The sequence below is a fragment of the Bos mutus genome, chromosome 4, assembly GCF_027580195.1.
Source record: "Bos mutus isolate GX-2022 chromosome 4, NWIPB_WYAK_1.1, whole genome shotgun sequence".
Taxonomy (NCBI): domain Eukaryota; kingdom Metazoa; phylum Chordata; class Mammalia; order Artiodactyla; family Bovidae; genus Bos; species Bos mutus.
The window spans coordinates 104,400,941-104,545,119 of NC_091620.1; the positions used below are offsets into that span (position 1 = coordinate 104,400,941).

The 144,179-nt window shown below is 38.3% G+C and overlaps 1 long non-coding RNA gene and 1 other non-coding gene across 3 annotated transcripts; one reads left to right on the forward strand and one right to left on the reverse strand.

Moving 5' to 3' along the window:
- Positions 1-11,378: 11,378 nt before the first annotated feature.
- Positions 11,379-80,254, reverse strand: LOC138987646 (uncharacterized). Its single transcript, XR_011464040.1, has 4 exons — positions 79,365-80,254; positions 78,702-78,778; positions 12,029-12,079; positions 11,379-11,445 (listed from the first exon to the last, which is right to left on the reverse strand). It is a non-coding gene; the product is annotated as an uncharacterized lncRNA (long non-coding RNA).
- A 3,194-nt stretch (positions 80,255-83,448) lies between these two features.
- LOC102272412 (SEM1 26S proteasome subunit) lies at positions 83,449-111,554 on the forward strand. 2 transcript variants are annotated; one of them, XR_011464038.1, is made up of 4 exons: positions 83,449-83,463; positions 86,497-86,740; positions 106,844-106,937; positions 111,357-111,554. It is a non-coding gene; the product is annotated as an SEM1 26S proteasome subunit (transcript). The 2 variants fall into 2 exon arrangements; XR_011464039.1 differs by lacking the exon at positions 83,449-83,463 and adding an exon at positions 109,908-110,006 and having other exon boundaries at positions 86,544-86,740.
- The last annotated feature ends 32,625 nt before the right edge of the window (positions 111,555-144,179 follow it).

The window sequence follows — 144,179 nt, forward strand, 5'->3', positions numbered from 1 at the left end:
TTTCAGATAGTAAGGTGCAATAGTTTCCTATAGCTGCTGTAACAGAGTACCACAAATTGGGTGGCTTATAGCATGAGAAATTTATTTCCTCACAGTTATGAAATAACAGTTTATAGAAGCTCAAAATCAAGGTGTTGAAAGTATCATGCTTCCTCTGAAGGTTCTAAGGAAGAATCTTTCCCTTTTCTGGGGGTGGATGACATTCCTTGGCTTGTAACTACATAATTTCAATCTCTGCCTCCATCTTCACGTAGCCTTCTCCCCTGTATGGAACTCAGTGTCTAAGGGGGAACCCTTTTTACAAAGACAACAGTCATTGAAATAAAGACCACTATAATCCATTATGACCTCATCTTAATTAGTCTATATCTGCAAAGATGATCACATTTACAGGTACTGGGGGTTAGGACTTAGACATGTCATTTTAGAGGGGCATGATTCACCCTACAATACAAGGATTGGTCATGTAATCTACTTCCTAGGAGAAATCCCTCCTTGGTGCTTTTAACTAACCTCTTTTAAGCAGGTTTTTGACTTCTGCTTACTGGCTATATATACTTGCCTTATCTGCTATCCCTCAACCCTAACTCACACCTCCATATCTCAGAGCAATAGCTTTTTTAAACAGGACAAATTTTATGGAGGATGTTCTCTGTATATATGCCTTAATAATACATACATTTTACCAATGAGGACACAGTAGCCCAGAGGAGAACAGGATCTACTCTTCCGTCTATCTACTCCAGAAGTGAGTCTCTAATTTTATTCTCACTTTAACCTCTGATATACCACAGATATCTGTTTCAAAATCTGCCCCATTTGGCCACCTCTTCTTTTTTTACTTTCCTGTCTTCCCACACCTCCCTTGTATGCCAATTACCAAGTTTGACACTTGTGCTTCTTCTCTTTTTGCTAATCCACCAACCTTATTTCTGAGTACTTATTGGCAAAATTCATTAATCCCTAAGTCTTAACCCACCTTAGAATCTGGCTTAAACCCTGCTTTTTTTTTTTTTTTTCTTTCAATCGAAGAATATCCCAAAGATAAAAATTAAACCAGATTCCCATCCTCTATGGTGAACCTTTACACTATGAGTTTATTTTTTAGCACAGTCATAAAAAAGGACCCCAAAGACATGGATCCATTCCATGATCTGTGTAGTGCATATTCCCTTGAACCCCTCTGAGCCAAACCTACTTCCTCATTGACCCAAGGTCTTTATTCTGGTTGCTGCTTAGAATATGATTGGAGAACTTGGAACTTAATACATGAAAGGCAATTTTCTATCTTTATGTTTGTTCTTCTGCATTAGAAATCCTAAGGGATGGCCTGTTCACGCCTCACTGGGCCCTTAACTGAAATACCACCGGGAGCTTTTCCCCTATTTACTGACAGATTAACTGCTGTCTATTTCTGACTCAAATGACTTTTCCTTTTTGTGAACTTGAACAAATAACTGTTAGAATTATTTCCCGTTCCTTATAAAATGATATGTTTGTTGCTTGCTAATGTTGTTAGGCTTAACAAGGTTGTTACCAAGTGATTAAATATCAGTCTAAATTATAAAACATTTTATGCTTATTTGGGGCTTCCCAGATGGCTCAGTGGTAAAAAGAATCCATCTGCCAATGCAGGAGACACTGGTTGGATCCCCCGGTTGGGAAGATCCCCTGGAGGAGGAAATGGCCACCCACTCCAGTATCCTTGCCTGGAAAATCCCACGGACAGAGGAGCCTGGAGGGGCACAGTCCATGGGGTCGCAAAGAGTCAGACATGACTGAGCGACTGAGCATGCACCCATGCATGCTTATTTTATGGGTTATACTACAGTACCATCAATGCAGGAGGCATTTGTATATTTATTGGGCACTTCCTATGTACCAGCATTGTAGTACATGCTGTGAGGCAAACAGTAAATGCCCAGTATAGGCCCTATTAATTTAAGTATAATATATGATCCCCACTTTCAAGGAATCTAGAGCTTCTGTAGCTAGTAGTACTTTGCTTATTTTGAATCAAAAGCAATATACTTAAACTAAATGTTCTCATGCAAATCTAGGCATTAATTAGCCAGAGTAAGAGCAAAGAAAAAGACAAGAAACTAATGCTTACTAAGCACTTAATATACACTAAATACCAACATCATGCTTTAAATTCTAAAGATTTTATTTGGTAAGAAAATTTAACATGAGATCTAGCCTTTCAAATCTTTAAGCAATTTTTAAGTCAGCCATACTATTGACTATAATTACAATGGTACACAGCAGCTCTTTAGAAGATATTGTTTTGCTTAACTGAAAGCCTGTTGATCAGTAACATATTTTTCCCAACCCCAGTCCCTGGCAACTACCATTCTACTCTTTTCATTCTATGAATCTGGCTATTTCAGATACCTCACGTAAGTAGTCATATACTTTCAAAGACATATTCTTTCTGTGAGGGCTGGTTTCACTTAGCATAATGTCCTCAAGGTTTACCCATGTTCTGGCATATGGTATATACACCTTCCCTTTATAAGACTGAATAGTATTCCATTGTACATGTATACACCATATTTTCTTTATCCATTCAACTTTCAATGGATATTTAAACGGTTTTCGTACCTTGGCTATTGTAAATAGTACTGAAATAACATGTGAGCGCTAATATCTCTTCAACATCCTGATTTCAGTTCTTTCAGATAAATATTCACAACTCAGGCTCTCACCGTCTGTCACTTGGACACTTACAAGAGCTTCTTTATGGGTCTGTCTGGTTCAGATCTCTCCCTATTCCATCTACCACTGCCCATCCCCACCCTCCCACACATGCTCTTGCCCTGACTTGGGTCATAGAGCCAGACCTGAGCCAGTCCTGGTCAGCTTTCGTAGCCTCACCACTCCACCTCTACCCTGACAGTTCTAGGCTCCAGTGAGGCCAAATTTTCTTACTATTCTTTGAAGGCACCAAACTTTCTGCACCTTGACCTTTGTACAAACTATCTTCTCAGCCTTGCATAAATATCTTTTTATATTCTCCCAAATAAACATCTATATACCATCAGATAATAAACTCAAATTCAATCACCTAGTGAGATATTCCTTGACTCCTTGAGACAGCGGCATTTATACCCTCTTCTGTGTTCCTCTTTCTACCTCATATATGCCCTTAATACTATTTTTAATGCACTATGAAAAGCTTTTGTTTGTACTTATGATGCCCCTTTAATCTGAGAGCTTAACAGAAGGGCCACTTCTGAGCAACTGTTTTATTATGAAATATTTTAAGTATTAGCAAAAAGTATGATTAATAATATAATGAACACTATGAACTCAACTTCTGGCTTTGTCATATTTGTTTCAGATCTTTTTTTAATAAGAATGTTACATGCAGATTGAAGACTTCTGTGTACCTTCTTCCATCTCATTCCCTCTCTTACCAGAATTACCCACCACCCTGAATGTGCTTTCTCATGCCCACACATATTTTTGCATTGACTACATGTGTATGCATGTATTATCCATAAATAATAACTTTGTGAGTTTTAAAAAATGATTTATCATCCTATGTATATCTGTCCACAATTGCATTTTCTTCTGCTGTTATGTTTTGGTGGTTTAGCCATGTACATATAGTCTACATGTGTATGCATGTATTATCCATAAATAATAACTTTGTGAGTTTTAAAAAATGATTTATCATCCTATGTATATCTGTCCACAATTGCATTTTCTTCTGCTGTTATGTTTTGGTGGTTTAGCCATGTACATATAGTATTGTTCTATAAATACTGTCTGATTTATCTGTCTTTCAATTATTTTTAGGCCTTTTATGAAAAGTCCATGTGTCCTTGGACATAAGGGATTTTCTCTAGAATGTAGAAGCATTGGGTTGTAGGTTACAAACATTTCTAATCTCAAGACATATGGCCACATTATCTGTCACAGTGGTTACACATATTTATGCTCCTTCCAGCAATGTAGAGAATTCTTCTAACTCCCTTTTATCCCTGTTGTGTAGCAAGAGTCTGGCACACAGGAGATGAACTACATCTGTCATCAGTGACTGAAAGAATAAATGAATAATGCTTGGATTTTTAAATGTGAGCTAGGGGAAACAGAAATACAATTACTGTAAGTGAAATCACCAACAGAAGGCCTTGCTTGCTTGCTAAGTCGCTTCAGTCATGTCTGAGTCTGCAGCCCTATGGTCTGTAGCCTGCCAGGCTCTTCTGTCCTTGGGATTCTCCAGGAAGCATACAGGAGTGGCTTGCCATTTCCTTCTCCAGAAACAGAAGGCCTAGACCTGTGCTATTTAAATGTAAATTAATTAAAAACAAATTAAATAAAAGATTTTTTCCTCAGGCACTAACCAACCATATTTTGAGGGCTCAAATGTGGCCAAGGGTTACTAAGTACTGCAAGAGATCACACAGGTAGCTTTCTTCACCATGACAGAAAGTTCTGTTAGACAGTACTGGTCTAGAAAACAGGTCTTTCTTTTTTCCTCTCTTTCCCCCTCTTCTACTTCTTGGGCTGGAATTAGTAATTCATGACCTCTCATTTGATTTTCTTTCAAGTTGTGTTAAAGTGCACATAACATAAAAGCCACCATTTTAATTATTTCCACGTGTACACCTTAGTAGCATTAAGAACATTTACACTGTTATGCAACCATTAACACCATTCATCTCCAAAACTTTTTCATCTTCCAAACTGAAACTCTGTGATCATTAAACAAAAACTGCCCATTCTGCCCTTCCCCTAGCCTCTGGCAACAACCATTCTGCCTTCTGTCTGTATGAATTTGACTACTCCAGGTATCTCATATGTGTAGAATAATACAATAATGTCCTTTTGTATTTGGTTAATTCCACTTAATTGCAGAATGTCTTCAAGGTTCATCCACATTGTATTATGTATCGAATTTCATTCCTTTCAAAAGCTGAATAATATTCTATGGTATGTAAATATCACTCTTTATTGATTTTACCTTTATCTCTGTCCCTTAGGTACCAGCTGGGTGACCACCTAACCAAACAAATGCAAACCACAGCATTAACAACTGGTACAGGCTTAGTATAGTGGTCTCCAGATGCAACACTGGAAAGAATCATGCTCCGGTAATGAGGAGGACTGGGTTTTGGAACCCAGTTGCTGCATGATGGCTGGGTGGCCTTGGAAAGTTACCTTAACTCTCCAACCATCGTTTTTCTCATCTAATCTAAAATAGTAAAACTTTTCTGTCATTCTAAAATCCTGTGGGTTTAAGAATATTCTTCCGTGCATTGACTCAAAGTCAACAAGGAAAGTGGATTTGAAGGCATTGCAGTAAGGTGACTAAGGAATATATTTGGGGGGAAAATGGCTTCTAAAACTTTCCAACCACCACCCCCCCCCCCCCCTGCCACACACACACAAAAGAGAGAGAGTCGGGGAGGGAGGCAGCTTACACTACGAGCAAGGCCATAACGCATTGGATACATCTGTGTGTAATGTCTTCCATCTAGACTTGAGCAGGAGTCTTGGAGACTTTTTACTTATTTCACTTAATTTTCAACTAGGTCTCTGACACCTTCCATAATAATAATATAGAAGAAAACCAGTAATATACAAAAATATTGAATGTTAACTCCTCTTTTGAAATATTATATGTTGAGTTAGTCCCATATAATATTTCAAAAGGAGATAAAATTCAATATTTTTGTATATTACTGATTTTATTCCATATTGTTATTATTCTCTCTAGTTTATTTCCTTTGACTTTTTCCATTTATAAATGATTATGATTCTCTACCTTTTGGAGATTCGTTTGTTCCTAAGTGCAATTAAGAACTGCCTCGGAAAGTGAACAGTAGCAATGTGGCCAAAGACAAGAGCAGGGACTGATTACATTCCTCTTACTGTACTCTGGCTGGGAAATGATGGGAAAGGACGGACAGAACTCTGAAGGTCTCATCTTCCCACACTTCCTAAATTTCGTAAGTACTTACTTATGTTATCACTGTTGTTGTCTCTGAATATACTTCCATGGACTCTAGGCAAATAAACCAACATGTATTTTTGTGCCCATTTTCCTTATGTATGTGTTTTGAGGATATGGGCTTTCCTGATAGCTCAGTTGGTAAAGAATCTGCCTGCAATGCAGGTGACCCCAGTTCGATTCCTGGGTCAGGAAGATCCCCTGTATTAGGGATAGGCTACCCACTCCAGTATTCTTGGGCTTCCCTGGTGGCTCAGCTGGTAGAGAATCCGCCTGCAATGCAGGAGAGCTGGGTTCGATCCCTGGGTTGGGAAGACCTCCTGGAGAAAGGAAAGGCTACCCACTCCAGTATTCTGGCCTGGAGAATTCCATGGACTATATAGCCCATGGAGTCGCAGAGAAGTTGGACATGACTGAGAGACTTTCACACTTTGAGGATATAGTCATGTGGACACCTCTGCCACTAATTCATTAATTTTAACTGCTGCACAGTATTATGTTTTATAAGTATTAGCACAATTTACTTATCTGCTCTTCCATCGATGCTTAGGCTGTTTTCAATTTCTCATTGTACAGTTCTGCATGAATACATGTGAGGTTGCTTTTAAAGCCCTGATACTTGAGCCAAGTTTAAGAAATTTGCTTTCCTTGTTTTCTAGTATAAAATTTCTATGAACCCCAAAGAGTTAATTCATTCAAACTGAGTTCCTCCTGAGTGTAGAGACACCAGGTAAAGCAGAGACAAAGTCCATGTTCTTGAGTAGGGACCACTGAAATGGGATAACTGGAATGGGATAACTATCAAGTAATAGAGCAAATAAATGTAACGTTACAAGTGTAATAAATAACTTGAAGGAAAAGTCTGTCACCCTATAAGAATACAACAGGAAGAATGTGTTCTTGGTTCAGGGTGTCGGTGTTGGTGTTCCTGAAACAGTGATGCTTGATCTGAAAGGGGAAAAAGAAATGAGAGAGAACTAGCCTGGTAAGGGATATGCAGTTGGGCCATGCTGGGGTGAGTGGAATCACAAGCAGAGGGAACAGCAGATGTATAGGTCCTGAGCTCGAAGAGAAGGACTGTGACTGGCAGAGTGAAGGGAAAGAAGGTGTGAGAAAAACTCAAGAACTACTTGGGCCAGAGCACACAAAACCTTTTGGCTTTTAGCCTATGATAAAGGAACACCATAGACTGGTCTTAAGCTGGCAAGTGATACTACTGGATTTGGATTTTGAAACAACAAATTCACTGGTTCCAGGATGGTGAAGCCTTTGTTTGGACTCCTGCTGCAGTTTCTGCTGGATCCATGTCACTGAAGCTAAACATCTTATATCACTGACAGGACTCAATCCTTCTCTTCAAGAGAGACTGAAATGAGGAAATGCTCGTAAAGAGCAGGATCTGTTCTCAGGACAGGATGCACAGCAGAGAGAGGAAAAAGGTAATTTTTCATGAAGTGGTGAGAATCTTTAGAGAATCAGGAAATGTAAAAGTCAAATGTAAAAAAAAAAAGGAAATGTAAGTCAAAGTAGGGGAGAATCTGTATAAAGAAGAGAAGAGGCAGGGGAGAAGAAAGAGAGGCTGAGAGCCTGGCTTCATGAGAAACCTCTTGGTCAAGCCAATGGGTACAGAGATGGGAATGAACCAGGAAAAACCCAGGGGCAAGGCAGTAGCAGAGACTTCAGTTGAAATGCTCTCTAGGCAGTCCAAAGTGGACCAAATAGCTCATAAATTGCACAACATAGCAACTAAAATCCTCTAGCCTTTGGGAGGCCTGAGTGCGCCCAGACTTAGCCCATGATTAATCTCTTCTCCTTCCTGGAAAATCAAAGTCATGATCTGAGACTTGTGGTACCAACATTGTAACAGCTCCTACTAGGTAACTTGCATGGGCCACCCCAGGCTTCCTGGGCTCTGGCCTTGGTCTCAGCTCAGAAAACATACTTGACAACACTATCATGACTCAACCAACTTTCACTTCACCTATTATTTAACAGTATGTTTTTCCTTCTCATGCTTTGAACAGATATTTAGTTTCCAAGACAAGGGGGAAAAAAAGAATTCCGAGATTCAGTTTGCAGTTAGGAAAATGCTTTACTTTGGGGAAAGAACTTTTCTAGAAAACAATGATTGTATTTGGCTTTTTCAAAAAGTATGTATTACCATAAGAATGACTCAGCCACTAACAAAAACACAGTTGCAGAGAAGAAACTGATTGAAGCATAATTGATTATGTTGGACAATTACAAATGCCCTTATTAAATAATTGCATTTAAACCACATGATAGTTTTACAACTGATTTATAAAAACAAAATTGTGAAAGTTTAAGTGACATAATTGTTCTCAGTATCACTACAATTTTCAAATGAAGCAATTTAGCCTGAGAAGCAATTTCACTTCTCATTGTGATGTTATTTTGGTGTCAAGCTGCAAGCTTTTGTTCCACTCCAGAGTTTAGGAATGATGATTAACCCTTCCCTCTCTTTGGCTAAGGCAATGATGAATTTTTCTAACATACGAGTCCTTTACATTTTGCTGCAGATCCAGCAGGTAATAAAAAGAAAGATTTGCAGGCCTCCAACTATCTATATAGTTTCCATTTAATGAGACTATAGCAGCTTCTGTATAGATGTGGGAAATGTAAATCTTTCTTCGATTGGGGCATTGGTGAACTCAGAATAAAAATGGCAAAAACAAAGTATCTTGTGTTTGAAAGTATCAATCAATAATGTTAAGACTTTGCATAGTTTTCTCTCAAAATTATATCCCTACCGGAAGCAATATGGGAAATGGCCCAGTATCTCTGGCACATCTCCTGGAATGTTAATCAGAGGTCTGTATTTTCAGGTGCATGAATAAAAGACCTTGGAACATGCAACAGATAAAAGCCAATACCATTAACATTCCTTTATTTAGTTTCTGTGAATTAAATGGTTTTATACAACTACTGTCTCGGTATCACACACACAATTCCCAAGGCATGCTCTACACTGGTAATAAGAGCTAAACCTGCTGTATTTCATTTCAGTCTTGCTGATAGCATTTATCAGCAAAATCTGGCTAAAACGGAATATGCAATTTAAGCCTGATCATAACTGGCCTGCAGAGGAGGAAAGTGGGGGATTATCTGGAGACTGAGAGCCCAGGTATAAGACTGTATTGTCATTGTGTGCTATAGGCCTTTTGGCAAACTGTAGTGTAAGCCCCAGCTGACAGGCCTTTTCACAACTGACAGAGGAAAATATGAAACTTAAATTCTTCATGACAGATAAATCTGCCGAATGAAAGGAAGACCAATAGGATAATGGTGGGACAAAAAACACGCTGCTTTTGGGTAACTCCCTTAAATCTACCTCTTTTGTAAATATACAAAATAGGCATTCAATGAATATCTTCTAAACTCCTACCTATCAGCTTTGCTAAGCAAGCTGTTAAGTTGGAATGATAAAATAAGCATCTTTTCTTCAACAGATGAACACAAAGTCTTATAAATCAGGGGTGGCAGATTAAATTTAATATGTGGGCATGAAAGATGTTTCCTGGATGACTATCAACTGGAGTAGATTTCTTGAACCAAAGTTGACATATTACTATTGTAGAAGGCTTATTAATTGAGATATTAAATATACCTAATCCACCATGATTGGGATTTTTGTCAAAGTTTTTAAAAAATATGACTATAAGTAATTGCTCTTTTCTGTCAGTGGGTCCCAAACCATGAAATGTAACCAGAGACTATGTCTTAGGATTAATATCTTTGGCCTTTCCAGTGGTGATATCTATTTTTTTACCCTTGTCAAGGGCCCTGGGGTTCTTTGCCTTTCCCATACTAGCTTATTATTGGCGTTTCTCCCTAGGAAAATTCACCCTGGTTGGCTATCCAAGTTCTGTCTAATTCCAGTGATGGCCAAAAACAAACTACCTCAAACCGTGAAAGGGCCAAATAAACTGAAAAGCAGTGTCCTGTATAGTCTTTTTAAAAATCTGTGCAGGTATTTAGCACACTATGTAACCTCATGGCTCCTGGAGGAAGCTTACTGAGCGGCACTACTTCTGGGGGAGAGGAGGAATTAGCTCAGGCTCTTTAATCCAGCCTGCCTCTTCTATTAATGAACGGCTGAAGTGCCTTGGCAAAGCCCAGGTTGAGTTGATAGCCAGGTCTTGTTAAGAAATCCTAAAGCAAGTTGTAGGACCCAAGAGCAAATAATTCACGGCTAATCCTTAGCATGAAAATCAAGGTGAGAGCGAAAGCAAGCAAAAGAGGGAGAAAGAGAGAGAACATCAGGGGAATGAATGCGCGAAAGAAAAGATGACACGGGCAAGAATGCGGAGGGTCATTTTTCTGACCAGTATAGGTTCTTCCATTAGCCAGACAGTCCTGGAACGTCTGTCTGGCAGCGGGACTACAGTACAGTCTCAGGTCATGGGGATCTTCCACCAGATCACAGGAAGGACGAAGGAAAACAGTGAGAGTTAGACTATGAGGAGGAGGAGGAGGTGGCAGAGGAGAAGGAGGGGAGCCAACCTGGAGTCTGAGAGAAGAATCCCGGCGCCACGGTGTAACAGCTGCCTCAGGTATGCTAGCCAGTCTCAGCTCGTTCCCAGCTCTTTCTGGCAAGCCCTAGGCTCAAGCGTGCACACAACGCATTCATGAGTACACACACACGCATACACACACACACACACGCAGAGCTGTGTCTGTTGTAAAGAAGATTCTGGTCTGTCCACAATAGTGTCTTTCAGATACTTACAAGAGAGAACTGGGCTTGTTAGGCACTTTTTTTCATAACTGTGGTAAAATTGTCTAAGACCTTGGTAAATAACAAAATCTACTCATACACAAAGGGATTTAACTTACTCTAAAGATTATTATGTTTTGTCTGCTGGATTAAAATTGCTTCCAAAGTTATTAGAGAAACTCAGCATTAGCACTTACTCTTCTATAAAGAAACAAACCACACACACACAAAGGTGCAGCATTATACAGTAATTATCCAAAATGTTACCGCTTGGAATAATAAGGATGCCGTGTGTTTACACAGCATCTGTTTTCCAAAGAATTCAAATAGCTACACCACTTGTATCCCATTATTCCTATCAACAGTCTTCTGTGAGCTTTGCGGGTGGCAAGGATAATTATCTACATTAGACAGGGGGAATAACTGAGGCTCAGAGAAGCATTCAGGATCACACAGGAAATAGTAATTGTGGATTTACTATTAAAACATTAAGTGTCAAGAGTTTTGCTGTTCAAGTAAAATAATGTTTCTCTTTTCCATCTTGATTCTCCATGACAATTTGCAGCATCTTTCTATTTTGGGGACTCATCTTCAACTCCTTTGTATGCGAGCTCTACCTTAGCACTTATCAGAGTTGTAATACTTCATTTATTTGCCTACCTCTTTGCTGATATATATCTGAGGGCCAGCATTTGTTCATCTCTGTTCTCCAATGCTTGAAAAATAGCTGGTGCTTCTTAAATGTCTGTTGGTTGAATGAATGAAAGAAAGAAGAATGAATGAATTAAAGAACAATTATCTAAAGAATTTCTGACAAGGTAACAATAAGTGGGTATTTGGACTTAAACTATATGTCTCATCTGATTTTATTTTTGCTGTGACAAGTATGTCCACCTCACAAGTCTCTTAAAAAAAATCCAGTGAATACATTTAGAGCTAATTCCTTCCCTGCCTGGGCTGTTGAATTTACTGTTTGGAACAATAAACTGAGACTTGCAAAGGCTCCAGATGGTCTATTGTAATTATTTTCTCCATGGCCTCCTTTTTTGATATCTAAGAAAAAGCATTTAGGTGTGGGGATTTGGGGGAGTGTTAATATATAGTTCTTATGCTGTCCCCAAACCCCTGTCATCTGTGAATTGAATATTAAGGCCAGACTGATACTTGGGGGAGGGGATATAAAGCCCCAAATAACAGTAGGAACAATGATTGCTTTTCAAGGAGATTACAAATTTAACTCTCTTTTATACATTTTTTGGTGATCAATACAAAAAAGGCAAGGTAATATATGTTAATCTTTACCAGATGTACTTTATGTATCCCCTTACCTTGGAAGCCTAGCAGGAGTAGAATGTCACAACAGACATTTACTGAAATACCTGGGGAAATGTAACAAAAAGTGTTAGAGGAAAATGGTCTTTCAGCTAAATTACCTAATATATTTGCTAATGGTATCTGATTTAAAAGCCATAAAAATACCAAGTTAAAAGCACATTAGAAGATGTGTTATATTTATAAGTGTTTGTCACCTTGGCAACAAAAGCTATATTCCAAATCTAACACTAGCTATGATGGGCCAAGACCTTTTAAAATTGGTAAATACTTCTTTATAGCAATGATCTGCTTTCAGCTACTGAATGTTAGAACTAGAAAGGCAAGTTTTTCATTGAACAGCAAGTTGTTTTTTTTTTTTTACTAGCTTTCTACTATGGGTAAGATTTTTCTTTCTATTAGTAACTATGGTTTATCATTAACAAGAAAAACAATGCATTTTCAAATACAGCTTCAGTCTTAATTTTTCCCTCTTGTACTCAGAAATGTAGATATAATAACTTGAATATTCCTAAAGATAGAGCTTATTTATCAACTTTACTCTTCAGTTTATCAACCATAGCACTGACTTTGGTCCCTGGATGAAATACCACAGGTGTATACTATAAAATCAACCTTATTCGACAGGAATTTATCCTCCTGAACAGCTGGGTGAAATATATGTGTAAGTTTTCATACACCTTCACCTTCAAACTGAGCTGCATGGGGCCTGAAACATTATCTTTCACTTTGTGTCACTAAAATTCTGCTTCCTACTTACAACTCTTAAAAATGGATGATTCGGTAATGGAAATCCATGCTTTAAAAGGTGAATTTCAGATGGACCTGAAGGAGGTTTAGATAAGGACTCTTTCTATTCTTTGCTTATTTCCTAAGCTCCAATCTGATTTCCAAATCCTATTTTAAAATGTTTGGGCTACATGCCAGTCAAAGATTATAATTCCAAGAGTCTAACTAGATTCCCATGTGGTTGAACCAATTTTCAGAGTAAACCATGGAAAAGGTCTGGGTAAGCACACATTCTCTGTGGGCTGTGGCTATTCACTGAGAGCCTAGACAAGTTGTCTCTGCAGCCAGCTTGGGAAAATTCAAGCCCAACTCGTGATTTGTAATCATGCTCAGCAGGTTCTCAAATAGGCAGGCAACTCAAAGGGCTGAAGACCACCCCTCCCAAGTAACCTCTCTAACACAAGGAGAGCATGACCCTTGTCTGCCCGGAAAAATCAGTAAAAATGCCCTACCATAAAGTCCGTGCTAAACAACACCCCCAGGAAAATGTCACTGCTTTCTTTTTATTTTCTGAAGAACAAAGTCTTCTCAGTGAAGAGAGAAAATAAGGTTTAGTTTATGAGACAGAGACATTAACAGTGTAGAAAGAGAATGTTCTACAAGAGGACAGGACAAACCTCCAGCCTGGCAATAATAAATTAAGGTAGCAGCTTTGAGTTCAAATATAAGCCTATAAACCATGTGAACAAAGATGACAAAATATACTCAAATATAGTTAACCAGACTTACCATACATTGATTGAAGGTGAGGAATCACACGGACTGACATGTATTCTAGTGGTTAAACACATTTTTCATTTGATACATGTAACTAACTTCTGGAGAGTGTGTTCTGGTTATATGACCTTATCACCAAGCCCTCTGTTTAACTCCTAACAAATCATTTACCAAGCTATAATCTGTTGGCAAAAGAATTTGTCCATTTTTGCCTCTATATAATTTTTAAATAGCCTTGATGGAAAATCACAGTGCCTTGTTTAAAATCAGCATATATTGTATTATTTAAAGTATTGATTACATAATCTCATTTTAATGTCCAGAAAATACAAAGAAAAGACTACTGATGGGCTGAACTTTACCAAATGTAAAGACACAAGATACTTCATCATAACTGCCTTCGTTGAGAGAAAAATACATGAGAAAAACAAAGCATCACTCACCTTTCTTCCTGAGGGGACAATGAGCCCACGAATGAAGAGGCTGATTTTTTTGCTCAAATTTATACCCTTTACATAGTAGGGAAGCAATAAATATTTGTAGAATTGAAACTGAATGTTATATATACTAACTTCAGTAAGTCTATTTTATGCATTCCACGAGCTATCTACAAGTTAAGGAATGATTGTCTATGGGATTCTCCAGGCAAGAATACTGGAGTGGGTTGCCATGCCCTCCTCCAGGGGATCATCCTGACCCAGGGATTGAAAATCTGGGTCTCCTGCATTGCAGGCAGATTCTTTACTGTCTGAGCCACCAGGGAAGCCCTGGTTTAGTAGCTTTAAGGAAGTAAAAAAAATGTAGTTAAGTAAGTAGGGTGGAAATGGCAACCCACTCCAGTATTTTTGCCTAGCGGATCCCATGGACAGAGGAGCCTGGCAGGCTACAGTCCATGGGGTCGCTAAGAGTCCGACATGACTGAGCAACTTCCCTTTCACTTTTCGCTTTCATGCATTGGAGAAGGAAATGGCAACCCACTCCAGTGTTCTTGCCTGGAGAATCCCAGGGACGGGGCATGGGGATAGACCTACCTACCCCTGGTAGGTCTATGGGGTCGCAGAGAGTCGGACACGACTGAAGCGACTTAGCAGCAGCAGCAGCATACTAAGTAGGATGGGGCCAGCTGTAGACCAAAAGAGGAAACTATATGTGAAAAGTCAGACCTTGCATGGATTTCCTGGATGGTTCAGCAGGTAAAGAATCCACCTGCAATGCAGGAGATGCAAGAGACTTGCGTTCGATTCCTAGGTCAGGAAGATCGCCTGGAGGAGTGCATGGCTACCCACTCCAGTATACTTGCCTGGAGAATCTCATGTTCTGGGGGGTTACAGTCCATAGGGTCACAAAGAATCGGACACGACTGAAGTAACTGAGCAGCAGCAGACCTTGCAGTTTCCCTCACATTATTCCTCATGACACAACTTTGCAATGGGTATGATTTTCCTTACTTACAGACTGAAGAGAGTCTCAGAAAGATTAAAAGCCCAACCCCGTGGCTCTCTGCAAGTAAAGATGAGATGAACCCAACCTTCTTTCCACTACACTATATTGTATTGAAAACCTGGCAGAGAGGTTTTCGATACAATATAGAACTCGCATAGAAAGCAACAGCATATAAACTAAGTCCAGAAAAATCAAATCTAAATAAACAATTAAAAAACACAAATGGCTCAATAGGACCCCTAATTGCCCTGGGATTTTTTTCCATGTATGAAGTGAGCAACATTAGCACATAATCATGTTCTTCTTATCCTCAACAGGGTGACCTGATTAATTTTCAGTTACAAATTTCAAAGTAGTGCGGATGAAGACTTTGTTGCTTAGAGTATTAGTGTTCATCATTCCAGAAAACCCCAGGTCTGATTTGGAAAGCATAAAATATCCTAAAGGCAGATCTGGTTATGGGAATTTAGACATTGTCTTTTACTGGCAACCTGACAAGTCTGCCGCCTACTCCCCTCCCTTTGTGGTTTACATGCTGCTTCCATATACGACACTGGCATCACTTTCGGAAGTTGTTTGTTGTGCTTTGGTTTATGTCTCATACAACAACCGCCCTGAGCCACTTCTAAGAGAGGATAATAATGACAAATTTGAAATTTTCTCCCCAGGAAGGGAGGCTGTGGTGAAAACGCGAGACGACATTTAAGCAACAAGCACTAAAGGCATTTTAACTTTCTGTTGACAAACACGACTTTCCAAATGATTTACAGTGAAGTTTCTGGGCTGACAGCCATACAGCTTGTTGAGGACTTGTTTTCTGGTTTTACAGAAGTGCTAATGAAATCTCTTATTCTTCTGTTGGTTACTTTCAGTGGGGAACCCAATGTCTTGAAGATCACAGTGCTACTTGGGTTCCCAGTTCCACAGCTTCTGTTCTCACCTTCCTGGTGTTCCTTGCTCCCATCCCCTTAGACCAGGCTCTTCTAATCCCAAACACGAATGTCAGACCTGAGGAAGGAGGACTTCAAGGTGCACTGGCCCCAGTTTCAGCAGCGTGCACATCCTTCAGCAAAAGTAGCCCATTTCTTAGACCCCGGTTCTCTAACTTGGGGTTTTACCTTTTTTCCAGGTTAGTGTCCACCTCAGTCTCCACTACTTTAACGTTTTCCCATGTTGAATGTCATCTGTCTTTTTAGCTCGATAGATAGCCCGGCTCTTTTAAAGAGTAAAGTTCTGTTACGCTCATTGTCTTTTCCACTCTGACTTCCTGTTATACTCAGAGTCTGCAGCTTCCCTGGTGCTTCATACCTGCCCTTCTGCTTGTCTAGATTTTTAGTTTTGTTTTCAACATTATTTTATACAATATCCTCATTTTACAGACAAGAAAATCGAAACATAAGAAAGTTGGAAGGTTTGCCTAAGGTTCTCAGTACTAATCATTGGAACTTGGGTCTATGAATTTTGAGATATATATGCTTTTATATTGTTGGGTTAAGACTCTTAGATGCTTCCGTTTAAGACTTTACTCCTTTTTATTTGCACTGTATTTAATAAGTCAAGAAATCTTTGGAAAAGAAAGTTGTCCCCCAACTTAAAAAATGTTAAAAATGAAAAGAGAAATGACTACTCTAGTTAAAGGATATAGAGTCCATAGGAGGTTTGGTTTATAAGTTTTAAGAATCACATTTAAAAAAACATGAGCTTGTTTTATCAGTCATCCTATTTCCGAATTGTTATGATAGACCTCCATTTTATTAAAATGTTCTCTTTTCCTTTAGAGGAATTTTTGCTATAATATAAAAAAGTGAGGAATTGCTTTCCATTCCAAAATAGTTGATTTTCACTATTCTGGTCTGTGAATTCTGGCTGAAAGCATGCGCATTTTTATTTCTTCGCATATACATCTTGCCATATTATTTCCCTCTTCACCACACCTAGAATAGTACTATCATTCCAAAAGAAAGATTTTTTTCCCACCAGTTTCTTCTCTAGGCCATTAAGATATCAGTAGACTTCTGCTAAGTCTTTTACAGTTTAAAACACTTTATATTAAAATACATTTAGATATCCAGTTATTTTAAAAATCAATACCTATGTTTATGTTTTAAATGCTTCACATTTAGAGGAACTAGAGATGCCATATGTTCTTCAAGGGTTTTCATTGAAAAGAATTTATAACAAAAAAAGCCATAAAGCCTTATTACTTTGGGTCATTTAATAGGGAATGAAAATAACAAGATGTTACAATGAGGCCTGATATGATGAGAATCTGCTGAATTTTATCCCTCCCACATGTCCTGCCTTTTCTGGAATAGTAGCAGGTGGCACACACGTGGGTGCTCATATTTACAAACGGGGTCCACATGACACTTTTTTAGTCTTTAACCCTCTGTCCCTGTTATGTCCCGGTCATCTGGGTGTGACCTGCTGCCACTTGTATGCTAGGTCACCTCAGTCACGTCCGACTCTTTGCAACCCTGTGGACAGTAGCCCACCAGGCTCCTCTCTCCAATAGAATTCTCCAAGCAAGAATACTGCAGCGGGTTGCCACGCCTCCTCAGGGGATCTTCCCAACCCAGGGATCAAACCCACGTCTCTTATGTCTCCTGCATCGGCAGGCAGGTTCTTTACCACTAGTGCCGCCTGGGAAGCCCACGTATAATGGAGAACCAGTTTCTGAGACATCTGACTAGATGTCTATATTTTCCAGGGAATAAGTGAAGTTAAAGACAAGGCCAATATTTTTTAAATGTTTTTTTAAATTTTTGCATCTTGTTTAAGAATGTAGTCCCTACTCAACCCTGCTCAGAAATCTTATAGCTATTCTACTATATTTTCTTCTCAAAGCTTTAAAATTTTGCAATTCATGGATAAATCACCAAACTATTTTGAAGTGTGTGTGTGTGTGTGTGAACAGAGTGAAGTGTATGTCTGTGTGTGTGTGTGTGTGTGTGTACAGAGTGAAGTAGGGCTTTTAAAAAATTCCTGTATCTAGTTTTCTCACCATATTAGAGTGACTAGTTCATGATTTCCCAAATGAACCTCACTCCCTCCCCTATCATATATGAAGCTTCCATACTGTGAGTCTCTTCCTAGACATTCAATTCTGTTCTGTCAGTTTCTCCCAAGTAATAATATCCCTTTATCTTATTTTTCATTGCTGTAGAATAAATTTATATCTGGTAAGGCAAGTCCCCTTACTTTGTTCTACTACTTCTTCAGGAGTATCTTGGTTATTCTTAGTTATTCCAAATGAATTTTAGAATTCTTAATTTTCAATTAAAAGACTATCTTCTATAACTATATTAATATCATAAAAATATTATCATGAGGAAATTTCCTTAATTACTATGTATTTGAATTCTTATAATGCAGCAAAAAAGATGATGCTGTTAAAGTATTGCACTCTATATGCCAGCAAATTTGGAAAACTCAGCAGTGGCCACAGAACTGAAAGAGGTCAGTTTTCATTCCAATCCCAAAGAAAGGCAATGCTAACGAATGTCCAAATTACCATACAACTGCACTCATTTCACATGCTAGCAACACTATGTTCAAAATCCTTAAAGCTAGGCTTCAGCAGTATGTGAATGAGACCTTCCAGATGTACAAGCTGGATTTTAAAAAGGCAAAGGAACCAGAGATCAAATTGCCAACATCCATAGGATAATAGAAAAAGGACGGGAATTAGAAAAAAAAATCTGCTTCCCTGACTATGCTAAAGCCTTTGACTGCGTGGATCACAACTAACTGTGGAATATTCTTGAAGAGATGAGAATACCAGACGACCTTACCTGCCTCCTAAGAAACCTGTATACAGGACAAGAAGCAACAGTTAGAACTAGATATGGAACAATGGACTGGTTCAAAATTGGGAAAGGAATAGTCAAGGATGTATATTGTCACCCTGCTTATTTAACTTCTATGCAGAGTATAGGAAATGCTGGGCTGGATGACTCACAAGCTGGAATCAGATTGCCGGGAGAAATATCAAAAACCTCAGATATGCAGATGATACCACTCTAATGGCAGACAGCAAAGAGGAACTAAAGAGCCTCTTGATGAAAGTGAAAGAGGAGAGTGAAAAAGTTTGCTTAAAACTCAATATTCAGAAAACTAAGATCATGGCATCTGGTCCCATTACTTCATGGCAAGTAGATAAGGAAACAATGGAAACAGTGACAGACTTTATTTTCTTGGGCTCCAAAATCACTGTGGACAGTGACTGCAGTCATGAACTCAAAAGACACTTGCTCCTTGGAAGAAAAGCTAAGACAAACCTAAACAGCATGTTAAAAAAGCAGAGACGTTACTTTGTCAACAAAGGTCCGTCTAGTCAAAGCTATGGTTTTTCCAGTGGTCATGTATGGTGTGAGAGTTGGACTATAAAGAAAGCTGAGCGCCAAAGGTTGACACTTTTGAACTGTGGTGTTGAAGAAGACTCTTAAGAGTCCCTTGGACTGCAAGGAGATCCAACCAGTCAATCCTGAAGGAAATCAATCCTGAATGTTCATTGGAAGGACTGATTGTGAAACTGAAGTGCTAATACTTTGGTCACCTGATGCAAAGAAACAACTCATTGGAAGAGACCCTGATGCTGTTAAAGATTAAGGGCAAGAGGAGAAAGGGGTGACAGAGGATGAGATGGTTGGATGGTATCACTGACACAATGGACATGAGTTTGAGCAAACTCAGGGAGATAGTAAAGGATGGAGAAGCCTGGCATGCTGCAATTCATTGGGTCACAAAGAGTTGGAGATGACTTAATGACTCAATGACAAAAACAATGCAACATTTATCTACATCTTAAAATTTTTATAGCCTTTTTCTTGATGGTATAGGTACATATCTGTTGATGAGTATATAGAGGAAATACAAGTACAAAATTAGTTTGATCATTTATTTGCCTGTTCCTACCAGATTGGCCCATATGATCCTTTTCTTGATTATTTTATATTTGTGTAAGTTAGGTTTCCATGTTAGTCAAGGTTCAGTTCAGGAAAGAGATGTCACTTCAAGTATCTATAAACAGGAAGATTTATACAGAAAATGAGTTCTTATGAAATTATAAGATGTGTGGAATGATCAGGCTCTGGGTCTTTAGAAGAGATTGCAGTATAATAGAAAACTGATTCGTTCACCAGCTACTACTACCAGTGAGACACTGCTGGAGCCTGAGTCAAGAACCTGCTCCCACTCTGTTGCCACTGTTGCCTTGGCTTCTGGGTACCCATGAAGCTACAACGCAGGGACTGGGAGAGGAGAGCGATCCGTCAGTGCTGCTGTGGCTGCCATCACCACCACTTCTCACCAAGGAAGCCGCAGAGTGAACAGTGGACACTGTTGCAGAGAAATATGATTTTCACAACCATGTTTATCAGCAGAGATGGTCTAAAAGGGACAGAAAAATGGCCTCTTCCTCACTTTAGTCTAAATCTTATACAGACGCATCAGAAGTTTTGTAGAACCCTGTAAGAAGAACACACATTTGTCAGAATTACAGATTTTAATATCTTAGTATATAGATCTTTCAGTTATATAGTTAAGTTTTGCTCTTTGTTTTAAATATCTCATTTTATAGGTATAGAAAATAAAGTACTTCAAGGAATAAAAAGGGTTTCCTTTCCTTTGCATAATGTCACAAAATGTATATAGAATCAGTTATGGAAGTCAGTCTTTTGTCAATATTCCTATATGTGCCTGAATAATTAAAGAGCTCTTTGTCTTAACTGGCTTTCTTATATAGGAAGTATATTTTGGATCTCATCCATATATAGCACTTATCCTCAGTACAATTCGGAGCTAGCAACCTAACTTACACCTACCTGCATTATCTGATGTTTGCATCTGTAGGCCCCTGAGCTGTCATGATGACAGCATGATTCAAAATTAATGACAAATTGAAATCCACAGGCCCCCAGAAAAGAAAGTTTCTCCCACACTGCTCAGAAAAAACTTCATGCCAGTATATCGGAGAGAAAGTTGCTGCCAAAATGAGACTATGACCCACAACAGAATGTGTTCCCCAAAGTCACCACCATGTTATTAGCAAGAATTCTTCAGAATAAATTATGATGACTCTCCCAAAACCTTCAACAGTTGAACATTACCAATATGAGTTCCTCATTGGCTTGGCTATGGGTCAGGGAAGATCTAAAGGAAAGAATTTGTTTCCTTGTCTCTCTTACTCTCACTCCCCTTTCCATTTCACCTTCTGTGATGATGGAGCCACTGTTACAATTCTTTCTCTGTCTCCAGGGTCTACTATTTCCCCATTCTACTAATGCCCAGATATGCGACTTCCTTCATAAGGTTTACAGATGTCATGGGCACTTAAAGTGGAAGCTGTTGTGTGATGGAGCTTGCTCTCTCTTGGGCCTCTGCCTTTGCCATGAGACAAACATTCCTCAGCTAGCCAGTTATTCACAGAGAGATGGGAGACAGAGTCTTGGCTGACCTATAGACCTGCGTTTTGAACCCAAGAAGCCCAGTAGATCCCAGACAGCCTAGGGCAACTGATCACCCCCTGATTTGCATTTGCATGAGCAAGCCTAGTAGAGATCAGCAGAGTTGACCTACAGATGTGTGTTAAATACATAATTATTGTTGTATGTCATTGAGATTTTGTGATTGTTATTTTGTGTTCTTGCAAAATACACCATGGCTAATGGGTTCATTCCCTCTCCTCTGTTTCTCTCTCTCTCTCCCTTTCTTTCCTTGTCTTTCATCATCTTCGCTGTTGAGAAGTGTCCCGCCTCAACTGATGCTGGTCCCTTAGTTATATCAACTATCTGCTAGATAATAACATAAATCCCAGGTAATCTACTTTTAAAGTTTATTACAGCAAAGGAAGGAAATCCATATAAAAGGATTTGAGCAGGCAATTCTCATTAGCCATGCCTATTTTTTAACAGGCATTTGGAAATGTTTTTGTTGTTGTTCACATGTACCTATCACTATCATGGTGATTAATTTTCACTATAACACTATGTAGGATAAAGTGAGGTATATAATAAAAGTGATATTGGGTAACTCTGATGTGTAAGTCATTCATTATCCCATATTATGGCATTTTATAGGATATCATTCATTGTGAGAGGAATCTCAAAACATCCAAGCCTGTATGTACAATATGTAACATCTTTTCTTCCCCTGATCTCTTGTTTGTTCTTTTTTTTTTTTTTTTTTTTTTTTGTCTATTATGGAGAAGTTTGCCAGGCACAGAGTTACCATTCCCTTTTCTCCTTTACCATGTAAATGTCAGTTGAAAACGTGCCAAGTTCCAGATACAATAGAATCATAATACTACCACTGTGCTTCTGGATTAATTAATCATAATGAATGAAATTTTTCTTGATTTTGTATGCCAAGCCTGGAAGCATAATTCAATTACATCTTTGACTTCTGTAGCCTGAAGCAACCACTTAAACTCAGCTGTCATAAAGCTTTTGGAGTGAGATCAAAAAACACTAAGTAATAATAATTTAAAAAAGATTTTAAAAAGGAATAAGAGGAAGTAAAAAATATTCTTTAAATATATCAAAGGAAGGGTATATATGTATGTATCAAAGAAGGGCACGATAAAATATTGTTTCCAAATATGAGAATCGAATGTGATGACACTGCCTTAAAAAATCTTTGTTTTCTCCTCCCAAACCATCTGGAAATAGTATTAAGCATAAACAAAACCCACGCTGGAACACTGAAAGGGAGCACTGAAAACCTCAGTGAAGACTAAACTAATCTGAAATCTGTCAGAACTTATTTTCACTTTCAGAACTAGGAGATCATTATGAAACCTCTAAGTTACTCCTGTAATATAGACTTTTTGTTCTGTTTTGTTCTGTTTGCTTGTTTCTAATGTAAGTGCCATCCCCTTGAGGGCTGTCTGTATATGAAGCCAAATTGTCTGTGGTTTAATTTATAACAGCCACTGTTTTCCTTTATTGCAAAAATTAAAATGACCATAAAGAAAAATTTAAGAATCCTCTGTAATCCCAGCACTTATAGATATCCCCAGCTAATATTTGGGTGTAAATAATCTCATTCTTTGTTACCCAAGTTTTGTGTGTGTATAAAAAAAATCAGATAATGTAATACACATTGTGTTTACTTTTAATGAGGTAGCAGGAACATCTTTCCTTATTATAATACTCTATGTCCTCCTTTTAATGACTAACTCTCAAGGATGTTTCATTGAATCCCAAATTGCTCAGAAATAAATAACATTGATGAACATCTAGCAAGAGAGGATAGTTTGTGCTTGCAAAGACTTTGACTGAGAAGACATCTTGGATCTCCAGTATTATTGAATGACAACCACAGAATTTTAAACTTCAAGCTCATTCCCCATGATTACAAGCCCCTGAAAACTAGAAATTAATAAGCCCGGTATTTCTGAGAGAATAGTTCCACTTTGAGGATGCTTTTTCTGTATGCTCTGAAAATGATATCACCGCATTCTTTGCTGCCTTACTGCTGACACCAGTGAGAAATAGCTTTCAGTATGACTCTAAGCATCCACTCAATCCCAGGTATCCATCCCACTGTGATGTGACAGAAGCCTACTGACTTAAATGAGTATCTCCATGCTTCTCAGCCGCAAAAAGCTGGAGCAGCTGACAATATACAGAAAACATATCGAATAGTCAACACCTTCCATTCACCTGTGGAATGATTAGTAGGAAGGATTAATCTGGGAAGGATTAGTAGGAAGGGGACAAGAAGGAGTGTATGTAAGTTTAAATCTGCAACAATGAGATGATGCAAAGAAGCATGAGGAAGATGGGATAGGAATAATTATCTGATCAGAATGATGAAAATACAACACAAAAGCCACAGGAATCTATTAGGGTTGAAGGGAAAAAGTGTAAAAGAACCAAATCAGTTTCATTATAGGAATAGGCCTCAGTCCAGAGATTAGAGGTGCTTTGATGGTGACTGGAGAGTCTCAGCAAAGCAAATCCATTTAATCTTTGATTACCACCTTTAGCCACAGTGGAATAACTGTAGATTTAATTTTAGATTGAATCTACGACTTTAGGAAAAGTATTTGTTTGAATTTTTATCCCATTTAAACTTTTAATAATCATTTTATAAAATGGTGTCAACCCTGCCCAAAACCATTCTCCACGGATGTTAGCACACAAAGCACTGTATATAGTAGACATTTATTCATACTTTTTTTAAAATGGAAAACTAAACATCAGACTAGTTATAGTTACATATGTGTTCAATTTTCCAAGAAAAATATTCTACTGGTTTGCAATTTGGGAAATAACCATTGTGATGACATTTCCTACCCATCTACCCTAAAGTAGCTATGAACCAATTCATTGTTCATTTGATGTAGCAATTTTCACAATATAGAATCGAGTGGAAAATCTGGAATTGTTTCCCATCATACTCACTTTACGACTCTAAGAGACTTAAGTCCCAAAGGGAATGGCAACCCACTCCAGTGTTCTTACCTAGGAAATCCCACACATAGAGGAGCCTGGTCGGCTACAGTCTACAGGGTCACAAGAGTCAGATATGACTTAGTGACTAGATCAAACCAAAGAACACTGTTAAGGATTAGAAAAGTCTTCCTCTGCCCCAGGAGGAGATTATTTACTTATACTGAGGCTTCAGTCTGTTTCCAACAGAAAATAGCAGCCCGTAGTCCTATTGACTGACTAGCTAATTATCCTTATGCAAGGTCTTTGTACTATAGCACTTGTGTAGGCATTTTTGAGAGATGACACCCATAATCAAATAGAAAACCCATGAGCATACTTTTTCCCATGGCAAAAGCTTGGTAGCAACTCTGGCTCAGTAAATTCATAGGATGGGGAGACAAAGTTCACCAAGAGAAATCTACTTGGGTCTCATGCATGGTTTCACGGGCCATTTCTCCTTCATCATTAATCAACCTACAGAGACCCCTCTTTTTCTGAGTTTCCAGAGAATTAGGCTTTTTATTCTGTTTCACTTGAAATGAATTTCACCTAAGTTCTTCAAGGACAGGTGTCATAGTATAGGTTTTCCAGCCACAATTGGTGGGCGTATACTGACTTCTTACAATGTACTCATTGTGATTACTCAGTGATGCTAAGACTTACATGTGATGGCTCCCTTCAGCATCCTTTTCTCTGCCCATCCTGGGAAAAGCAATGCTTATTAGATGTTAGATAAGTCACTCTTTACTGTTTCTGTCAGATATCATTCACTGAGGGACAGTAATGTGCCTTATGGAACTACAGTGAATTGCCTGTTTCATGGCACTAGTCTGAAAGCATCCTTGAATTCAATTCAACAGCCTGACTGCCAGGTGGCTCCTGAAACCATGTAAGATAAAAAGAAAAAAAAAAAAGAAAATGGGATTCTTATCTGGGAAGTGCCATACTATAAATGACAAGCATGATATGCTGACTGACTGACTGGTAGGTGGATTATGTTAACACCTGAAAAGCAGAGATTTGCTGGGAGGAAAAAGAAAATAATTTCACTTATAAAATTTGCCTAATTGTAAGCTTCCTAGATTTTTTTTAAATTTTATTTTATTTTTAAACTTTACATAATTGTATTAGTTTTGCCAAATATCAAAATGAATCCACCACAGGTATACATGTGTTCCCCATCCTGAACCCTCCTCCCTCCTCCCTCCCCATACCATCCCTCTGGGTCGTCCCAGTGCACCAGCCCCAAGCATCCAGTATCGTGCATCGAACCTGGACTGGCATCTCGTTTCATACATGATATTTTACATGTTTCAATGCTATTCTCCCAAATCTTCCCACCCTCTCCCTCTCCCTCAGATTCCATAAGACTGTTCTATACATCACTGTCTCTTTTGCTGTCTCATACACAGGGTTATTGTTACCATCTTTCTAAATTCCATATATATGCGTTAGTATACTGTATTGGTGTTTTTCCTTCTGGCTTACTTCACTCTGTATAATAGGCTTCAGTTTCATCCACCTCATTAGAACTGATTCAAATGTATTCTTTTTAATGGCTGAGTAATACTCCATTGTGTATATGTACCACAGCTTTCTTATCCATTCATCTGCTGATGGACATCTAGGTTGCTTCCATGTCCTGGCTATTATAAACAGTGCTGCGATAAACATTGGGGTACATGTGTCTCTTTCCCTTCTGGTTTCCTCAGTGTGTATGCCCAGCAGTGGGATTGCTGGATCATAAGGCAGTTCTATTTCCAGTTTTTTAAGGAATCTCCACACTGTTCTCCATAGTGGCTGTACTAGTTTGCATTCCCACCAACAGTGTAAGAAGGTTCCCTTTTCTCCACACCCTCTCCAGCATCCTAGATTTTTAAAATAGACTTTTTTCCATTTTCTTTAAAAGATTAATGGTCTTAATCCAAACAAAACTGTAAATTAGTTGAATTTAATTCTGTCCCTCATCCCCTTTCTACCCACTCTCCCACTCAGAGAAGCCACTTGTCCGCATCATCTGTGGTTCTCCCACCTTATCTATGCCCCTCCCCATTAAATACCATTTGAGGGAAGAATTTGATACTATCATTCACATGGGCTTGAAAAAAAATTCCTCTAGAATATGAGCTTCACAAGTGCAGATCGGGTTTTTGTTTTTGTCTATTTTGCTCATTGGTACATTCCAAGCACCTAGATAGGAACTGGAACACAATACTCAGTAAATACTTGCTGTTGAATGATAAGTCTCAGTGCTTTTCCTGACCCCGGGGTAATTGCAATTTTCATTTTATATTCTCATATATGTGTGTAAGAAAGAGGGAAAGGCCAACTCCTGGGCTACCAGGAGCTGGAGGCTTGAGATATCTTGAATCTCATACTTTTACAAATAAACATAATGTGTACAAGACAAAACTGTGAGAATTATCTCCTCTATAGCCTGTTCTCCTGCCCTTCTTGAGAGGGAGGAGAGGGCTGCCTCAAAGGAACCCCAGGGAGGAAGTGAGGCCACATTGTGAGAAGCCACACGGCAATCATGCTGTGGGCCTGTTCACAACCAAGAAAGAAGATGGTGTCTGAAGTTGTAGCAAAGGCTGAACTCCACCCTTAGGAAGTATACTGTGACCCAAAAGAGCCGGAAGCCCAATGCAAATCCCCTAGAGGATATAATGACGTTTCCTGGAAAAATTCTCTAGCACCACCTAAAACCTTGTGACATTGCCCAACCCTTCTTGGTTTCTGACTCAGTTTCACTGTGAAGTCTGAATTCTGGAACATCAGACAAAGCTCCCAGTATATGTACTGTGACTCCCTTTTCCTCTCCCATGACTCTGCTTCCCAGATTATAAATATAACCTGACTCTGGTCATGCAGGTGTGATGCTGTGCAACATATTCCAAGGCCTTGGCTCTGCTCTACCTCAGTGCAAGGGGCAGCAGGTAGGTTTACAAATGTGGGCCTTTTATCTCTAATATCCTAAGGAAAGAATACTCAAAATATTTAAAATTTTTATTTTCTTATAATTATTTCTAAAGGTTAACAATGATTTCAAATGTAAAAAGAAAAGACATAAATGAAAACTACTATAATAAAAGTTAATGCAACAGAAAACTTCAGGAAATACTTATAGAAATAATTTATACTATACCATCTCTTATAAAATCTTCCCCAACCCGCCAAGTGGAGTGTGGATTTGCTCTGCCCACCATTACTTCTCTTGGTCACAGAACAATCCTTGCCTTCTGGGGAGCTTCCCCTCCCCTACAAATATTCACAAATAATGCACATAGGTCTGGTCACTCTAGCAGACCCTAGCAGACCTCCACACAGCACTTCTCAGGGGGATTCTGTTGTCTCCCTCCACACAGCTTCTCTACATGCTGGGAATTTGTTTTATCTTTGTTTCCCTAGTACTTAGTACAGTGCTTGTTATTGGGTTGGCCATAAAGTTTCCGTATGGAAAAACCCGAAGACCACGTGCTACGAAGCAACTGAGCCTCTACTCCACAACTGTGAAGCCTGTGCTCTGCAGCAAGAGAAGCCGCTGCAATGAGAAGCCTGTATGTCACAACTAGAGAATGGCCACCACTGGCTGCAACCAGAGAAAAGCCTGTGCAGCGATGAAGACCCAGCACAGCCAAAAATAAATCAATAAAATCATTTTTTTAAAGAGCTCTACAGATGATTCTGCTAGTGCTGAAGTGCTAGTCCAGAGAGGTTGTAGTAAGATAAAAGAACATAGCATCTGTCCATTTTTATGTCTGTACCTAGATACTCTATGCTCCCAGGATACTGAAAGAGTTAGCAAGTGTGATCTCCAAGTCAACATTAATTCTTTAGGGGACGCCACAGAAAATAAGTGAGGGCTCTAAAGGGTCTTGATTTTAAAAAGAAGGGTGAAGATTATCATTTTTAAAAATTACTTACAATGTGAAGTTGATTGCTTACAAAAATTTGAACTGCTTGCTAAACAAACAATGTGTGAACATTTGGGAAATGACACGGGAGTCTAGAATTCAATCTGGATTAACTAAGAAAATTGATGCCTCGGTCTTTATTTATGTTTTTTGGGGGGATAGTGTTAAATACATTGTTAGTCTATAAACTCATTTATTTTAGAAGTAAACATGCCAAAACTCTGAAGACTGTTGTTTTTCTGATCATACTTTATTTTAATCATTTTTGTACATCTCTCTTCTGTATTAGATTATGGCTTCTTTGTAGCTCCAATGCTAGCACAATTTCTGGCACATAATTTCACATTCCAAATGTTTATGTAAATTGAATCAAAATTTATCCTTGTGTAGAAGATAAAAATACAGGCTAGGTAATAATAAATGTAACTAAAAGTGTAGCCAGGAGTATAAATAAATGTAATCTTATGTTTGGTACCTACTAAGTGTTTGATAAACAATTGTTGAGTGAAATTATATGAAATGAAAGCTAGTTGAGTATCACAACAATTTTTGGTCTGTTGTTTACTCAATGTTTATACAGTAAACTTGATATGAGGTATCAATTTCTTCCACAGCTTAATGTGACTTATTTGAAAGATGACAGAATAAATACTCAAATTTATTTCAACATTTTAGAATGCTAGTAAAAGACCAAATAGGTGAAATTTAATTAGAGGTATATGAAAATAGGATTTGGAAAAAATTTGGCTCAGTAACAAATGAAAAATACCAGGTGGCAGATAAGACATTTGCTATTCTGTCTTCTATTAATGATTCTCTGGGAATTATCCCTTTCCACTCTTATTCCATGATTCAGGTGGCACTGAATCCATCCCTCAATATTGGAAAATGACCATGACTCAGGCCTGGCCCATTAGAACATTCCAACCCTTCAACCAGCATGTTTGGTTCAAGAACAGACATAGTGATAACTGAACTGGGATTTTTGATGGAACTGTAAATATACTGACCGTCATGGTATCATGAGTTTGAAAACAAATATTCCAGGCCAAAAGTTCAATTTTCCATAATGTTTACTATGCTCTGCCATGAGCTGTATATTCTTTTATTTGACGAGGATATGCAGAGGGCTGCTCACCTAACAAAGTGAAGAGTTCTTTAAGCCCATTTCTTAATAAAACCACTCCTTAGCCCTTTCAGATAGATGTACATTACTCTAAGGATAAAGGAAGAAAAGTGTTAGGCGATATAGTACGTGTGTGTGTGTGTGCGCGCGCAGGCACATGACAGAGAAAGAGAGAGAGAGAACTGGAACCAGACTGTCTGAAATCTCTCCCTTGTCATTTCATTTATATACCAAGCCATCATACAACTGCACAGCCTACACAATCATATGTGATAATCCTATTTATATAAAGCCAATAAACTCTCTTTTTTTCTTTGACAATATGTAAAGTTCTATGTGTTTAAGAAATGAGGCCCATTACAATGTTCTGCTAAGCAGCGTCTACCTAAGAGTCATCTTACTCTAGGTATGCAATGAGGTCCATAAAGACGTGGCAAGAATCCATGAAATTAGAGTTTTGTCTTTACAATGAGTTAGGTCAAATTTTGGAGCAAAGCTTCTCTTCTCGCCTTCCCCTAACTCTCACTCCTTGCCACCTATGCAAGAGGAGGAGGGCAGCAAAATAAATAATTCTTTGTCTAGAGAAAATTTCTAGAGAGTGAGGCAAAGAGCAAAGTGCTATCATAGTTACTTCGGGAAGATTCATAGGTTGGATAGTATTCATATTTATAGATCTGAAAAAGAAGCTACTGAGAACCAGAGTGAAGGGAGATTAGGCACCTATTTATCTGACATTTTAGCAACTACAAGTTTAGAGAGGATATCTGAAGATTTAAAATAAGTAGCTATTAAGCTTTAGTACATCACAGCTTACAGGCCATTGTGATTTGATCAGTCATCTGAGTGACTTGTTTGCCCCAGGAGGACACAAAGGTGAGAAAAAGAGCAAAAGCAGTCCCATCTGCCTGATAATCTCTATCTCCTCTCATTCTTAATCTAACTCCCTGAGAATATTATCTGCCTTTCTTAAAACTCCAAAATCCAAATGTCAGTCCTCCTTCCATCAAAATACTACCACATTGGAATTTTCAGGTCTCTCCCTATTTTAATAAAGGAAGAAAGGAAATGTCTGAGGTTACTCTTCTTAATTTTGGGTTAAGGAACCCCAAAGATGTTCATCTTAGCGGCTTTCCCATCACTGTGGATGTGTCATATCTGTAATAAAGATTCAATAAATGTGTGACAGATGAAGGAAAACACTTTTCATTTGGTGACACAATCTCTTGCACCACCAATGAGTTCTTGAAACGTTTTAACAATCATCACCATTTTCCTTATTTTTACAGCCTTAATACATTTACTTCATCAAAAAGCTAGCTAACTTTGGGGAGTCTAGGCCCCAATACGTTAGAGAACAGGAATGATCATCTCTGCCAGATATAGAAGGGACTCAGAAACAGGGGTTTGCAGTTACAAATGAATACAAGCCTCTTGGTGTTGAAATGCATTTACAGTTGGCGAATCATTGCTTCTTCTTTTTGGAATAAAATTTTCTTTAAAAGACTCAAAAAGTTTCTTGACATCAACTAGCTTGTAAAAAACACTATTTTGATTATTTAAATTTAAACGAATCAAAAACACATGGGTTAAATTTCCCTTAAAATATATACGGTTTATAAAATGAGAGGAAAAGTTGCTTGGCAAAAAGCAGCTTGGCTTTTACTGAACCCAAAACTTTTCAAAAATAGTTTAAGCTGCTTGATGAGCCCAAACCATGCTTATTTAAAATATGGTTTAAAAAAAACGAAAGCCAAAAAGATATTTAATAAAAATACTCAAATTATAACTTTTTATAAAATATTTTTAATGAACAGTTTGAGAGGGTTCAAATAATTCACTTAATGGATTCCACAGACCTATAAGATTCTTTGAAATTGACTCAAGAAAATTACATTTGGCTTAATACCTTCAGACCTTTTCTTTTTGTGAGCCATAGATTATCTTTAGCCTCTTTAAAAAGTGGCAACATGCATTAATATTGGAAACATTCCCAGACAAACTTGACACTTTGTGAAAAATTTGTAAGGCGCCCTTATGGTTTGCTGTCACTTTTCCAAAGCTGTTTGTTTTTCAAAGAAGACATTTAATTAATCCAAATTGCTTGGCTGATACCATTCAGTTCTCCTTTTCCTTTCCCACTGCTCCCTTTCTTATCCTATTCTTACCCCGAACCAGAGAGTCTTTAAGAATATTTTTCTAGAAATATGCATGGTATTAATTCCCCAAATTCATTATAACTCTGGGTGAAAAAAAAAATGCCTGTTTTCTACAGTCAGTATCATTATCAGTCATTCATTCATCTAAGCATAATTAATTAAATAGATATTATTTTCAGCAACCCACTCCAGTATTCTTGCCTAGAGAATTCCATGGACAGAGGAAGCTGGTGGGCTACAGTCCACGGGGTCGCAAAGCGTCAGCCATGACTGAGCACATCAGCAGCATTTTCAGTGTTTGGCTATGGCACATATCATTTTCACCCATGCTTAACTGCCCAAAGTAAGTCACCTAATCAGGTTTGACATCAACTTCCATAGGAAAGCTAAGCTAAGCTAAGTCGCTTCAGTCGTGTCCGACTCTGTGTGACCCCATAGACGGCAGCCCACCAGGCTCCCCCGTCCCTGGGATTCTCCAGGCAAGAACACTGGAGTGGGTTGCCATTTCCTTCTCCAATGCAGGAAAGTGAAAAAGTGAAAGTGAAGTCGCTCAGTCGTGTCCGACTCTTCGCGACCCTATGGACTGCAGCCTACCAGGCTCCTCCATCCATGGGAGTTTCCAGGAAAGAGTACTGGAGTGGGGTGCCATTAAGGGATATTTTGAAGGATAATGTACCTACCATACCACATGGATACCCAATTGTGGTGTCAGAGTTAGAATCTGGTCAAATGCAATCTTAGGTCTAGTCTCCAAAGGGCTTGCTAATTTATATTTTAAAACTACATCAAAACCTCCTTTCAGAGTTAAGCGAATGAAGTGCTATTGAGCTGGTTACTGGACACTCTTGTACAGGGAAAGATTTCTTCTTGAACAGCTGTTTTCCCCCTAGTATCTTAATTTCTCCCTAGCACAATGTTGTTGAATGAGATTTTCTACTTGCCATGTACAGTATCCTATTAATTTTTTCCTTAAGAAGCTTAAATTTAATTAGAGTCAGCAATACCATAGCCTAAAAAATCTATTTTTCCAATGTTGCTAATTTAAATTTTCTCTTTGAGAATCATTATTATGCTAAGACTGAATTTATGTTTACATTAATTTTTAGATATTTCTGTGAGGTTCTTTTTCTAAAGCAATGTGAAGTATTCATTTTTTCCCTTTTCCCATAACTCAACACGTCCTAACTGATTTTATTCATTTGCCTTGGAAAAAATTCATCTTTTGGATTAAACCAAGCATGGAAAACCATAGCCTCAAATGAATATTTTGGAAGATGGTTGTATAAACAAAAGAAAAAAAGAGCTTGGGGTTAGAAAGACAACATTTAACAACAATGTCAGCTAATTCAGGGCCACAGAAGAAATAAAGAGAACATTAGTTTGTTCTTAGTGATGATAATAAAAACAGCTAACAATATGTGCAACAGTAATAATAGGAAGAAAATAGCTAACTTTTATTGTACACTTATTATGTGTCAACACTGGGTATATTATCTCAACTAATTCTCACATCAATAATATAACATAGGTACTACTATTATCTGTATTTTGCAAAAAAGAAAACCAAAGTTTTAAGAAGTCAAGAAATGCAACCAAGATCTCCAAGGTAATACTCTATGTCTGAGTAGATCTAAATAACTCTAGAATTTAAAAGTAATCATTGGGATAGCCCAGTGGTTCTCAAGAGTGGCTCCCAGAACGGCAGCAACTGACCTAGCAACCAGGAATCCCAGGGGTTGGTCCAGCAATGTGTCTTTTAACAATACAAGCCTAAGTTTGATACACACTGCATTATCCTATGCATCCTCCAACGATTTTCTTTTTAACCAAAAACTCTTTCTTCTTTTTGCTTTTTAATTGAGATGAGGCATACATAGAGTAAAGAGTATGAAGTACACTATTTCCTGATTTTGGAATGTCTATGAATTTTTGCTTGTTTGCTTGTTATTACAGGTGTTATGTTTAGTGTTGGATTTTGCCTTTCTTTAAAGAGTGTTGGATTATTTTTGATAGACTGTTGTTACTTGCATTTTATTTTGATCCCCATGAGACTTGTTTGTATGAATTTTTGGAGTGGGTCTAGAGCAACTGTTACTATAGGGATAGTTTAGCCCCACTATCAAAAATGTGACCCTTTGGGGATCTCTATTGAATGCTCCAGTTAACCAGTGAGGAATCTCTAGTTTGGCTTACGGGAACAATTTCAATCCTTGTGTCAATTTTGAATTCAGCTTATGGCTCTCTTGCTCTTTTCCTGACCTCAGAGAGTTTTACCTTATGTGTTCAGGTCTTAGTGTTCAGCAAAATCCCAAGGGAAATTTTGTGGAGATTTCTGAAACTCTTTTCTGCTTGGCTGCCTTCCCTTCACAACTCTTCTCTGCTGCTTCTAGCCACCTCAGAATCCCTGAACTCTGCTGTGTTCTCTTTGACACCCTCTTCCTGTTCTACAATTCAGAATGTGCCTCCAAGTATTGGTAAGCTGAGGTGATCATATGAGTTAGTTTACTGGTTTCCCTTTTCTTGGGGTCCAGTGTCCTATACTTTCTGTTGTCCAACGTCTAAAAAGAATGTCTATCTATTTCATAGATTATTCTGTGCGCTTTACATGAAAAAGTAAATCTAGTACCTGTTGCTCCATCATGGCCTCTAAGTGGGATTTTACTACGTATTTTTAGAAAGGAATTGCCAAGTTGATTCCAATCTTAGCTAATACAATTTTGAGAAAGAACAAAGTTTGACTTATACTACCTAATTTCAATATGACCTATTAAAGCTATAATGTGGTATTAGAATAGACTATGTATGCCCAATGGAAGTGATATCACCCTAAGAGGGTGAAAGTTGATTCCTGCAGGAAAATACTCATATTCTTTTCATGCAAAAAGCACATATATACATTTATAGTACATTAAAAAGTATATGCATAAATATATTTCAGGTAGTAAAAGTCCATGAGGGAGAGGGGCAATAAGAAATTAAACAATCTAGAAAGACTCTGTTGGAGGGTAATAATAAAAAGAGGTTGAGAAATACTGAAACAGACATTTATATCAGTGGAACAGAAGAGAAAGTCCAGAATAGAATCACACATAGTGGTCAAATGAGTTTTAGTCAAGCCACCAGTTAAGAAAGTCTTACTAAAAAATAATGATGTAACAACTAGATATTCAAAAGTGTGGAAGAAAATGAACCTCAACCTCTATCTTTATCCACTCACAAAAATTTCTCACAATGACTCATAGTTCAAAATGTAAAACCTAAAAACCAAAGCTTCTCTAAGGATATACTAAGAAATATCTCCGCAAACTTGGGAAAATATAATAAAAACAAAGATTTTTTAAGGACATAAAAGTACTAGCTATAAAAGAAAATATTGATAAATTAAACACTTCATATCTTCAAAGACACACTATTAATAAAGCAGATAAACAAAACACAGACTGGGAAGAATGTCTGCAACGTACATCTCTTATACAGCAGTCATATGCAGAATACACAAAGAAGACTTACAAAAATAACAATTAAAATAATGATTTTAAATGAGCAAAAGACTTTAATAACCACTTAATAAAAAGGTGTATATATATTAATAAAACCAGGAAAAGATGGAAATCGAACAAAACATTCTTTTACTCTCACTAGAATTGTTAAAATGAAAATTATTGATATCTAGTTATTTTATCAAATGTAGGCAAATGTCCGGAGCAACTAGGACTCCTCTACACTGGTGGTGGAAGTGTGAAGCGGAATGACCTCTTTGGAACACTGTTTTTCATTTCCTTATAAAGTTAAACATACATTCATAAGAGGATCCAGCAATTCCACTTAGATATCTCCCCAAGAACAATGAACACAAATGTTCATAGCAGAGGTTCTCAACTGAGGATAAATCTCCCCACTGGCCTCCTCACCACCCCAAATCAAGAAACATTTGGAAATGTCTGGAGACATTTTTGATTGCTACAGCTGGGGACTGCTACTAGAGACTAGTAAGTAGAAGCCAGGAATGCTGCTTATAAACTTGCAGTATACAAGTCGACTGCCGCAACAATGATTCTCCACCCCAAAAGTCAGTAATGCTGAGGCTAAGAAATCATGGTTGACACAAAAACTTGCAAATGAATGTTCAAAGTAGCCTCGTTAATACTAGCCCTAACTGTCAAATCCCAAATATCTATCAACAGGTGACTGTATAGACAAATGGTGGTGTATTCATACAATGGAATAGTAACTGGCAATATGATGAAGCAAGCTACTGAAAAAGATGCAACAATATGGAAGCATTTCAAAAACATTTTGTGGTGGAAAAAGCAAGACACAGAAGAGTATGACTATTTGATTCTATGTAAACAAATGTCTAAGAAAGACAAGACAGAGAGCAGATCAGCGGTTTCTGGGAATTAGACGTAGCAAGTAGCAACTGATTATGAAGAGGCCTGAGGGAGCTTTTTGGAATGATGGAAATATTCTATATCTTGATTGTACTGGTGAATACATTGGAATATACTTTTTTCAGAATTGTTGAAATCTATGCTTAAAATGAAGGCCTCATATTGCGTATTTATTTTCCCTCAATAAAGTTAGCTTAAAATAAAGTCTGTAGGAATAGTATAGTATCTGTAGAATAATTTGGAATAAATGGGTATCTGAAAAATATTGAGTCTTCTAATCTATCTCTCCATTTACTTGGTTCTTCTTTAATTTGTCTCAGCAATTTTTTGAGTAGAAGTTTTACACATCTTCATTAGATTTATTATTAGATATTTGATATCTTATGATGCTATCATAAATGGTATTTTAAATTTTTTATTTTCCAATTGTTCGTTGCTATGTCTGGTTGTTTTTAACTTACAAAGCCCCGTAGAACTACTGATATGAGGTGGGGGGGAAGCTTTAAACAGGGACAGTGGCACCACTCCTAAAACATGAATGAAGAGACCTGATTTTATTCATAGAAACTGGTTCTAGCAAATATAATGCATTGCATTTTCTATACTGCCTGCTAGGTGTCCAGCACACAAACTACCAGAGTGGATCAGGCTAAAATGTATCACTTATATAGTGAGGTCCCCTCACTTAGATCACAACATTTTGTGTGGCAGCCATGAGTTCTCTGCTCATATCTGCCTTCAAGAAACAGATTCCTGTTCATTTGCCAGGAATGCAGTTAGCAGACAGAGGCTTTGGCATCCTCATTATTTTTTGAGCAGAGGTAGTAGTCTTTCTGAGAAGTCCTCAGCCAGTGACTGGGCATGGCAAGGTTCTTGTGCTTGGCCATTCTGCCTAGTGGCGCCTCCTCGAACCAGGTATCTGTGCTCTGGAGCTCCCTACTAGAGTGGCCAAAACTCTGTTGGATTTCTCTCATGATCAGAGCCTCTTGTTGCTGAATTTGGCTTCCCTGGGCTCTTTTTCTTGCACAGGTATCAGAATGGTATTTCAGTCTGAAGGCTTTCCCTGCCCATCAGATTCTTTGCTCCTTTAAATTGCATACATTTCCTCATCTACTTCCTTGGCCCCATAAGCCTCTTGAACTACACTCCATTCCAGCATCTACTTCTGAGAGGATGTAACTGAACCGCAATCTCATAATACCTTTGAAGAAACTGAAATCTTTGCTTCAGTTACCCTTGCTATCAGGCCCATCAAAATTTACATTCCTCTCACACTCAAGTAGGAAATGGCAACTCACTCCAGTATTCTTGCCTGGAAATCTCATTGGAAAAGGAACTTCGTGGGCCACAGTCCAAGGGGTCACAAAGAGCTGGACACAGCTAAGCAACTGAACACCCATGCACGTGCACTATCCCTCGCAAGATGTGGCCTTTCTCTCCCTTCAAAGTTAAGAACTTCTCTTTATCTTAAGAATTCATATCCAACTTTGGCACATCCTACTTCACTGCTGGAGGTTGGTTCCTTTGTGAGTTTCTGCCTCTTTTTCTAGAAGAGTCTGAAGTGTCCTTATGCATGGATTATAAATCTCATCCAACAGATTTGTCTTACATATGGATCTAAAGAGCCTCTCGATGAAGGTGAAAGAGGAGAGTGAAAAAGATGGCTTAAAACTCAGCATTTAAAAAAACTAAGATCATGGCATCTGGTCCTACCACTTTATGGCAAGTAGATGGGAAAGCAATGGAAACAGTGACAGACTTTATTTTCTTGGGCTCCAAAATCAATGCAGATGGTGACTGCAGCCATGAAATTAAAAGACGCTTGCTCCTTGGAAGAAAAGCTATGACCAATGTAGACAGCATATTATAAAGAAGCGACATTACTTTGCCAACAAAGGTCTGTATAGTCAAAGCTATGGTTTTTCCAGTAGCCGTGTATGGATGTGAGAGTTGGATCATTAGGAAGGCTGAGTGCTGAAGAATTGATGCTTTTGAACTCTGGTGTCACAGAGGACTCTTGAGAGTCCCTTGGACTACAAGGAGATCAAACCAGTCAATCCTAAAGGAAATCAATCCTAAATATCCATTGGAAGGACTGATGCTGAAGCTGAAGTTCCAATACTTTGGCCACCTGACAAGAAGAGCCACTCATTAGAAAAGACCCTGATGCTGGAAAGATTGAAGGCAGGAGAAGAAGGGGATGACAGAGGACGAGATGGTTGGATGGCATCACTGACTCAATGGACATGAGTTTGAGCAAGCTCTGGGAGATGGTGAAGGACAGGGAAGCCTGGTGTGCTGCAGTCCATGGAGTTGTAAAGAGTCGAACACCACTGAGCAACTGAACAAAAACATATCCTTAGCTCTCTTCCCAAAGACTACATTTTTTTTTTACCCATGAGTCCATTTACAGCTGCATAGGCCCCAAATTAGGCTTTCCTGGTGGCTGAGCTGGTAAAAAAAATCTTCCTGCAATTTAGGAGACATGGGTTCAATCCCTGGGTTGGGAAAATCCCCTGGGGAAGGAAATGGCAATCCACTCCAGTATCCTTGCCTGGAGAATCCCCAAGGACAGAGGAGCCTGGCGGGCTACAGTCCTTGGGGTCACAAAAGAGTAGGACACAGCTGAATGACTAATATTTTCTTTTTTTCTTTCAGGCCACAAATTAACATCCCTGCCCATCATGTTGCAAAACTACACTCTCATTGTTTTGAAACACTGTTACGTTTTTGAACTCTCATTGTGAGTCTTCTTTATTAAAAAAAAAAAAAAAACTGCCAATTCTTTATTCTTGGTTTCAGTTGTAAGATTAAGAAAGGAAGAAAAAAAAACAGTATTTTTCTTTTCAAAAGTTCTTAAATGGAATATGTTGTTTGAAGGCTTTTGTCCAGGTCTCTGGGGTCTCTAGAGGTAAGGATTTCTGGATATCTCATCTCTCATTGGTTTTCTGAATATGCCCACGACATAGAGTGGTTCTTATTTAGACTCTAACAACATTGCCATGCTCTCCTTCCATTCCTGTGTGGTCTTTTCAGGAAAGAGTAATTACCTTGTGGCTTCTCCATTACCATTCATTCATTCAACAAATATTTACTCAGTACCTACCATGTGCCAGGCATTTTAATGCATATTTCATTTTATTACACAAAATAAAACTAAAGAGAAAAAATTAAAGCAAAGCACAATCATCATGTGAATTTTAAAACCCGGAATAAAAGAGGCTTTTTGTTTTGTTTTATAGCAACAGGTCAAGGGAAGGTTGTATAAAATGGGTGGTTCAGTTCAGTTCAGTCCCTCAGTCATGTCCAACTCTGCTACCCCATGAACTGCAGCGTGTCAGGCCTCCCTGTCCATCACCAACTCCCAGAGTTTACCCAAACTTATGTCCATTGAGCCGGTGATGCCATCCAACCATCTCATCCTATATCACCCCCTTCTCCTCCTGCCCTCGATCTTTCCCAGCATCAGGGTCTTTTCAAATGAGTCAGCTCTTCGCATAAGGTGGCCAAAGTATTGGAGTTTCAGCTTTAGCATCATTCCTTCCAAAGAAATCCCAGGGCTGATCTCCTTCAGAATGGACTGGTTGGATCTCCTTGCAGTCCAAGGGACTCTCAAGAGTCTTCTCCAACACCACAGTTCAAAAGCATCAATTCTTCGGTGCTCAGCTTTCTTTATAGCCCAACTCTCACATCCATACATGACTACTGGAAAAACCATAGCCTTGACTAGACGGACTTTTGTTGGCAAAGTAATGTCTCTGCTTTTTAGCATGCTGTCTAGATTGGTCATAACTTTCCTTCCAAGGAGTAAGTGTCTTTTAATTTCATGGCTGCAGTCACCATCTGCAGTAATTTTGGAGCCCAGAAAAATAAAGTCTGACACTGTTTCCACTGTTTCCCCGTCTATTTGCCATGAAGTGATGGGACCAGATGCCATGATCTTCATTTTCTGAATGTTGAGTTTTAAGCAACTTTTTCACTCTCCTCTTTCACTTTCATCAAGAGGCTCTTTAGTTCTTCTTCACTTTCTGCCATAAGGGTAGTGTCATCTGCATATCTGAGGTTATTGATATTTCTCCTGGCAATCTTGATTCCAGCTTGTGCTTCCTCCAGCCCAGCATTTCTCATGATGTACTCTGTGTATAAGTTAAATAGGCAGGGTGACAATATACAGCCTTGAGGTACTCCTTTTCCTATTTGGAACCAGTCTGTTGTTCCATGTCCAGTTCTAACTGTTGCTTCCTGACCTGCATACAGGCTTCTCAAGAGGCAGATTAGGTGGTCTGGAATTCCCATCTCCTGAAGAATTTTCCACAGTTTATTGTGATCCACACAGTCAAAGGCTTTGGCATAGTCAATAAAGCAGAAATAGATGTTTTTCTGGAACTCTCTTGCTTTTTCCATGATCCAGCGGATGTTGGCAATTTAGTCTCTGGTTCCTCTGCCTTTTCTAAAACCAGCTTGAATATCTGGAAGTTCACGGTTCACATATTGCTGAAGCCTGGCTTGGAGAATTTTGAGCATTACTTTACTAGCGTGTGAGATGAGTGCAATTGTGCAGTAGTTTGAGCATTCTTTGGCATTGCCTTTCTTTGGGATTGGAATGAAAACTGACTTTTTCCAGTCCTGTGGCCACTGCTGAGTTTTCCAAATTTGCTGGCATATTGAGTGCAGCACTTTCACAGCATCATCTTTCAGGATTTGTAGGGAAAGACAGTAGAGTTAGATAATCTCTTGTTCACTTAATGCTTCGCAGTAGAAGCATCTATGCCAAGCTGCATCTCAAACTTTACCTATCCAAAATAGTTCTCCCCATATGCACACCCTAAACTTCTGTCTCTTAAAAAATACCCCATTTTATAAAAGACAAATCTATCCTTTCAGTTGCTCAGGTAAAAATCCTTAGTCATTCTCCTCTCTTCTCTTTTATACTTCATATCTAGTCCATCAGGAAAGCCTATGGACTAGACTCTACCTTCAAAAAATACCCAGACTCTAACCACTTACCATATTTCCCACAATACTCTAGTCCAAGCCACAATCATTCCTCCCCATGGTTACTGATACATCCTTCTAACTGACATTCTTGTTTCTGTTTCTGGCAATTAAAGTTTACTCTCAAGAGTACCCGAAGAGCTCCAGGGCTACTCCTCCACTGAAAATTCATTGCCTCTCCACCTCAGAGTAAAACCTGGGACCAAAGTCCATCCAGTGACTTTCACAGCACTACATAATCTGCTCTCATTTTCTCTCTGACCTCTCTTATTCTCTTTTCTGCCCCCTCTTCACTCTCTTCTACCCAGATGATCTCCTTAGTCACTGAGCATATACCTGCCTCAGGGCCTTTGCCCTAACTAATCCCTCTGCCTGGACTGCTCTGCCTCCAAAGATCCACCTGGTTTTCTCCTTAAATTTCAGATTTTACTCAAATTTTGCCTTTCCAATGAGGCCTTCTCTAGCCATTCTATCTAAATTTCCACATATCCTCAACTGCTTTCCCACAAAAGATATATCCAATCCCCATTTCTCTTTCAGTTTTTTCCTTAGCTCTGATATATATCTAAATCCTATATATTTTACTAATTTATCTCATTTACTTATGACTAAGATTGCAAGCTCCACATAGCATGAATTTTTATGTTTCTTCAGTCTTATATCCCTAGCAGCTAGAACAGTTTTTAATACATAGTTGGCACTCAAAAAAATTAGTCGTGTGAATGAATCTTTAGATAATATAAGCAAAATTCCAGAACAGAATGTATTTTGTTGTTTCTATACTGAAAGTTCAAAGTCATCTCTTTTTTTAAACAAAATCAATGCTTGTAAAGCTTATACGCCTAGCATCTTTATTTACATATGTATTTTTAAAGGGATCACTTAAACCATATTTATACAAACTATATTTATACTAAACATAGTGTACTATATGTAGAAGTTCTACTTCTAAAGGTCTCTATAGAAGGAGATTCCACAACTCTCTCAGTAACTCTACTATATAATTCTCATTATCATAATCTTTTTATTCCAGCCCATCTGCTACAGTCTGAATATTTGTGTCCCAAGTTGACATTCACATGTTGAAATCCTCATGCCCAATGTGATGGAATTAGGAGGTGGAACCTTTGAAGATACTTAGATCATGAGAGGGGAGCCCTCATGAATGGGATTAGTGTTCTAATTAAAAAAAAAAGAAAGATCCCACGGAATGCCCTTGCCTCTTTGTGTCATGTGAGGAAGCAGGAAGAAACCTATAACCTGGAAGACGGTCCTCACTCCCCTGTGCTGGCACCTTGATCTCAGACTTTCAGCCTCCAGAACCGTGAAAAATAATTTTTGTTTTGGAGTTCCCTAGTGGTCCAGTGGCTAAGAATTATCTGCCAATTCAGGGGACACAGGTTCAGTCCCTGGTTGGGGAAGATCCCACAAGTGGAGGCACAACTGAGCCTGCACACAGCTGCTGAGACAGGCTCCTCTGGAGCCCACAGGCTGCAGCGACTGAGCCGGCGTGTGCTAGAGCCCACGCTCTGCGAGCAGAGAAGCCGCTGCAGTGTGGAGCCTGTGCGCCGCAGCGCAGAGTGGCTCCTGCTCGCTGCAGCTAGAGAAAGCCACGCGGCAATGAAGACCCAGGGCAGCACTGCCCGGACACACACTCAAAATACATACATATATAGAAATCTAAAAAAATAAATTTATGTTTTTATAAGCTACCCAGCCTGTGGCATTTTATTATAGCGAGTGGAATGGACTAAGACACTATTCTAAGACTTTTAGGCCAGTGTTTTGGCCTATTTCTTTGTGTCTGCTTTCAGTGAAAATGGGTAGAACTGGCACCTTTTGTAAATTAATCTCTTCTCCAAATTGAATCATTCTAGCTATCCTAACTCTTCCTCCAAGTTTGGATTCACCAGCTCCCTAGCCAACAATTCTGAGGCTCTTCTGTCAATTGTGCTCAAGACTGGCATCCTTTTAGTGAGAATTTCTCTCCTGGGCACAAGTTTTGATACCTGTAAGGCCACTTCATTGAGACAAATGGAGAAACACACACACATCCATTCTTATCTGCCACCACAAACTGGTCTCATAATTAACACAATGCACAGAGTCTGCTTTATATCAGTTTAGGATAATATCACAAAACAGCTCCGTCGACAATTCAGGACCCCCAGCTTCACCTGATCTGACTTCTGCAGTAGCTACAAGTAGTTTCCTTGTCTCATCACAAACCCTTCAAGTTCTTTTCCACACTGACCACCATTACCTCAGGAAAAAATCTGGATTCTCAGGATGACACAGAAGGCCTTTCTTAATCTGGTCTCTATCTCCTTGTCCAGCTTGACTCCTCACCTTATCCTCTCAGGCCTTGTACTTTAGATTCTGCTTACTGAACTAACTACAGCTTCATGAGTATACCACATCCTTACAATTGCTTATTTCTGTTTATGATGCTTTTGCCTAACCATCTTCTCCCGACCTATCTGCTTGCCTACAGATCTTGGTGGGGGGTGGGGGAGGGTCTTGGAAGGGACTTAATATAGAATATCTTTCTTCCCTATTTCAGTTCTGAATAAATTGAAAAATAAAGCAAAAGATGAAGGGGTTGGGAGATCAAAATATCATATTGATTACTCTTTGGAGCTCAGACTAGAGGTCACGGCTTCTAGGTCTATGAACTCAGTGAGGATGCTCATAAAGAATGCCAGAGCTGGACAGCTCACTAGCCCACTGCAGCAGCACTGGGGGGAACTTAGCCCTGCCTGGTGGTCAGGGGAGAGCCTTCTCCAGTGACTGAGGGGGACCTGGAGAACTACAGTAACCTGTGTGCCCTGCAGGCAGTGGATCTCAGCAGGAAGAAGAGTGAAACTGGCCCTGGTAAACCCAGTGATGTTTTGTAAACTTTCCATCTAGATCGGTCATTTCCCTCTCACGAGGACAGAGTAAGTGAAGAGGCAGAGAGAGGCCAGGAATGTGCTTTAAAACATCCTTTCACATGGACACCAGGAGTGGGAGAAAGGCAGTTCTGTATAACAGATTTCAGGCCTCACTTCAGTTCTTGCTCTTATGTGCATCCTCCTCTAGCTTTTAGTGAGAGATTTAGAGGCTCCTTTCCCTTGTCAGTGGTTCACAAACAAGGGTAATTTTTTTACCCCAGAGGAATTTTGACAATGTTTAGAGACATTTTTGAATGTCTTAATTGGGAGTAGGTATGCTACTGGCATAGTGGTAGTCAGTAGTGGGCTGCTGCTAAACATTCTACAATGCACAGAATAGTTCCCCAATAAATAATTATCTGACTCAAACACTCAGTAGTGCCAAGGCAGAGAAACCTTGCCGAGGCATACATTGCCCCTCGTTTGTGCTCGCCCACCTTACCTCTGTAGAGTCTCCCAAAGCAGGCATTTATGTGTTTTAATTTTGGATTTCCAGTACTTAAAGGTGAAAAATAAACTTTTGTTGAAAGACTTAATGAATAAATGAGTCAGGCCATTAAAAATTAAAACTACAAGGAAATAGTCAACCAAATCTCTAAATGATATAGAGACTGGTTATATCCTACGGCTGTGAATCTGAAGGTGGGATGTGTGGTGTCTGTGATTTTCTAAAATTCCATGTAAAGTATGTTCATATTGGCATTTTTCTGAGTAGAGAACCTAGATTTTATCAGATTCCCAAAAGAAGGCTACTGCTCCAATAATGTTAGCAATCACATTTAACACACTAGTTAAAAATTATACCTTGATAATTAGTGTGTCAGCCCTCTTTCCAGGAAACATCTGGCTGTACCTGTCTGCCATGAAAGGATTACCTTGTGGTTCTGACTCATTATCCCCAAACTTAAGAGCCACAAGTGCTTGTTTTCACACCCAGAGGCTCCCGCCTTTGACTTTTTCATTGTTCTGCTATTGTTTGTGACCCTTGGGTCACACTTACTGAATTGACACATATAAGTGAAAGTTAAGGTCGCTCATGCCCGACTCTTGTGACCCCGTGGACTGTACCATCCGTGGAATTCTCCAGGCCAGAATACTGGAGTGGGTAGCCTTTCTGACACATAGGTAGCCCTCAAATATTGTATTCTGAGTGTTTCCTTAATCTCATTCCAGTTTGATTGTATTTCTAATTATGCATTGAATTTACCAAGACTACATTAAAATTTAATAGATTACAAATTATCTATTCAATGCATTATTTTACAGATGACAAGAAGAAGGCCCAAAAGAAATAGGTCGGTTGTTCCATACCAGAGAAAACTGCAAGGATCAAAAAGAGATCTCCTGTTTCCTGGTTTAATCTGCTTTTTTAGCAAATATACTGAGGTTTTAACTATCATGACATTCTACTCACTAGTGAGCCTGTCTTGCTTCTTAAGCAGCTTTAGCTCCTGTATGTTATAGAAACTGCCTGCCATTTCCTGAGACCTGATCACAGCAAAGGAGAAAGAAAAAATAAATGAAAGAAGATTGACAGACAAGACAATGACTGAGTAATAATTACGGACCTTGGAAGAGGTTCCTTGTACATTATGCCTTAACACAGAGCTCTTAGAAAATAAGGGCTTCTGAGGATGTTCTTTTTTCCTTAGGTGAAAAAAGAACTAGCCCCAGACCACTGCAGGTCCCCAGGGCTGCTTATGTATGCACTGGGTCTCACTCGGACAGGTCTAACGAGCTGGGGTCTTATATCATGAATTCCAGAGGACAGGAAAGTTGTGCATTTTCATTTAAGGCCAAAATGATCACCAGGTAAGCAAATTGCCATCAGGGGAGCAGAATCTCATCTCCCAGGAAAGGGGGTGTGTCCACACATCACCTGCTTTTAACCTGTTACTAACCCTGCAATTCAGAAACTGCTGCTCTGCCCTATTACAGACATGAGGAGATGGCTCTTAAAAACTGGCTGCTTTTTATCATTTTGGCCACCTAGGAGCCATGTTATCTTCACCTAAATGCTTTCCATTTCTAAGCCTTGTTTCCCTCTTTTGTAAAAAAGATAATAACAGCAACTACCTTATAAGTCACTTAACTATTGCAGAGAACCCAGTAAGCTTATACTAAATGTTAACTATTTACATTTGAATATTTTTAATGGTATTGTTTTGGAGGGTAGCCATACTCTAGTTAACCATTATCTTTTTTCAGTTTCTTAAGAAGTTAATAAACTCTGTTTGGAAACTCAGCTTTCTCTTTCAACAACTTTGGTAAAAAACCTTCCTGACATTTCTGATGAGAACTTTGCTACTAAGCAAGACAAGTACCATGTTTAATTTCATGCTGGCAATTTACTAGTCAAAATTGCTGTCTAATTACCCGATTTTCCAATTAACCTGTACAAAGATTCAATACCTGGAGGAGATACACTTGACTAAATTAATTTTAATTTATGTTTAGTTTTACAAGTTACTTTCAGCATTTAATTTTATTGATTCACCCAAGTTGTGCAGAGTAACTGATGTGGGGTTGTGGTGCTGACTGTGCAGAGAAATCTGCCTAAGGAGAAGAAAATAAAAGTACAAATGCGCATAAATGTTTTAATTGATTTGACTGGTTGTTAGAAGCAAAAATAAACCTTTCCAGTTAAGGCTTTAAAAATAATTGGTTCTGGCTTGGTTCTTACAGGGTGTGTGTATATGTGTTTACATCCTATATTTTGAATTATGGGAGAGTTTGTATGAAAAATTAGAGAATAAGGCACTGGATTTTTTTTTCTTTCAGACTCTGGAAACATGGTTATGTTTAATATATTCTTGGGTTCCTGGCTTTATGCAGATGTTTTTTCATGTTTTATTTCTTATTTTTCTCCTTTCAACTTCAGTACCCACTCCATTCACCAATAGACATTCTAATCTGCTTAATATAGTGTTTGATATGCACATATCTTTGAAAACCGCATTAATATGTGCGTCACTTTTGTCACTAACAGTGTGTTTATGACACCTATCCATGTTGCTGTACGTATGTCTAGGGTATGATTCTAACTGCTATAAGATATTCCAAATATTCATTGGTTACATTTTATTTATGTATTCCCCAAGTGGTTGCAGCAGGGTTGTCCCCACTCTTTTTATATACTACCCAGTAGGTAACTATTTATGGGTCTGTGAGAATATTTTGTGGGGTATAAATGAACAGGAGTTATAGGAAACTGAATAGATAGAGCTATATCTATCTGTATACTTTTTATTTATTTCTTTTTATCTGTATACTTTTTAAACATAAGTAGTGACAGACTGCTCTCCAGAATGGCTCTTCTTGTTTCCAAGCCTACTTCCAGTTTTCCCTTTTCCTGTTTCCACCTAGATTTTACTTGATATTGTCTTTCTTCTAACTTTGGCCTCTCAAATCAGTAAAATATAATATTAAACAGTTATTTAAAATTTCTACTTTTTCCTGCTTACTAGTGAGGTTGAGCATCTTTTCATACACCTATTAGCTCTTTGGATTTTTCATTTTGTGAATCATTTCTATAGCCATGGTTCTTTTTACCCCCCTGCATTTTTTGGTTTGTAGTTACTAGAGATGTTCCTTGTTTATTCTAGTTTTAGAGCTAGCACATATTTTCTTCCAGTGACCTGTTAGCTTTGTCTGTAGTACCCTTCACTAAACAGAAATTCTTAAATTTTATATAGTCATAGCCTTCAGTTTTGGGCAGCATCATTTGTACTTCATCCAAGAAGCCATTCCTTAGGATGGAGTTAGAAAATATTCCTTTACATTCTAAATATTAGCTTTAGAGTTTAACCTTGCACTTTTTGGTTTTTCATTTATTTGGAGTTATCTTTGTGTATACTTTGTGTGGAGTTACTTTGTGTAAAGTAAAAACCTACTTTATTCTTCTTCACATGGTAAACCAGCACAGCCAGAATAATATGTTAAAAATTTATTTTTCTCTACTGCTTTATAATGCTTCCTCAGTCATAAACTAGGTTTATATACCTATCAGTCTGTTTATAAGCTCTCTGTTCAATCACATTGGTCTCTTTGTCTATTCTTATATCAATACGACATTGCTTTTGTTGCTAAGGTTGGAAGTGTATCGTAAAGTCTAAGCTGTCATCCAGCTTTGCTATTCTATTTAAAAATTTACCTAGTAATTTGGAGACTTTTATTCTTCCATTTAAATCTTAAAATCTGAAAACGTTCTGCTGGAATCTCAGTAACATTTTTAGGTCAATATTAAGAGAAAAATGTTTTGTTGTTATTTTATCTGTTTACTCAGATTCTCTTCTTACATTCTTACTGAGCTTTAAAATTTTCCATGAGTTCTTGTGTATTATATAGTTAAGTTTGTGTCTAGAAACCACAGTTTTTATTGTTACCATAAATGGTATCTCCTTTCTATTGATATTTTTAGCTAATTATTCCTGGTTGAAGTTTTTAAGTTGATTTTGTTTGGCAAATTTGCTGAACTCTCACAACACTTTAAATATTTCAATATTTTGTCTGCTGACTCATTTGAAATTTTTTAATATAGACCTGAAAAATGGCAGTTATTTGTTCCTTTCTAATCCTATATCTGTTATTTTTAAGTACTACTGTATGGCCAGAACTCCTGTTATCATATCACATTATGATTGTAGCCAAGCTTCATAGTTTCTCTATAAAGTATGATGTTGGTTATAAAGGTTAGTAGATATAAAGTGGATATAAAGTAGCTAGTAGATATAAAACCTATATTTATATCTAGGGAAAATATACTTCTAAAAAAGGTTTTTAAAAATAGTCCTTACCAAATTATTTTTCCAGCAATTTTAACAACAAAATTTTTTTCTAGCCCCTTAATATGTAGATTTTATGTTAAACCACCTTTGTATTCTCAAAACAAAAACTTCTTGATCATATTTCTGGTTTTAAAAATACGCTGGTTCTATTAGCAAATAACTGTGCTTAGAATTTTCTCATCTATGTTTATAAGTAATATTGCTTCTTACACTATTCTCATCTGGGTTTGAAATCAAGATCTTACTAGCATGGTAAGTTTACTTAGGCTGCTTTCCCTCTTTTTCTATTTTTCTGGAATAACTTATATAAAGCTGAACAGTTCTTTAATAATTCAATAAAACTCTACTATAAAATTGCACAAATGCTTTGATTACCATAAAAGTTTAATTGTATTAGTCTATTAAACTTTTTTATTTCTTCTTGGGCCAATTATACATTTTATGCTTTTCTCAAAATTTATATAATAAAAATATCAAATCAATATGTGTATATCTGAAACATAATATTTTAAGTCAACTATACTCAACAAAATAATAATAAATAGAATTAAAAGAATATGCATTTTTGTGTGTGATAGGCATAAATTTCTGTACATATCTATTAGTTCAAATATATTAGCTGTTTAAATATTGTAAGTTGTTTTATTTTTGACTCTTGAAGGCTCAGTTACTGAGTTATGTCTTAAAAACTCTTCACATGTAGTACTACTTTCAATGGTTTGAAATTTGCCTGATAGGTATTATTCTAATCTTTCATTTTCAACATTTTTGGATTTTTTCATTTTAAATTTCTTTCTTCTTAAGAACATGCTGCTCAGTTTTGTTCTCTTTTTGAATCTGAACATTTACTGGTGAGTTTACTCATATTGATCTTAATTATATCACACAGTCATGTTCAACTCTTTGTGACCTCATGGATTATAGCCTGCCAGGCTCCTCTGTCCATGGAATTCTTCAGGCAGGAATACTGGAGTGGGTTGCCATTGCCTTCTCCAGGGCATCTTCCGGACCCAGGGATCAAATTCGAGTCTCCTACACTGCAGGCAGATTCTTTACCATCTGAGCCACCAGGGAAGCCTCATTATTATTTACTAGGACTGAAATGGCAAACCACTCCAGTATTCTCCTGGAAAATGCCAGGGCAGAAGAGTCTAGTGGGCTATAGTCCATGGGAACACAAGAGTTGGACATGACTTAGGAACTAAATCATCACCATTTCTAAAATACAATTTTGTGTTTTCTTTATCATTGTTTTTGTGTTTTATTTGGTATTTATTTTGTGTCTTATTTGTTTTATCTTTATTTCCTATGGTATCAGGTAGCTCTTGTGCCTTGTTTTACATATTCTCACCCTACAATTTACTCCAGTCTTTCTTGAAGTGATCACCTTTACAGGGGTGTGTCCTAACAGTGCCCTGACTCAGCTGCATCTTCTAACTCTTGCTTCTTGCTTTCTGCCCCAAGGCTTATCTGATACAGCAGCATGAGCACTACATCTCTTCTGTCAGTCCTTGGGGAGGCAGACAATTGCTAGGAACATTTTCCACAGCTTCTTAAAATGTCCCATGAGAACCACTCTTTCTCTGTCCACAGCTCCATAATGCATTTTGGCTTTTCCTCCCTTCTTTCTATTTTGCTCCTCCAGTCCCCCACTCCTACTCACTGCAATCCCTTTCTCAAATAAACTATCTGCATTAAGCCCTTGTGCCAGATTCTGCTTTCTCAGGGATACCTAGCCTAAGACTCCTAACTTGCTTAGAAATATGGAATTTTCTTCAGCCAGTTTGAAAGTTACATACTATAGCATTTTATTTTTCATTGATACTTAATTTATTAAAATGAATGTTTTCCTCATTAATTTCATGAGCTAATAATATCTATAACTGCCACTCTCTCATTTACAAAAAACAGATTTAGTTCAGCATATGTTCACTTTTCTCTGGTTGCTCTGCTTCTGGTGATTTTGGTATTACATAGGATTTGTCTGGAATTATTATAGACGCATCTTGTTTCTCTTCCTGATTCTTGCATTTTCTCTTTTCTTTTTTTGGGCCACATTGTGCAGCATGTGGGACCAGGGATCGAACCAGAATCTTAACCACTGGACCACCAGGAAGTCCCCTGATTCTTTCTTTTTAATATGAAGTCAAACGTTACTCCCTGTAAAGCTATAGAATCCTGCAAGATCTATTTCTCTTCCTCTGTAAATATTTGTCCAAGAGTGTATTTAATGAGAATCTTCTGTTATATATTTTCTCAGTCTTACATCACTGAGAATATAAAACCTGAAGTTCAGAGATCTTTTTAACACTGTGTTAACCAGTAACACAAATATTACCCTATTATCTTATCCATCTAAGGTTGTTGCTGAGAAGTTATATAATAACAATAGCTACTACTTATAGAATGCTTATTATGTGCAAGGGAATGTTTTAAGCAATTTGCATATATTAACTCCTTTAATGTCAATGATAGCAATCTCATTCTTGTTCCATTATAGATACAATTTCCTGTCCCCATTCCTTATTCCCATTTTGAAAGTCTGTAGAATTTTTTGTTTTTGGTTGATGGTCTTAAAGTGTGAGTATATTGCTCCCAGGTTTGATTTTTTATTTCTGTTTTCATCTATTCAATTTACCAATCCATAGTTTTTTTAAATCTAAGGTATTATATACTTCCTTAGTTCTGAAAAATTCTAGTTTATCATTTCTTCAAATATTTTCTTTCCTCCATTTATTTGGTTTTGACTTTTGGTTTTTCTCCAGTATTAGTAATATATAATTGACTTATAACATTGTGTAAGCTTAAGGTGTACAATGTGATGATTTGATACACTCATATATTGTGAAATGACTTACCACAGTAAATTAGTTAATATATCCATCACCTCACATGATTACCATTTTTTTTTCCTTTTTTTGTGGTGAGAACATTTAAGATCTACTCTCTTAACAGCTTTCAAGTATATAATATAGTATTACAAACTATAGTTACCAGGCTGTACATTAGATAATTAGAACTTATTCATAACTGGATGTTTGTACCCTTTGGCCACCATCTCCCTCTTTCCCTCATTATTCTAGCATGTAGTCCCCACTCTACTGTTTGTTGGTATGAATACAACTTTTTTAGATTTCATGTATATAATTGAAGTCATACATAATTTGTCTTTCTCCCTCTGACTTATTTTACTTGGCATCCATGTTGTCAAGTAGCAAAATTTTCTTCCTCCCTTTATTTGTTCCCTTTTCCCAAGACTCCTGTTATATAGATCTCAACTTTTGAAACAAATTTCTATCTTCTGTATCTTATGCCTTTGCTTTATACTTTCCTGGCTGTGCTTCCTGGGAGAGTTCTCTATCTGATCTTCCAGTTCACTAATTCATCTTCAAGTGTATTGAGCTCTTTAACTCTTACGTTCTGATGTCCAAGTTTCTTCCACTGATTCGTTCTTATAAAGATCTGTGTGTTTTGTGTTCCTAATAATCTCCCTTAATTTCTTCAATGATTTTCATTTGGCTTCATTTTTTTCTTCTCTCTAGTGTATTAGTTGTACTTCATCTAGTGCCAGTTATTCAGTTTTTCTTCTTTTCAAAGGCTTACACCTCAAAAACTTACTACTTTTGCTGGTAACATTTCCAAACTGAAGGAGCAAAAGCCTAGACCCTACCCAGAACCTCACAGAGTGTATTTGGCACCAGGAAGGAGATATTCCTCAAGGAAGGTCTATGGTGTTATGTCACCCTCCTATCACTCACTCTGCTTGCTCTCCTGACCATCAAATAGGCAGACTGCTTTGAAACCTTCCTGTGCCTTGGCTTATGGAACTATTGTTTCCAAGAGCTGCCTCTCTGAATTGCAACCACCTATTCTATGGGAAATAGGAAGTGGAGAGGGAGGAAAGAATATCAGCGTCCACCCAAGATAAAAAGCTTCCCCTCAGCTGACTCTGATTCAGAGGACAGAATGGTCTTCTGCTCTAGGCTACCATGCTCCTCTCACCTAGGCCTAACCTACCTCTGTCCTCCCAGGAGTTTCTCACAGTTTGAATGTCGGGTTCTAGGATTCCTCAATCTTTTCTTCCCCCTTGGCATCCTCAGGAGTGGGTCAGGGAACTTAGAGCTAGATCAATTTCTTGACCAGTACCAGCCAAGTACTTTCTGGGAACTCCCAACTGTATCCTCATTTATAAAATGTATCTAAGAAAACATTTCTCCCAGAAATATGTTCAGGCTATCTTTCACCCAAGAAGTTTTACAGAGGTGACAGTTTTATGCCAAGGTGTTGAAGTTTCAGAAAGAATAGAGCCAGGACAAGATGGTAGGCCCTGACAAGTACATACACCTCAACCATATGAATTGGCTTCCAGTACCTCTGCAGAGACTTTTCATTCATTTCCCCCTTTCTTTCCTTCTTTTTTTCTTCTTCTCTCCCTGACCCCCACATCTCTCTCCTTTCCAGCCACCCCCCATCCCCTGAATGTAAAATAATCAGAAGCTGTTTGGTGGCAACATGAATCCACACAGGAGGACTCAGGTAAAAGCAGATCTGCAGCAGGAAGTTTGGTGAAAGGGCAAAGAGAAACATTTTGGTCAGATGAGGGTGACTGATTTGACTCCAGAATTAAAGTGTTACAATATAAGTTCCCCAACAATAGGTGATTCTTATAAGGAGAGCATTATATGGTTCTTCTTTGCTCTTCTAATTATAATGTCCCCTCTGATTTCTACCCATTAATGTGTTTCTTGCCAGAAGCAAGCCAGATGATTGAGTAACAACAGTTGGATTAGTCACTCCAAATTACTTAATAGTTTATAAAAGAAAAATACCTGAAATCTATAGTCAATTTTTATTTTCTCCCCAAGTGCGAAGTTGCATGGGGCTATCCAGAAAATGTTATTTTGTTTGCATTCTACATTTATGTAAATTCACAAGAATAAATGTTTCTAATGATATTATCTTCCCTCCTTTGTAAGTAGATAATTGACTGTTATACTTTCCAAAGAAGGATTTCACCAAATAAGGGCCTTTGCAAATGCAAATAGCACACACTTGGTGAATAAAAAATAAATCTACCCCCAAAGAGAAAGTAACTGCTTCTCAGTAATGATAATGTTATTCATTTACCTCAGATTTTTTTCTTCAGATATTCTCAATTCATTCAATATAGAAAAAGGCTTTTAGAGTCAGGGTTTTGTTTTTTGTTTTTTTGTGGTTTTTTTTGCAGTTTTTGACATCTAAATTTATTTCATTATGGCCAGAACCTATTCCCCCTATTAATCTGGCCTTCTAAGTATGTCTTAATCATTCCCTGACTACTTTCTGTACCACTGTCACATCCTTTGAGCTTTCCTGGTGGTGCAGTGTTAAAGAATCCACCTTCCAATGCAGGAGACGCAGAGATTCGGGCTTGATCTCTGGGTGGGGAAGAAATAACACAGGGAAAAAGACCCTGTCCCTGTCCAACATAACAATTTCTTGGGGAATGTTAGAGTGTGACAGAGCTGTAGAGAGATGAACATAGTGGGTGCAGGAGTACCCAGGACAGGCATTTAATCCTGTCTTGGGGGACTATGGAAAATACTTGAAGAACAAATTGTCTATTGTTAAATCAGTATGATTATAGAGAGTTATTCAGGTGAAAAAGGATTGGTAGACAGCATTAAGGGTAGAAGGAACGAAGATGAGCAAGAATGAGTCAGAATATTTGGAGAGTTGCCCTCAATTCAGCGTGGCTGAGGCACTGAATGTGAGACAGAAAGAGGAGGGAGATAAGGCTGGAGAGGAAAGCTGTATATAATATGAGCTGAAACTCATCTTGAAGGCAGCAGGGAAGTAAGCAGTATCTTTAAGCAAGGGCATGACAAATCAGATTATTGCCAGAGGCTTTGTTTTGTTTTTTAAATTAAGATAGAATTGAAATATAAATGATATTAGTTTCAGGTATACAACACCGTGATTCAGTATTTATATATATATTGTGGAATAATCACTGCAAGTCTACTTAATATCATCACCACATGTAGTTACAGTTTCCTTTTAGAATGAGAACTTTTAAAATCTACTCTCTTAGTAACTTTCAAATATATAACATGGTATTATTAACTATTGGCACCACGCTGAATATTACACCCCCAGAAATTGTTTAGCTCATAACTAGAAGTTTGTACTTTTTGACTACCTTCACACATTTTGTAGCCCCTCTGGCAACCACCAATCTATTCTCTATGAGTTTCGCTTTTTAAAAAAATTCAGATTCTACACATAAGAAAGGTTTGGTAGAAACCAACACAATAGTGAAAACAATTATCCTTCAATTAAAAATAAATAAATTTCCAAAAAAAAGGTCAGATGAAATTTGTCTTTGTCTTATTTCACTTAGCATGATGCCCTCAGGGTTCACTCAAGGTTTGTAAATGGTAGAATTTCCATTTTTATGGCTGAATAATATTACATTGTGTGTATATGATGTTATATAATTATATACTATACAATAATATAGTATATATATTTTTCCTTATTGATTTATCCATCAGTGGACACTTAAGTTGTTTCTATGTCTTGTCTATTATAAATAACGCTACAGTGAACATGGAGGAGCAGATATCTTTTTGAGTTAGCGTTTTCATTTTTTTCAGATAAGTTCCCAGAAGCAGAATGCTGAATCATATGGTAGTTCTATTTTTGATTTTTTGAGGAAATTCCACACTGTTTTCCATAGTGGCTGTACCAGTTTATACTCCCACTGTTAGAGGAAGTACACTGATTGAAACCTCCCACCCTGGCCGGGCATCATAGTAACCACTTGCATGAGTTGTTTTATGACAGGAGATCCTGATAAGGAATATGGAACTAATAAGCCACCACCAACTGGAAGAGTTGGGAAAGGTCGAAAGGAGACACCGTGTGTCCGTCCACTTCCCAGAATACCTCTCTCTAGCATCCATCTTGGCTGAGTGATGCGTGTGCCACCAGGAAAGACTATGAGTTAGAATGATTGGCCAAAGGCCACCCGGAAACTAATCACATCACCATAAAACCCGAGGCCCTTTCCCAATAAAATCTCTTGCTTTGCCAGCACATGTGTCTCCTCGGACAATCATTTCTGAGTGTTAGACAAGAGCCCAGTTTTGGGCCCTGGAAGGGGTCCGCCTTCCTGCAACACCACCAGTAGAGCACAAGTGTTCCCTTTTCTCCATAGTCTCTCCTGTTTTAAATCTCTTAAAACGGATTAATTTTTTAAAAGATCACCTTGTCTACTCTGTGGACCATAGATTAAAGGGAGACACAAAGAGATACAAGGAGACCAGTTCAGGAGGCTATTGTAATAATCCAAGAGAGAGATGAAAGTGGATCAGACTAGGGTAGTGGAGAAAAGTAGATGATTTTCAGAGATATTTGGAAGTGAATTTAACAGGATTTGGTTAGTAAGTGAAATAAGGGTACAAAGCAAATATTGGTGTCACTAGTTTGGGGAACCTGGGAGGAAAAAGAGGAGAGATGGAGAAGAGAAGAGTAGGATAGGAGCTGGATGAAGAGGTGCATGATGAACGGTGGTCGGGAAAGGATGCCACACCTTGATGCTAATTAAACAAAAATGCTTGTACATATCACCAACCAGGCATGTAAGGAGGACCTTCCCAGGACCCTGAAACCACTCTACCATGGTGGCCATCTAGCCTGTTCATGTGATGTGATGGGTGTGGGGGCCAAATTCAAGCTGGTATGGGCCTAGGAGGAGTGCTATGGCTCAGTGATGCTTGAGACACAGATCAACCCAGCTGTGGTTACTACAGGCGGGACACAAAGCTGCTAAAGATAAGACTATGGGTCTCTGTGCATTCTCTCCTAATTGGGCTTAGTATAGTTATAGTTGTTAACAACTCCTTCTTCCTTAAATACACACCCACTGGTGAGGTTCCTGAGAGATGCAGCTCATCCCTACTTATTTGATGTTGCCAAACTTCCAATACTTCATTAAAAAATGAAAGAATTAAGTCTGAGAAAGTTAAAGTCAGTTTAGCATTAAAAAATTATCTTCCTGAACACAGAGTGATGATAAAGGATGCAGAGACAGCAGTGATGCAGCTACAAGCCAAGGAACACAAGCATTTCTGGCTACTACAAGAAGCTAGAGAGAAGCATGAAGCAGATTCTCCCTCAGAAACCCCCAAAGAAAATCAACCTTGCCAACACCTGGATTTTAGACTTCCAGACCCCCAAACCAAGAATATAAACTTCTGTTGTTTTAAACACCCTCTAAAAAATGATCTTCCTTTTGAGGAAACTGAAATTGATATTTAATCTGTATGTCTTGAGAAATAAAATTTCCTTTGCTGGAAGAACAATGAAAATATGTTCTTCATATTTTTTCTTCATAACAACTAAAAACAAAGACAGACTTACAGAATTTTTATGTTAATATCAGCAATACTGGAAGGTTGCCCCGAAAGAAAATAGTGCCCACGGGAATGACAATTGCATAGCTCAAGAAAAGCAACTGTGTACTTAATGGTTTGCAGTGTGTTCAGTTCCTGGGTAGATCGGCAACTCAAAGTCCTTAGCAGTGCAAAGGGGTATTAGATCACCCACCACCTCCCAACTCCCCCGACCAGGGCAGGATTCTTTTCTCTGGTATGTTCATAAGGACTCTGTTCAGTCTCGTTTTAAAGGTCTTAAGCTTAGAGGTTTTAATCATCTCTTTTAAAAGACTCTTCCCTCCTATCATAGGAAGTATGTCCTTAAGGGAAATTCACTGATACTTAACCCATATTTTACTTGTTATAATTTCCTATTACCCTAATTAATACCTTTCTGTGAGCCTTTCCTTGTGACTCATTCAGCAGGTATCATCTCTTCCTCTGCAGAGTTTTTACCATTCAGATCCCTTGCATGTGGACAGTTATCCCAAGTCTGTAGTCAGCTTTAATAGTTAGGAAATGTTTAAGCCTGTAGTACTAATAAATCAGCTCAAGGTATAATTAGAGGCTTAACTCTGTGAAGAGAAGATGTAACCCATTTGTTAATAACATCACTTAGGTCTTTTGAAAACATTCTTGCCTAAAATAACTGAGTCAAATTGAGAATGAGCCTTTAACAAAATGTCAAAGTGATGGCCTTCTAGGAGAGTATGAGCCCAGTTCCTTCACTGAAAGTACAGCTAAGAATGCTCTGTAGCTTTCTGCTAGAGAGGCAAGTTGACTCAGCTTCTCCAAAGCTGATTAAAATTCATATATAATTAATATTCATTGATGTGCTAGATGCTTTTGTTTAATCCCCACATTACACTCATTTTATAGACTACAAGGCAAAGAGATGTTAAGAAATGTGCCCAATGCCACACAGTTGGAAGTGACAGATTCGAGGTATAGACTCAGGTCTTTCGACTCTAAATCCTGAGCTCCTAAAGTGTCATTCACCTAACTGCGGGATGATAAGATGATTACTTAGTGGGCTTGAGTCTTTCCACCACACACAAGGCCTCAGCAAAATATCTGCTTTGTATTTTCTGTTGTGCCATAAAGTATATGGACATTAAGAACAAACATTTTTATGGATGTATAAGAGCCATGTAATTCATAGTTTCCACCTTGTAGTAACCCATGTCTCCTTGCTCAACCTACTTCGCATTGCTCATTTTGTATTCTTGTATGTATAGTCACTGACCCCTTTTATAGCCCAGGTGCTCCAAAAAGTTTTCCCAAAGATTACAGAGTAGAAAGTGGCTAAGTTCAAAATCAAACACAAGTCTCTCTGACTCCAGAGCTCTTCCTTTATTTATTTGTTGGAAGTGAATGAAGGAAGCCCTATTTTGCTTTCTTATTAGCAGTGTTGTGGGGAAAAAAAAAAAAAAAAGAATGATTGCAACTTGTTTTACAAAGTAAAATAGATCAGTAAAGAACCAAGAGTATCGACCTATTCCTAGGAATAGTGCACATGATGAACTTTAAGATTCACTAAACCAGTTTTTCTGTTGTGTAAATCCTCCTCCTGTCACTGTCTTAAATATGCAATGTCATCTCTTACGTATTGTAATCTGTACAGCTAGTTCTAATTCTATTGCTACTCAGATAAATTATGTTTAAAATTGAAGCCAATAATTTTTAATGAAGAGATCACTCTGTATAATCAAATAATATTTCAAAAGAGCATGTAACCTGACAAACACTACCTCAGCCAGGGCGATCAAGGTCAACGTTAATGGTGATAAGTTATGTTGATAGCACGTTTGATGTCATGGGATGAAAATGACACCTTATCGCTGTGGTTTTGCTCTCAAAGATGCTAATCCTAGCCTAATTATGAGAAAAACATTAAAAAAAAACTCAAAAGAGGGACATTCTTAAAATATTAACGTAAATATAGATATAGCCAAAACCAAAAAAATTAGCACTCCTCAAAATTAGCAAGGTCATCAAAAACTTAGAAAGTCTAAATAATTGTCCCTGCCAAAGAGGACTCTAAGGAGATGTGATGACTAAATACAACGTCATATCCTGGATGGGATCCTGGAACAGAAGGATAGTAGGTAAGAACTAAGGAAATCTCAATGAAGTATGGACTTCAATTAGCAATAAATGTATTACAATATCAATAATGTATTGATAATGGTTCATTAATTATGACAACTATACCATACTAAGGTAAGATGTTAATGACAGGGGAATCTAGGTATGGGGTATATGAGACTCTCCATAGTATCCTCATAATTTTTCTATAAATTTAAAATTGTTCTAAAAAATGTTTACTTAAAACTAAAACAAAAGAGCATGTATGTAGGTTCTTGCTTTGAACAAATTCCTTAAAATGTATATTCTCCTTCTCTTGTTCTCATGTTTTTTTAAAAATTCTAAGAACACAGGAAGAATAGCATCTTTTTTAATTCATAGGAAATAAGTTTATCATGGAAGTGTAATAAATTAGACTATTCCCATCCTTCTATCATGAACAGACATTAAGAAATTCAGGGCTATTTTTCTTTAACTTTACTGTTAATTAATTATGATTCTAAAAAAAATCATTTTTCCATTTGTAAAACAGATAAAGTTCTGCCATGTGGGAGGCTTATAAAATTTAATGAGATGAAATAAACGGATAGTGCATGAAAAGAATTACTTTAAGCACTGAAATATACACATTACCATATGTAAAATAAATAGCTAATGGGAAGTTGCCGCATGATGCAGGGATCTCAACACAGTGCTCTGCGACATGGGATGGGTGAGAGGTGGGAGGGAGGCTCAAGAAGGAGGGGACACGCGTATGCTTATGGCTGATTCACATAGTTGTACGGCAGAAACCAACACAACACTGTAAAGCAATTATCCTCCAATTAAAAAAAAATAATTACTTTAGCGCATTCTAATATCAGAGCCTTTAAATATAATCAGTTTTCATCCATTTCTACAGCTGACCAGAAGATTTTACTTTGCTGTCAGCAAAGAAGCCTATAATGATTTTATTCCTTTGTTGGATTTTCTTCACACAAATGAGCATGCACTTACACTGCTTAAATACCAGGACATGCTGACACAAGAATTGCATAGACAATCCACACCCTGGCTCCTGCTCAGTTTTTAAAATCCAGGACACAGTGTAACCCAGCAAGGCACTGTTTCATGAATCAGCCCCTTGATGCGAGGAAAAAGTCCTTGGCAACCTGGCTGTGCTGTTCTAAGGTACGAGAAGTGATTGCCTAGGAGAAGATATCAAGGCCACCCCATGTACAGGCTTACTCTGCCCAGGAAATGGGGAATTTTGCTTTGCTTAGAATCAGCCCTAGAATTCAGAATTAAGCTAACTACAACTTACTTTTCTAATATCCTAAAAATGCATGCTTTTCATAAGACCCTAGGCACTAGCTTTCATATTTGTGCTTGCTTTGCCTTTGCTCACCAGCCCTGTGCCCTTGAAGTTAATACACCTTTGCTTGATTTCATCAGGTAATATGAGGTACAGTGAGGCAATCAGCTGTTCAATTCAGTCACAGGTATGAGTGTGGAAACAACCCCATGTGTAATCAGAAGTCACAAGATGGTAAGGGCAACTGCAGGTTCTGAAAGGAGACCTGATTGGGTCTATGCCAGAAACTAGGCAGCCTAGCTTCTGGGGTAGGGTATGGTCATCAATTCTATGCTGTCTGTTGTTCTTAGGGTTTCTGCTATCACTGCCTGATTCAAGAGAATATCACCTGGTGGGACCAACCAACAAATTACCTCCAGTCTCTGGCCCAAGGTAATTTGCAAGTGCACCTTTTTGTCCCTCGTGTAGGCCTGTGGAACTCATGCTGATAGACTCATGGTAGCTACTGACAAGAATTTTATGGAAAATAAATTCACCCAGTTTTGTGGCTTGAGTTTTAGTATTACATGACTTGAAAGTTATAATACTGAATGCTATAGCCTGCGCTTCTTTTCTCTTTAATACTGTTCTTACCCATCTTTCCCTAGAGACTCCTCTCTCTTCTCATCTCCAGGACTCCGAGTCTGTGAGTGAATCATGTACTCTTCTGTAATTTTTTGTGAACTGTATAAGCAATGGACACCATTTCTGCTTTAAAAGTTTAGACTAAGTACTACAGGAATGATGACACCAGAAAAGAATGTAATAAGCATGGAGAAAGTTGTAAAAGCTAATAAATTATATCAAATTCTTCCAGTCAAAGTCCCTTTGGCTATGATGACACTATTTGGCTTTCAGTTCTTATTTATAAGAATCAAGTTCAGAAGAAATAAGGAAAAGTGTTGACTGAGTTCCTATTTATGGGTAATAGTTATTTTTCAGGCAATCTCATATGTATGTTACCAAACTCAGTGGGCATTTTCACAACACAGGAATCAACTCCTATGAACATACTGGGATACTCACATCCCTTCCCAGAATTTTCTGAATGCTAAGGAGTTATTCAATCAATATACAGAACAAAGAAGAATTTGACTTCAAATTTTATTTTTATCATTTGACTCATAAGAGCAATTAACCAGAATTTTATTAAATATAAATGTGATTCTGAAACAAATGCACAAGACTGCATGGCTTGGTTTCCAATTTCATTACCATATCTCTGCTCAGCAATGTTATGTGGACTCAAAGTTGGTCTAGGATTTTCTTCTTCACTTAGTCCTTAGATTCAGAACATCATTTAACAGAGGCTTATGTTCCATTAAAGCCACCAGATAATGCAAAAATATTTACACTAAGAAAGTTTATTTTTTTCCTCTAGATATGGAACTCATGGACTAAGGACAACCTTGGGTTTAATACTTATGGAATCAGGGAACAAAGCAAAGAGAATGTTTTGAAGCTGAGACAGCTAGCTGAAACTTCCTCTTACAATTGCGACATGACAGAGTTACATCTGCCCAGGAGCCTAAACAATACTATCAGTGGTCTAGGAGTTCTTGGTTTAAGGATATACCAAAAAATTCTTACTTTACAGTTTTCATTTTTCCAGATGCCTTATGAACCCACATCTTTTGAATTCTACATTTTCAATCCCACTGCAACACTCTTTATAACATTTGGATAATGTGTTTTACATTCCATTTACCTGACTTCCTATGGGAAGAGAAGGGAGTATCTATGTATATTCATTTCTGTTAGTCCACAATAGGACTCACCTTTTTTTTCCAATTACCTTCTAGCTTATTTTGGTCTGTTTTGTAGATCCAGTTATTTTAGTACAATATAAGAGTAACTCACCACATTTCAAATTTGTATTTATATCTTCAGTTGAATGGGTGTCAGAAGCACAAATGAGGAAAATGGTGTTATAAAATTATAAAGAACTAGCATCTAGGATAAACATTGCTTTGGTCTTCATTCTATATGTGTGAATAGGAAAATAAATACAGGATAATTATATTATCCTTAGTACTTTAATATACAACAATAAGTGAGGGTGTATAGTTGAACAAACCTATCATGTGGTCAGTCATTATTGACTTGAGGTTTTAATTCAGAAGACATTTGTTTTGTTCTAAATACAGTATTTACAAAGCTTTGATACATTGGCAGGAAAGCACCCAGAGAGGAAAAATTGTATTATAATATTAATAAATATGTTGGAATAAACATAGCCTCTGGAGTATTTTTACCTAAATTTTAAAGTGCTCCTAGAATCAATAAATGGTGCTGGGATAACTGCATATGCATGTTTTTAAAAGAGAATGAAGTTAGACCCTTATTTTATACCAGATACAAAAATTAACTCAAAATGGATCATAGACCTAAATTTTCATGACCTTGGATTAAACAATGGGTTCTAGATGGGACTCAAAAGCTCTAGAGATAAAAGGAAAGAAAAAGATAAATTGGGTTTCATTAAGATTAAAAACTTTTTAATGATAACTATATGAGATGATATGCTAATAAACTTAACTTTGGTAATAATATCACAATGTGTATATATATATATATATATATATATAAAATCATCACTTTGTGCACCTTAAACATATACAGCTTTTATATTAAAATTTACAAATAAGGAAGATTTAAAACTTTTTGGCTTTAGTGGAATCATCAAGAAAATGAAAAGACAATCCACAGAATGGGAGAAATTGCAGATCATATATCTGATAAGTGACTTTTCTCAGAATATAGAAAGAACTCATAATAATAAAAAAAAAACAACTTGAAAAAGCTTTTGGCAAAGTTCAACACCCATTTATGATAAAAAAAAATCTCCAGAAAGTGGGCATAGAGGAAGTATACCTCAATATAATAAAGGCTATATATGACAAATCTACAGCTAACATTATACTCAGGATATTGGAGAAACATTTCCTCCAAGATCCACTCTTGCCATTTTTATTCAACATAGTTTTGAAAGTTCTAGCCATGGCAATCAGAGAAGAAAAAGAAATAAATGGAGTCCAAATTGGAAAAGAAGTAAAACTGTCAATGTTTGCAGAAGACACAATATTATAGACAATCCTAATGAGGCTAAAAGGAAACTACTAGAGCTCATCCATGCATTTGGTTAGGTTGCAGGATACAAAATTAATACACAGAAATCTGTTGCACTACTATACATTAACAACAAAAAATCAGAAAAATAAATTAAATAAACAATCTCATTTACCATCACATCAAAAAGAATAAATTATCTAGGAATAAACCTACCTAAGGAGACAAAAGACCTGAAAACTATAAGATGCTGCTGAAAGAAATCAAAGATGACACAAAGAGATGGAAAGATATACCATGTTCTTAGACTGGAAGAATGAATATTGTCAAAATGACTATACAGCCCAAGGCAATCTATAGGTTCAATGCAATTCCTATCAAATTACCAATTGACATTTTTGATAGAACTAGAAGAAAAAAAATCTTAAAATTTGTATGGAGACACAAAAGACCCCAAATAGTCAAAGCAATCTTGAGAAAGAAAAACAAAGTTGGAGGAATCAGATTCCCTGACTTCAGACTATACTACAAAGCTATAGTCATCAAAACTGTATGATGCCATCATAAAAAGAGAAATATAGATCAATGGAACAGAATAGAAAGCCCAGAGATAAAACCACCCATCTATGGTCATCTAATCTATGACAAAGGAGGCAAGTATGTACAATGGAGAGAAGAGAGTCTCTTCAATAAGTGGTCCTGGGCAGGGAACTCTACTCAATATTATGTGGCAGCCTGGATGGAAGGAGAATTTTAGGGGAGAATAGATACATGTATACATATGGCTGAGTCCTTTTGCCATGTACCTGAAATTGTCACAGCATTGTTAATTGGCTATACTTTAATATGAAATAAAATGTTAAAAAAAAAAAAAAAAGTGGTGCTGGGGATTTCCTTGGAAGTCCAGTGGTTACGACTCTCTTTTTCCAATGCAGGGGGTATGGGTTTAATCTCTGGTCAGGGAACTTAGATCCCACATACTGCAGTGCAGCCGGAAAAAAAAAAAAAAAAAAGTGGTGCTGGGAAAATGAGATAACTACATGTAAAAGGATGAAATTACAACACTCTCTAATACCGAGCACAAAAATAAACTCAAAATGGATTAAAGACTTATGTAAGGCTGGACACTGTTTGACATAAATCACACCAAGACCTTTTTCAAGCAGTCTCCTAGAATAAGGGAAATAAAAACAAAAATAAACAAATGGGACCTAACTAAACTCAAAAGCTCTTGAACAGCCAAGGAAACCATCAGATCAGATCAGTCACTCAGTCATGTCCGACTCTTTGCGACTCCATGAATCGCGGCACGCCAGGCCTCCCTGTCCATCACCAACTCCCGGAGTTCACTCAGACTCACGTCCATCAAGTCAGTGATGCCATCCAGCCATCTCATCCTCTGTCATCCCCTTCTCCTCCTGCCCCCAATCCCTCCCAGCATCAGAATCTTTTCCAATGAGTCAACTCTTCGCATGAGGTGGCCAAAGTACTGGAGTTTCAGCTTCAGCATCATTCCTTCCAAAGAAATCCCAGGGCTGATCTCCTTCAGAATGGACTGGTTGGATCTCCTTGCAGTCCAAGGGACTCTCAAGAGTCTTCTCCAACACCACAGTTCAAAAGCATCAATTCTTCGGCACTCTTCACAGTCCAACTCTCACATCCATACATGACCACAAGAAAAACCATAGCCTTGACTAGACAAACCTTTGTTGGCAAAGTAATGTCTCTGCTTTTGAATATGCTATCTAGGTTGGTCATAACTTTCCTTCCAAGGAGTAAGCGTCTTTTAATTTCATGGCTGCAAGGAAACCATAGACAAAACAAAAAGACAACCCACAGAATAGGAGAAATATTTGCAAATGATGCAACCAATAAGGGATTAGTCTCCAAAATTTACAAACAGTTCATGAGGCTCAATACAAAAATCAAACAACCCAATCAAAAAATGGGCAGAAGACCTAAATAGACATTTATCCAAAAAAGATATACAGATAGCCAAGAGAACACATGAAAAGATGCTTAACATTGCTAATTATTAGAGAAATGTAAATCAAAACTACAATGAGATATTACGTCATACCAGTCAGAATGACCATCATCAAAAAATCTGCAAACAAAATGCTGGAGAGAGTGTGGAGAAAAGAGAACCCTCCTACACTGTTGGTGAGAAGATAAATTGGTACAACCATTATGGAGAATAGTATGGAGATTCCTTAAAAAACTAAAAATAGACCTACCATATGATCCACTAATTCTACTCCTGGGCATATATCCAGAGAAAAATGAGGTTTGAAAGAATACATGCACCTCAATGTTCATTGTAGTGCTGTTTACAAAAACCAAGACATGAAAGCAACCTGAATGTCCATCAACAGATGAATGGATAAAGAAGATGTGGTACATATATACAATGGAATATTACTCAGCCATTAAAAAGCATGAAACAATGCCATTTGCAGCAACATGGATGAACCTGGAGATTATCATAAGTGAAGTAAGTCAGAAAGAAAAAACAAATATCATATGATAATGCTTATATGAAGAATCTTAAAAAATGATACAAATGAACTTATTTACAAAACAGAAACAGACTCACAAATTTAGAGAATAATCTTATGGTTACCAGTATAGAAGAATGGTGGGGGACAGATTGGGAGTTCGGGATTGACATGTACACACTACTATATTTAAGATAGATAGCCAACAAGAACTGACTCTATAGCACAGGAAAATCTGCTCAATATTCTATAAAAACCTAAATGGGAAAAGCATTTGAAAAAGAATAGATAGGTATAACTGAATCACTCTGCTGTATACCTGAAACTAACATAATATTTTTTATTATTTTTTTGAAGGATAATTGTGTTACAGAATTTTGTTGTTTTCTGTCAAACCTCAAAATGAATCAGCCATAGGTATACATATATCCCCTCCCTTTTGAACCTCCCTCCCATCTCCCTCCCCATCCCACCCCTCTAGGTTGATACAGAGCCCCTGTTTGAGTTTCCTGAGCCATACAGCAAATTCCCATTGGCTATCTATTTTACATATGGTAATGTAATTCAAACTAACATAATATTCTTAATCAACTATGCTCCAATATAAAATTAAAAAAGAATCTTACTGACCAATAAATGTCTAATCTGAAAAGCTAAAAATAAAGATAACTCAATTTTAAAATGGAGAAAGGATTTGAACAGATATTTCTCCAAAGAAGATATCCAAATGTCCAATAAGCATTTGAACAAGTGAACATTATTAATCATTAGGGAAATGCAAATCAAAACCATAATGAGATACTACATCAAAACCATGAGAAAGAGTATAATCAAAATGACAATGACGAGTGCTGCTAAGATTGTGAATAAACTGGAACCCTCAAACATTGCTGATGGGAATGTAAAATGGTACTACACTTTAGAAACAGTTTGATAGTTCCTCAAAAAGTTAAATAAAGAGTTACTACTTGAGTCAACAAATCCACCCCTACAGAATCCACTCCTAGTTATATCCCAAAAGAAATGGAGACATAAATCCACATAAATGTATAACACCCAAAAAGTGAAAAACAACCCAAATGAGCATCAACTGATGAATGGATAAACACAATGTGTTGTGCTCAAGCAATGTTATATTTCTGACCATAAAATGGTAGAAAGTATTGATACATGTTATAACATGGATGAACCTTGAAAAGGCTATGCCAAGGGAAAGAAGTCAGACCAAAAACCATACGCTGTATGACTCCATTTGTATGAAAAGTCTAAAATAGGTAAATCTTAGAGAGAGTACTTGGAGAAAGTAGATTAGTGGTTCCCAGGGCCTGGTGGAAGGGGAAATGGGAGTGACTGCTAATGGGTATTGGGTTTCTTTTTGGAGTGATGCAAATATTCTGAAATTAGTGTGATAGTTGCAAAACTGTGACTATACTAAAAACTTGTGAACTGTACACTTTAAAACAGTAACCTTTATGGTATGAGATAGGTATATGAAGTCCCCACACTTTAAGGTAAAGAAATTATGGTTTAAAAAGGTTGAGAACTTTAAGACTGATTAAACCCATAGGTCTCAAAATGTAGTCTGCAAGTCACCAGCGTCAACATCACCTGGCAACTTGTTAGCGAGGCACGTTCTTAGGTTACATGCAGGTCAAATGAGTCAGAACCCCCGGAGGCTGGGTTCAGGACTCTGTTTTAACAAGCCCTGCAGGTGATTCTGATGAATACTCAGGTTTGAAAGCCACTGGGTTAGTTACAATTTTAAGGCCTCATTGCTCTTCCTCCACTCACCAGATTCGTAAACTTTGGCAAGTTTCTTGACCTTCCTGTGCCTCAAATTATTCATCTGGAGAAATGGTTCCTAACAAAGTTATTATGAGGATAAAATATTTAAATACAAGTAATGTGCTTGGAAGACAGCTTGCCACTTAATGAGTTGAATACTCAGTAAGAATCAGCTATTATTCTATCAATCAAATGCAGATCCCCTAATTTGGGGGAATTGAGCCACATATATGTTTTAATTTTCTAGCAGCCACATAAAAAGGTAAAAACAAAATAATAATTTATTTCACCCAACGTATTAAAAATATTAGCATTTCAACAAGCAATCAATGTAAAAAATGTTTAAGATAGTTTACATTCTCTTTTTAGAGTCAACGAAATCCAGTGTATTTTATACTTAGAGAACTTTTCCATACAGACTAGCCACATTTCAATTGCTCAGTAGTCACTTGTGGCTGGCGACTATCATACTGGAAAATACCACTCTGACACAAATGCTGAGCTGTTTACCCTCTCTAAAGTTCCTGTGCCTTCAGCACATAGTCTCTGCCCAAGGATTTTCGAGGAATGGATGGCCAGATGGGCACAGGTCAAGACATGGTGTTCCTAACCATGTCTCATCTTAACAGGTGATGCTGGTTGCAGACAAGCCTTCAACACATGCTTTTTGCCCAATGTGGGCACAATAAAGGACAGAAATGGTAGAGACCTTGTAAATGTAGAAGAGATCAAGAAGAGATGGGAAGAATACACAGAAGAACTGTTCAAAAAAGATCTTAATGAACTGGATAACTATGATGGTGTGGTCAGTCACCCAGAGCCAGACATTCTGGAGTATGAAGTCAAGTGGGCCTTAAAAAGCACTGCTGTCAACAAAGCTAGTGGATGTGTTGGAATTCCAGGAGAGCTATTCAAAACCCTAGAAAATGGTGTTATCACAGTGTTGCACTCAATATGTCAGCAAATCTGGAAGACCCAGCAGCGGGTCTTTTACACTTGACTGGAAAAGGTAAATCCTCATCCTAATTCCCAAGAAGAGTAATACTAAAGAATGTTCAATACATCAGACAGTTGTACTCATCTCCCATGCTAGTAAGATCATGCTTAAAAGATTCCAGACTAGGCGTCAGCATTATGTGAACCAAGAACTTCCAGATGTCCAAGCTGGATTTAGAAAAGGCAGAGGAACCAGAGATCAAATTGCCAACATTTGTTGAATCACGGGCTTCCCTGGTGGCTCAAAGGTTAAAGCATCTGCCTGCAATGTGGGAGACCTAGGATTGATCCCTGGGTCGGGAAGACTCCTGGAGAAGGAAATGGCAACCCACTCCAGTATTCTTGCCTGGAGAATCCCATGAACAGAGGAGCCTGGTGGGCTACAGTCCACGGGGTCGCAAAGAGTCAGACATGACTGAGCGAGCGACTTGACTTGACTTAACTTAGAGAAAGCAAGAGAATTCCAGAAAAAAATCTTCCTCTGTTTCATAGACCATGCTAAAGCCTTTGACTATGTGGATCATAACAAACTGTGGAAAGCTCTTAAAGACATGGAATACCAGACCATCTTACCTATCTCCTGAGAAACCTGTATGTGAGTCAAGAAGCAACAGTTAGAACCCTGTATGGAACAATTGATTGGCTCAGGATTGAAAAGGATCATGACAGGGTTGTCTGTTGTCACCCTGTTTATTTAACCTATAGCACATCCTGAGAAATGCTGGGCTGGATGAATTACAAGCTGGAATCTAGATAGGTGGGAGAAATCAACAATCTCAGATATGTGGAAGATACCACTCTAATGGCCGAAAGCAAAGAGGAACTAAAGAACCTCCTGATGAGGGTGAAAGAGGAGAGTGAAAAAGTGGGCTTAAAACCAAATATTAAAAAAACTAAGATCATGGCATCCAGCCCTGTTACTTCATGGCAAATAGAAGGGGAACAAGTGGAAATAGTGACAGCTTTCCTCTTCTTGAACTCTAAAATCACTGTGGATGGAGACTGCAGCCATAAAATCAGAAGACGATTCCTTCTTGACAAGCTATGACAAACCTAGACAGTGTGTTGAAAAGCACAGACATTACTCTGCCTACAAAGGTCTGTAGAGTCAAGACCATGGTCTTCCCAGTGGTCATGTACAGTTGTGAGAACTGGACCATAAAGACAGAAAGCCAAAGAACTGATGCTTTCAAACTGTGGTGCTGGAGAAGACTCCTAAGAGTCCCTTGGACAGCAAGGAGATCAAACCAGTCAATCTTAAAGGAAATCAACCCTGAATACTCATTGGAAGGACTGATGTGAAGTTGAAGCTCCAGGATTTTGGTCACCTGATGCAAACAGCTGACTCATTGGAAAAGTCCCTGAAGCTGGGAAAGATTGAGGGCAGAAGGAGAAGAGGGTGTCAGAGGATGAGATGGCTGGATGGCATCACCGATGCAATGGATTTGAACTTGGGAAAACTTCAGGAGATGGTGAGGGACAGGGAGGCCTGCCATGCTGCAGTCCATGGGGTCCCAAAGAGTTGGACACAACTGGGTGACTCAATAACAATGACAACAAGTTCTCAACTACATATTATTATACAAGAATGATCATGTAAACTGCCAGAGGAGAATCTTAATACAGTGGCAGATTACAGCTTTTTGCATGTTATTTGCTGTGGTATTCACAGGGTCTAGAAAACTTGCCGGGCACAGAGCAGACACTCAACAGATTTTTTTTTTTTTTTAAATAAGTGAACAATGCTTTTCTAACTTAACCTCTTAATTTTATTACCATTTTTTCAAATATCTGAAAACATCTAATAATTCCTTTAATATTGCCCTTACTTCTCACAAAGCAGATCCATTTTTGTCTTCTAAATTGATTTTTAAGCTCTTATTTTAAAATATTTATCAAGCCCCTAGTAAAGATCAGGTTTCTTAGAGTATGAGCCCATAACAGAATTGCTGATATTAGGAGTTTATTTTCCATGACAGAATACATATTTCATATATGTACAGACATCATACAAAAATTACAAACAAAATTTTGTTTGGATTTTTCTATTGCTGGCCTAAGAATAAATGGAAGCAAGGAAGCAAATGTCTTAGAGTTTCAATATTGATGAGCGTTCCTTATTCTTAGTATAATCTAGGACATATTTATTGGAGAAGGAAATGGCAACCCACTCCAGTGTTCTTGCCTGGAGAATCCCAGGGACGCGGGAGCCTGGTGGGCTGCCGTCTATGGGGTCGCACAGAGTCGGACACAACTGAAGCGACTAAGCGAGCGAGTGAGCAAGGACACATTTACACATTAAGGGCCCACACCACTGGATAATGCTGACGTTATTAAAACATATAGACTGAAGGAGCATGAAGAAACACTGTTGATGTTGGGGTGGAGTGGTTTCCCAGAGAGACCGGTATCTGCTTTGAATTAGTTTCTTCTCTGAGTTCCTAGGAGTCCTGAAGCAAGATGGTATGTGAAGTTTACTCAGAGTAAAAGATGAGGTCCTAAAAACAACCTATAAGGCCTCCCAGACCTCTCTGTAGTAATATTCCTTAAGCTCACTCCCCTCCAGCCACACTGGCTTCCTTCCTGCTACTCAGACACACCAGGTTTGCTTCAACCTTCCTCCTGTGCTTTAGGTTCCCTTGGACTGTATTGCTCTTCCCCCAGTACACATTGGGCTACCTCCTTTTCTTCCTTCAAGTCTTGTTCCCATGTATTTCCTTTACAAGTTTTACCCGAATGTACACATTGAATACAGTAAGCACCTGGATTCCACCTCTGCCACTCATTTTCCTTACATTTCATCCCCCTTAGATTCCTTACATTTCATCCTCCTTACATTTCACCAACCTACCAACCTTAAACTGATTATCAGTATGTTGTTCATTGTTCCACACACTACTATGTTTAATAAAAGCCACAGGAGCAGAGATCTCGGTTTTTTTGTTGTTGTTCACTGATGTACTCTATCCTAGAGCAGTGGCTAGCCTATATAGTAGGGGCTCATATCCTTGTAGAATGAGTAAATGAATTAGTTCACTCATAGACCAGGCTCTCTAATAGATTTCCTTTTCAATTTTTGAGATTTCTCTAGCATTAAGATCAGCTGGGAGGTTTTGTGAGCCTGTCTGAAAAGTTGAACTCTCCCAATCTGTTGGCTGGGCTTGCTCACTGAAGGGTCCTGTCTCTGGAATTTTTTCTGTTGGGCAAATTGCCAGAGCCTGAATTTGTCCACCTTGGGATATGATGCAAGATTTAGGTTCTTTTTTTTTCTTTTTCTTTTTGGATGGGCCTGTTTCAATTTTGACTAACTTTACTGTTTTGTCTGGGGCTTTATTCTTTTATTGAGTTTTATTTTTCTGTGTTGATAAGCAGTTTAGCAACTATTCTTCTCAGAGCTATGGAATAGTAGAAATTAGAGATGGAAAAGAACTCACAGTTGATCCAGTCTATCCCCCTTGCCATTGAAGTCTTGTTTACCACAATACAATGTCCACGGCTTTGTTGAATGAGGTTTTAAATGTCCTCAGAGATTCCTTTGGGCGCCCACTCAACCAACCTAATACTCCTAACAATTAACAAATATTCTCAATGTTTGTCTAAACTTTCCCTTTCATATTTTCATTTTATTTTTCCTATTGGTAGTCCAAGGTAGCAAGCCCTTTCTTTTTGGGGATTTTATACCTTTCAGAGAAGTATAGACTTACATTTCTGCTCTGTTCCTTAGCCAGTTGAATACATGTGTCCCTCTGTTAATCTTTTTATATTCTCTTGAATTGTATTTTTGCTTATTGAATTCCTTCAACTCTTCATCTTAATTATTAGTATGTGTACTTTCACTAGTCATCCATTGAACTACTGTAACATAATGCTTCTCCTTCTGAAACCTGAAGACAAAGCACTGCCATCTACCATGTGAAATTGTAATCAACTAGGGTGTATTTATTCACTAGAATATTAAATAATTTCTGTGCGATGCTATTCACTTGACTTTAAAATTTTGATTGTAATTGTGTAATATCAGATATCTCATTGAAGCCCTTTGAACTTTCGTTTTTATGTCTGCAAAAGGAGAGAACATCTGCTTTAGCCTCCTTTGTTATAATCTTATAATAGTAAATATATAACTATAGGACTAGAAAGAGATCTTTCAGAGATAAAAAAGATTTCCCAGCTTTCAGACATAATCACACAGGTTAAATTATTTTCAATACTATGAAGTTCAAATGGCACTTTTTTTTTTCATTTGTTTACAGTAATTTATGCTAGATCAATGTATCTGTAACTAATTATACTAAAGTGAAAATTTTTTAAATTGCAAATGCCATGGACTGAGTTTTGTAAAATACAAAATCACAGGTTGGGTAGTGTAGTAATGTCAACTGCTCTAAAATTTTCAAATTTACACTTTCTGTTTTTATCTTGTCTCAGATGGGCACTGGTCCCTGGACCTCATTTTGAGTAGCCTTGATGAAGAATCAAGGCTAAACTCCTTACATTTAGATTCTGATACTTTTCAACATAAATATGTCTCTTCTGATGGTTAACATAATACTTGCTTTTACTATTCAGCTTGTCTGTTGCTTCCCTTCAAAGTCAACTTTTAAAAAATAGAAAAGTCAATTAATTATTTCCCCCAAACATCCAGTTATGTGTTTTCCATTTATTTGTGTTCACTTTTTCAACATGTAGTAATCCTGAATTTATTTCATAAAATCAAATATGAGTGAAAAATACTTTTAAGAAAGAAAAAAGCAATTTCTTGGCATTTATACCAGGTCATTGAGTTATAGGATGGTCTCCTGGTCACAAATGCAAGTAGCTTCATTTTCTGGAACTCTCACTAGTCTCTAGCAGTCCTGACCAAGGCCACACTGATAGTGGGCAGAAATCCATCAATCCAGGAAAGATTAAAAAACACTCTCACTTATTTCACCCTGTCTGGCACTCTGCCATCAATCTGTACCTTTTGGATTTAAGACACAGATTATATGTCAGCAATAACCAGAGTGGCTATTACATAAGCTGGTTATGGGATGCCATGTGCTTTCAACTGGCATCTTTTACAGTTTGGGTATAACAAAAATTTTGTTTTAGCACTCTTTTCTGAAATAAACTTCTCTTACTTTTAGTGGGTTTTAATTACTTTTAGAGGGAATTAAATAAAAATATACTAAACTATCATTTCTCCAGGGAACTAAAAAAATAAAATTTATGAGAAAACATGAAATGTGGGGAAATATTAAATACAGTAAACTGCACAAATGTAATGCATAAGTTAGACACTGAGCTTTTTAGGATCTAAAAATCTATTCCAAGAAAAAGAAAACTGAAATTTGAAGACTTATGAGCTTGTTTGAAAAACAGTAAAAAATAAGTTCCAGCTGGTCTGAGAACATAGGAAAGGTACAATACAGCACCAGGGTAAATAATAGCAGAGGATGAGTGAGGCATTGGCAGTGGAAAACTTTAAATACAGGACATCTTACACTTCTTTTTAAAGGGGTTTTTACAAAGGTAAGGAAAAAGTACACACACACACACATAATATGTATCAATATCAGAAAAGTATATTAAAACAATGTATCAGATGAAGTTTTCTTTACACAGTTTTCCAAGAGCAAGCATATGGCTAATGTGGATTAATTACTAATGAATTTAATAAAGTGAACAGATTATTAGCTCTTAAAGCTAGTTATTTTGTTTTCAAATGTTCCAATGTGCCAGATGTTTCATAAAAATAGTTTTCATTATTTAAAATGATTTATGAAGCTAGATGCCCAACTTTTATTTCTGTGTTAAAATTTAAGAGTTAAAAACCATTTAACAGACAAACAGAATTTGCAGTTCAGTTAACAGTCACTGAATGTGAAAAGAGTTCTTAAAATGCTCCTCTTCACAGCCATTCTTGTTCCCATAGAAACCAATGTGAGATCCAGGAAAACAAGGTAAGTTCTAAAATAATCACCATTATAAATACCCATTATATAAATGTAAATACAGGCAATTGAAATGATTTAGATGATTTTGAAATTGCATATCATTTCCCAAACCATAATGATTCCTTCAGAGTGGTTCTTGTCTGTCATATAAATACAGCATTTACAAAATTTTAAAAATTCTTATGATTTACTTGTGAGACCATAATTGCCTTTTCAAACAAGTCTTGGGCATGCAAATATCAATTTTTTAACATGTATTTTGGTGCAGAATGGATCTTTTATTGGCTAGGCCTTTTTCTTTCTGGCAGATTAAGTACTTATCATTACCAGCATTTGAATTTTACGTAACCATTTCTCTATTCATTATTAATTGCTCGACAATGAGATCTAGAGATTTTAGAGAGTTATTTTACAACTACGGTTTTTCACGTTTTTATTTGTCCAAGAATTTTGTCATGATAAAAGATCCAAGAAATCTTTTATTGGGATTGTAATTCTTCTCCAAGTCCAGAACCAATCCGTGAGTATAGACTACTCATAATATTAATGAAGATGCGAATGTGAGCTGTTCACAGAGATATACATCCCTCTAAGAAGAGCTAAGCCTCCTAGTGTTTAAGGAGCAAGAAAATTTCAGAGGAAAAGTCCTAAAAATGAGAAGCAAACACTTGAATTTAGTGTGGCTGTTGAAGGAGTTCTGGACATAACACCCTAAAATATACTGCTTTGGTATATTGATTTTAAGCTTGAAGGCACATGAAAAATGACAAGACAATGGAGAAGCTTTCTTTGAACTTTACCTGCCTAAAGACAAATCCTCCAGAAGGAACTCAACTGTCATAAATCTTCTCCCTAGGATTGACTCTCATCACCTGAGAAGAGACTAGATGTCCAATTCAAATCCAGACAAACTGTCACAAACTCTATCTCCCTTCTATTCTTCAAGAGCCCATTTATCATTCTTAAAAACCATTTACTCTCTCCTTGGTTGCCCATGTCCCCCACTTTCCCCTATTATAATAAGACAGTATATAAGCTCTCAAATCTCAGTGCTTTTCGATGTGTTCCTTTTTTTTTCCTGTGATGCCCTGTTGCCTGTTATAATAAAAAATAATAAATTTGTTTATCTTTAATGCTATTAAGCTGCCTGTCATCAATTTATTTTATAGACTCAGCTATTGACCCTAGGAGAGTAGAGGGACCTTTTTTTTTTTTCTCTCCTACAAAGTTAAAGACACCACAACAAGTTATGGACAAGTCACACAGTATCGATAGCTGGATCAATTTGCAGAAACTCAGATATTTTACCTTACATTTCATTGAAACCCTTGATTCTTAAAAAGTGGTCCCCAAACCAGTAACACTGACATTGCCTGTGAGATTGTTAAAAATGTAGAATCTCAGGCCCTAGGCAGACAAGGTTAATATAGGTCTGAACACACATTAGAGTTTAGAAACACAGCCAGTCCCAAGTATTTGCTCCAGAAGAATTTAGTTTTATTCTAGTGGACTGATGGAAGCTACTGTCCAGGATGTAAATCTAAAAGGAGAAAGACCATGTCTGCAAGTGGCGTCTGCACAGCATGTAGCTCAGAGCAGAATCCATAAACAAAATTAAATAAGTCTGAGAAAAGAGAATGGAAATTATCTCTTTAGTTTTGAAACTGGCGAAACTCCTTAATTTTGAAAATTTCAAAAAATTTTTCAAGTTTTGTTTTTAAAAGAAAACATTTTCTTATTTTCACCCACTCCCCATAAGCCAAGCCATTAAAATATATTATGCATACAAATCAATTCAAAATGGATTAAAGATTTAAATGTAAGACCTGAAGCTATACAAAACTCCTAGAAGAAAACATAGGGAAGAGCATCATGACATTGGTCTAGACAGTTTCTTGGATATCACGTCAAAAAACACAGCCAACAAAAGCAAAAATAGACAAGTGGTGCTACATTGAACTAAAAAATTCTGTACAGCAATATAAACAGTAGAGTGAAATGGCAACCTACAGAATGGGAGGAAACACGTGCAAACTATATATAACTAACAAGGGTTGAGTCTCCAAAGCATACAAGGAACTCCTATAACTCAACAGCAAAAAAAACCCCAAAAACCCAAATAACCCAATTTAAAAATGGGCAAATGACTTGAGAAGACATTTCTCCAAAGAAGACATACAAAAGAGTGACAGGTGTGTGAAAAGGTTATCAACATAATAAATTATCAAGGAAATTAACATCAAAACCACAACAAAATATTCTCTGATATCTGTCAAGATGGCTCTTATTTAAAAACCCTCAAAAAGTAACTTGCATTGACAAAGGTGTGAAGAAATTGTAACCTTTATATAATACTGGTGGGAATGTAAAAGTTGCAGCCACTCTGAAAATGTCTATTGACGAATGCAAGAATAAAGAAAGTGTAGCATATATGCACAATGGAATATTATTCAGCCTTAAAAAAGAAGTTCTGCCATATTTGACAACATGGATGAATCAAGAAGATATTCATGCTAAGTGAAATAAAGTAGTCTTAGAAGGACAGACACTGAATGATTCCACTTATATGAGGTACCTAAAATAGTCACACTCATGAAAACAGAGAATAGAAGGTGGTTGCCAGGAGCTGGGAGGAGAGGGAAATGAGGAATTGCTTTTCAATCACAAAATTTCAGTTATACAAAATAAGTAAGTTCTAGAGGTCTGCTGAATAACACTGTGGCAATAGTTAACAATACTATATTGTGCATTTAAAATTGTGTTAAGTGTTCCTACCACAGCAAATTAAACAAAAACACCCAACAAAGATCACAGCAGGGTTCAGAGCTGGCTGCAAGTGTCCAGTGTTGTAACCCAGAGATATCCTCATCTTCATTTTCTAATATCTCATCCTTTCTACACTTCCCCTGCTTTATTTCCACGGCTGCAAGTGGTTTGGTTTGACCCACCTCCTTTCATATTTTTGTTTTCTCATAGAGTTACATTTGCGTTTATTACCAATGTACGTAAAATTTTGTATATTATGAATTTGGTGGGGAGAGGAGGGTCCTAAAGGTGTGCTTCATGGAGTTATCTCATCTAGAACCCGCCTTCTGAAGACAGGGAGAAGCTGCAACAAACGGTTGTGTTCTGGTGGTTGGAAAAGGCAGGTAAAAAGATAGCTACAACAAGGCAAAAAGTTCATTACTGAACTTTGATGTCAAACATGGATGCTGTTGGAAATAAACTTTTCTTCTAACCTTGAGGAGTTTTATGCATTGATATAAGGTGGGAATCAGCATTATTCTCCTTTCTACTTCAAACTATTACTATTTATTGCCTATTTACCATATGCCAGGCACTTTTCTCAGAGAAGGCGATGGCACCCCACTCCAGTACTCTTGCCTGGAAAATCCCACGGACGGAGGAGCCTGGTAGGCTGCAGTCCATGGGGTAGCGAAGAGTTGGACACAACTGAGTGACTTCACTTTCACTTTTCACTTTCATGCACTGGAGAAGGAAATGGCAACCCACTCCAGTGTTCTTGCCTGGAGAATACCAGGGATGGGGGAGCCTGGCGGGCTGCCGTCTATGGGGTCGCACAGAGTCAGACACGACTGAAGCGATTTAGCAGCAGCAGCAGGCACTCTTCTGAGTATTCTATATGAAACAGATCATTTAATCCTTACAACAACCTTATGGGGAAGGTAATATATTACTCCCACTTCCAAGATGGGTAAACTGAGACTCAAGAAGGAAAATAATTTTCTAGGACCTCTCAACTGATAAGTAGCAGAATTTGAGTTTGGGTGACCTAACTTAGTAGCAGAACTAAGGTAGGGTGACCCTGGAGCCAAAGCTTTTTGCATACTTTGAACGGACATCATAGACTTGAGGTGTATGTCAGCCTCTTCAGTTCTTCATGGCTGGTCAATTAGCTGTTATTTCCTAAAATCAAAAAGAAAGTGCCTTTGAAATTGGTCCTTCCTTTAGTTATCAGCCATCTGATGATCCCTCACCCGGAAAGAAATACAGAAAGGACAATCTTGATGATCCATTCTGTCTCATTACTGGTCAACTCCACAGCTTAAGCATTCATGTATTTGTGATTTAACTTTTATGTGCATCCCATTCGCTTCTCCAGTGGACCACATTTTGTCAGAACTCTCCACCATGACCTGTCCATCTTGGGTGAGACAGATTGAAAACCACAATCACAGAAAACTAACCAATCAGATCACATGGACCACAGCCTTGTCTAACTCAATGAAACCATGAGTCTCATCTCATTCTCCCCAAATTTCCTAAATTGTTGGTCATGTGCTGAATATGTTAGCTTCTTCTGCTATTAGTCAATTTCTGGTTCCAAGTGATTTAATCACCATCTAAGGATCAGTTTGGTGTTCCAGTCATATAATGTCACGGTGGAAAGACACTATCACTTAAGCCAACTCACACTTATTATGAAATTCCTAAAGATGACATATCCAAGAAGATGAAAGATATTATTTTGTACTCATTTCTCAGCACTCACTTCTTCTGAAAGATTTCCTTGGCCTTGTTGAGGTCCCCAGAACAAGCCACCAAGCTGTGTTGCCCTGTCTTCCCAACTCGGCCCCATCTCATCCAAACACTGAAGTTTCTCTAGGCATCATCTTCTTAACAGCTGAAACAGATTAATACTTGCTGTAGAACTGGAGATAGGTCCGATTTAGCATGACATCATAGACACCATTTCCTTCACAGTATACATGGGCCTTTCCCACGCTAGCTGTGCACTCTGGGTCCACCAGAGCTTTGCCCTTTAACAGCAAGCTCTTCACAGACTCTTGCCTGTCTTAAGTCCTGTCATTACCTGCCTTTCCTTCAGCCACAGGCTCCTTTTTCACTCTGTGACATTTTCGACTTTTCTTTGCAGGAGGAGGGTCTTCTGTAATTGTTTTGCCATTATTAACTCTTTCAGCTTGTGATCTGCCAACCAGCAGTCCTCCTCAGCTGAGCTGCCGTGGATCATACAGTGGAAGTAAGAAATAGATTCAAGGGATTTGATCTGATACACACAGAGTGCCTGAAGAATTATGGACAGAGGTTCGTGACATTGTACAGAAGAAAGGGATCAAGATCATCCCCAAGAAAAAGAAATGCAAAAAAGCAAAATGGCTGTCTAAGGAGGCCTTAAAAATAGCTGTGTAAAGAAGAGAAGCGAAAAGCAGAGGAAAAGGAAAGATATACCTATTTGAATGCAGAGTTCCAAAGAATAGCAAGGAGACATAAGAAAGCCTTCCTCAGTGATCAATGCAAAAAAATAGAGGAAAACAATAGAATGTGAAAGACTAGAGATCTCTTCAAGAAAATTAGAGCTACCAAGGGAACATTCCATGCAAAGATGGGCTCAATAAAGGACAGAAATGGTATGGACCTAACAGAAACAGAAGATATTAAGAAGAGGTGGCAAGAATACATAGAAGAACTATACAAAAAAGATCTTCATGATCCAGATAATCACGATGGTGTAATCACTCACCTAGAGCCAGACATCTTGGAGTGCAAAGTCAAGTGGGCCTTAGGAAGCATCACTAAGAACAAAGCTAGTGGAGGTGATGGAATTCCGGTTGAGCTACTTCAAATCCTAAAAGATGATGCTGTGAAAGTGCTGCACTCAATATGCTAGCAAATTTGGAAAACTCAGCAGTGGCCACAGGACTGGAAAAGGTCACTTTTCACTCCAATCCCAAATAAAGGCCATGTCAAAGAATGCTCAAACTACCACACAACTGCACTCATGTCACACATTAGTAATGCTCAAAATTCTCCAAGCCAGGCTTCAACAGTACATGAACCGTGAAATTCCAGATGTTCAAGCTGGTTTTAGAAAAGGCAGAAAAACCAAAGATCAAATTGCCAACATCCTTTGGATTATTGAAAAAGCAAGAGAGTTCCAGAAAAACATCTATTTCTGCTTTTTTGACTATGCCAAAGCATAGTGTGTGATCCACTGTGTGGAAACTGTGAAAAATTCTGAAAGAGATGGGAATACCAGATTACCTGACCTGCCTCTTGAGAAATCTGTATGCAGGTCAGGAAGCAACAGTTGGAACTGGACATGGAACAACAGACTGGTTCCAAATAGGGAAAGAAGTACGTCAAGGCTGTATATTGTCACCCTGCTTATTTAACTTATATGCAGAGCACATCATGAGAAAGGCTGGGCTGGATGAAGCACAAGCTAGAATCAAGATTGCCAGGAGAAATATCAACAACCTCAGATACGCAGATGACACCAACCTATGGCAGAAAGCGAAGAACTAAAGAGCCTCTTGATGAAAGTGAAAGAGGAGAGTGAAAAAGTTGGCTTAAAGCTCAACATTCAGAAAACTAAGATCATGGCATCTGGTTCTGTCACTTCATGGCAAATACATGGGGAAACAGTGGAAACAGTAACAGACTTTGTTTTTTGGGGCTCCAAAGTCACTGCAGATGGTGACTGCAGCCATGAAATTACAAGATGCTTACTCCTTGGAAGAAAAGTTATGACCAGCCTAGATGGCATATTAAAAGGCAGAGACATTACTTTGCCAACAAAAGTCCATCTAGTCAACGCTGTGATCTTTTTTGGTAGTCATGTATGGATGTGAGAGTTGGACTATAAGGTAAGCTGAGTGCTGAAGAACTGATGCTTTTGAACTGTGGTGTTGGAGAAGACTCTTGAGAGTCCCTTGGACTGCAAGGAGATCCAATCAGTCCATCCCAAAGGAAATCAGTCCTGAATATTCATTGGAAGGACTGATGTTGAAGCTGAAACTCCAATACTTTGGCCACCAGATGCGAAGAATGGACTCACTGGAAAAGACCTTGATGCCTGGGAAAGATTGAAGGCGGGAGGAGAAGGGGACGACAGAGGATGAGATGGTTGGACAGCATCACCGATGCGATGGACATGAGTTTGAGTAGGGCTCTGGGAGTTGGTGATGGACAGGAAGGCCTGGCATGCTGCAGTCCATGGGATCGCAAAGAGTGAGACATGACTGAGCAACTGAACTGAACTAACTGAACTGAATGGGCAGGAACTTTAGGTTTCATTTGCTTGAGATAAAGGGAATCATCTACTGTAAAACCTGCTTCTGACTTGACTTTCTGTGAAGTTAAATGTAATCAACTAATTACAGATATTGTTGCTGCTGCTGCTAAGTTGCTTCAGTCGTGTCCGACTCTGTGCGACCCCATAGACAGCAGCCCACTAGGCTCCTCTGTCCCTGAGATTCTCCAGGCAAGAACACTGGAGTGGGTTGCCATTTCCTTCTCCAATGCATGAGAGTGAAAAGTGAAAATGAAGTCGCTCAGTGGTGTCTGACTCTTAGCAACCCCATGGACTGTAGCCCACCAGGCTCCTCAATCCATGGGATTTTCCAGGCAAGAGTACTGGAGTGGGTTGTCATTGCCTTCTCCACAGATATTGTTACCAAAACACAAGTCCATGTGCTTGACACACAGTGAGGCCAAACAATACCTTTAATAATATTAATGGTCTTGCAGTAACATTTGCCTGGAAAAGCATAGGTAATAACAGCCCACAGTAGTGCCCACCTGGAACAGAGAAAGGTATACTGAGGGCCCTGGAAGTAGATGGGTGGCCCATGCCTTAAAAACCCCAAACTTAGGAAAGGTTGGGGAGGGTGTGATGAGTTGCTGCAAACTTCCTGGTGTCAGAACCTGGGTACTTGAGGTCAGGTAATGGTCAGGTATTTTGCATGTTTGCTCAGCTGCTCAGTCATGTCTGAGTCTTTGTGACCCTGTGAACTGTAACCCACCAGGCTCCTCTGTCCATGGGATTTCCCAGGCAAGAATACTGGACTGGGTTCCAATTCCTTCTTTAGCAGATGTTCCCAACCCAAGGATTGAACCAGCATCTGGTCAGGTAACATGTTCCTGCCAATCTCCACCAAACAAATGTTATTTTCTGTTCTGACAACAAGGGCCAGGTCCCCAGACACAACGTTCACCCTCCAAAGTCCACGCCTGGCTGAGAGGAGGCAGATCTCAGTTGGCAGCTCCCTCAGGGCCAAGTCCTCAGGACCCACCCAGCCATCATTGCTGAGGGAGCCAGGTACCCAGGACCCAACTGGTCCTTGGCCTCCTCAGGCTGCCCAGAGGGCAGGGGCTGGGCCCACACACCAGATCCCAGGCAGACAGCTCCCGCCATTTGGTTACAGAGGCAGGAACAGGGAAGAGGTTCACCACTGCCTCAAGGCCTGGGCCTGGCCAGTGGGTGGCCTCGGTGAGGGCTCTGGAGACCTGCAAGACACAGCTTCAGTCTGTTCCCTGGGCCCCCCAGGTCAGCTGCCAGCCATAAGCCATGTGAGCTGGAGAGTCCCTGGGAGACGGCCAGAAGCCACCTCTTACCTCACACTTCCAATCCACCACTCCACCAGCCAAGTGGAACGGCCTCAGTAACAGTCGCTCAGTGACAGTTGCTCGTTTCGGGGAGGCGCCCACTGTGGTGCCTGACCAATGGCTGAGCGACTGCTAACAGTCGTGTGGGTAACTGTTGCCAGGTAACTGCGGCAGACACAGCAACAGCCTGCGCTGGTGGCGGTACCTGGCCCTCCTCTATGATAACATCATCTGATGTGTAGGTAAAGGCATAGTTTTAATTGTTAATACGATGCTTCTCATTAGAATTGTGAAGGGTTTCCCCTCCAGAGAGCTGAGTCAATGCTAAGGGTTGTTTTCTTCTTCATTCTACTGCTTGCCCTCTGCAAGCCTACCTGCATTTTATGTTTCTGCCATTTTCCTACATGTGTGTATGCTTAGTAGTGGTAGAAAGAAATGATTCCAGGGGTTCTTGTGTCAACGGTCGACCTCTTCACACATTGAGATAGTTTGTTTCCTATCCTATGAAAACCCTTTAGCACTTCACCACTTCTTAGCAGTGTGAGTTTGGCCACATCACAACCTCTCTGTGCCTCAATTCCTATAAGCATAAAAGGGATTTTTTTCTACTCACTTCATAGGGCAGTTGTGAGGACAATTCAGTGAGTAAATACACAGATAAGACTTTGCACAGTACTTGATATTTGTTGAAATCTGAAAATGTCAGTTGCTCAGTCTCGTGTAACTCTTTGCAACCCTGTGGACTATAGGCCACCAAGCCCCTCTGTCCACGGCATTTCTCAGGCAAGAATACTGGAGTGGGTTGCCATTTCTTTCACCAGGGGATCTTCCTGACCCAGGAATTGAACCCAGGTCTCCTGTATTGCAGGCAGATTCTTTACCATCTGAGCCACCAGGGAATACTTGTTAGCTATTATTATTTTATTATTATTAATATAATTGACTTGTGGAGGACCTGACTTACTAGCAAAATATCACCAAGATATCATCTAAGAAACAAAACCCACAGTCTGAGACTTTTAGGGTTGGTATGGAGAATCTGAGGTATTTAAAATGTACTTCAAAGAAACCAAGTGATTTGCCTAAACTCCTGTTTAGTAGGAATTGGTCCATCAAACACATATTCTCATGTGCTCAATTTAACTAAGTAATAATGCTGCTTATACCTTATTAATAGCTACCATTTCCCAAAGTTTTTCCATATGCCATGACCATTAAAATAAGAAGTTGTTCATTATGCCACATGCCATGATGACTAAAATGAAAAGTTATTTCAGTGGTTCCAGCATTCTGGATTTAATGAATCAGTACATTTTTTTAAATTGGAGATTTAATGTAGGGTTGTTTTTTAAAAATTAATTCCTTTAAATTGAATATATTCTATTTCAGGAGAGAATCATCCTATGTCACTCATTAGTTTTTCTCTGGTTAAAAACTGATATAAATGTCATGATATATTAGATTAAATAATAGGTCCAGCAACTAGAAACTCTTGACTTCTTGGTCAAAAAATTTATAGCACTTCAAAAATGTAGATAGATATACATCCTATAACACAAAGTTCACCATTTTGAAGTGTACACTTCAGTGGATTTCAGTACATTCACTATCCTGCAACCATCATTACTATCCAGTGTGGACTTTTATCACTCCACAAAGAAACCTTCCTCCTATCAGCAGTTAGTCCCAAATCTCCCTTATCTATCTCTTAGTAGTCATTAATGTTTCTATCTCTTCAGATATGTCCTTTGGAATATCTTTTATCTATGCACAAAATGGCTGTCTCAGATATATGATCTGGTTTTCATTCTTTGCTGCTTAAATGAAACTGCCTGCCCAAAACTTCGCCTTGGTGTGTGGGTTACCAGGGGCATGTGTAATATGTATAACTGAGGGTACAATAGAGAGTATGAAATTCTAAGAGACCTCACTGTCTACATTTACTTCCACTTTTAAATTTTCCTCATCTTTTCTTTCATTAATTTGGTATTTAGTTATATAACATGCCAAATTACATACACTTTGAACTTAATTTGAAGACAGCTAATGTTTTCAGTAATCAATACAAATAAAAACAGTATTATAAGAACCTATTAAAAAATTTACATCGAAGTCCCCAAATTCTGGTCCAAATTTGTGCTCTTATTTCACTGCTCCATTGTCTGTATGTGCACACATTCTGTTCATTTCTCAATTTTATTTTAAAATAAAGATTCAAATGTATTACATTTCACTATGATTTACCTGTTTACATGTCTCTGAGTGGAATATGAACTCCTTGAAGGAAGGCCTCTATGTTTGATTTTCAGCACACTGCCTGGTACATCATGTAAAATAATGTTGAATGAAGGAATGTGACTTAAATACATAACAATACATCAAAACCTACAATAATACCCAATTATTAATAGGGTATTATAAAACAACTCCTCTATACTACTACCTGTGTTAGTTGCTTAGTTACATCCACTCTTTGCAACCTCATGGACTGTATAGCCCACAGGCTCCTCTGTCCATAGAATTCTCCAGGCAAGAATACTGCAATGGGTAGTTACTCCCTTCTCCAGGGGATCTTCCCAACCCAGGGATAGAACCCAAGTCTAATGCATTGCAGGCAGATTCTTTACCGTCTGAGCCACCAGAGAAGCCCAACATTGTATACTACATATACACATATCATCTAAAGTTTTATGTAGTTCACTACTATATTTAAAATAATACTCCATATTTGAAAAATTAAAAACGACATATTTAGAACAGCATAAAATGTCACATGTATAGTTTTACACAGTATTCTAATACCTTGTAAATTAGTTACTACATACACATATACACAGCACACTGTTTAGCAGGGTATTTACCATAGCTTAAGCACAAGACAGAAGAAAACTGAACAGTGAAAAAGCTTGGAGATTAAAGTCAGGCAAACAAACTTGTTTAGCACTACCTGAGTGATGCAGGCTGTTCTTTCTGAATCTGAATTTTCTGTGATGTGGAGACTTTTAATTTCATGGTTAGGGAACTGGTTTAAGGGTGGAGTTAATCTAATTTAAGAACCTGCACTTGGCTGGCCGACCTTTGACGAACTTTAGCCGATACTTCATCCCTCAGCCTACACCAAGTAATGGTGTTTATTTTTTCCACACATTATGAGTCTTTTCCAGTCAGGGAAACCTACCCTGTTTCTCAATTTGTCAAGTCAGGGAGTCCGGGTAAAATAGTAAAGGCACAAAACAATCCATCTTTCTAACTCTGAATAACTGCTAAACCCGCAGGAAGCGCTGGGCGGACCTCCAGTATCCCAGCATTCCTTGCGCTACCCGGTTGCTCTTCTCCCGTATCTCTATGGTAGAGTCAGCAACGGCGGAGGTCGCTGCGGTGAGGAAGAACGAGGGCTCGAACTTTCTTACTGGCCTGAGAGCTTTAGGGCTCCTGGGGTCACGATGTCAGAGAAAAAACAGCCGGTAGACTTGGGTCTCCTGGAGGAGGACGACGAGTTCGAGGAGTTCCCTGCGGAAGGTAGGCCGCGGCCCCTGGGCCTCGTGGACCGTGACTCAGGCCTCCGAGTGGAGGCGGTGCGAGTAGAAGGGCCCGGCCGGGGGGCGCCGGTGGGAAGTGAGGACCGTGCTGTTGGGACTCGAGGCTCTCTGCTCGCTCGACCCTTCACGGCTGGCTTCGGGGCGGAGTGTCACGGTGGGATTCACCTCAGCAGTGAGGCTGAATGTTCTGTTTCCTCACTGGGAGGAGCCACGGTGGTTCCCCAGCCCAAATCCGGGGTGGTGTGTCCTATTACGCTTCAGCTCGGTTACCCGCCACCTAGTTCGTATCTGCATAATCTCTTTTCCCTTTATTTATTGTTGTCGTTACTGTTGTTATTTGTTTTAGCAGTCTTCCTTTGCCTTGAACCCTTCCAGAGTTAAATTGTTCCTAGTTAGACCAGTGCTGCTTACTTTCAGGATTTCACACATGAAGCCTGTTGAGTAGAATGGGAGGATTAGGTGTCGATGCTTAATACCCGTTATTGCCTTTCTCTTGTTCCTCATTCATTTTTGATCACTTAAAGTTTTAGGATTTATAAAATCCTAAGACGTCTGCATTTTTGTTAGCTTCTTGGTTGCCAAGAGGAACTTTAGTTATCTCATTGTAGGTAATAGCAAATAGGTAACAGTGATTGAGTGGTTGCTTGTCTTGAGTGTTTTGCTTGTATTAACTTGATTCATTTTCACAAGTCTAGTAAGTAGTAACTGGCATTAACATTTTTCAGATAAACAAACAGAAGCTTAGAAAAGTTAAGAAACGTGCCCAGTGTTGCATAACTGGCTCGAAAAAATGGACAGGTGGTTCAGTTGACACTAGCACTCCTTAACTCTTTAGCCGTATTGCTTCTGTTTGTTAGATCGTTGTTGCCAGTTAGATTTCCAAAATTAATTGGGTTTTATGGACTAATTGTTATGCATAGGGTAAATATTTGTCTCCTAATGACAGGAGTGGCTTTTCTGAAAGTGGTAGAGAATTGGGGTTGATGTTGAACAAATCTGTTAAACAGTTATTGCGTCACCAAAATCTTCCCAAGTTGTACTACTGTGCCTAAAACCACATAGCTGTAGCATTTGTTATTTTAATTTATAGTGTATTCTGTTTAGTGGAAGACGACATTAGAGCACATACTACACAAACTCATAAACTAACTCAAAAGTACATTTATTTTCAGTTCTGGGATTCATTTTGTATTGTGTTTTGTTTTGGTAGTGGATTTATCTGTCCAGACATATTTTCTTGATCTCACTTTCAGGTTGGTTCATAATCCTTAACTGTCAGCTGCCTAGTAGAAAATTGGCTTATTGAGATTAGTATCTGCTTATAACTCAAACTTAATATTTGATATAGTTAGCATTTATTCCAGAGAAGGCAATGGCACCCCACTCCAGTACTCTTGCCTGGAAAATCCCATGGACAGAGGAGCCTGGTGGGCTGCAGTCCATGGGGTCCCTAAGAGTCGGACACGACTGAGCGACTTCCCTTTCACTTTTCACTTTCATGCATTGGAGAAGGAAATGGCAACCCACTCCAGTGTTCTTGCCTGGAGAATCCCAGGGACGGGGGAGCCTGGCGGGCTGCCGTCTATGGGGTCGCACAGAGTCGGACACGACTGAAGTGACTTAGCAGTAGCAGCAGCATTTATTCATTGTTTATCAGATACAAGATACAATATTAGGCACTTTATCTACATTTTATACTCTAATTTTCACAACTCTAAGGAAACTGAGGCTCAGAGATTGTAAAAATGTGTCATTAAGCGGTCGTCGGCATCTGAAAGGTCTTTGAGTCCCCAACCCAAGCAAAGTTCAGCCTAAATCCCTAACGTTTAGCAAAGTGCCTGGGACATGGTAGATGGTCAGTAAATGCTTGTTGAATGAATGAACCTATGTTTAGTACTTGAGAATTGACTGCTTAAAAAGTATGGTGGCTCAGATGGTAAAGCATCTGCCTACAATGTGGGAGACCTGGGTTTGATGCCTGAGTGGGGAAGATTCCCTGGAGAAGGAAATGGCAAACCACTCTAGTACTCTTGCCTGGAAAATTCCGTGGACAGAGGAGCCTGGTAGGCTACAGTCCATGGGGTTGCAGAGAGTCAGGCACGACTTCACTTTCACTTTTTCAAAGGTAATTGTGTACCTGATGATACATATGATGTTTCAGCAACTTTGATCAGTTTTTGCAGAATATGTTATTCTTGTACTAAGTTTATGTTGTGAGCATCAATTTATCCAAAATATTGGTAGTTACATATGTTAAAAAAAATCTTATTAAAGTTAAAAGGAAAAGCAAAGAATTTTTTTCCCTCCAAACAGACTGGTTTTCTCTCTCACAATAGACTGGTTTGTTAGCATTAGTAACTCACCATTTATTGGTCACCTAACAGAAAATTTATCATCTTTAGGTTTGAATATGTAGAACTTAATTCATTCAGGAAACTTTCTGTTGAGATTGAGAAATAACATTTGAAATGCCTTTGCACGTTCAGATTTTTGTTTTTTCTCCAGCTTATATTTCAAACAGGTAAAGTCAGAGATGTACTGTTCAAAGCACTACTTTGAAACTGGCCCGTTTTGAATCTTTCAGTATTTCAGTTTTCAGATCAGCTACTAGCGCCCTGAATTACTTTTCAAGTCTTTTCCCTTCTTTGGAGATTCTTTTCCTTGTGATTGTTTTTATGGTAAATATGCCATTGATAAACTTGCTAGCAGATAATGCTTAAAATTGCCTATAATCATCTGTTTGGTTTATAGGAGGTCTTACTTTCAATAGCCTGTTGGGTTCTATGCTCCAGAAAGTGGATGATGTCCATTATCTAGGGTAGCTTTCAGTTAAGAGCCCATTTCATGAAAGCCATTACTGAAATTGTGTATCTTTGGTTTGACTAAAGGATTGTAGGTCTTTTGAGGGTGTTGTTGCTTCATCTCATTCTGGATAAGAATGTGTTTGGTAGGGTGTCAATTCAATCATAAGGAAAGGGAATTTCTGTTTTAGAAAGGAAACTAAAATAAGGTGTTTTCATGGAGACTTCTTTGTTTCTTCTGAATAGGTGCTCTTCAGGGTGAGGTGTAACATGTGATTTTCTGAAGGTGCGAGGGAACCAATGCTCCTTTTTATAATTTAGAATGAAAATAAAAATAATCAAATGAGATCTAATTAAACTGAAAAGCTTCTGCAGCAAAGGAAACCATAAACTAAACAAAAAGATTACAGATGAGAAAATATCTACAAATGAAGGGACACACAAGGGTTTACTCTCCGGACTATTTTAAACTTTAAAACTGTGGATCTGTATTACATTGTTAGTCCTCACGATTCTAATGGTGGATATGTAATCTGGTCATAAACAGGAACTGTTAAAAATCATGTTTAGAATCTTTGTGAGTTCTGCAGCTTCTTGACTATTTAAACTGCTTGAGTATAGGCTTTATTTTATTGGAAGACTTTCCACATTTTGAGAATGATCTTAATAGTTTTGGAGGCTTGGAATGGTTAGAATTTTAGAACTGGAAAGCAACTTAAAGTCAAGAGAAGCTAGCATTTGTCAAGATCTTATAGCTAGGTTAGTAGTAGCAGGGTGGCACCTAAAATCGAACTACTCTGTAATATATTTGAAATTTTAAACATTGCAAATCAGACATAAAAGCTATTAAAATATTTTCATTAATCTCATTTCTCTAACAGAAGTGGTGTGAATAAAAATGGGAAGAGCAAGTGGGCCTTTAAGTTCTTTTATTCGCTTCTTCCTGTGCCAGAATTGAGAGGTTCCCCCCCTTTTTTGAGGGAAAAGAATATTTAAAATGAACCTGATTTTGCCTTCAGAAGCAATGATGTTTACAAGAAAATACTGTTACACTTAGTAGTCTGTAACTTTTCTATAAGTCAGTGGAACTGCTGTACTAGCTGAAGCAGACTGTGTGCTAAATCGATTCAGTAGTGTCTGCCTCTGTGCGACCCTGTGGACTGTAGCCCGCCAGGCTCCTCTGTCCATGGGATTTGCCAGGCAAGAATACTGGAGTGGATTGCCATTTCCGCCTTCAGGGGATCTTCCCAACCCAGGGATTGAACGTGCGTCTGATGGTTCCCTAATGCTAGTATTAGCATTGTGGAATAACTGAGGCACTTTGGCCTGTGCCTAACAAAGTAGGATATCTTATAGTGTGGTTCTTAACCAGGGGAGTATTTTTGGATATCACATTCACTTGTCTAGTGAGAAAGTAAAATAACTGTTAGCATATAGTGGATAAAGATCAAGGATTTTAAATGCCTGCTATGCATAGACCAGTCCTGCTCAAGGAGGAGTTGTCCTATGAAAAATGTCACTGAGAAATATTTATGTGAACATTGGATACCAACTGAGCTAAATTCTCAACAAGAAGGTTCCTTAAAATCTTAAATGTTGCAAGTAGATACAGCTAATCCCATGCCAGATACTATACTAGTCAGTTTACTTAGAACCAGAAGGGCTTTGGTGTAATGGACACATAAATTAAATCACGTTTAAATTAATTGCATGGTAGTAGCAAGAAACGTAGAATTATGTTAACTAAAATCTTTTAAGAAAAAAGATAAATAATAGTGAGGGACTTCCCTGGTGGTCTAGTGGCTAAGACTGAGCTCCCAGTGCAGGGGGTGCGGGTTCCATCACTGGTCAAGAAACTAGATCCTGCATGCCACAACCGAGTTCCCAGTGCTGCAACTAAAGATCCTGCATGCCACAACCAAGATCCGGCGCAGCCAAATAATAATACTAAAAAGAGCGGGCCGTGCCTCAGTCTTATATATATATTTTAAAAATAAATACAATACATGCTAAAGTCCATATGTGATTTCTGTTCATGGTAATCATATGCAAGAAGAAAGTTTTTGAGCCCCAAGATGGAATCTAGGATCAGACTTAGGTTCAGAATCCACCATTCATCAACTTTCAAGGTGTCAACTTGTAGTAGTTACTTAAATTCTTTAAAATATTTTTGCAGCAGAATATATAGGATGATTGTATAAGTAGCTGTTTATTTAAAAGTTAAACCTAAAAAAGGTATAAATTTAAAAGTGAAAGCACTGTTGCTCCTGCTTTCCCCAAAAACAATTCCCATGCTTCAGTATAACCAGTTAAACAGTTCTTTTAATATCCTTCTAGAGTTTATATATGAGATATGTGTGTGTGTGTGTATATTTCCTCACAAAGGACAGTATTTTATATACTGTTTTTCTACTTGCTTTTACGTTTATATCTTGGACATGTGTCACATTAATATAAACATCTATCTCATGCTTTTTAATAGTTGTGTTCTACTAGTCCATTGTATGCACATTAAATAATCTATAAATATTGATATCTAGTGGTTTTAGGTTTTTTTGTTTGCTTGTTTTTATGCTTTGTTTTTTTCTGTTACAGAATATATTGAAGTAAATATTCTTATATTTTTGCTTTTGTTCTTGTAAGATAAATTCTTAGAAGTTGTCAGATCAACTCAAAATTCATTTTTAATTTTGAAATATAATTTTTATTTTAAAAAATTACAAACTTACAGAATAATTGAAAGTATAATACAAACAACTCCCCCCACCCCAGCTACTTGAGAGTAAGTTGCCAACCTGATGTTCATCACCTCTACATATTTTAATGTGTATGTCCTACAAAGACATAACCTCAATACAATATACAAAATTGGAAATTAACACACAGATGTATAACTATCATCTAATCCACAGGTACCTTTCAGATTTCTCCAGTTGTTACAGTAATATTTTGATTAAAATCATGGATTACATTCAGTTGTCTCTTCTGTGTACCTCTTGTCCTCTTCAGTCTACAGCAGGTGTCTCTGTTTGACTTTTATGATTTTGATGCTTTTGAAGATTACAGGCAAGTTATAGTATGTTTCTCAACTTAGGATTGGCTCATATTTCTATATGAGTAGATTGAGGTTCTGTACCTTGGTAGGAGTATCATAGTAGTGATGTTGTGTTTCCACTGCATCCTGTCAGGTGGAACATGATAGTTATTCCAACTAACACGGAATAGTTGGAATAACTATCCAACATGATAGTTATCAGTTGTGTTCTACTAGTTCATTGTATGCACATTAAATATTCTGTAAGTATTTATTGATACCTAGGTAGTTTTAGGTTTTTTGTTTGCTTGTTTTTATGCTTTGTTTTTTCTGTTACAGAATATATTGAGGTGAATATCCTTATATCTTTGCTTTTGTTCTTATTTGTAAGATAAATTCTTAGGATAGTTGGATAGTTATTCCAACTATCATTCCAACTATTAACAATGGAATAAATTAACACTCATTTATTCCATTGTTGATAATCTCTTTATTAAATTAGCATCTGTGATTCTTTTCCATTGTTAGATTACACATTTTCCCTTTGTAATTAATAGGTATTTTACCAAGAGGGACTTTGAACCTATGTAAATATAGTTTTCCACTCATTATCAGACTTTGAGTTTATTCGTTTGTATATTTGTATCAGTACAGATTCATGGATTCTCATTCAGTTGGTTATAATTTGTGGCTATTATTTATTTTGATCTTTAGGTTGTCCCAAATTTGAACATCAGAAATCCCAGCAAGCTGTCTTCTGTGACCTTTTGATGTCATCATCATTCTTTGTGCATTTCATAACATTCTGATACAACAAATTATTTCAAGCTAATCTTATCTTTTCCTGTTCCAGTCCTGGAATCAGCCATTCCTTTAAGCTGCATTCGTTTTGGTGGAGAATACTTGGATGGCAAGGTCTTAACCTCCAGTTGTGCTAATGACTTTTGAGACACTCTCAATGGAAGGAGCTAGGAAATACACAAGTGTGTGTGTGTGTGTGTCTTTGTGTGTGTGTGTATTCTTTTACATCTATTTATGTATGTGCTTATATTAAACCAGAAGTTCAGATAGATATCTCTAGTTTACAGTTCAACACCATAGAGCTCATTCTAGTTTATTCCCTTTCCACATTTGTGACTTTCTTCCCCAATAGTGAGAAACCTGGCTCCTGTTATCATAAATAATTGTCTATTGGGTGATTATCCTTCCTAACCAATGTTTGTTGCCCTCTCCACCCCACAAATCCCCTTGTTATCTCACTTGGGCTTTAACATTGTATGCCAGGCCACTGTCACCTCTCCTTCCTCTAGTCTTAGATGGTTTCTTCACTCTGTCTTGGCTATGACACAGCAACCACACAACACTGCCCCTCCACAGGAATGCACTCCTGGCTCTGCTTGGGCTCTGACACCTTATTCAGAACCAGATACCTTTTGAATTTTGACATAGTCTCAAATTGCCATTTACAAGTGTTTAGGTGCTCAGTCGTTTCCGACTCTTTGCAAAGCCCCATGGACTGTAGCCCACCAGGTTCCTCTGTCCATGCGATTCTCCAGGCAAGAAGACTGGAGTGGATTGCCATTTCCTTCTCCAACTATAGTTCACCTTTTCCCTCAGAAGGTTCCCTACACTCCATATTAAACATTTTAGTCTTTACAAACCTGAGGGATGAAAATGGAATTGCATCATTTTGATTTGGATTTATTTCTTTGAGTGACATTAACTATTGCATTTTTTCTTGAATTGTTACCTTCTTAATCCTCAGTTCCTTCATATAATTTGTGGATAATAATTAGAGACATGTAAGGATTATTTGATTGTGTTAGTCTGTTTGAGCTGCCATAACAAAATACCGTAGCTTGAGTGACTTAATAATAATTAATTTTCCTTCAATTTGGATTGTGAGAGGTCCAAGATTAAGTTCAATACCTGTTCAGTACCTGGCGAGGGTTCTCATCCTGGCTTGCAGATTGTTGCCTTCCTACCATATCCTTACAGGATAGAGAGAGAGCTCTCTGGATTCTCTTCTAATAACACTAATTTCATTATGAGGACTCTACTTTCATGATTTCATACTACCCTCATTACCTTCTAAAGTCCCCATCTCCAAATACCATCACAATGAGAGTGATTAGGGCTTCAACTTATAAATTTCAGGGTTTGACACAAGCATTCAGTCCATAAGAATGATATATTTTATGTACAGCATAGAATTTGGCACACAGTTGGTATTCAGTGAACATTAGTCCCCCCCTTTTTTTCTCCCTCCTAATCTTAAGGATTTGGATTTTTGCATGTTTGGTATTTATTTAATTTGAACCATTTTTGATAAATATTTTGTAATTTTAGATGTATCCAAAATTAAGCTTGTTGAGTTTGTGGGTTATTTGATTATTTTTTAGTATTAAAAACTTACAAATTAAAAAACATTGTCAAAAGTTTTTCCAAAAGTACTTTAAAAATAGTTGGTTATTTACATAAAATATGAAGATATATACTGGCATACATTGTTTTAAGAATGTGTACAGGAGATATAAAGAAATACAGTGGAATGAAAAAACCCCAAATCAAGATACTGGTGCTTGCCAGAGCTTTGTGAGAGGTGTGACTCAGGATATTAAACAGTAAAACTACTTGGAAAAACTATTTGCTTATTTATTTAACTTAGTGGAATGAAGAAGTATTAAGCAGTTGTGATTTAAATAGTGTTCAGCGTTACGTAGTAATGTTTTTAAGCATAATCCATTGAAAGATGTGATGAACAGTGAAAATGAGGGAAAAATAGAAGTTTCAAAAACTATACTTATACTCTTCTGTAGTATTAAAAATTCACCAAATACTTTTTTTTTTTTCCAATTTTCTGTTCTATTATTGATGTAATGCTTGGTAGAAATAGTATTATCTTTATTCTGGACCCATTTTCTCTCTTTTACCTCAATCACCCCTTAAGTTTCCTTGCAGTGGTTAGCATGTAATAAATAACTTACTAATTGGATATATGTTTGTAGAGTGTTTCCTATAAATCTGGCACTGAAAGGTGCAGAATGAGAATGATTCTAGCTGCCATTTATCAGTACAAAGTGCTTTAAATAGTCTTGTGTAATCCTCATAGCAGCCTAATGACAGTTTTATAATTGGGGTTCAGCAAAATAACTTAACCAAGGACAAAGTTAACTAGAAGCTGCATTGAGTCAAATTTGACTCTTCAGGTAGATATTTGCCTTTGAATTTAGTGATATAAATGTCAGTGGAGATACGGATCAGTAAGTTTTCATGCCAGGCTTGCGCTTTTTAGTATTTTGCAGGTGCTTATCCTTTGGGGAGGGCTCCAAGCCTTTCTCTCCCTACCTCCAATTAAACCAGAACACCTTTGCTTTTGACTGTGTTTATCTGTTGGGTTTCTGGGTAAGATTTTGCTTGGTTTCCTACCAGTGGAAGGGCAATTACTGGTGGTGTGGGATTAAGCCGTTGATAGTAAAGTGCAGCAGCAGTTTAAAAGAAGGGAAATTATTTCCAGTTGTGTACCATGTGAGGCAGTAACATTTGAACAGAGCTTTCAAAATGTAGAAATGTAGGAAAGGGATTTCCAGAAAAAAAGAGGAGTACATACTTGGAGGTATAAAATCAGTGTGTACGTGTGTTTTATTTGACTGTGAAATAGTTGCACACACAGGTAGTTTGGGGCCTAATCGTGGAAAGCTTTAAGCCACATGACCAGTTTGGACCTGATCCTTAGGTAGATGAGAAGGGGGGGGATTGTTTGTTTGATATGTGTAAGTTTCCTTAGGCAATAGGCAGTTTAGGAAAAATTAACCCAGCAGAATTAATTTGAAAGGATAGAAAGAAAGAGTCAGGGAAGCTAATTAGCAAATTGTTCAAATAGCTTAGTTAGGACTAAGGGCCTGTAGTAGGTTGTTATTAGGAAAGAATGATTCAGAAATAGCAAGGAAGCTTCGGCAACTAGTTTGATACAGAGTGTGGGAATAGGAAAAATCAGGGATTGTGATTTTACACTTCCATGACTAGTGGAAAGACCGATGGTGGAAAAGATAAGAATAGTTAATGGCTTTGGGGAATTTTATAGAATTCAAGAGAACTAAAGCACTAATCAACAAAGGATCAAAGTCAGTGTGTTTGTAGTGGAATCTGATACACACACACACACACACACACAACATATATTGTTGTTGTTCAGTTGCTAAGTTATGTCTGACTCTTTGTGATCTCATGAACTGCAGCACACCAGGCTTCCCCGTCCCAGTGTTTGCTCAAACTCACATCCATTGAGTTGGTGATGCCATCCAACCTTCTCATCCTCTGTTGCCCGCTTCTCTTCCTGCCCTCAATCTTGCCCAGCATCAGGGTCTTTTTCCAGTGAGTTGGCTCTTCACATCAGGTGGCCAAAGTATTGGAACTTCAGCAACAGTCCTTCCAATGAATGTTCAGGGTTGATTTCTTTTAGGATTGACTGACTTGAACTCCTTGCTCTGAGGGACCCTCAAGAGTCTTCTGGAGCTCCATAATTCAAAAGCATCAGTTCTTCGGTACTTAGCCTTCTTTATGGTCTAATTCACACATCCGTACATGACTACTGGAAAAACCATAGCTTTGACTGTATGTACCATTCTTGGCAAAGTGATGTCTCTGCTTTTTAATATACTGTCTAGGTTTGTTATAGCTTTTCTTCCAAGGAGCAAGTGTCTTTTAATTTCATGACTGCAGTCACAGTCCACAATCATTTTGGAGCCCAAGAAAATAGTCTGTCACTGTTTTCATTTTTTCCCCATGTATTTGCCATGAAGTGATGGGACTAGATGCCATGATCTTAGTTTTTTGAATGTTGAGTTTTAAGCCAGGTATGTTTAATTAGTGATGAAAGGAATTATGTTTGAACTTCCTTTTTAAAAAAATGTAAGAAAAATTACAAAGAAAGGCAATGCCAAAGAATGCTCAAACTACCAGACAATTGCACTCATCTTACATGCTAGTAAACTAATGCTCAAAATTCTCCAAGCCAGGCTTCAGCAATATGTGAACCGTGAACTTCCTGATGTTCAAGCTGGTTTTAGAAAAGGCAGAGGAACCAGAGATCAAATTGCAAACATCCGCTGGATCATAGAAAAAGCAAGAGAGTTCCAGAAAAGCATCTATTTCTGCTTTATTGACTATGCCAAAGCCTTTGACTGTGTGGATCACAAGAAACTGTGGAAAATTCTGAAAGAGATGGGAATACCAGACCACCTGATCTGCCTCTTGAGAAATTTGTATGCAGGTCAGGAAGCAACAGTTAGAACTGGACATGGAACAACAGACTGGTTCCAAATAGGAAAAGGAGTTCATCAAGGCTGTATATTGTCACCCTGTTTATTTAACTTATATGCAGAGTACATCATGAGAAACGCTGGACTGGAAGAAACACAAACTGGAATCGAGATTGCTGGGAGAAATATCAATAACCTCAGATATGCAGATGACACCACCCTTATGGCAGAAAGTGAAGAGGAACTCAAAAGCCTCTTGATGAAAGTGAAAGAGGAGAGTGAAAAAGTTGGCTTAAAGCTCAACATTCAGAAAACGAAGATTATGGCATCTGGTCCCACCACTTCATGGGAAATAGATGGAGAAACAGTGCAAACAGTGTCAGACTTTATTTTTCTGGGCTCCAAAATCACTGCAGATGGTGACTGCAGCCATGAAATTAAAAGACGCTTACTCCTTGGAAGAAAAGTTATGACCAACCTAGATAGCATATTCAAAAGCAGAGACATTATTTTGCCAACAAAGGTTCATCTAGTCAAGGCTATGGTTTTTCCTGTGGTCATGTATGGATGTGAGAGTTGGACTGTGAAGAAGGCTGAGCGCCGAAGAATTGATGCTTTTGAACTGTGGTGTTGGAGAAGACTCTTGAGAGTCCCTTGGACTGCAAGGAGATCAGCCCTGGGATTTCTTTGGAAGGAATGATGCTAAAGCTGAAACTCCAGTACTTTGGCCACCTCATGCCAAGAGTTGACTCATTGGAAAAGACCCTGATGCTGGGAGGGATTGGGGGCAGGAGGAGAAGGGGACGACAGAGGATGAGATGGCTGGATGGCATCATTGACTTGATGGACATGAGTCTGAGTGAACTCCGGGAGTTGGTGATGGACAGGGAGGCCTGGCATGCTGCAATTCATGGGGTCGCAAAGAGTCGGACACGGCTGAGTGACTGATCTGATCTGATGTAAGTTATCTTGGGCCTCTGTTTCAGATTCTGAACCACAAACAACTGAAAACTCACCAGTAGTCTGGTAGCAACATCGTTTAAGACTTTGTTGTTTGCTCTGAAGTTCTCCACTGAAATTTTTGATCCTTGTTGGAGAAAATTTAGATATAGTACAATGGTGCTATGCTGGCGGTGATTTCCTAGCTACTGGGTATGGAGATGTTTTTGTACCATGATAACCTACAGAAATGAAATTTTATTAAAAAAAAGTGTGATATGTTTTATGCAACTTAAGCAGGAACATGTATAAATTTATCTCAGAATGACTAGATATAGTGTGGCTTTATTATCATATTTATGACTGTAATGATGCTATTTGCAACTATTGCTGTCTCACCTATGGTGGTGAATGTACAATTTAAAACTTTTTTGAACTTTCCTTTGTTTCTTTTATATTTTTCTTCTTGTAATGTTCTGTATATACATGCACATTTTTTATTTGAAGGAACTTTGTTGGAGATTAGTTTGTTTATATTCAGAGTAGTTTTACTGTTAAGGAATGATGAGAGTTTGATGCTCCTGAAAATCGCTGTAAAATAGAACATTTGCAACCCTATTTGGTATAAATAGAATTTCCTCTTTACTTTTCTCCCAAGTGATATACTTCATACTTTCAAGAAATTTCAGAATGTATGTTGGAGAGTGGGGAGAGTAAATACTTTTAAAAACATTGAGAGAAAAACTTTTTCACACTTAAATGTCAAGGTAATACTTAGATGAAGTATTGGGATCTTTGATAACTCTGATTTTTGAAATTTAAAGCTAGTCAAAGATATAATTCTCACTGGCAACTGTGAACAAAGCCAAATTTGGGGCAAAGTCTCAAATAATTAAGGATTGCTAGAAACTTATGTATTAGGCATCTGTTATTGGTTATTTCCAATTCTGACTTCTTAAAATATGGTAATTTTTTTTACCAGTACACATCTGGAGGTCTGCACACTGAAGTAAACACAGCTGTGGTTATTTAAATGATTAATCACAACCTTGGCAGTGCATTTAGTGTTGAAGATACAGTGTGTACTTTATAGTCATCTGTGTATTGAAGGAGGGCATTAGACATAAATCAGATACCCTTGATTTTTATTATTTTTCCCTTTTTTAAAAAAAAAGTATTTGTGAGTTTAATGCTTTAAAAGTAATTAAGATTGCGTGGTTATCAATGCAGTGTTATAATGGAAAAGTAAACACAGTTCAGAGATTTTTTGCAAGAGAAGTCTGCCAAATTCAGAGATTAATCAATCACGTTTTCATGTTGCATACTCATTTAGTTGTATTTACATATATTGTAGTTTATATATATTGTGACATGTATTGTATGGAGGACTTAAAAGAGTTGGAAATAAATTTGGGGATATTATACCCTATTTAAACTTTTTATGTAATATAGTTCATTCAGTACATTCCTAGATAATAAAGAAAATCTTTATTTACAGTTTTCGTTTAAAATAGTTTATAGATTCTGATTTGTTTTTGTATGCTCCCTAGTGTCAGACATAATTATAAAGTACTATATAATAATACCTAAGAAATATAGAGCTATTGTCATGAGTCTTTGTGTGTGTGTGTGTTCTACCTAAAATCTTGATCGCAATACTGTTTTTTCTCCATTTGTGAGCCAGTTTCTTTTTCTTGGGACTTTATTTCTACTTTCTTTTCCTTTTCTTGCCATTAAAGTTAAATGAAAGAGTTGTTAACAGAGAAAGAGATGTGTGACTCTTATGCTAAATAATCATCAGAATTCAACTTGATAAAGTGAAAATTGTGCTAGTCTTAAAATTTTTAAAAAGACACTGTTCAGGGACTTCCCTGGCAGTCCAGTATTTTAGACTCCACGCTTCCACTGCAGAGAGTGTTGATTTGATCCCTGGTCAGGAAACAGATTCCTGCATGCTGCAGTGACGCCCTCCCCCCAAAAAAGATAGTGTTCAAACTAATATTTCCCATATTATTAGTATGTGAAAGAGTTAAGAATTGGACCTCCTACAAAATAAGTTATTGAATCTTTTATGTTTCTTATTCTAGATTGCTTCTTATCTGAAGCAATAAAGTACAAATTAACAGTTTTTTTAAATCTCTTAAGGTTAAAAGAATTAAAGCCATCTTGAAGATAATTTAGTGACACAAGTAATAACAATATTAAAATCAGTGTTTTATTTTTTATTTATTTTTTTGGCCACACCTCACAGCTTGTGGAATCCTAGTTCCCCAACCAGGGATTGAACCCAGCCTTTGGCAATGAAAGCATGGAGTCCTAACCACTGGACTTTCAGGGAATTCCCTGAAATCAACACTTTAAATCAAATCATAATTAGATTAAAAGTTCCTGTGGGCCCTGTATTTTAATTGTTCTCGAAAGGGTAAACTTACAAGATTAAGAGAGAAATGTGAAATAAATGTTCTTGTTATATTTCTGACCTGAATCTTTTGATATATAATCATTTTCTTAAAATTTTAGGAAACTGGTTAGTTAGAAGTGGTTCAGGCAGATGTGAGGTTTGGTGTCTTAGAACCTTAAAGATCAGTTGTGACTTGAGCCTATGTCATCTCTTTTACTCAAGATCATGTATTATATTCTAATTAATGTATTTATGTATCAAATTAATCAAATCATAATATACTCAACTTATTTTTTGGAGCATTAAACTCTATTAGATATCTTTATAAAGATTCTTTAAAATATTAGTAAAATAGATGCTTCTTTTAACAATTCCTATTTCTAGGCTTAACTCAAATATGTTTAAAATCTGGAATTTGAGGTCATGAAATAATGTTAGAAAAAAGTTAGTGAATATTTTCTTGTAAAATAGTCTCTTTCTCTCTCTCTTTTTGTTTTTTTTTTTGGTAGTAGTAATGGTGGTGGTTTCCAAAGAGCGGTATGCTATATAGTGATCTCTAAGGCTTTCTCTGTTTCCAAAATTCTGCAATTTTAAATAATCTTCAGTCATTTTATAAAAATTTGAGGTATAAAGCCAAATTTTGCTACATTGATTTAATAAAATGATTTTGTATGGATTTTTTATACTGGAAGGTGTTAGTGAAATTAAATCAAGAAACAAAAAATCCTAAGCTGTCTATTAGTACTATTAGATAGCTCAGAGCTATAGGTTATAGGAAGACTGGAGGGGATGAGGATGAATAACATTTTATAGTTGTTATTCACTTGCTATAAAAGGGATTTTGGTGTTTTTTAGTTGCCAAGTCATGTATGACTCTTCATGACCCCATGGACTGCAGCATGCCAGGCTTCCCTGTCCATCACCAACTCCTGGAGGTGGCTCAACCTGATGTCCATCGAGTCAGTGATTCCATCCAGCCATCTCATCCTCTGTAGTCCCCTTCTCCTCCTGCCTTTAATCTTTCCCAGCATCAGGGTCTTTTCCAGTGAGTCAGTTCTTCACATCAGGTGGCCAAATTATTGGAGCTTCAGCATCAGTCCTTCCAATGAATATTCAGGGTTGATTTCTTTAGGAATGACTGGTTTGAACTCCTTGCAGTCCAAGGGACTCTCAAGAGTCTTCTCCAGCACCACAGTTCAAAAGCATCAATACTTCAGCGGTCTGCCTTCTTTATGGTCCAGATCTCATATCCATACATGACTCCTGGAAAGACCAAAGCCTTGACTAGATGGACCTTTGTTGGCAAAGTGATGTCTTTGCTTTTTAACACACTTGTCTAGGTTTGTGATAAAAGAGATAATGGATTGCATTTTTCCATTATAAGTTCAACATTCAAGAATTTGAATTTCTGTGATTTGAAGTCCCTTATTGAATTTTAATTAAAAGATAAAATCATGAGGTTGACTTTTGGTGATTTAGTTTTAGAGAAATATATCTACTCTTTGAGCTCCTTTTTAATTTAAAATTTGATTCAGGCTGCAACCCATACTATCTTAATGTTCCTGTTGTATACGTAATGCTGCAATTTCTTTATTTTTTGCCTTAAAACAGCTCCCTTCTTTCTGAGATTTCTTTGCTCTTAGAAGAATAAAAAGAAAATTTGTATATAAGAATTTAGAGAGTAAACAGTTTATTGATTGCAATGACAATATGAGAATAACAGTACTCTTTTATCCCTGTACCTAACGATTAACTCTTGACTTAACTAAGTCAGTTTGCTTGTTTATGAATGTTAAGAAATGTTATTTTTTAATCTTTAACCTTGGAAATAGATATCCTTTTCTTTTTTGGCCAAACTGTGTGGCCCCAGGACTTCATTCTCTGACGAAGGATGGAATCTGTGCCCTCTACAGTGGAAGCACAGGGTCGTAACCACTGGACCTCCCAGGAAGTCCCTCAATACACTATTTTTTTTCAAATTTGGTTGCGTTAGCTTTCTGAGCGCTCTTCCCATAGACTGAAGGAAATCCTAAATGTGATTTTCTTTTCTCTAACTTCTTAATCTGTACTCACTATAAACTATAGGTGGATTCATAAACAGAATAAAAAATTTTAATTTGAAAGGTACTTCTGTAAGAAAGGAGAACATGTAAGGGTATCTCTAGCCCAGTCAACTTAATTTTGAAATGTAGTTAATATTTAGTACTCTTAAATATTACTGTTGTTAAGGACCTCAGAGAATAGTAATAGGATTTGAATTTAGATCATTAAAAATATTTCCTCTTTGAGAATAATAATATTACTGGAATATGCAAAAATATTTATGCAGATAAAAATCAGTATTTTCCATTATTGAAAGTTTACTAATGAATGCCTTATTCACTACCCTATATAGGTGATTAAAACACAAGTGAGCACACACATTGCCATTGCCAATACATTTGCCTAAACTTACTAGGAACCTGAAATAAAATGCTTGAGAGAAACTTCCATCTTTTTAGGCACTGATATCGTAAAGAAATTTCCCATATGATCTCTCTTCAGGGAGCACTCAAAGAGATGATCATGTATTCTTACAGTAAATACAGTTGAGAATTTTACATGACTCATTCACAACACATGATATTATTATCTCTTCTGTTTTGAAATTTATACTCTTGATTCCACTGGAACCACCCACTGCCCTGAGATTGACCACTCAGAGGAAGAGAATTTGAGAAACGTAGTTCCATTTATCCAACATTTTTTTGAGTGCCTACTCTGAGCTTTCTTGGTGGCTCAGATGATAAAGAATCTGTCTGCAATGCAGGAAACTTGGGTTCAATCCCCGGGTCAGGAAGGTCCCCTGGAGAAGGGATTGGCAACCCACTCTAGTGTTCTTGCCTGCAGAATCCCATCAACAGAGGAGCCTGGTGGGCTAGAGTCCATGCGGTAGCAAAGAGTCCGACATGACTGAGCAGCTAACACACTATGTGCCCAGTACTCAACTCTAGATATTAGAGTTCCAAATTTAATAAAATATGCTTCCTACCTGAATGTTTGAATATTTGCTTATGTAAATAGTGGTAGTCATTTTGGGCATCAGTGGAAGGTAAGTATAGAGTAAGGAGGACAGAAAAAGACCACTAATAATTCATGATAGTAGTTACTTATTAGAAACATAGCTAAGAACATTTTAATCTTAAAAAAAAACCAATAAGAAAAGGAATGAGTTAGGCTTTTCTTATAAAGCACATACAGATTTTAAGCTATTCAGCAATGGTTCATATTGGTATTATATTTATCATATTATGTACCTAACAAAAAATTTTAAATGCCATTTGTCAACATACAGAAGAAAATACTTCCATTTACCTGGTTTTCCAAACCAGAAACTTGGGAGGCATCTTAGTTATCCTTTCTCCTTCAACTCTCACAATTATTCATTAAGTCCTTTTCATTTCAACTCAAAAATCTACTTACTCTCCCCCTCCCTATTATTGCTGCCATTTTGTTAAATTAAAAGAGATTATTTCCTTCATGAACTATTGAAGTGTTATTAAGTCGTGTCGGACTCTCTGTGGCCCCATGGACTGTAGCCCACCGGGCTCCTCTGTCCCTGGGATTCTCCAGGCAAGAATACTGGAGTTCATTGCCCTTTCCTTCTCCAGGAGATCTTCCTAACCAGAGATTGAACCCAGGTCTCCCACATGCAGGCAGATTCTTTACCATCTGAGTCACCAGGGAAGCCCTAGTAGGACACATTTAAGAGTGAGTGTGACACATGCTTACTGTTTTTGGAGGGGATGGGATCAAACAAAAATATGCAAGATCGATTTAGTTCTTTTGAATCTTTCACAACATAAGCATATGCACAACAGGTATCATGTAGCTAAGAGTATAGAGATAAATAAAAATTTTTACTCTTAAGGAGCTCAGATGCTCTGAATGGATATAGACATATAAACTGAGAATTAGGATTGTACAGTGTGTAGGTGTTGTGATAGAGATATACATGAAAGAGGGGACCATAACTGAAGGAAGAGAGGGAATTAGGAAGGCTTCCAGAGGTGATATCCAGACTGGTTTTTTAAAAGCTGTTTTTCTCAGATTTTGAAACTTTGAACCCTGTAGAAGTTTTTGAGGGCACAAAAAGGGGTTGTATAATGGGTGAAGGGATCAAAAGGTACACATTTGCAGTTATTTAAGTCATGAGAATGTCATGTATAGCATGGTGACTGTAGTTACTAATACCCTGTGGCATGTTTGAAAGTTGCTAGGAGAGTAGATCTTAAAAGTCCTCGTCACAAGGAAAAAAATGTGTATGCTGGTGATGGATTTTAATTCAACTCATTGTGGTGATCATTTCTCAGTGTATACAAATATCAAATAATGTATGCTAACACCTACTGTTATATGTCAATTATACCTCAAAAAAAGGTCAGCAAACACCCACATTTCATTAGTTAGCATTTTCTCATATTTACTTTGTTTCTATCAAAGTATGATGTAATATATATATTTGTGTGTGTGTATTGGAGAAGGCAATGGCACTTGCCCACTCCAGTACTCTTGCCTGGCAAATCCCATGGATGGAGGAGCCTGGTGGGCTGCAGTCCATGGGGTCGCTAAGAGTCGGACATGACTGAGCGACTTCCTTTCACTTTTCACTTTCCTGCATTGGAGAAGGAAATGGCACCCCACTCCAGTGTTCTTGCCTGGAGAATCCCAGGGATGGGGGAGCCTTGTGGGCTTCTGTCTATGGGGTCGCACAGAGTCGGACACGACTGAAGCGACTTAGCAGCAGCAGTGTGTGTGTGTATATATATATTTGAGAAGCATTTGCAAGTAAACACAACAAAATGACACTTGGTTCTTAAATATTTCAGCATGCATATCTTAATAAGGACATTCTCTAAGACAATTTTACAACCGTATTTAAGAAAATATTCTGCTTTTTACTATTTGTGTATGAGTTATCTTTTTATTTATTTTTGGCTTTGCTAGTTCTTCTATATTGCATGCCCTTTTCTCTAGCTATGGTGAACAGGCTCCTCATAGCAGTGGATTGTCTTCTGTGGAACATGCTAGGGTGTGCAGGCTTCAGTAGATGCAGCTCCTGGGCTCCAGAACATGGGCTCAATAGTTTGGGCACACTGGTTTAGCTGCTCTGTGGTATATGGGATCTTCCCAGACCAGGGATTAAACTCATGTCTCCTTCATGGGCACTGGCTCACCACTGAGCCACCAGGGAAGCCCTGAGTTATCTTTTTTTTTTTTTAGCAGTTTTGAATTCCAGGCTGATCTCTTCCTGCTGCTGAACTTACTTTAGTGTTACTGGTGCTGTGTTTTGAATGACTGTGTAATAGACCTTATAAAAATAAGCCCAAGGAAAAATCAACAGTAAAATATCCTCCTGAAGTTATAATAAATTTTCATGGCAAATAGAATTTTTTGTATTAACTACTATTTTAGATTATCTGCAAATTCAAAAATTGAGAAGACAAGATAGCATCAATTGAGATGTAAAGAGGAAGATTTCTATATCTCATAAATATGGTTTTAGATGTTTTGAATTGAGAGATTCTTAAGTAGCAAGCTTTCTGAAGCTTTTCTCTTTATGGAAATAATGTATGAGAAATGCTTAGCATCTGTTTCTGTTTTTTAGACTGGGCTGGTTTAGATGAAGATGAAGATGCACATGTCTGGGAGGATAATTGGGATGATGACAACGTAGAGGATGACTTCTCCAATCAGTTAAGGTAAGTTTAACTCAAAATTTATATAGCTTAGTATTGTAAGTATGGAATTTGTAAAATATATGACAATTGACCTTTGAAATATTTCTGAATTATGAAAAGTAAGATACATTGCCTTCATCTCTTGTGTTTCTAAACATGAACTCTTTGGGTAATTGCATAGAACTTTTGTTCTTTCTGGTCTCTTTATAAAAGTAGTTAAATAGAAGCATATTTGTCTTTTTTATCCTTGTGGGTTTAATTCTGTCACTTTTAATTTTCTACCAATATTGAACAACTCAGCAGAAATTAGAATCTTGAAGTACTCAGACCCAATGTATTAGTGATTCTCAAACAGGGATGGAGATTGAGGTGTTGGGAATGTACTTTTTCATATTCATGTGCAGTTCAGTTCAGTCGCTCAGTCGTGTCCGACTCTTTGCGACCCCATGAATTGCAGCACTCCAGGCCTCCCTGTCCATCACCGACTGCTGGAGTTCACTCAGACTCATGTCCATTGAGTCAGTAATCCCATCCAGCCATCTCATCCTCTCTCGTCCCCTTCTCCTCCCGCCCTCAATCTTTCCCAGCATCAGGGTCTTTACAAATGATTCAGCTCTTCTCATCAGGTAGCCAAAGTATTGAAGTTTCAGCTTCAACATCAGTCTTTCCAGTGAACACCCAGAACTGATCTCCTTTAGAATGGACTGGTTGGATCTCCTTGCAGTCCAGGGGACTCTCAAGAGTCTTCTCCAACACCACAATTCAAAAGCATCAATTCTTCTGCACTCAGCCTTCTTTATAGTCCAACTCTCACATCCATACATGACCACAGGAAAAACCATAGCCTTGACTAGACGGACCTTTGTTAGCAAAGTAATGTCTCTGCTTTTTAATATGCTGTGTAGGTTGGTCATAACTTTCCTTCCAAGGAACAAGCGTCTTTTAATTTCATGGCTGCAGTCACCATCTGCAGTGATTTTGGATCCCCAAAAAAATAAAGTCAGCCACTGTTTCCCCATGTATTTGCCATGAAGTGATGGGACCAGATGCCATGATCTTAGTTTTCTGAATGTTGAGCTTTAAGCCAACTTTTTCACTCTCTTTCACTTTCATCAAGAGGCTCTTTAGTTCTTCTTTACTTTCTGCCATAAGGGTGGTGTCATCTGCATATCTGAGGTTATTGATATTTCTCCCGGCAATCTTGATTCCAGCTTGTGCTTCTTCCAGTCCAGTGTTTCTCATGCTGTACTCTGCATATAAGTAAAATAAGCAGGGTGACAATATACAGCCTTGACGTACTCCTTTTCCTATTTGGAACCAGTCTGTTGTTCCATGTCCAGTTCTAACTGTTGCTTCCTGACTTGCATACACATTTCTCAAGAGGCAGGTCAGGTGGTCTGGTATTCCCATCTCTCTCAGAATTTTCCATAGTTTCTTGTGATCCACACAGTCAAAGGCTTTGGCATAGTCAATAAAGCAGAAATAGATATTTTTCTGGAACTCTCTTGCTTATTTGATGATCCAGCAGATGTTGGCAATTTGATCTCTGGTTTTTCTGCCTTTTCTAAAACCTACTTGAATGTCTGGAAGTTCAGGGTTCACGTATTGCTGAAACCTGGCTTAGAGAATTTTGGACATTACTTTACAATTGTGTGGTAGTTTGAGCATTCTTTGGCATTGCCTTTCTTTGGGATTGGAATGAAAACTGACCTTTTCCTGTCCTGTGGCTACTGCTGAGTTTTCCAAATTTGCTGGCATATTGAGTGCAGCACTTTCACAGCATCATCTTTTAGGATTTGAAGTAGCTCAACTGGAATTCCATCACCTTCACTAGCTTTGTTCGTCGTGATGCTTCCTAAGGCCCACTTGACTTCACATTCCAGGATGTCTGGCTCTAGGTCAGTGATTACACCATTGTGATTATCTGGGTCGTGAAGCTCTTTTTTGTATAGTTCTTCTGTGTATTCTTGTCACCTCTTAATATCTTCTGCTTCTGTCAGGTCCATGCCATTTCTGTCTGTTATTGAGCCCATCTTTGTTTGAAATGTTCCCTTGGTATCTCTAATTGTCTTGAAGAGATCTCTAGTCCTTCCCATTCCATTGTTTTCCTCTGTTTCTTTGCACTGATCGCTGAGGAAGTCTTTCTTATCTCTCCTTGCTGTTCTTTGGAACTCTACATTCAAATGGGTATATCTTCCCTTTTCTCCTTTGCTTTTCACTTCTCTTCTTTTCACAGCTATTTGTAAGGCCTCCTCAGACAGCCATTTTACTTTTTTGCTTTTTTACATTTTTACTTTTTCTGGGGGATGGTCTTGATCCTTGTCTCCTGTACAATGTCATGAACCTCTGTCTGTAGTTCATCAGGCACTCTGTCTATCAGATCTAGTCCCTTAAATCTATTTCTCACTTCCACTGTATAGTCATAAGGGATTTGATTTAGGTCATACCTGAATGGTCTAGTGGTTGTCTCCACTTTCTTCAGTTTCAGTCTGAATTTGGCAATAAGGAGTTCATGATCTGAGCCACAGACAGTTCCCTGTCTTGTTTTTGCTGACTGTATAGAGCTTCTCCATCTTTGGCTGCAAAGAATATAATCAGTCTGATTTCGATGTTGGCCATCTGGTGATGTCCATGTGTAGAGAGTTTATAAATATAATTGGTCTCTACCTCCTGTCATGAGGGAAAAGACACACACAAAGCTGAGTGAATTTGGTGACTTACTACCTAAATCTTAGATTGAATCTTGGGTGTTTTTTTTGTTGTTGTTGTCGTAAAATAAGGGAGAATGAATAATCTACATTGATTTTGTTTAAAGGCAGCAGAAGCTATTGTTTAAGATATTACATTCATTTTAAATAGGAAACATGTGAAGGACAGGCATTACAATCTTCAATTTCCTGGGATGGGGGAAAACTGAAACATTTTAGTTAAATTTAGCAAAGGAAGGGATAGAATCAGAAACTTGTGCTGATCTCTTGACTCCTAATCCAGTGTTTCAGCACCAGCCCATACCATCCTCTATACCTGAGCAGAAGACAAAGATGATTCATATGAATAAGCTCTAGCTTTAATATTATTCATGGACTTTAGGTCAGTATTTATATTATAAATACCTAAAAATTTTAAGGAAATGAGTTTGGGGAAATGAATAATATATATCATTCCTACCATGTATTTTTTTTCCTAACGTGTAATTTTTGCATTGCATTTACATTAGATTGTGTGATAGTGTCTAAGCTAAATTACGCTTGAGAACTAATGTCTTTTTATCTTAGATATAATGATATAGTTGTGCACATTAATCATACTTAACATTTGTACATTGTTTTATAAATTGGCCCTCATGTAATTTTGTTGTGAACTTTTATAAAATCTAAATTGTGGCAGATCAGTTCCTGGTGATACTTGGAATGGTAGTGTAAATAAATAACTGAAACTGATTATACGACTCAAAACCTTTTTTTGCAAATGTTTATACAGTGCAAATCAGCAGGACTGAAATTTCAGGTTGAAAAAATTACTTAAAATTGTAAAAAGTATGTTTTAACAGTGTTTGTGCCAGTACACGTTTTTGAAATTTTTATCCATATTTAAAGTTAGGAAAGGGAAAGGAGATGGTGGGACGAATGGAGTGAGTAGCATGGAAGCATATACCATAGGTAAAATAGATAGCCAGTGGGAAAATCCTGTATGACTTGGGCAGCGCAAACCAGGCTCTGTGACATCCTAGAGGGGTGGGAGATGGGAGGGAGGTTCAAGAGGAAGGGGACATATATATATACCTGTGGCCAATTTATATTGATGTATGGCAGGAACTAACACAATATTGTAAAGCAGTTATCCTTCAGTTAATAATAAATAAGTTAAAAAAGAAGTCTTATTTAATACTTTATATTACTGTATTTATTTTGCCTACATATAGTTAACAGAATAATTCTCACACACCTTTAAATTTGATTAATAACTTTTGGTTACGGTGATATGTATGTCAGTATGAAAAGTAATCTCTTTGTTCTTTATGTATAAATAACAGTATGATTATAAAAATCTCTGAAAGTTTGGTAGCAGTGTCTAGTGTTCTTAGCCATATGGTTAATGATACTTAAAATTTATGCTTAAATATTTATTATGAACAGAATAATTATACAGTATTTGGAGAATATCACTAATTCCCTCACATTTCTTCCATAAATACATTTATCAGAGAAATAAGGAATATAAAACACAGGTTTATTAATGGGAAAGCAGTTTTATTGTCATTATGTTGATACACATCCAGTTTCCTTCTTAGGGACTAAAGTAAAACTATTTGGTAGTATTTTAAATTGATGTTCAGGCTGTTAGCTCATTTATTTATTAATTGTGTAATTTTTAAAAATTATCTTTTTTCTTTATCATAAAGAATGCCTAGTGATGATGTTCTTTTGTCTGTCTTTATAGAGCTGAACTAGAGAAACATGGGTATAAGATGGAGACTTCATAGCATCCAGAAGAAGTGTTGAAGCAACCTACACCTGAACTGTTTACTAAATTCTAGAACAGAGAACCCAGGCTGGGATACCTACAAATGTTTATTTCATTACCTGCTTTGATTTATCTTTGTTTTTGTAATGCAAAAAAATAAATGTTTTGATCTAATTTTGGTTTGGTTCAGAAGTCTTCATCTTTTGACTGTAATCATTAATTTTCTGATTGTGCTTTTTTCAGAACTTTATTATAGACAGCAAAATTTTCTTGTAATGAATTTTTTTTTAATGAATTCTTTTTTTTAATGTTAACTGAGGCTCTAAGAGGTTAAGTGATTCTGAGGCTAGAATTCATCTGATTGCCAATTCAGTACTTCTCTTAAGCCACATAGATTAAATGTTGGTCTTATTTATAAGGTACTTCTTTTAAGTTACATTTAACTTTAATTTCATCTATATTTTGAAAGCTTAGGCATTTACTGACATTTCTAAGGTGACCCTTCATAACCTGTGTTTTTAAAATATTAGTCATTTTAAATTGCTGTAATTAGTTTCTGAGCCATTAATAATATTAATAGTTGATAAAATATTATTAGTACTTAACATCCAGAGTGGTTTGACCACAGTTCTAAGAATGATGTCTCTGTCAAAACTGAGGAAGTGGACTCAGATATTTTGTTAACATATATACATCCTCATATACTACATAACAGATTCAGTTAGTACAATTAAATTTCTGCACAGTGGTTACTATTGCCACATCTACTTTTGTGAATGGGGAGATTTAATTTGGTAAAGGATTCTTATAACATTCAGAATGGAGATAATATATATAGCTTTTATTAGGAATATTTTCCAATTTTAATGTGTTATTTGTTTACAAGTAGAATCATTGGTACTCTTGAGTAATTTAAAATCTAAAATTTATGTATCATGAGATAATATTGACATGAAAAAGAGGGTTGGGCACTTGAAATATCATTTGAGGTGTGCCTTGAAATTATTTTGGACATAGATAATTTTATTCTTCTAAGACAAGCATGCCTCTGCTTTGTCTACTAGATGGAACTACTAGATGAACAGATGGAATAAAGAATAAGACAGAATTTGGAAACTTTTTTTAAATGATTTTTTTAATCATATAATGAAGCACAGGCAGCCATACTAATGTAGCTTGTGAAGAAATACGATGTACATTTCCTCAGTATTATGCTCAGTGATTACAAGGGCATCATTAGACTCCATGTCACCTGATAGTGTCAGATTAGCACACAGAGGGAGGGCCATCTCCTATGCCTTGAATTTAAATTGGTGAGGTACAATTTTGAAATTCCATAGGATTTGGGCAGAGATTTTAAATGGGTTACCTCTAGTTTCTCAATGTTTTGTTCTTAATAAGTTTTCAATATTCAGTTTAGGTGGCTTTCTCTGAGTACCTGATAATTGGTATTTGGCATCTGGATGATGAAGCACATCAGTGGTAGAAGATTAGACCAGCCAGACAGCTGAAGAAAGTTCTGTGTATGGATTTTACGGTTAGTTGATATTCTTTAACTTTGGATCTTCACAATGAGTCTGTGAAACAAGCAAGAAGGGCCTGTTTGTTGTAGACATTTTATCAAATAGAAAACTAGATCTCACAGAAAAATAAGAGATGAAAGGGTCCAAGGTTGCTTTTGAATTGTCAGATATAGACTCGAACCCAGGTTTTTAACCTTTTAATTTTTCATAATCACTTAATTCTAGTTGAATCATTTTAAATTAAAATTGTAGGTGTAATAGTGGTCAGGTTTTTTGTTTTTTTTCTTAAAGAGTTTTCCTCTTATTTTTTCTAAATTTTATCTATTTTTTGGCCACACTGCAGATCCCTGCTCCCTATAGTGGAAGTGTTGGAATCTTAACCACTAAGCCACCAGGGAAATCCCTGATGGTCAGTAATTTTCATCAGGCCTTGGATTAAAATTGTTGCCATTGGATGCCATACTACTCCCACTGAATATTTAACTTAGAGGACTATGATAATGAGCCCTCTTTTTTGAAAAATATAGTGTGTTAATAACGCTTTTTTTGTGTTTCAAGATCTGCCTCATTTTTTGAAGGTATTTGTATCTTATCTCTCCCATGCTTAACCTTAAGTTAAATGATGGAACATTATTCACCCTTTGGCAGTGAGTTGACAATTTGCAGTACTTATGGTCCACCCCAGTGGCTCAGCGGTAAAGAATCCGCTTCCCACTGCAGGAGATGCAGGTGACTCGGGTTCCATCCCTGGGTCAGGAAGATTCCCCTGGAGGAGGAAATGGCAGTTTACTCCAGTATTCTTGCTGGGAGGGAAAATCGCCTGGCAGGCTACAGTCCATAGGGTTGCTAAGAGTCAGACAGGACTGAATATGCATGCAATCCACTCACATATATGACATTAAAGAGTTGGACTAGAGTTCTCTAGCTACCTTAGTGGCTTCTGTTGTACTCCACTTTTAAATCTTGGTATGAGTCCAGACCCTGCCCTAGGTCCACTTCTTGCTTTATCCGTACATTAATAATCTCATCCCATCTCAGGTGCTTAAAACAACAACAAAAATAGCTCTATGATTTGATTCTCTATTCTCAGTATTGGCCTCTCCCTGAAGCCCCAAACTCGTATATTCAGCTGACATATATTCAAACTCAAACTCATTTATTCAGCTGACAGCTGCATCAGCTCTCCAGTGTCTAATGGGTATCTTAAAGATAACTTGGTGGAGAGAGAAGCCTTGATAATCTTTCTCAAACCTGATCTTTCCTCTAGTCGTCTGCATCTCAGTGGGTGGCTCCTTAATCCCCATGCTGAAGCCAGCCCTGTTAGAACTTTTCTTGAATCCTTTTTTCTCCCAGTATTCAGCCCATTGAAAAATTCTTGTCAATTGTCTCCAAAGAATATCCCGTGTAGCTATCATTGCTTGCCTACTAGCAGCGTCCATTTCCCTCTTCTCTTTTCTAACAGATACACATTTCCCCCTCTCAGATATCCATCCTTCATTCACATAGACCATGTGACTCCAGGCAAGCCAACCCCAACCCCAGTTCATCTTCTGTATAAATGAATGAATGAGGGATGGACTGACTTTCCAAGTGTGAGCTAGTGAAACAATGGGCCAGAGTCAAAATTGCAAAGGAGAATTCTGGCTCTTGAAGTAGCACATAAAGGGAGGCTCTTCCTCTGCATATGAATAAGGGAGCATCTGATCTCAGTTGGAAGTGGCAGTCATCTAGCAACCATACCAGTTTGAGGGTTAAAATGATTAGAAAGCCTGGAGAAAACGGTTCTTTGATGTCATTGAACTGCTCTAGTGCTAGGCTTCCTGTAAAAAGCCTACAAATTTCCTGGACATTTAAGACATCTTAGATCGGAGATATGGTTTCTAACGTATGTCCAGAATCTTATCTATTTCCACTTACTAGTCTAATCTACCACCGTTGTTTACCAGGACTTAGTGCAATGATCACCTAACTGGTCTCTGTTCTGCTTTCTCTGCCCGACAGTCTTGTGGGAAAAACATTGTGGTCTTGTTAAAATTTAGATCATGTTGCCCCTTAAATGCCATCAGGGGCGTCTTAAAGCAGCATGAAATCTAAAGCTTATAAAGCCAACATAATTTGGCTTCTCCTTATCTCAACTTACATCACTTAATTTTCAGTAATGTCATATTTTGGTCACTTAATGAAGAATTTTTAAAAAGCTCACCTAAGCAGAAAATGATCAGATAGTTGGCTTGAACATGGGAGGGGCCTACGAGCTGTCGCCTGGAATGCTTGCCTTCTTCATCTGTAAGTCAGGCCTTTCCTAGCCACTAAGTCACTCAGTAGTGTTCACTCTCTGCAACCCCATAGACTGCAGCAGGCCAGGCTTCCCTGTCTATCACCAACTCCCAGATCTTGCTCAAACTCATGTCCATTGAGTCAGCGATGCCATCCAACCATCTCATCCTCTATAGTCCCCTTCTCTTGCTGTCTTCAATCTTTCCAGCATCAGGGTCTTTTCTGATGAGTCAGTTCTTCGCATTAGGTGGCCAAAGTATTGGAGCTTCAGCATCAGTCCTTCTAAATGAATATTCAGGACTGATTTCCTTTAGGATGGACTGGTTGGATCTCCTTGTTGTCCAAGGGACTCTGAATAATCTTGTCAAACATCACAGTTCAAAAGCATCAATTCTTCAGTGCTCAGCTTTCTTTATGGTCCAGCTCTCACATGCATACATGTCTACTGGAAAAACCATAGCCTTGACTAGACAGACCTTTGTTGGCAAAGTAATGTCTCTTTTTTAATATGCTGTCTAAGTTGTCATAGCTTTTCTTCCAAGGAACAAGCGTCTTAATTTCATGACTGTAGTCACCATCTGCAGTGATTTTGGAGCACAAGAAAAAGTCTGTCACTGTTTGCATTGTTTCCCCATCTATTTTGCCATGAATGATGGGACCTGATGCCATGATCTTCATTTTTTGAATGTTGAGTTTTAAACCAGTTTTTTAAGTTTCCTCTTTAACTTTCATCAGGAGACTTTTTAGTTCTTCTTTGCCTTCTGTGATAAGGGTGGTGTCATCTGCATATCTGAGGTTATTGATATTTCTCTGCATATCCCGGCCATCTTGATTCCAGCTGTGTTTCATCCAGCCTGGTATTTCACATGATCTATTCTGCATATAAGTTAAATAAGCAAGGTGACAACAATGTACAGCCTTGATGTACTCCTTTCCCAATTAGGAACCAGTACATTGTTCCATGTCTGGTTCTAATTGTTGCTTCTTGACCTGCATACAGATTTCTCAGGAGGTAGGTCAGGTGGTCTGGTAGTCCCATCTCTTTAAGAATTTTCCATAGTTTGTTGTGACCCATACAGTCAAAGGCTTTAGCATAGTCAGTGAAGCAGTAGATGTTTTTCTGAATTGCTTTCTTTGTGATCCAACTGATGTTGGCAATTTAATCTCTGGTTCCTCTGCCTTTTCTAGTTCAGTCGCTCAGTTGTGTCTGACTTTGCAACCCCGTGAACCACAGCACACCAGGCCTCCCTGTCCATCACCAACTCCTGGAGTTACCCAAACTCATCTCCATTGAGTTGATGATGCCATCCAACCATCTCATCCTCTTGTCTCCTTCTCCTCCTGCCCTTAATCTTCCCAGCAGCAGGTCTTTTCAAATGAGTCAGTTCTTTGCATCAGGTGGCCAAAGTATTGGAGTTTCAGCTTTAACATCAGTCCTTCCAATGAACACCCAGGACTGATCTCCTTTAGGATGGACTGGTTGGATCTCCAAGGGACTCTAGAGACTGTTCTCTAACACCACAGTTCAAAAGCATCAATTCTTCTGTGCTCAGTTTTCTTTATAGTCCAACTCTCACATCCATACATGACCACTGGAAAAACCGTAGCCTTGACTAGAAAGACCTCCAGTCTAAATCCAGTCTAAAGTAGTTGATCCAAAAGAGGTTACGTGCTTTAAAAAAAAAAATGCTCTTCAATAATGATTTTTCCATTAAATGTTGCAATGAAAAGGATTAGAAATGTATGTTTTCAGAATAAGTAATGGTGAACAATGACCAGAATATTGATTTGGCTTTGCTCTCTTATGTAGTTGCCTTAGGTGGGTTTCATTTTATAGTAGCTATAGTTTGAATCCACTTGTCAGGTGGAATCACTATATTATTACTCTTTGTTCCACAGATGTCATGGAATTAAATGAAGTTAATATTTCTTCCCTCCTTGTTATCCTTCGACTACTGTTTATTATTCAGGAAGTATTAGAACAGTATCAGTGATGGCAATAAGGCAGGATGACATCTTAGAGTAAGGTGACTATTAGAGATAGTCTTGTAATTTTTTTCCCCCCAATGGAGATAATAGTTATAGGTGTAGGCAGGACCATGAGCTAATATTGGAGTGGTACATGGGAAATTGAAAACTCTAAATTGATATCTTCACCTGGGCCAGCACAATTCAGTTCAGTCGCTCAGTCATGTCCAACTCTTTGCGACCCCATGAATTGCAGCTTGCCAGGCCTCCCTGTCCATCACCAACTCCCGGAGTTCACTCAGACTCACGTCCATCGAGTCAGTGATGCCATCCACCCATCTCATCCTCTGTCATACCCTTTTCCTCCTGCCCCCAATCCCTCCCAGCAACAGAGTCTTTTCCAATGAGTCAACTCTTGGCATGAGGTGGCCAAAGTACTGGAGTTTCGGCTTTAGCATCATTCCTTCCAAAGAAATCCCAGGGCTGATCTCCTTCAGAATGGACTGGTTGGATCTCCTTGCAGTCCAAGGGACTCTCAAGAGTCTTCTCCAACACCACAGTTCAAAAGCATCAATTCTTCAGCGCTCAGCCTTCTTCACAGTCCAACTCTCACATCCATACATGACCACTTGAAAAACCATAGCCTTGACTAGCCGGACCTTAGTTGGCAAAGTAATGCCTCTGCTTTTTAATATGCTGTCTAGGTTGGTCATAATTTTTCTTCCAAGGAGGAAGCGTCTTAATTTCATGGCTGCAGTCACCATCTGCAGTGATTTTGGAGCCCAGAAAAATAAAGTCTGACACTGTATCCACTGTTTCCCCATTTATTTGCCATGAAGTGACGGGACCAGATGCCATGATCTTCATTTTCTGAGTGTTGAGCTTTAAGCCAGCTTTTTCAGTCTCCACTTTCACTTTCGCCAAGAGGCTTTTTAGTTCCTCTTCACTTTTTGCCATAAGGGTGGTGTCATCTGCATATCTGAGGTTATTGATATTTCTCCCAGCAATCTTGATTCCAGCATGTGCTTCTTCCAGCCCAGCGTTTCTCATGATGTACTCTGCATAGAAGTTAAATAAGCAGGGTGACAATATGCAGCCTTGACGTACTCCTTTTCCTATTTGGAACCAGTCTGTTGTTCCATGTCCAGTTCCAACTGTTGCTTCCTGACCTGCATACAGATTTCTCAAGAGGCAGATCAGGTGGTCTGATATTCCCATCTCATTCAGAATTTTCCACAGTTTCTTGTGATCCACATAGTCAAAGGCTTTGGCATAGTCAATAAAGCAGAAATAGATGTTTTTCTGGAACTCTCTTGCTTTTTTAGTGATCCAGCAGATGTTGGCAATTTGCTCTGTGGTTCCTCTGCCTTTTCTAAAACCAGCTTGAACATCAGGAAGTTCACGGTTCATGTATTGCTGAAGCCTGGCTTGGAGAATTTTGAGCATTACTTTACTAGCATGTGAGATGACTGCAATTATGGGGTAGTTTGAGCATTCTTTGGCATTGCCTTTCTTTGGGATTGGAATGAAAACTGACCTTTTCCAGTCCTGTGGCCACTGCTGAGTTTTCCAAATTTGCTGGCATATTGAGTGCAGCACTTTCACAGCATCATATTTCAGGATTTGGAATAGTTCAACTGGAATTCCATCACCTTCACTAGCTTTGTTCATAGTGATGCTTTCTAAGGCCCACTTGACTTCACATTCCAGGATGTCTGGCTCTAGGTGAGTGATCACACCATCGTGAATATCTTGGTCATGAAGATCTTTTTTGTACAGTTCTTCTGTGTATTCTTGCCACCTCTTCTTAATATCTTCTGCTTCTATTAGGTCCATACCATTTCTGTCCTTTATCGAGCCCATCTTTGAATGAAATGTTCCTTTGGTAGCTCTAATTTTCTTGAAGAGATCTATAGTCTTTCCCATTTTGTTGTTTCCTCTATTCTTTGCATTGATTGCTGAGGAAGGCTTTCTTATCTCTCCTTGCTATTCTTTGGAACTCTGTATTCAGATGCTTATAGCTTTCCTTTTCTCCTTTGCTTTTCGCTTCTCTTTTTTCACAGCTATTTGTAAGGCCTCCCCCGACAGCCATTTTGCTTTTTTGCATTTCTTTTCCATGGGGATGGTCTTGATCCCTGTCTCCTGTACAATGTCACGAACCTCATTCCATAGTTCATCAGGCACTCTATCTATCAGATCTAGGCCCTTAAATCTATTTCTCACTTCCACTGTATAATCATAAGGGATTTGATTTTGGTCATACCTGAATGGTGTAGTGGTTTTCCCTACTTTCTTCAATTTCAGTCTGAATTTGGCAATAAGGAGTTCATGGTCTGAGCCACAGTCAGCTCCTGGTCTTGTTTTTGTTGACTGTATAGAGCTTCTCCATCTTTGGCTGCAAAGAATATAATCAATCTGATTTCGGTGTTGACCATCTGGTGATGTCCATGTGTAGAGTCTTCTCTTGTGTTGTTGGAAGAGGGTGTTTGCTATGACCAGTGCATTTTCTTGGCAAAACTCCATTAGTCTTTGCCCTGCTTCGTTCTGTTTTCCAAGGCCAAATTTGCCTGTTACTCCAGGTGTTTCTTGACTTCCTACTTTTGCATTCCAGTCCCCTATAATGAAAAGGACATCTTTTTTGGGTGTTAGTTCTAAAAGGTCTTGTAGGTCTTCATAGAACCGTTCCACTTCAGCTTCTTCAGCGTTACTGGTTGGGGCATAGACTTGGATTACTGTGATATTGAATGGTTTGCCTTGGAAACGAACAGAGATCATTCTGTCGTTTTTGAGATTGCATCCAAGTACTGCATTTTGGACTCTTTTTGTTGACCATGATGGCTACTCCTTTTCTTCCGAGGGATTTCTGCCCGCGGTAGTAGATATAAGGGTCATCTGAGTTAAATTCCCCCATTCCAGTCCATTTCAGTTCGCTGATTCCTAGAATGTCAACATTCACTCTTGCCATCTCTTGTTTGACCACTTCCAGTTTGCCTTGATTCATGGACCTGACATTCCAGGTTCCTATGCAATATTGCTCTTTACAGCATTGGACCTTGCCTCTATTACCAGTCACATCCACAACTGGGTATCATTTTTGCTTTGCCTCCATCCCTTCATTCTTTCTGGAGTTATTTCTCCACTGATCTCCAGTAGCATATTGGGCACCTACTGACCTGGGGAGTTCCTCTTTCAGTATCCTATCATTTTGCCTTTTCATACTGTTCATGGGGTTTTCAAGGCAAGAATACTGAAGTGGTTTGCCATTCCCTTCTCCAGTGGACCACATTCTGTCAGACCTCTCCACCATGACCCGCATGTCTTGGGTGGCCCCATAGGCATGGCTTAGTTTCATTGAGTTAGACAAGGCTGTGGCCCTAGTTTGATTAGATTGACTAGTTTTCTGTGATTATGGTTTCAGTGTGTCTGCCCTCTGATGCCCTCTTGCAACACCTACTGTCTTACTGGGCCAGCACACCTTTATTTATAATGTAATATTGTGTATTTTTCTTATTGTTTTTGTCCTTTGTTTATTATTGATATCCTAGTCTAGGTTGTGAATTCTTTAAAGGTAGAACCCCTTTTATATTCGTCTTATACTTCCTCGTCTTAGTTTGGGTTCTCTCAGAAGCAGACCTAGAGATAAGGATTTGAATGTGAGTAGTTTATTACAGAAGTCATGAAAAACTGGGGGAGTAAGGAAAGAAATGGAGGGAAGGTAATAAAGAGTATATATCAAGCAAATTACCACAGTGACCAAATAGACCTTAATTTTACCTGAGAATTTTGGGAGGCTGTTTACAACATACCTCAGTTACTTGAACCAAGACGTTGCAGGCAGGCTATTTATCTACCAGCTGCAGTCCATCATTGGTTGAGGGTTAGTCTGAGGGAGGGAAATTGTTAATTTCCCAGGAAATCATGGTGTAGCCCATGTGCATGTTGAGTAGATTTCTGGCTGCCAGGGAAGGATTTCAGGCAGAATCATAGCTGCTGACAGTTAGAAATGGGGCTGTCATCCCTGGAAATGGTAAGTGATGAAGGACTAGGGTGGGACACTGGCAACAACTGCACATCCCTCAGCTGTACCTAATGTGTTTTAAGACACGTTCTTACTAAAAATCTTGAAACCATTGATTCGGAGATCAGAAGGATTGACAGAATCAGCATAGACCAGGAAGTAGAATAGAGATACTGTATCTTTTAACAATAAGAGAGAACTTTTGCCAGTCTTCTGGTTATCAGGCACAAATCTTTATAATAAGTAAATAGACATTTAATTGCTACCTTCAGGAAAATATGTTGCAGAAAAATTTTCATAATATTTTACTTTGACTAAAATATGGCATCATTGAAACCCAGTAAGATTCAATAGATTGAACCGTGTTTATATTTTCAAGATTAGTCTCTTGTTTAAGATAAATGATATGCTTTTGTCTACATTAGTGTTAATAAGTAAATAAAGATGATTTTGCTAAGAATGTTTGAATTTTATGGTTGGCATCTTATGTGTAGAAACCTGTGGTCCAAGGTAATTGAAAGTATCTTCATGATTTTGATGATATTTCTAAGTAGAGGAATGGACAGAACACTGATTTTATGAGAACAGCAATTTTTCTTTGCTAAGGTCACTATCACTAACTACAAAGATGATAATTTGTTTATGTCATTTAATTTGTCAGTAATTTCCCCTTTGGTAATTAAAAAATGGATAGATGCTAAATTATTTTAGCTTTGGAGACATATTTATCTTTCCTCTGAAGCAATTCTATAGAAAAAATTATACAGGAGAAGAATGTCTTGCTGAAATTTATCAATTATAAGCAAAATGTTAAATGCTATTGATTTATATATTGGAGAGTTTTCTTCATATTTTGCAATTTAGCTTGTTAAAATAGTAAAATGTTTTGGAAGCTATATTTCCACTCTTTGACCCAGTAGTCTTCGTCTATATATAGTTACTAGTTGTCAATAGTGTAAGGGATTGATTTCTGTTTGATTTTATTGTTTTTCAAATTAAATTTGGTTATTGATAGACTAATAAATAATCCAATTATTTTTAAAGTCACTAGAAGACAGCATATATACTTTTCCTTGAGAAATTTTTTTCCCTAATTTTTCCTGTTTGAATGAAATTAGTAGTCTTGTTTTTAGAACTGTCAGATGGTACAGGTCCTGGGAGCCTGCGTGGTGTGAGGATGGGGATCCACACATCCCTTTTTATTTCAGTCATAAGTTTTTTGACCTTTTTTGCTTTAGCCATTGGGATTCAGTGTAAGATTTTACTTGGCAAAATTGATTCTGCTGCCTTTCTTCTAACGTTTGATAACAGTGATCTAGATTTTCTACAATATTGGCAATTTCTCCTAAATACTACCAAGTAAGTTAGATTTTACTTTCTGTCCAGATTCAGGGTAGAGCCACTTCATGCTGTGAAAATTATGAACATTTTTTCTAAGTTTGCTGAGTCTCTATTATCTATATATTTGTGACTATGATTTTAGTTCTGTAGAATTGGACAGATTCTTAAAGAGCATCTGCCTCTACAATAGATGAAGATATAAACCCTAAGCAATTGTGACCTGTCCCCAAGGTCACGTTGGACAGAAGCAAGAAAAGATTGTTCCAATATTCTTTCCACTGCATTGAACTTTCTGTTTTAGAGGTTCTATTTCATCAAGACTTTCCCCCCCCCCCCCAATATATGTATTTTCTTGGTCATACCACAGGGCATGTGGAATCTTAGTTCCCTGATCTGGGATGCAAACCGTGCCCCTTGCATTGGAAGTGCAGAGTCTTAACCATTGGACTGCCAGTGAATTCCTGTGTGTGTGTGTGTGTGTATGTGTGTGTCTGTGTGTTGTTTAGTTGCTAAGTTGTATCTGACTTTTGTAATCCCATGGACGGTTAGCCCACCAGACTCCTCTGTCCATGGGATTTTCTAGGCAAGAATACTGGAGTGGGTTGCCATGTCCTTCTCCAGGGGATCTTCCCAACCCAGGGATCAAACCCATGTCTCCAGCATCTCCTGCATTGGCAGGCTGATACTTTACCCTGAATCACCTGATAAGTCCCTTGTTAAATATTAGCAAATATTAATGGCATACAGGGAAGGATGAGAGCAAATAATATTGCAGAAGAAATTCATCCATTCAAAAAATATTGAAGAGCTACCATGCATCAGGTTTAGTTCAGTTGTTCAGTAGTGTCCAACTCTTTGACACCCCATGGATTGCGGCACACCAGGCCTCCCTGTCCATCACCAACCCCCTAAATTTACTTAAACTTAGGTCCATTGAGTTGGTGATGCCATCCAAACATCTCATCCTCTGTCATCCCCTTCTCCCACCTTCAATCTTTCCCAGCATCAGGGTTTTTTCAGTGAGTCAGTTCTTCACATCAGGTGGCCAAAGTATTGGAGTTTCAGTTTCAACATCAGTCCTTCCAATGAATATTTAGGACTGATTTCCTTTAGGATGGACTGACTGGATCTCCTTTCAGTCTAAGAGACTCTCAAGAGTCTTCAACACCACAGTTCAAAAGCATCAATTCTTCGGTGCTCAGCTTTCTTTATAGTCCAACTCTCACATCCATACATGACTATTGGAAAAACCATAACCTTGACTAGATGGACCTTTGTTGACAAAGTAATGTCTCTGCTTTTTAATATGCTGTGTAGGTTGGTCATAACTTTCCTTCCAAGGAGTATCTTAATTTCATGGCTGTAGTCACCATCTGTAGTGATTTTGGAGCCCCCCAAAATAAAATTTGCCACTGTTTCCACTGTTTTCCCACCTATTTGCCATGAAGTGATGGGACCAGATGCCATGATCTTAGTTTTCTGAATGTTGAGCTTTAAGCAACTTTTTCACTCTCCTCTTTTACTTTATCAAGAGGCTCTTTAGTTATTCACTTTCTGCCATAAGGGTGGTATCATCTGCATATCTGAGGTTATTGATATTTCTCCCAGCAATCTTGATTCCAGCTTGTGCTTCATCCAGCCCAGCGTTTCTCGTGATGTACTCTGCATAGAAGTTAAATAAACAGGGTGACAATATATAGCCTTGACATACTCCTTTCCCTGTTTGGAACCAGTCTGTTGCACGTCCAGTTCTAACTGTTGCTTCCTGACCTGCATACAGATTTCTCAAGAGGCATCAGGTAGCGTGTTACTTATTGAAATGAGGCTGTTAACTTACATATATAATCTCTACATGTGCTCTATGCGGTGTGTAGTGTTCATGTAAGTTAAGTAGATGACTCCTAGCCTTGAGGGTTAAAATAATTTCTGTGTTAACACTGTATTGCACATTGATTTCATCTTGACCACCTAGGATACCTTGCCCTTTGTATTGATAACATCCAGATTTTTTATAGGTAATTAACACCACTGCCTCTTTACTCCATCTCTCCTCCCAACTTCTCCACCTTCAGAGGGCTAAAAATCAAATTCATCTGTCCAATTCTAAGCAAATGGGTGAAAACATGCAGCCGGTTCTAGGCCAGTTAAACTCTTTATCCTAGGACCTTCTATCTCAGAGAGATACAAAGATGTCAGAATTCATTCTGTCCTGACCACAGAATAGTTCCTGTTTCTGAGATCCTCTCCTTGATGGAGCATCCACATTGTATCCTTCTGAAGCCTGGCGTTTCAGGCTTATCTTTGATTCTCATAACTTTAATGTCCTTTCACTAAATTCCCTTGCATGCTAAGTCACTTCAGTTGTGTCAGATTCTTTGTGATCTCATGGACTGTAGCCCACCAGGCTCCTCTGCCCATGGGATTCTCCGGGCAAGAATACTGGAGTGGGTTGCCATTTCCTGCCCCAGGGGATCTTCCCAACCCAGGGATCGAATCTGTGTCTCCTGTGGCTCCTGCATTGCAGGTGGACTCTTTACCACTGAGCCACCAGGGAAGCCAAACCTATGTTAATTAAAGTTGGTTTCTAGCGCTTATAATTGTTTAATCCCAACTGATATCTTTGGGCATGACAACACAAATGGGTAGAGAAGAACAGGAGCTACGGATAGTTAGGTTCTTTGTCTCAAAGTCCAAAACCTGGGTCATTGTAGGAAGAAGTGACAATTCTAACTGCCTGAATGAACCATTTAGCTCTTTGTTACATTAACAAGCTTGATATCAGGAGAACTGTTATGCAATAAAGATTATTCCCTTCTCTCGCTCATCTTCTGCCTTCTCATTTAAAGGCTGCTTCTTATGGAGTGGCACGGGGCCTCTTAGGGCTGTGAAGCACTGTCGTCCTTTTCTTCAGTTTGATCTGTTAAAGTACCATCTCACCGGCCCTCTGCTGAGTGCTGTTGACCTTGTTCGCTGATTGCTTTTAGTGATTCCCTTCAGTGATTGATGAGATGACTGGACAGTAATGAAAACAGAGCTGATTCACTTTATCCTAGCAGGATTAAAGCCTGGAAACAAATCTAATTTTCTTTTACGGGGAGGGGAAATAGGAACAAAGATTTTGATCAGCGTCTTAAAGTAACATGAAAGGAAGACTGGCGGACTTCACATGGTAAAAGGAAACTTTGTAGAGGAAAGGAAACGTGACTGTTAGATTCCTAATGGAAGGAGTGGTGGTGGTCTAGTTTCCTTTTCAACAGTAAATGCCATTCACATGCTAGGCATGGTGTATCTACTAGCTCACAAACCCTCCAGATAAATTTGTGATCTAAATTGGGAGAAAAAAGACATGTGGGAGACATAGAACAATGGTGGAAAAATCGAAGAGATTAGAATGGAGCTTTTGTCAGCATAATTTGATCTTTCCCTCTCCATAATCTCTGTAAAATTGGGAAAATTAGCTTGTAGGAAATTGAGATATGTATAAAGTTCTCAAGTTCTCTGAGTCTTCCCCCCGCCCCGCCAGTGGTGATGAATATGAAGGGTTAAGTATTAAAAACTATATCATAGCACAGAATGTTAGATATGTGTACATATTTTTAAAATTAAAATTCTAATCCTTTAATACTTATAGGCAAGTTACAGGTACCCATGACTGTGTTAGGCCTTATCATAGAAAGATGGGCCATTACAAGAACACTCCTCATTTCAGATTTTCCTTGCAGCAGTAAATAGGTAGTTATAGACAGAAAAAGGCAGCAGAATAGCCCAGTGAAATATCATTGCATTATTGTAATCACAGTTTACACGTCAGTGACTTAGTCTCTAGGCCTCTTTTATAACTGAAATAAGTTTGGATGTATCAAGGCCACTGCCTGTCTCTACAATACCTCAATGGAAACTGGAAAATGCTACCCTTTGCTCCAGTAGAATGCAGCCCCTTGGCAAGTAGAACACAGGCTGGATTTCAGCTCTCCTGGTTTCTTTTGCTAGGTTCTTTTATACAAAGTTACATCCTATATAGCTATATATAACAGCCCTGATTTGAGTTCTTAGTTGTGTGCAACAGAGATTAACCCTAAATATCTTAAGCCAAAGGGAAATTTACTGGGCAGGATACCAGGGGCAGCAGGAATCTGAGAAAGTGACAAGAGTTAGGGCTTCTCTGGCATCAGGAGTTAACCAAGGCTTCAACTCAATGCGGGAGACCCAGGTTCGATCCCTGGGTGGGGAAGATCCCTGGAGAAGGAAATGGAAACCCACTCCAGTATTCCTGCCTGGAAAATTCCATGGATAGAGGAGCCTGATAGGCTACAGTCCATGGGGTCGCAAAGAGTCGGACACGACTGAGCAACTTCACTTTACTTCACTTCAACTCAGTAGCTTCCTGGTCCTTGGGTCCCAAGTGCTGCAATGAATTTGACCTTGGCCTGTGCGCTCTTCTTTTGTATTGCTCACTTAGGATTTACAACCCCAGGAGTGGTGTTTGATTGCCTGGACCCTGGGTATACCAGGAAGCTGGTGGAGGAAGGAGCAAGCCCCCCACTTCTGAATTGGGAATTGGCAATGAGAGGTGGCACTTGGTGAGCTCCCACTGAGACTACATACCATTCAAACTATCCCCACGGGGAGGCCTGGAGGCTATTAGGAAGGTGTGTTATGTATGGAGAGAGCTGGGTGCTGGGTAACTACAAAATAGTAAATATCTGGTGTAGGGCTTAGTAATAGCATCTGCTTTTTTTTGTTTGTTTGTTATCTAATAAAGTATTATCTAGACCAAGCAGTTACAAAACCGCTATAAGGACAGGCACATAAAAAGTGTGCTAACTAGAGGCACGTAGGGAACTAGCTTTCCTGACCTGGTGTTGGAGTGCATGTCCTTTTCTCTATGTACAGAAGTGATGGCAGAAATGGATGACCCAGAAGAGAAGAATCTCAGGTGAAAATGTGTAGTGAAATACTCAAGAAGTAATCTTGTGAATTCATGATTCCTCTTAGGTCTTTGTTTTCTGCCTCAGAGGCCAGAAGACAATTTTCTTTAAGAAAGATCCTGAATTTCTATTATCTCCTCTCTCATAGATAGAATGCTTTTTTTTTTCTACCTTTCTTTCTGTTTTTTTTTTTTTTCCCTTCCTTTCTCCATCCCTTCCTCCCTCGCTCCTTACTTTCTCCTTTTCTTCGTGTTCTTTCTTTTTTCTTCCCCGTTTACCTTTTCTTTCCTCTTTCTGCCATATCCATGAATAGCAAAGAAGTGCCTGTTATAATCAACAAAGTGATCTGCTGGGAGTGGGGCGAGATGCTGTGACCCTAGGCTTCTGTAGGATTCCAAGCCTTCTATGCGACCCTTCTCTGCTCCTTCCTGCTGTAAAGGATGGCTGCTGCTTTTAGATGAGGTTACCAGAATGGGAGAGAGGCTGACAGTGGTTCTGTTTTTCAGTTGTTACCCGTGACTCTCTACTGATTTTTCTCTTAAACTGTGAATTTTTCATGTCCTTGAGTTTCTTCTGTGTACAAAACCTTTTTGTAGTCAAGTCTCTGTACAGGTTCCTGGCCTGGCACGTAATCCAGTGGTTTTGTCTTTCTTCCAATAATACCATTGTCCATATTATGAAACAACAAAATTCCTGCTCCTTTGTATATACTTCTTTTGATGGGTTGATGTTCATTTATTTAAAAAGAATAAAACACTGTCCTAAGACCTAGTGATGTTCTAAGCCCTAGTTTACTTTTCTGTTTTATTGGAAAGTAAAACTTATATGTTCTTATAGATTCCTTGCATATCTTATAGTCTAGTGGTGGAGACCAGGAAAAAACAAGTGGACAACTGTGTAAATATGTAATTACAAATTATGAGGGAAATAATTTTAAAGAAAAATGGGCTCAATAATAAAAATAGTATTGTTGTTGTTGTTGAGTTGCTAAGTCGTGTCCGACTCTTTTTAACACCACGGACTGCAGCACACCAGGTTCCTCTGTCCTCCACTATCTCCTGGAATTTGCTCAAATTCATATCCATTGAGTAAGTGATGCTGGGACCTGCTTAAGAAATGATGAGTTTGAGGAAGGTAAATCATGATCTGAAAATTGACAAGGAACCTTTATACAGGTGGATAGGGAGGTAGGAGTCAAGGGTGGGGGAAGTAAGGTTGGTGTGCGGGTGGGATGTAAGTGGTATATATTATTCAAGACGGGCCAGGCTTAAGCTGTAGTGACAAGTAGCCCCCAGATCATCATAGCTGAACACTTAAGAGTTTATCTCTTGCTTACATAAAGTATGTTGTGTGAGACAGCTGTATTCTTGGTGAGTCAGGTCCATCACATGGAATCCCATCTCCACATACAGCTGCCACATTCTCTACCGAATGGGGGGAAGATTATATGGTACTTTTCTCCACTGTGTTCACAGCCCTACCTAAGCACAAAGAGCTGGAATGCTCAGGAGGGAGTAGAGAGCTGTATATTGTTGAGCATGAGTCACTTCCATCTCAGAGTCTGTAGGAGTGAGGCAGGAGCTAGAACATTCCAGGCAGAGAGGGCAGCCTGGAGGAAAGTTTTGAGGTAAGATTTTGGTCAGTATACTGCAGTATTGTTGGGTTGTAAGAGATCATGCCACTTCCTGTAGTTGTGTAGAAGACGCACAGTTGAGGTGTGACACCATCTACTCTTTCAGTTACCAGAGTTAATGCAAAATCATGTCTTTCATATAAAAATATGGCTTCAAAATCTTAGAGTCCTAGATGGGAAAGAGATAATTACTAATGATTACTAATATTATACTGTTTATGATAAATATGTGCTCAGTTGTGTCCAACTCTTTGCAACTCCATGGGTTGCAACCTTAAAGGCTCCTCTGTCCATGGAATTCTCCAGGCAAGAATACTGGATTGGGTTGACGTTTCCTCCTCCAGGGGATCTTCCTGACCCAGAGATCGAACATGGGTCTCCTGCATCTCCTGTGTCTCCTGCATTGGCAGATGGATTCCGTACCACTAAGCCACCTCATCTGTAGAATGGGAATAATAGTACTTAGAATAAACTGAGAACATGCATATGCTATATTTATAAATATAAAAACATATACATTTATATATAAGTATATATAAATATATACATTTATACTGTCCAACTTGTGTTTTCTGCATTGTATTCTCCACTGCTGTCAGAATGAACCTAATAAAACATAGGTCAAATTAAAAAAATATATATATATATAGAGAGAGAGAGAGTACAGCATCATCTTTTAGAATTTGAAATAGCTCAGCTGGAATTCCATCACCTCCACTAGCTTTGTTCATAGTGATGCTTCCTGAGGCCCACTTAACTTCACATTCCAGGATGTCTGGCTCTAGGTGAGTGAGCACACCATCATGGTTATTTGGGTCATGAAGATCTTTTTTGTATAGTTCTTCTATGTATTCTTGCCACCTCTTCTTAATATCTTCTGCTTCTATTAGGTCCAGACCATTTCTGTCCTTTATTGTGCTCATCTTTGTATGAAATGTTTCCTTGGCATTTCTGATTTTCTTGAAGAGATCTCTAGTCTTTCCTATTCTCTTATTTTCCTCTATTTCTTTGCATTGATCACTGAGGAAGGCTTTCTTATCTCTCCTTGTTATTCTTTGGAACTCTGCATTCCAATGGGTATATCTTTTCTTTCCTCCTTTGCCTTTTGCTTCTCTTCTTTTCTCAGCTATTTGTAAGGCCTCAGAGAACCATTTTGCCTTTTTACACTTCTTTTTCATGGGGATGGTCTTGATCGCTGCCTCCTGTACAATGTCACGAATCTCTGTCCATAGTTCTTCAGGCACTCTGTCTATCAGATCTAATCCCTTGAACCTATTTGTCACTTCCATACTAGACAGCATATTAAAAAGCAGAGACATTACTTTGCTGACAAAGGTCCATCTAGTCAAAGCTATGGTTTTTCCAGTAGTCATGTATGGATGTGAGAGTTGGACTATAAAGAAAGCTGAGCACCGAAGAATTGATGCTTTTGGAACTGTGGTGTTGGAGAAGACTCTTGACAGTCTCTTGAACTGAAAGAAGATCCAACCAGTCCATCCTAAAGGAAATCAGTCCTGAATATTCATTGGAAGGACTGATGTTGAAGCTGAAACCACAATACTTTGGCTACCTGATGTGAAGAACTGACTCATTGGAAAAAGACCGTGGTGCTGGGAAAGATTGAAGGCAGGAGGAGAAGGGGATGAAAGAGGATGAGGTGGTTGGATGGCATCACTGATTCTATGGACATGAGCTTGAGTAAGACCTGGGAGTTGGTGATGGACAGGGAAGCCTGGCGTGCTGCAGTCCATGGGGTTGCAAAGAGTTGGACACAACTGAGTGAATTGAACTGAATATATAGTACATGCATGTTCTCAGTTTAAGTACTATTATTCCCATTCTACAGATGAAACAGATACAAAAAGGCCAAGAGATTTACTTAAGGTCACACAGCAGGTAAGTGATGGAGTTGGTATTCAAACTCTGGCAGTCTGACTCAGGGCCCATTTCACCACTAACTCTAAAGCAGACTGAAAATGTTTCCTTGGTCTTGGCCAGAAAGGGCCTTGGGGACCAGGTGTCTGACCCTGTAGAAGAGAAAGTGTTATTGCATCTGGCAGGCACAAGGTGGAGGACAGGAGAAAGGAATGAGTGTAAGGTGCTAATGGAGTTGTATGGCCTTTGGGGGTTAGTGTTTATCCTGAGAATTCAGTTTGGGATGGTGAGAAGCCATTACTTTGTTAGCGTAACTAGATATTGTCCTGCTGTTCTTGTTGTTGGTCTTTCATATTGAGTATTTCTGGAAGCTTCATCCTACTGTGGTTGGAGACCAAAAGGTGCCCTGTACTGCTCTAGTGCCCAAGTCATAGAAGCACCATCCAGGGACCCATCATTAAAGCACAGGAACCAGAGGGATGAAAACTCAGTGGGGATGAAGCTGGAGGTTCTTGAACAACTGCCCTTCCCCACATACCGTGTTTCCCCTCAGTACTAAAACCTAGGTGGGTCTGACATTCTCCCCTCCAAACTTTTGAGTAGTTGTCTGCCGAATTCAATAACTTGGCACCCAGTCGTGACCTTGGGGCAGAGAGGGTATCATTCTCGGTTTTCTGCCCACCTTTTTTTCCCCCACATAGTAAGTGACTGTGGGATACAAGTGCAAGGTAACTACCTAGAAGCCCTGGGGAGAAATGCCAGATGTGCAGGATATTCAGTAAATAACTTTCAGGGAATTATACTTGAGAGACCGTTGAGTTTCTATTTGTCTTACCTGGAGTCAAAGCAAGTTTCACTCGATGAGGGCACTGACCTGAGAACCGGCGTGAGCTATGTAACCAACCAGGAGACGGGGAGTGTTTGGCTTTCTAAAAATAAATCCACTTTTATATAAGATAGCTCTAGGACCAAATTCTCCCTCCTGATCTGGGCATCATATAATAGCAATAGGTTTCTCAGCTTCGGTGTACACTGTGAACTTAAAGCTTTTTAACAGTATTATCCAGATAGTTAATTTTTTTCCATTTAGCACTAGTCATGGATTATAGTTTTCAGATTAGGTCTGCTCTCTATCCCCAGAGCATGTTTTCCCAGCATATTCTATGATATTTCCTGCCTCCTGGTTTTGCCCATGCAGTTTCCCAAGCTGGGATGCCCTTTCCTCATTTCTTCAATTGGCGAAATCGTTATTACTCTTTAGAATTCATTTTAGGGCACTATCCCCTACTGGAAGCCTTCTTTTTGGATTCCCAGGTTGGGCTTGTGCTTCCTGCTGCACTCAGTACCTTTATCTTATTTTTTAGCTTCATTAAATTAAAGTTATCTGCTTTGAGGGGTTTCCCCCCTTTCATTAAATTCTTAAGTCCTCATGGGTGGGGACTGTTTTTGTTCAGCCTTTTCACCTCTAGATCTAGTAAAGTCCTTAATGATGTCCTTAATTCTCCAAGCCAGAATACTGGAGTGGGTAGCTGTTCCCTCCTCTAGGGGATCTTCCCAACCCAGGGATCGAACCCAGGTCTCCCACATTGCAGGCTGATTCTTTACCAGCTGAACCACCAGGGAAGTCCTTAATGATGTCAGTTAGAGCCTAATAATGATGGGTAAAAGCTGGTGATAAGATGTACGGAGAGTTCCACAATTCTTTTGGAGCTTTGGAAGTGGAACTGATTCTATATAGCCATCATTGAAACAATGGAATCAAAATTAAGCTCCACAATCCAGTCATTCCAGCGAAGGTAAATAGAAAATACTGAATCTAGATTTCAAACGTATTGCTGACTTCTAACTTGTTTTGAAGCAAGATGTTTATTCCACGTGTCTTAATTTGCACAGCTGCAAAATGACTGTGTTGCATTGATTGAAATTTGTGGGGCCTGATATTCTTATTGAACTGTTGGATATCAACCATTTTGAATGCAGCTCATTATGCCAGAAACACCACTGTCACTTAATGCAGAAGCGAAGACCAAGAGTCCTGGAGCAGTATGTACTTATTTGACATTTTCCTGGAATCGACAGGAGATATATTTCCATGTGGCAAGCTACTGAATCCCCCTACCCCAACCTCCCTGCTTTTCAAGTTATAAACACTTTTCTCATCGACATTTATTAGAAAGTAACACAAAGCATATTGTTGGGTTTGTATTCTGTGGATGTTTCACATTGGGCATATTGTAAGCTCTCTGTTTGCCAGACATGATGGCATTCTTGGAGGTCAAGCTTTTAAATCCTGTTCTTTCATTTTAATAATTTCATTGACTTAACCTTTATATAGATGAAATGTATAGTTTCCTCAAAGAATACTTTGGTGCTCCATGCTTGCAGAAAGAATGCTTCAGGTTAGAGATTCAGTCTGTGATCTATCAGGTGATGATACAAAAGGTTTAACTTAAACACAAACACTAGGTCACAGAGGGCCAGGATCCAGATGGTTTTGTATTTGGTTACAGCATCCTACCTCTCCCCGTCACCTCTACCCTTTCTTCTCTTTTCTGCCATCTGTCAATATACTTGAATGAGGAACTTTATCACATGTGCTATCAACAGTTTTTTTTTTTTTGTTTTTTTTTTCCCACCTTCTCTTTTATGAGGTAGTAATAAAAGTGCATATCATATGGGAGGAGTGTTTGGGGGAGAATGGATACATGTATATGCATGGCTGAGTTCCTCTGTTGTCCACCTGAAGCTATTAATATCACAGCATTGTCAACTGGCTGTGCTATGCTTAGTGGCTCAGTCGTGTCTGACTCTTTGCAATCCCATGGACTGTGTAGCCCACGAGGTTCCTCTCTCCATGGGGATTCTCCAGGCAAAAAAACTAGAGTGGGTTGCTATGCCCTCCTCCTGGGGATCTTCCCAAACTAGGGATCAAACCCAGGCCTCCCACATTGCCAGGGCATTCTTTACCATCTGAACCATAAAAAGTTTTTGAAAGGGAGTATATCATAAGACAGCATCTAGTTTTACACTGTACTCAATCTTTACTCCAGAGCTAAATAGTTGAAGACTGAGCCATTAGTAATTCCAGTATTTGAGGCAAAGGGATTAAATGTTATATTTGATCTAACTTAAGGAGTGAAGTATAATTTTCTTCCATTATTTTGATCTTCTTTCTATCCAATTCATTCTTTCCATGCTATGCTGAACTGTATATTTGATTATCAATGTTTTTTATTCATTATCTAAAAATTGTAGGTTTTGTTATTAAGTTAATAATACATTATAATTTATTATGGGCTTCCCTGGTGGCTCAGAGGGTAAAGCTTCTGCCTGCAATACGGGACACCTAGCCGCGTTCAATTCCCGGGTCCGGAAGATCCCCTGGAGAAGAAAATGGCAACCCACTCCAGTACCCTTGCCTAGAAAAATTCCATGGACACAGAACCCTGGTAGGCTATAGTCCATGGGGTCGCAAAGAGTCGGACATAACTGAGTGACTTCACTTAATTTCACCTCATAATTTATTATAGCAAATTACCACATTTGTTGGGAAGTTGAACATTTGAAATTAACCAAAACGAGAAATTAACAACATCATACAAAACAGCTTATGAACCTTGCTGTCAAGAATCACCTGATTTATTCTGTGCTCAATTAAGTACTAGCTGTGAGGCCTTAGGCACATTGCTTAATCTTTCTAAACCTCATCTGAAAGGGGATGTTCAGTTCAGTTCAGTTCAGTCGCTCATTCGTGTCTGACTTTTTACGACCCCATGAATCGCAGCACGCCAGGCCTCCCTGTCCATCACCAACTCCCGGAGTTCACTCAAACTCATGTCCATCGAGTCAGTGATGCCATCCAGCCATCTCATCCTCTGTCGTCCCCTTCTCCTCCTGCCCCCAATCCCTCCCAGCATCAGAGTCTTTTCCAATGAGTCAACTCTTCCCATGAGGTGGCCAAAGTATTAGAATTTCAGCCTCAGCATCAGTCCTTCCAATGAACACCAAGGACTGATCTCCTTTAGGATGGACTGGTTGGATCTCCTTGCAGTCCAAGGGACTCTCAAGAGTCTTCTCCAACACCACATTTCAAAAGCATCAATTCTTGGGCATTCAGCCTTCTTCACAGTCCAACTCTCACATCCATACACAGCCACTGGAAAAACCATAGCCTTGACTAGACGGACCTTTGTTGGCAAAGTAATGTCTCTGCTTTTTAGTATGCTGTCTAGGTTGGTCATAACTTTCCTTCCAAGGAGTAAGCATTTTTTAATTTCATGGCTGCAATTACCATCTGCATTGATTTTGGAGCCCCCAAAAATAAAGTCTGACATTGTTTCCACTGTTTCCCCATGTATTTGCCATGAAGTGATGGGACCAGATGCCATGATCTTCGTTTTCTGAATGTTGAGTGTTAAGCCAACTTTTTCACTCTCCTCTTTCACTTTCATCAAGAGGTTTTTTAGTTCCTCTTCACTTTCTGCCATAAGGGTGGTATCATCTGCATATCTGAGGTTATTGATATTTCTCCCGGCAATCTTGATTCCAGCTTGTGCTTCTTCCAGTCCAGCGTTTCTCGTGATGTACTCTGCATATAAGTTAAATAAGCAGGGTGACAATATACAGCCTTGACGTACTCCTTTTCTTATTTGGAACCAGTCTGTTGTTCCATGTCCAGTTCTAACTGTTGCTTCCTGACCTGCATATAGGTTTCTCAAGAGGCAGGTCAGATGGTCTGGTATTCCCATCTCTTTCAGAATTTTCCACAGTTTCTTGTGATCCACACAGTCAAAGGCTTTGGCATAGTCAATAAAGCAGAAATAGATATTTTTCTGGAACTCTCTGCTTTTTCGATGATCCAGCAGATGTTGGCAATTTGTTCTCTGGTTCCTCTGCCTTTTCTAAAACCAGCTTGAACATCGGGAAGTTCACAGTTCATGTATTGCTGAAGCCTGGCTTGGAGAATTTTGAGCATTACTTTACTAGCGTGTGAGATGAGTGCAATTGTGCAGTAGTTTGAGCATGCTTTGGCATTGCTTTTCTTTGGAATTGGAATGAAAAGTGACCTTTTCCAGTCCTGTGGCCACTGCTGAGTTTTCCAAATTTGCTGGCACATTTAGTGCAGCACTTTCACAGCATCATCTTTCAGGATTTGAAGTAGCTCAACTGGAATTCCATCACCTCCACTAGCTTTGTTCATAGTGATGCTTTCTAAGGCCCACTTGACTTCACATTCCAGGATGTCTGGCTCTAGGTGAGTGATCACACCATCGTGATTATCTGGATTGTGAAGCTCTTTTTTGTACAGTTCTTCTGTGTATTCTTGCCACCTCTTCTTAATATCTTCTGCTTTCTGTTTTTTACCGAGCCCATCTTTTCATGAAATGTTCCCTTGGTATCTCTAATTTTCTTGAAGAGATCTCTAGTCTTTCCCATTCTGTTGTTTTCCTCTATTTCTTTGCATTTATCACTGAGGAAGGCTTTCTTATCTCTCCTTGCTATTCTTTGGAACTCTGCATTCAGATGTTTATATCTTTCCTTTTCTCCTTTGCTTTTCGGTTCTCTTCTTTTCACAGCTATTTGTAAGGCCTCCTCAGACAGCCATTTTGCTTTTTTGCATTTCTTTTCCATGAGGATGGTGTTAGTCCCTGTTTCCTGTACAGTGTCACGAACCTCCATCCATAGTTCATCAGGCACTCTGGCTATCAGATCTAGTCCCTTAAATCTATTTCTCACTTCCACTGTATAGTCATAAGGGATTTGATTTAGGTCATACCTGAATGGTCTAGTGGTTGTCTCCACTTTCTTCAATTTCAGTCTGAATTTGGCAATAAGAAGTTCATGATCTGAGCCACAGTCAGCTCCCGGTCTCGTTTTTGCTGACTGTATAGAGCTTCTCCATCTTTGGCTGCAAAGAATATAATCAATCTGATTTTGGTGTTGACCATCTGGTGATGTCCATGTGTAGAGACTTCTCTTGTGTTGTAGGACTATGTAAATTGAGGAGTTATTGTAAGGTTAGTGAGGTAAGTCTTTACAGCATTTAGCAGAGAACCTGACACTCTTTAAGTACTCCATAAGTGATAATAGTTTTCATTTTTAGTGTTTATTCTGTTAAACTAATTTTGACCACTAAAGAGATGAAGAAATGAAATGGAGTTTTTTTAAAAAACCTACTACTCTATTTTTAAATGTGATTCTCTGGTGGTTTTTAAAAACTATTTTTATTATATGTAGAGAGATATAGCTTCATGAATACAGTTATCATCTGCAGAAAGTCATGCACTGTTTGGCTCATGTGCCTTGGGTCAAAGGCTGCATATTGCTTTTCTCTCATGCTTTCTACCAAGTTCATTGTACTAATACCAACAGCTTGGAACAGCACTCAGCCAACTGCAGCCTCCAGCCCCCTGTCTGTTTTTGTATGGTCTGAGAGCTAAGAATGGTTTGTATATTTTTTAATGGAAAGTAAATTTTTTAAAAGAATAATATTTTGTGACATAGGAAAATTATATGAAATTCAAATTTCAGTGACCACAAATAAAATTTTATTGGAACACAGCCACTCACATGTATTTACATATTGTCTGAGACAGGTTTTGATCGTCAGAGTTGAGTGCTTGTGATAGAGACTGCATGACCCGCAAGGTCTAAAGTATTTATTATCTGGCCCTTCGCAGAAAGGCCCTTTACTTCTGACTTCGAATAATAAAAATATATTTATGGATAAGGCTTTCAGAAGTGAGTCTTCATTTAAAGACTGTACTTTTGTTTGCTAAGGCTGCCATGACAAATTATCATAGACGTGAAACTTTGGGTGGCCCAAACAACGAAAATGTATTGTCTCACAGTTCTAGAGACGAGAAGTGTCAAATCAAGATGTGGGCAGGCCATACTGTCTCTGAAACCTGTAGAGGAATCTTTCCTTGCCTCTTTTTGGCTTCTAATGGTTTGCTCACAGTCTTGTGTCCCTTGGCTTACAACTGCATAAATGAGTCTGCCTTCGTTGTTGCATGGTGTTCTCCCTGTGTGTCTGGCTTCACTGACTGTGTTCTTATAAGGACATACCCTACTCCAGTGTGGCCTCGTCTTAACATTTGTAAGGACCTTATTTCCAAATAAGTTCACATTCTGAGGTGCTGTGGGCTAGGATTTCAACCTATCTTTTTTTTTAAAAATTAATTTATTTTTAAATTTTTTTGTTTGGGGGATAATTTCTTTACAATGTTGTATTGGTTTCTGCTGTACAACATATCTTTTTAGTTTGCAGGGTAGGTTGGTTGGGGAGACATAATTCAACCCATAACTATCAGGAAACTAGATTCCAAAAATATGAAGGGATTTACTTAAAGTCACAAGGAGAGTTAGTAGCAGAACCAAGACAAAACTTTGAAGTCATAATACTTGAACTAGAACCTGGAAATCTAAAATTTTAATTAATGAATAAACTTTCCACTACACTATATGGGTTCAATGTAAATTAATCACCCACATCTAATGTATATACAATATAGAACATTTTTGAGTCCTTTTAGTCTCTCTCTCTATATATATACAAATATATATAAACATTATTAATGAAACATACTATTTAAAGTTCTGGACTCTTATTTATTTACACCTAAGAGAGAATGAGTATAATGAATGTTTTCTTTCTATTTCATTTGTCAGCTAACCATTCCAGAAAACAGAATAAAGTATTTATAATCTATATTATGTACTGACACTTCAATATTCTGCTAAACTGTCAAAGTTTACTTTCTTATTCAGAAGTGACATGCATACAAAACACTATTAAAGAAGAAAAATCAGTAATATAAATAATAATTTGTTTAAAGTTCTTTTAAAAATAATGTATCTGCTAACTATATATTTTTTTCTTTTCCAATGGCTATCACTTTTATCAACCATAAAAACTCAAGCCTAAAATTATTCCTCTCTCAAAACACTCTAAAAGTACTATTCGTAGATAGATTCTCACCTCCAAAGGTTTGTTAATGGTTGTATGCAAGGAGCTAATAGAATTTCTCATGTTAAAATATTAAAATATGGTGTATGGGGGAAAAAAAGGATTCCTTTAGAACTAAAAAATGATAGAAACATGGAAAATAAATATACTGGTATTATACAAGGGCAGGAAATAGAGTTGGGAACATTTCACCAGACCTTGTTTACCTGTGAATACCAACTGTTCTTCAGAATATTTTTCACATAGTATCAGATGCTTATGTTATGGGGAAGCCAGGGCATTTGAGATTAAAGAAATCAACCTGTGTGATTTAGCATTGCTATTCCCTTGAGCTGAAATCAGGCTTTTGGTTTAATGTTTTGGAAGATGCTTCTGCCTCCTTCAGCCAGCACTAAGGCAATTGGGTACATGGCTCAGTAATCCTAGATATAAATACCCTAAATTAACTTTCAGGTGTAACATTTGGACACTTAAAACCTAAAGTATCTTATGATTAAATTACTGAACATTGAAGGAAAAAGCTGACAATAGCTTTGTTGCTGCACAGAAGGTTCCAGATTTAGTGGGCCATGGAGTAATTAATTGCCACAATGTGTGCCTTTGAAGTAGTTGGAAGAAAGGAAAAATTACCCCATTTAACTGATAGAAAAACTGAGATGAGGGCAGCTAACTAGCTTGTGGTTACCCAGGGAATAGTTGGCTGAGACTCCAGGATTCCTGACTCCAAATTCATTGCTGTAACCACCAGACTAAAACCAGCTGCCAAAGGCTGTAATTTGGTCTTGAAGCCGTGGCTATAGTTTAGAACCACAATAGTGAGGGAAACGCACTTAAAGGAGGACCTTGAAAATCTTTCAAGGGAATTATGCCTCTTTATCTATGTTGATTATGCAATGATTGGAATAAATGTGGGTTTTGGCCCCACCACATTTGTGGTATGGGTTAGGCTAGGGTCCCTTTTAGGAAACTGGGAAGTTTGCCTCACTCTCGGACCAAAGTTTTTAAGCCAATTGTGTTGAGTTCATGATGCACAAATCAATGTGTTAACATTATGCTTTTTATTTGGCAGAAGTCATAACATAGGTTGCCATGGATATAACAAGATGGGCCAGAGAGGAGAGGATTGGAGACTTGGAAACTGAGAGAGCACACTTCTTGGGGCCACATGGTGATCTGGAGTGGCCCAGAGGTGGGTGATCTTCAGGGAACTGAGTGGGCATAGACTTTGCACTGAGAAAGCCTTTAGTGTCTCCAGAAGCAGTAACAGAAGTGGGTTCTGACCGTGGGTGCCAGGCTGAAGCTCTGTAAGGCAACCCTCAGACATCATGGACGTTGGGATTTTCATCTTTGGGGCTGAGGCTCAAAGAGTGGGTTTCAATGTCAACATTCAAGTTATTTTTGTAAGAGTAAAGAAACACTTACTCCATTGGAATGGTGTACCAGGTAATAATAACCATTACATTAACATCAATAATAACTATATAATATCTACTCTTTATTGAACTTCTATGGGATGGATGTTATGCTAGCTTTTTACATTTGTTATCTTGTTCATTCTTAACTGTAGCCCTGCAATATAGGTTTTATTTTTCATATTCTGTAAATGTAAATGTGTTATTGAGACTCAGAAGGGTCTCAATTTGCCTAAAGTCACAGGGATACAGTAAGAGAGAGAAGGGATTTGAACTTAAGACTCCAATACCACTGCCCATGCTTTATGTTCGTCCTCACTGGAGTAGGGGACATATCAGTCCATAGGTATAAGATGAGAGCCTAGTTATGAAATCTTAGGGGCAAGGCTATTGGATGTAGTGTGAAAACTCTTAATGTGTTTTTTAAGAACAAGATTGATTCTAGAGATTAAGCCTTGGCTGCGTTTTCAAGTAGGCATGAAATGGCTGTATAGCAGGAGATTGAGGTTACTAACCAGGTCCTTATCCATATGCAAGTGCCCTTCCTCATAGTGACAGCTTTTCCTCACTTACTGGTTATGTGCACAGACTTTGAAGCCATACAGAGGCAATTTCAAATATTGTTTCAGACCCTTATTAGCTGTGTGGTTAGGGGTACCACACAGGATTACTAAACCTCTCTGAGCCCTGCTTTCTTCATCTACAGAGCCAGCAACTCACAGGCTTGTTGGGAAGAGTCAATGAAGTCTTATATACACATCCAGCCTGTGACACATTGTCAATGGTCTTCAATATTACATTACAATAATTACATTAATTCCTTTAGAATCACCTGGAGGCCTATGAAACCCCCGATGGCTGGGCACATTCCAGATCACTTAAATCAGAATCTCTAGGTATGGGATCTGAACGTCAATCCAGATCCAGTTTTTCAAAACTCCCTATGTGATTACATTGTAGGCCAAGGTTGAGCACCAACATGTAAATGCTGAATAATACTTTTATCTCTTTTAGGCAAAAGGTAGTTTTCTTCCTTAGTCTAGCAAAGAATTAGAGAAATTCCTGAGTGCAAGTTATGGCTAAGTTAAATATTAAACATAAAAAGTATTTTCCTATTTATAAATACAGAACTAGCTTTTCATATTTACTCTCTCAGGAGTTCAAAGTTACTGTTTCCTTTATTTTATTAGGTCTCCAATTTTATCTATTAATTTGAACAATGAACAAGAATGAGAAACCAAGGGCAAGTTTTTAAGGATGGATATATACCTCCACAGCAGATTGTCATACATCACTCCCCTGCCCGGAAACCCCACCTACACACATACATTTTCCCCTTTGGGAGCTCCCTGTGTTGTGGATTAGCGGTGTCTGTGACCACATCATGTCTGAAACCCATCTCTGGGGTTTGGCAAGCCAGGGGGCAGTACAACCTGAGGCCTGGGTCTGGAACTGGCTCTCAGTGGGAAGCTAATGTAGAACTGCCTTTTTGGGGTGGAGGATCATGGAGATGGCCAGTGGGAAGTTTGGAGGCCAGTGCCTGCAGGGACACTGAGAGTTTCAGAATTGAGAGCCCAGATGCAAATGCTGAGCCCACTGAGCAGGTGCGGGATTGTCAATGAGGGAGAGCTGAATGGAAACTGGATTGAATCAGGAGCAGAAGAGAGGTTGCTGGATGATTGTCGCAAACAACACTGTGTATCCACTGCTCAAATTGTGAGTGCTGAGCTGATTTATTTGGTCAAGGTGGGCTTGTCATAACCAGATATATGTCATGATCCTTAAGTCACTCTATGACCAATACTTTTTTCAAAGTATCAGTTGGGCTAGAAAGAGTTGGCATAGCTGATAAAACAGACTAGTTGTTGAAAGAACAAAGACTAAAGTAAAAGTAGGGTGTCCATCCTTGTTTGACAGGTATAACTTAATTATAAATAGGGCTCCCTTTCATTCTCAAAGCTGCCCTTGATTTGGCTAAAAAAATAAAAATAAAAATTATCCAGTCCCCCTGTAAAAGAGTCTTGGAGTTCCATATTCTTCTAAACTGGAACTGATCACACTAACTATATCAATAGTCTTAGTTAGAATTTCAAAAAATCAGTGAGGATATACCCACCTATGAGGATAAAAGTAAAAATTATTTACCAAATTCATTCGTTACTTTGAGGGAACGGTTGTCCCACAAGCGGAAAGCTCTTTATAGCCAGGTAATAGCAGCAAGGTTTAGCAGAAACTAAGTTTACCACTTTGGTCAAATGTGTCTATTTCTGGGACTTCCCTGGTGGTTCCCAATTTGCCTTGCAATGCAGGGGATGCAGGTTTGATTCCTGGTCAGGGAACTAAGATCCCACATGCCACTGAGCAACTAAACCCGTATGCTCTGGGTGCCACAACTAGAGAGTCAGGGTGCTGCAACCAGAGATCTGCATGACAAAACTAAGGCTTGTCACAGCCAAGTAAATAAATTAATCACAAAATTCATCTATTTCTATGCCAGCCCCACCATAACCTAATTAATAAAGTCTTTATATCTGATAGAGCAAATCATCTAAACTTATTCTTCTTTTCCAGTAAGGTGTTAACATTATTGACCATTTGTTCTTTTCATATGAATGTTAGCATCACTTTGCTGAATTTCTTGAAGCAAGTTGTTGAGATTTTGATTGCAATTACATTGAGTTTAGGGAACAATTTCGAGGGGGAATTGATATCTTAATGATTTGGGAGGTCTTTCTCATCAGAAATGTGGTATGTTCTTTGACTATTAGGTCTGAATGGCTTTCAATAGAGTTTTGTGGATTTACCCAGAAAGACCTTTCATGTCTTTTGAGAAGTAGTAAAGAATAGCGCCGTAGCATTTGGAATCTGGTACCAGGCTTCCTGGATTTGAACTCCATCATTTTTCACCTATTAAATGTAAATTTACATAAGCTCCCTGTGCATTAGATGCTTCGTCTTTAAAGTAGGGATATAATTATGCTCACTTCAAAAGGCTGTTTGGGCCTCCTTGGTGGCTCAGTGGTAAAGAAAGGGCTATTGTAAATAGTAAATGAATTAGTATGTAAAACATAGAGTAACAGGTCTGGGAAATAATAAGAAACATAAGTATTTGCTGCTAATATTCCTAGGTTCCTTTTTTTTATAATTACATTTTTCTACATGGACATGTAATTGACTTTAATATTGATTTTAAACTTAATTATGTTGTGGTCAGATAACCATTTGTTAGAAATTTCTTGAGGATTGCTTTATGGTTTACATTCAGTTTTCATAAATATTCCATGAGTTCTTCAGAAGAATATATATTCTTAAGTTATTGGGTACAGATTTCTCTATGTAATAATTAACTTGAGTTTATGAATTATGTTGTTCAAATCTCCTACATTAATACATTTAAAGTATTTTCAGTTTATCTAGATTAGTGAATGAAATTGAATTAATAATATGGGAGATCTCTAAGCAATTTTATTTATTAAGAAAACATGTATTTGTTTATTTGGCTGTCCTGGTTTTAGTTGTGACACACGAGATCTTCAGATGCGGCCACAGGATCTTTAGTTGCGGCATGTGAACTCTTGGTTGCGACATGTGGGATCTAGTTCCCTGACCAGGGATTGAACCTGAGCCCCCTTCACTGGAAGCACAGAGTCTTAGCCACTGGACCACCGGGGAAGTTCCTCTAAATAATTTAAAAATTTCACAACACCTACTGAAAATCATACATACAATAGCCATGAGGCTTCTCAGCTTAAATAAAGCAGAAGGTTTCTTTGCTTTTTACCTGAATTAGATTGAGTCCTTATGTTCAGTCCTTACATTTCTTCTTTCCGTCTTTATGTTCAGAGTAGCAGTTAT